This window comes from Micromys minutus (assembly GCF_963924665.1).
Source record: "Micromys minutus genome assembly, chromosome: 5".
Classification (NCBI taxonomy): domain Eukaryota; kingdom Metazoa; phylum Chordata; class Mammalia; order Rodentia; family Muridae; genus Micromys; species Micromys minutus.
The window spans coordinates 2,187,408-2,331,586 of record NC_137974.1 but is presented as its reverse complement, the minus strand read 5'-3'; the positions used below and the strand labels follow the sequence as shown (position 1 = coordinate 2,331,586).

Here is a 144,179-nt window from a genome sequence, read left to right as displayed (position 1 = left end):
GGTAGAAGGGGACACAGGTACAGACATGTGACGCAGACAGGAGGCTGGGTTTATAAGAAGGAAAATGAAGGGCATACTGCAGCGGCACCAGAAAGAACGCCACGCAGGAACATCGAGGGATTCTTGTATTCACGTTTCAAATGCAGCTTCTGGGCTGGCAAGGTGACTCAGAGGGTGAATGGTACTTTTGGTGTGCCTACCCCTTACTGCAGAGCCTCAAGCTCAGCACAAAGTGAGAGGCAGGACACCACTCAAAAGGCCTGCTTCACTGGGCAGACTCCCCTCTAGCAGTAGCTCTCTAACCCAAAGCGGACAGAGCATCTCAGCATGACTTCCTATGGCTTATATAACTACCTCCCAACCCAGATGCATTGCTTATGACTAGAGGGGCCAGAAGTCAAAAGTCAAAGTGCTGCTCAGCCACATTCCTCAGAATCCCCAGAAGGAAGATCGGTTTCCTTACCTCCCTGCTAGCGTCAGACTGTGCAAATAAACCTAGGCTTACCACGGAAAGCCTTGCAGGAATTGTATGATATATGGCATTTGCTTTAAAATATTCTAATTCAGACTTTTGGGTGAGGAGGCAGCTTAGACGCTGCCTCCATGGGACATGGTGGGTCGGAAGAGTCAGGATAGAAAACAATTGACTCTGAAGAAAGAGAGCGTCTGAAATCTAAGCGAGGAGAGCCGAGGACTGGGCAGCCTGTGGCTCCAGCCTGACAGCCTCCTTGTGGGGGGGGGGGGCACACGTGCCAACCACAGCGCAATACCAGATAAAGAATGCAAAGGTTTGCCTGTAACATTGATGAGTTACTTATATTAATCATTTGTATCAACTGGTAATACAACAAATGAAGTGGATACAGAAGAGCTGATTACTAGGAATATGGAAGTCAATCAGGACCTAGAGAAGACGGTCAGCAACATTGATGATACAGTCAGCACCGAGAATGAGACCCTCAGGACCGTGGGTGAGAGAGGCAACAGCGTTGGTACTGGATGAGCTGACGGAGACATGGGTTATCTGTTGGGGATAACACGGTCAGTAATGTAACGGTCAGTAACCTGGACGAGAGTCGGCAGCGTGGACGAGAGAATCAGTCACACGGCTGAAAATTCAGAAGCTGTTTGTGGTGGTTTGAAAAACATGGCCCTGGCCACCATAGGCTCCAGGGAGTCGCACAATAGGAGATGTGGCCATGTTAGGGGAAGTGTGTCACTGGGGGTAGGCCTTGAGGTTTTGAGTGCTCAAGCCAGGCCTACTGTCCCTCTGATACTGCTCTCTGCCAATCCAGATGTAGATCCCTGGCTACCTCTTTAGCACCACATCTGTCTGACTGCCTCCAAGCTCCCGGCCATGAGAACATGACTGAACCTCTGGAGAAAGCCTGTCCCACTTAAATGCTCTCCTTTATAAAAGTTGCTGTGGTCATGCTGACTCTTCACAGCACTAAAAACCTTAACTAAGACAAAAGCAAATGTATTTTTGAACAAATACAAAAGAATAGGACTATAGGAAATGAAAGAACTCAGTAAATCAAACAAATATAGTATAAACAGTTACTGACAGGCTAGACTAAGCAGAAGAAAGAATATTGGGTATGAAAGACAAAGGTCAAGAAAATACTATATTTGAGACACCAATAGATGGATAGATTAATAGATGGACAGATAGATACATAGATAGATGCATGGCAGATAGATAGATAAAGAGAGAGAGAGAGAGAGAGAGAGAGAGAGAGAGAGAGAGAGAGAGAGAGGTATATCCAAGCTTCTCTATCATATGATCAAAATACCATACTTTCATAAAGTGAGGAGCTGACATTAAAAATTAAAGGCATAGAAAGTTTTTTCCATGAAATTAAAGCTGAAAATCCCCTCAATTTAGGAAAAGAAATGGATACCAGTTAGACCTTCAAAATCTAAGACTAGAGGAAAACTTCTCTGTGACTTGTTCTAGTTGAGATATCAAAGCACAGAACAAACTATTAAAGATGGAAGCCGGGCACAGTGATTCACATCTATGGTCCCAGCAGTTGGGAGGAGGCAACAGGAGGATCAGGAGTTCAGGGTTAGCCTGGGCTACGTGAGGCACTGACTCAATCAAGCAAAATCTATGAGGAAAACACCACGTTGTTTACAAAACCAGACTTATTAACATAACATTCAATCTACCAACAGAAACCCCAAAGCCAAGAAAGCATAGAAAGATATATATTCCAAATCCTGAAAGCAAGTATCTGCTAATTTTGGCATATCCAACAGTCTTATGGACCCAGCGCTAATGCAGCAGGGAACATTGAGGAAGAGAGGGCAGAAAGGATTTTGCTGTGAGATTGTGTCTTCTAAGGTCAGAAGCTGTCCCCACAAAATCTCATCAATACGACTTCGCAAACAAACAGGAACCGAACAAGGACAACAGACGCACCAAAGCAGATGGGAGAAAGATCCCAAGGCCTCCACCCTACAGAGAACTGTAGGTGACTAAGGAATGCTGGGATTGGAAAAGACAGACTTCCCCAGGAAAAGCACACCAACTGACTCTTCAATACCAAACGCTCACCCCTGAAACATACATTCTACTAACACTGTATAGAATGAGCAGATAGGATTTAGGGAGTTGAAAGAGAGAAAGGAGGGGTATGGCAGGGCTTGAGAGAGGAAAGAAAAGGACGAAATGTGGTATAATTTTACTATAAGCTCAAATATAAATAAAAAATAAAATAAAATAAAAACCGGTGCAGGAATAAAGACGTTTGAAGTAAAAAAGAACCTCAGCAGCCCAAAGAAGAAAAAAAAAAAAAAAAAGCAGACTTACTGATCCCTGGAACTCACTTTGTCATACACACATATTAAAAATAAGTATCGAGTGTATATAAAACATACAGTGTATAAAGTATATAAACGGAATATAGAGGAATATAAACGGAAATAGATGTATAGCTCTGCTAGTGGATTATCTTGTCTGTCGGGATAAACACTAAAACCAAACTGCCGGGGAAGCCCAGGCAGAAACTCAAGACAGAAACCAGGAGCAGAAACTGAAGAATGTGTTTACTGGCCCTGCAGCTTAGATTGTCCCCCTGTCCCGCTCCACCTAGCCCTGGAGCTAAGGACTGAACCTAAAGCCTTGGGCTTCCTAGGCAAAAACTCTACCACTGAGCCAAATCCCTATAATCAAGGCTTGCCTTCTCACACAACTCAGGACCACCTGCTGAGAGGTAATGCCATCCTCACTGAGCTAGACCCTCCCATCAATTATCAATCAATCAAAATAAATAACTACATATCCCACAGGCATGCCCATGGGCCAATCTGATGGAGGAAATTCCTCAATTGAGATTCCCTCTTCCCAGATGCTTCCAGGGTATGTCCAATTGATGGAAACTAACCAGAAGATAAGTTTTTATTCTCTGGGAATTTCATACATGTACACAGGAAATATGATCAAACCCACCCTTCATTTCCCCTCCAGTCTAACCATATCTATACACACACATCTCTCTCCCAATTTCACATTGTATTTCTTAAATAACCCATTAAGTCCAACTCCAGTATCTCCTCAGCTCCTCTCAGGCTGGACTTTTGGCGGCCCAATCTCCTGCTGGCCACTGTGGCTACTAGAATTCATGAATGCAATTTCTGACCTTGAAGGAAAATCCTGTGTTGCTTTAAGCACTGTCTTTGTGATCATTTGTTATAGCAACCACAGGAAACTAGTTCAGACATTGGATAGAAGAAGCCTGCAGACAGGCACAAACCGTAAAAACCTTGTCATGGGCACTGACCTAGCCATTCTTAGCCACTATGTGACAAGACCAGAGAGGAAGAGGACGGCACCACCCTCTTACCCAGCGGAGCCATCGCAGCCTGTTGGTTAGTATTTTGTCAGCTTGTCACAAGCTAGAGTCTTCTGGGAGAAGGGGACATTAAGAGACTGTCTCCATCAGATGGCTTGTAGGCAAATCTCTGGGGTACTTCCTTGATTACTGATTGGTGTGGGAGGGCCCAGCCCACTGTGGGCGGTGCTACCTGTGATCGCCATGTGGTCCGGGAGGCAGAAGAAAGGTGGCCGAGAGAGGAAATCTGTAATCAGCCTTCCTTCACGGTCCTCCCCTCAACTTCCGAGTTCCACCCTGACTTCCCTCAGTGATGGACTGAGATCAGGACCTGTAAGCCAAAGAGAGGATAGCAAGAGAATGCAAATGAGGGGAGAGCCATCCAGCTTTTGAGGCTGGGCCTTGAACAGGAGCTGGGGGTCGGCGGCGGCGGGGGGGGGGGCACAAATGCTACAACAAAACCTGCCTTGCATTAGCAGACTGAGCATCTTTTAGGAAACAGTTTCAGTTATTGCTCTGAATTAAACGCCTGGGTTTAGATCCAACAAGTAGTTCTCAACCTATGGCAAACCTCGATCTCCAAAAACGTTTGCGTTAAAATGTGTAACGGTAACAAGATGACAGCTATGAAGTAGCAATGGAATAATGTTATAGGGTCACAGCATTAGGGAGGCTGAGAAGCACTGCAATGAATTGTGAGGACCCCTGATGTTTTATGAAGAAACTGCATTCCCACTGCAAACCTGAGTGTGACGTGAATAAATTATGAGAGGACACTGTGGTCCCCACCAGAGGTGACATTACATATTGAGAGATCCAAGGACCTCAGTCTCTCCTCAGCCAACTCACCAGGGCATGTAGTCTACTCTCTCTCACAGGCACTTCCCTCAGAGCCAAGGCTACCCCACCTAACCCAACCTCCCTCAGAGCTAAGGCTACCCCACCTAACCCATCACAAACTATGTTAATCCCACACATGAGGTGAGAAAGACATTGGAGTCAAATCATAGCCAAACTGATTAGAGCAAGCTGTGCTCATGTACTTGGGCTGACTCTTCCTAAGGCGGGGCTCAAGAGATCAGCATTGGACATAGGGAGGATTAGGGGTTTCATTACTCAGGAGAAGGGAGCTTCCAAATTGGGGGGAGGGGGTTGCAGGCAAGTAGGCAGGGTTACAGAAGCAGAACATGGGCAAAATAAATTGGTCATAACAACCTCCTGAAGCAAAGGCATAGTGACAAGGTGGTCATAACAACTTCTTACCACAAAGGCATGGTTGTCAGTTCCGGGAACAGACAGTACAAAACCATCTGTAATTAAGGTTACAGGTGGGACATAGCCCAATCCTTGAGAAACAGGTTTAATCATAAACAGGAATGAACCTAATTTATTTTTACTAAAATATTGGCTTGCAAGCCTGAGACAGAGGCAGGTTGGTTAATCAGCAACTAGGAACCATCTTCACAGTATTCTGAAAAGAGTGATGCTTGAATTCTCCAAGCATCTGTTCTTTTCTCTTTTTTCTTTCATCTTTTCTTCCTTCCTTTCTTCTTTTCTTTCCTTTTTTAAAATCAAGGTATATTTGTATGCCCAGACTGGTTACAATCTTACTTCTTCTTCCTCTCCAGTTAGGATTTCAAGTGTATGCCACTACGTCTAGTCCTCAGCATACTTCTCAATTTAGAAATGTCTTTCCCTCTCTCCATCCATCCCTTCTTTCTTCATAACCCCAAACCTATAGTGTGGCTAAAGGATAAATCAATTTCTACTGTAAAAGTGGGGGTTATCTGAAGAGGTGGTAGAAGGGTAAAGTACAGTCTAGTCCAAAAATGTGATGTCTTAGTTTAGGGTTTTACTGCTGTAAACAGGCACCATGACCAAGGCAACTCTCATAAGGGCAACATTTAATTAGAGCTGGCTTATAGGTTCAGAGATTCAGTCCATTATCATCAAGGCAGGAGCATGGCAGCGTCCAGGCAGGCATGGTGCAGGCAAAGCTGTGAGTTCTACATCTTCATCTGAGGGCTGCTAGAGGAAGACTGGCTTCCAGGCAGCTAGGATGAGGGTCTTAAAGCCCATGCTCACAGTGACACACCTCCTCCAACAGGGCCACACCTCCTAATAGTGCCACTCCCTGGGCCAAGCATATACAAACTATCACGTGTAGTTAAAGCTGTTTTTAGCAAGTTCTTAAAAGAATAGAAAGAGTTATCAACGTGTGAGTCATTGCATGACTTTTGCAATAGGCTATATCCATGTTGAATGGAACTGAGGATCCTTAGTTATAGGCTGAGAACTCAGAAAAGAGTATTAGAAGCCAGTAGGCATTTGTCTCTATTCATGATGACACTTATAAGTTGTCTGAAGCCCCTGTGATAGTTTGAATTACAAAGCAATCAACCAAGAACTACCTAAGAAGTATCTCCGTGGGGAATTGTCTACACTGGGTTGGCCTGTGAGCCAGCCTGTGAGAGACTATCTTAGGTTAATTAAAGTAGGAAAATGTATCCACTGTGGACATGCATATATTCATCTATTGCTGTTTGTTGGCTATAGATATATTGTGACAAGCTCCCACAAGTTCTGCTGTTGTGAATCCTCACAGTGATAAACCATAACCTGGAGCTGTAGGTGATGAACTATAAACCCTTTCTCCCCTAATTTGCTTCTATCTGGGTATTTTAACCTCCAACATGACTTATTGCAAATCATTTAAGTTCTGAATGCTTTTAGTTAAATGTACTATATACTTCCATTTGAAGGTAAAGGAGCTATTCTCTGAGACACTGTGAGGTCACAGGGGTTGAAGTATTATTAAAAATCCACTTCAAAATCCCATCATTCAGGGACCAAATGATCTTCTTCCATTGAAGGGCTTTCCACATTTTAGTTATGGGAGGACAAAGCGAGGGCTTGTACTCAGGCTTCTACATAATTTACCGTGAAAGAGGAACCTCGGAGTATGGAAGCCAGAGCTTCAGGAGGAAGAATAATGGGGTGAACACACAGCTTCCTCAAGAGGCCCTCTTATGGTAGATCATATCCGAAGCCACAGGGCATGCAAGAACTTGAGGCTTCACACTCAGTTTTATATTTAAGTAATAACAACAAAAAATAATTTATAAGATTCAACAGCCCCGTGGGATCAGTTTCTTCAGGCTGGGCAGCCTGGGGTCTGTGGTAGGGGAGGTCTCCAGAAAATGCTCACGTTAATTCCTCACAGTATGTTCTACCGATTGCTTCTGTAATACAACCTGGAACGTATCCTATAGCATATTGCTTGAAGATCCATGAAGCTTAATGCTGGAAGGATAAGCCCATGGTGTAAGTATAAGTAGGGAAAAGCATATTAAATATATATGTATTTTCTAATTTTAATTAGAACTAACATGCACATGTGCTTTATATATCAGTATGATATTAGAAGAAAATACACAAAAATCTTAGAGCATGAAGCTTGTGCATAACTTTTAAAACATATTTCCACATACTTTTCTGTGAAGGCCATCTACTTTGGGCCACCATTTTGTCCCTTGACCACCCAAAGTGGTGGCAGACAGTAACTGAGAGATCATATCTGATCCACACATTGGAGGCAAAGACAGAGAGAGCATGAGAGACTGGGCCTGGCATGGGCTTTTGAAACCTCAAACCCACCCCTAGGGACATACCGCCTCCAACAAGACCACACCTCCTAGTCCTTCCCAAACAGTTCCACCAACAAAGAACTAAGCATTTAAACATAAGAGCTTGTGGGAACCATTCTCATTCAGACCACCAATAACACTGAGTTCAACTTGGAGACCTGGGTGAGAGTAAGCCACCTAGGGTTCTTGGAAGACTTACTGCCTCTGCATACAGGGAGTTAGGAAAGCTCTGGGAAGAGGTGGCTTGGGATGCCACTGGTTTTCTGATTCTCAGTCCCCTTTAAAGAATAAGATCCAAGGATGTGTCTCCCTTTACCTCCAGAGAGCAGAGAGAGCTTTAAGATCCCTTGAAGGTGAATGTGAGCTCAGTACAGTTGGGAAAGCGAGCTGAGACAGGCTTGTGCCTGTCTTCAGATGGAAAACCTGAAGAGTGGAGAACGTCTGGCCGGGAGCTGGCAAGCCTGGAAGAGGAGCCTGCACTGGGAAAAGCCTGCCCTTCCAGAGTTGGTAAAAGTGCCTTGACAGGAAGAAGTGGGGGAGGGGCAGATACTCTCTACCAAGCCAGACAAGTGGGCTGCTGGACCACCAGGATCCTTCAAGGGAAAGCACAGATACCTTTTCCAGCTCCAGGGGAACACAAGAAGGAAGGCCTACAGATACAGAGGTGACTGGGAGGGAGATTTCTGAAGAGCCTACAAGGGCACACGTACCAGCACAGAGCCGGCTGTGACAATGACAGATGAGTCCTAAGAACTTTCCACTGTCCCATCCCTCCCTCCCCATACTCCAGCCCTAGGGAGAAACAACAGCTCTGGAGTGCTGAGGCAGGGGAGCAGTGAAGAGAATCCAGGTGGTAGCCTTCCTCTCCTTCCCCAACACCCCCCAGCAGGCCCCTGCCCTCAGCAGCTTCCCTTCCCTTCCCCCTTACTAGCCCCACAGGTTGTGTATGGGGGACTGAGGTGCTGAGCGGTACATAGGCATGAATGAACTTGGCTTTACAATTCTGTGTTTCCTCTCTTACAGCACTGAACGTTTACAACCCTAGGCTGCCCGGCCAGCATCTGAAAGTGAGCAGAACTTGGTCACAGTAAAAGCAGACAGCAGTCTGTCTTTCAGGTCTCAACCTCCTCCCAGCTTCTCAGTGTGGTCCATCTGGATATCTGCCTCATGCAACCATCTCCCCATGAGACGGCAGATGCAACCTACTTGACTCACCACCGCCCACTGACCCTACATCCAATATGGCCACCTGTGCAATGATGCACGATGGTGTGTCTCCACAAAACGTACGCCTGCCTGTTCCACACGCAGCCATTTGGATGCCCACAGAAGTCTGCGGGGTAACTCCTGGTCCCCAGCAAAGGCTTCAGTGAACAGGCACCTCTCTCTGTCTTCCTGGCTCTTACTCCCCACTTGCTACTTGAGCATGTTTATCCCATGGCCCTGGAGGCTGCTCTGTCCCCCCCCCCCCAGCACATCGACATAAAACACGATGTCCCTGTTATTTCATGTAGTTTGTTGTGCCACCTCCTCTGTATCTGCATGACCCACCACCAACCCTAAATTCTTTCCTAGTCAGGGAAGGCCACCTTGGTAGCAATAAACTGGACGCCAGGCAACCAGGAGCTACCATGGCATCTACTGCTATCATCTGGCTTTCAGTGTCAGAGGCTTCAGCCTACTGCAGTGCACAGGATAAAAGAATGGTCTCATGCGGAGCATACTTTCAACTCCCATAGGAACCTCCCCAGGGGCTCCAAAAGGGCAGGCTCAGAGCTTAGAGACAGACCTCAAAGCCAGATTTGAAGAAGATATAGCATCTTGAGTGAGCTTGGAAATTCTGCGACTCCATCCAGACACATCAGAAGAGAGAGGAAAGCCAAAGTGCTTTCTGACTCCACCTCCGGAATGAGCTCATCAAATCGAGCATTGCGGTGAGCCCAGCTCTAAGAACCTGACTACAGTAACCATCAAGTCGTTACCATGACAGCATCGTGTGGCATTCTCCTGTTACAACTGACAAACTGGACAGAGAAATTTAATCACTTGCCTCAAAATTCTTTTTAAAGATGTATGTATTATATGTATATGAGTACACTGTAGCTGTCCTCAGACACACCAGAAGAGGGCATCAGATCCAATCACAGATGGTTGTGAGCCACCATGGAATTGAACTCATGGGAATTGAACTCAGGACCTCTGGAAGAGCAGCCAATGCTCTTAACTGCTGAGCCATCTCTCCAGCCCTTGCCTCAAATTTCTTATTCAAAGGGGCTTTAAGAGATCGTCCCTCAGTCCTCTGGCCTGTGCAGGCTCTCATCTATGCAGGGCTTTGTGGCAGCTCTCCTCCTGCTGTAGCTTTCAGTTCAAATGACAACAGTGCTGAACCGTCTGGTCAGACAGGGATCTTTGAAAGGCTGAGGGCACCCTCAGAGGCTCTGAGGCAGCTCCCTGTAGTTCCAGTACTTGAGAGAATGAGACACAATACCACGTGTGTGCTTCTAGCTAGCCTGGGCATGTTTCCGGATAGCCTGGGCTACAGAGTAAGAGTGTATCTGAAGGAGAAAGATGCCCTTGCTCTGCATGATCTGGCTTGACCCTGCCCCATCTCTCTCTCATGAGAGGGGGGTGGTACAGTCCTGAGATGCAGAGGTGACATGCAGAGGTGACGTGCAGAGAGGTGAGATGCTTCGAGAGACAGGGCAGGATTTTCACCTGTGTTTATAGTGACGATGACCGTTGTAATCTTTTTCTTTCTATCTGGGCTTTGAGGCTGACCTGTCTTGGCTTCTCAAGATGGCTCCATCTATAGCCCTAGGACATAGTGCCTGGCTTAGCCTTCGGTGTTTGGTTGGTAAACATTTGTTGAAATGAACATTATATTAAAAGTGTTATTACATGTGAACACACACTTACAATGGAGCATGTGTTAAGGTCAGAGGTCATGTCTCTCCTTCCACAATATGGGGGTCCAAGCGATTGAACTCAGGGTGTCAGCCTTTCCCTGCTGAGTTATCTCTCAGGCCCTGTCGAGATGAATTTAAAGTAAGTTGCAAAGCAGTACGCTCCTTGCTTCACGCTAGAGGGGAGTCAAAACAATTCCAGGAGCCGGCACTGAGGGCGGCCTTTGGGTGCCCTCATCTCGTAAGAACCCAAGAAGGAATGGGTGTGTGGTTCACTCTTAGGATGAGGTACATCAACTGAGACCTAAGCTAGTGCTCGAAGTCTCAGAGCCTGAACACACTGGGCACCAGTAGACCCCAGGCTAGGGTTCAGATTGCTCCTTTGAGTGGCATGGATCAGAGCCAGGGTGGGAGGTTTGACCTCCAAACAATCCTGGCTTTGTCTTTCACATCCGTATGGAAGGAATGTGTCCTAACTTATATTTGTCTTTCTCTACTTTTAGCTGACCTTTGATAGTTCCCATTCCTTGAAATGGTCTTCTCACATGTTCTCTTGAGTGTTTTACAAAAGAACCTTTATTTCCACATGTGCTACCCAGATGGACACAGGAATTTTGCTAGAGGAGCCGACCTCAAAATATCAAGACGACATATAATCAAGACAAGACCGCTGTTCAATCTTCTCCCACTCGATGGGAGAGATTTTCAAACCCTGGAGCACAGAAGAGGACCTGGCATAAAAGATGGTGTCCTTTACCAGGAGTCCAGTCCAAGGTCTTAATCTGTACTTGAACACAGAGTCGGGTAGAGTAGCCTCTTAGCTGGCCTGGGACAACTGTACCACTAAGGACAAACATGTACTGGTCAGAAATCTCTGCTAAGGACCACAGATGTCATCCTAAGACCATGGGAGGGAGTGTTCATCACAGCTTTGAAGAAAACTCCTGAGAGACTCAAGGCACCCCGATACCATGAGCTCCAGAATAAACTCCAGAGAGGAAGAAATGAGACCTCAGTCTCTCCTTGCCTCCTGGGGACATTTTCTTTTCTTCTGCATATTCTCAAGGATCCTGGGACTGTGGTCTTATAAGCCAACAAGGGGTTCACTGCTATCCCATGTAAGAAAATCTTGGAGAGGTATTTTGCTGACCTTTGTCAAATGGTTTGCCATATTGATAAAGAGGTAGTAAGTCTGCTCTCTGCGTGGCAGAAGTTCAACAGGAAGTTTGTATTTATTTTCCATTTAATCTGGTTCTTAGCACAACACAGTGTATTTTGAGGAGAGACTAATGTCCCTTGTGAAAAGAATACTTCTAAATTAGTTGGCTAGCCATGCCTGGGAGGTCTCAGACACACCTCAAGGGGTGATCCCTTAAGAATCATGTCTAGTGTCTCTTAGCAATTATAGAGTCCACATAATTGTATAGAGCAAGTTCTGTCCAGAAGGAAAGAGACAATGGAACATTATATGGCCACTCGCACACAAACTGAGCACTAAACTTGAATTCTACGCTACTCAGCTTTCTAGCGCTGTGATAAAATGCCCACGATAATCAGCTTATTAAAAAGAAATACTTATGTTGGCTAGTAGTTCTGGAAATTTCCGTGCATAGTCACTTGGGCCTGTGGAGAGCCAGAAGTCAAAGCAGGGTGTGTAATGGAGCACAGGGGTTCATCACATGACACCCAGGGAGAAAGGAAACCGGAAGGACCAGGGCCCCAAGACCCCCTTCACCGATGTTTCCCCAGTGATGTAACGTCCTCCCACTAGACCCTCACTTCTTAAAGGTTTCACCACCTCCAAGAAGTACCACAGAGTAGTCCCCATGCATTTAGCAGATGATCCTCCAGGGGACATTTCCACATCACAGCATCTCTTCTCAAGAGTTCTCTAGAAACAAATGAACCAGCTCATGTGATGGTACATATATACCAATAATGGTGTAACTCAAATGGGGCTCAGCAGAAAATCCAGGGAAGGCTGTGTGTAGACCTGTGTTCTGTGGGAGGACAAAGGGGTGTGCGGATCATGTAGCATCATGGGGTGTCTGTGGACATGATCAGGTACGGATAAGGCTAGGCAATCGATGTGGAGCACCTTGGTGGAGCTTGACACTGAACAAGGACTGAGCCTGTCATCTGTTACATGCCCACTGATGCCCGGGCAGCATCTTGACAGACTGCGAAGTCATTATGGAGGACCGAGTCAGGTACAACATGTATCCCATGCCTCGGGAACACCAGTGGCAGCCCGGAAGCAAAGCCAAATCCCCTGGCTAGGTAAAACATCTGTGCAGCTGCCCAGTTACACACTTCTCACAGTGGCCTTGTGACTATGTGTGAAGGCTCTTGACTGGGTTGATTGGCAGGTTACTTAGTGTCTCTAAATTTCTACCCTCCCAGTAAGAGCTTGTTGATGGCCTTGTGTGTAGAGGGCAGGAAGTCTCCCTGGGGCAGTTAGAACAACAGTACTGTATACACTGCTGGAGAAACACACCTACCCTCACCATGCTGACAAAGGGCCCAGTGTCACCAGGGACCAACTGACCGCTGGATAACTTCTGCCCATGGTGGTTAAAAGCTGTGACCCCCAACTGCACACTCAGCCCAGCCCCCACCCCTCTTTCTCTTCCCTTATTCTCAGATGACTTAACAACATTCTCATGCATTTCTCTTGGGATGGGAGTTCTATTTCCTGTGCAAAAAGTCCAGGAGAGCACAGCCTGGTTCCAGTGGGTGACAGTTGGGTAAGCACAGTGACAAGTGTCACATCTGTGAAGTAGGAAAAAGAAACCAGGAAGGCTGGGGGAAGAAAAGGAAGCCCATTTAGAGACGTGTTGTGAGGAGAGACACGGCCCTGTGAAAATGAAATGGGAAAGGATTTGAATACAGGTCTCCCAGTCCAGGCTTTCAGCCCTGTAGAGAGGCTTGTGTATTGTATGGATGCCTCACCTGTCAATTAAAAACCATGTGGCCTATAGGAAGAGGTAGAATAGAAGGTGGGACATGTGTGAGGAGAAAGAATCCTGGGATAGAGCCAGATGCAGGGGTCACAGGGGAAGTGTGAGGAGGGCAGAGGTCATGTGGCAGAATGCAGATTAGTATAAATGGTCATTTTAAATTATTAGCTAGTCAGCGAATGAACCTAGCTATATGGCCTAGGTATTTGTAAACAGATGTTGAGTCTGAGTCCTTCTGGGAGCTTGGGGCTGGGAGGAGAAACAGGCATACAACAGTCATAAAACAGAAAACAGTCATGCAACTCCACTCCGTCTCGGTGCCTTTAACCCAAATGTGCAAAGTATTTGTCGGTGTAGGGGCTGGGTGGTCTGTCTCGGAATATTAGGAGTGACTGTCACGCGGTGCCATCTCCCCGTGTGCCTTCACTTGGACTTCCCGGAAGCAGACGCAGAGCAGAAGCCGGTATGCTTTGACTAAGTAGCCACGAAAGCCAATCATGTAGGAAGTGGAAGCTGAAGGAAACAGAAGAGGAAGGGAAGCTGGCCTTAGGAGCTTCTGCTGCTAAGTGCCAATGATGTGCTTTAGACACTCGTATAACATGCATGTCCCGAGTGTTTGGTCTATGCTACAATCACCAGGCTTTCCAGAGAGATCACGGGAATGTCATCTGAAGTCGGCTGTTGAGAATGTCTCAACAGCTCTTGCATCTACTGGTCACAGGTGCCCCCAAAACACATTAAACTCACACACACCCATGGGCGTTAGGTGGGTCTCAAGGAGGCAATGACCGCTGTCTTAGTGGGGGAGGGGTTAAAGGTAATACCTAGGCAAAGTGTGTCCTGCTGCGCACAGGCACCTGGAGCACACAAGACGTGAGTCTGCGACTGGGGCTGGAGAGGTCAGAGGATCATCGTAAGAAGGGTCAGAAGACCAGGAGCACAGGTCTGAGCCCGCATACCTAAGCCAGCTGTGCACAGTGCCCTAGAGAAACTCGAGTGTCAGCCAACATCTGCTCAGGTGAGCAGCAGATGGGACTTCAGAGTCCTCTGTGGACTGCCCGATTCATACTCAATCTTCTCATTCAGCCCTACAAATCCTAATCCTACTTCCAGCCTGGCAGTGGTCAGCCTGTGTCCAAGTCTCAAGGCTGCCACCTACTGGCTTTGTCACCCACAGCAAGATTCCTAAACTTACTGAGCCTTGGTGTGCTGTTCTGTAAAATGGGAGTGTGATATCACACATGGTAATGTTTAACCTGTTGTCTGGAGCCCAATGATTCTGACGGGTAGAAGCTATTGTGAGGATTGTGCCAGTAGACAATGTGTGTCTGCAGGACCCTCAGGACTCCTCTCTGGGGAGTGCTAGACTATGATACCCCTAAATACAGCGTTATGCATCTATTTTAACACCCCCTATGAGCAAACAGGAAGTTTGGTGGTAGCAAAATGGACTGAGACAGAAATAAAAGCAGATGGTAAAATTAGCTTCACATTCTCCCATCTTTTCTCTAAGTACAAGTGTCAGGTTAGGGGTGGGTCAGGCTAGGGGTGAGTCAGGTTAGGGGTGGGTCAGGTTAGGGGTGGGTCAGGTTAGGGGTGGGTCAGGTTAGGGGTGGGTCAGGTTAGGGGTGGGTCAGGTTAGGGGTGGGTCAGCTCAGGCAGAAGGGAAGTGGGCTCTGGTGTGTTTTGCTCTGCTGCCCCATTCTCTGAGACCCAGGGAGGATGCCTGGGAGGAAATACCCTAGCATGTGCAAGAGCCCCCTCAGACTGGTCTTTGGGCAGCCAGTCCTCACTTGACAAGAAAGAAGCCCTGCTGTTACTGTTGCTGCTGTTTCTTCTCCTTCCGTTCTTCCTTCCTTCCTTTCTCCTCCTACTCCTCCTCCTCTTTCTCCTCCCCTTCTTCTTCCTCCTCCATGTGTATTGCTGTCAGGTAGAGAGAGAAATGCTGGGCTCGGAGTAGGCTTTTAAACCTCCAAGTCCACCCCCAGTGGTATAGTTCCTCCAAAAAGACCACACCTCTTAATCACTCCTGAACAGTTCCACTAATTAGGTATTAGGATTCTGTAAACCCCACCCCTCAATTACCCAGCAGTAGCCAGGTATGCTCCAGTGACCTGACACTATAAAAGGAGCTGCTTGACCCCTCCTCTCTCTCTTGCTCTTGCCTCACAAAGTCTCTTGGCCTCTTGCAGCCTTGCTCTCCCACCCAACCCCTCCTCTTCCCCTTCCCTTCCCCCACTCCCTCCACGTGCTCATGGCCAGCCTCTACTTGTCTATTTCCCTCTCTCTCTCTCTCTCTCTCTCTCTCTCTCTCCCCCCTCTCTCTGCCTCTACCACCCTCTTAACTCTCCCCTGACCTGAATAAACTCTATTCTGTACTATACCGTGTGGCTGGTCCCTCAGGGGGAAGGGATTCCCAACATGGGTCCCCCAGAGGCATCTCCCTTGCCTCCAGGCCTTGCTACACCTCCATGGGCAATATGCCCCCCACTCTCTTCATCCTTCCCCTAACATTGGTGCCAAAACCCAGGACGTCATCTTCTAACAACATTGGTGCCCCGTGACTTTTCCTTTCAGTGACTTTTCCTTTCATTGGTGCCCCGTCATCTTCTCCTTTCACTAGGGTCCAAGAGTTTAAATTTGTGAGCCTGTAAAGGCCATTTTCATTCAAACACCCACAATATGTATGCTATTAATTTACCTTTCTAGGCCCAGGGTGTATTCTGCTATCTTGCAAATCTCTTGTTTTTGTGCAGTTTAAGTGGACCAACCATCTGAAGTTCTGAATGGGCTTGGATAACCAGAACTAGTTCAAGCTACACTTTCTGAAAGACTGAAAGGAGGCGGTCTCTTTCTTGGGTGAATTACTGAAGGGGGTAATGTGACTACAGCTGCCATCTTGTCTTCCTCAGAGAAGACTAGGACTAAAAGAAGAATGAAGGAGGGAAGGGTCCTCATTGTTAGGCTGTGACCCAGTCCCTCCTGGTCAGGGCCATCCCTGGGGAAGTAGGAAGCAAGGATCTGGTCTGATCTCTGTAAATTTGATAATGACTGACATTCTAACATCTGGCTGACAAACTTATAGAAAGAAAAATCTTAGTTCACGGGATGAAGCAGACAAAATATCCCTGATTGGAACCAACACATCCAGAATTTATAGGTGTTGAGAAGCATAGCTCCCTTGAATATGTGACTTGGGCTTGGCATGTCAATTACTTCGATGTCATGTGTGGTAGCCATCAAGAAAGCAGAGAAGACAGGCGTGAACGGTAGGTAGATATGATGTTTAAAAGCCCACCCCTAAGGATAATCTCCTTCTACCAGTATGGACACACCATCTTAAGTCTCTATAGCCTTACAAATAGCACCACATGCTGGGGCTAAGCCTTCCAAACAAGAGCTTACTCAGGGAGGATTTCAGGTTCAGATGATAAGGCTAGGTACAAATCCTGCTAGAAAATGGAAGGACTTCAGAACATAAGAACTCCCTGAGTCAGATGACTGCAAACACTTTTTATGGGTCTCCCCTTACTACTTTGGGCCAGAAAATGTCTTATGTACAAGGAAGGACCTGAGGGGCTACAGCAGATGCCTCATTGCCCTCTCTATATCCTGTTATCTATTGCTGCATAACAAATTTCTTCATTGGCTTAGGCAACTCCATTTTCCAGACAGCCAGAGCTACATGAAGAAACCCTGTCTCAAAAACCAAAAACAAAAGCAAAGAAACAAAAAACCCACAGTGGGTGTTTGCTGGAGTGGACAAGTGTGAACTGTGTGCACAAGTGTGAACTGTGTGCACAGTGCTTTGTAAAGTATTGCACACATTTTTCTGTCTCTTATAAGCCTCCACTCTCTCTCTCTTTCCTGTTCTAAAATAATTCCGAGATTTACTGCCTCATCAAAGCTGAGGGTGGGGACATTTTCCACCTGGGTACGTTTGAATGGCCTGGCTTGTACCATGCCAAGCCCCTGGGGACCAAGGTGTGTACAGCAGCTTGGAAGTTTTTGTCCTCAAATTCCTTCCCATAGCAAGTCACTTGGTCAAATGCTCCTTCAACCAAGCATCAGGTATGTCTTGGGGCATGAACACACTGCTCGTAGGGAAATGGTATTTGCTTCTTTCCAAACCCTGTTGTTCTTTTGCGCCATGTTCTCAGAGAACAGTTCTGATCTGAAAATTAGAATCAAAGTTTCCAAGGTTATTAACAGAACCTGTAACCCAGCCAAGCCTAGAACCCAGCTCTGGTAAACTCACAGGCAATAGAACTGTGGTAGAAAACACCCACCAAATGATGGTGAGGGTGTCTGTCCAGGCAGAACAAAGATCCAGAGACTCTCCAAAAACATATCCAAGTACACAGCTGGCTGATGGTAGTGCTACGATTGGATCCAAAAGTCCACATCCCCAGACCTTAAATCCTAACACACACCCAAGCTGTCCGCTCAAACTGAGTTCATCTACGTAAGGCAGGAGTAACTGGGGCTCACAATTTAAACAATGCTGCACAGGAACCAAGAACAGCCCAGCTTCAGAGACAAGCACAGATGGGTAAATACCATTTCTGTGGCACCCTAACCAACATTTCCTTATGGGCTAAGTTTTGAATCACCACACCATACGGCATATCTGTGAGTCACTTCACACTCATAGCCAACACTCTTTGCAAGACCTACAGGCCTCTGTCTTCCTTGACATCTGCCATTTTACCAGGAACAGAAACAATATCTGTAACAAATGCAAAAACAAACAGAAACAAAAACTAATAACCTTAAAGTGATCCCTTCTGTCTGTTTGCCTCCTACCTGAAGACTTAATCTGTTTGTGACACTACAACCTGACACTACAACCGATCCTTCCAGTGTGGCCAGTAAATCTGACTGGATAAACAAAGAATTACCACAGTGGAATAAACAGCGGGGAGTGAGGAAAGGCCCTGTTTCTCTGTGAAAGTTTCTAGAAACTTCTTAGGGAAAGCAAAAGATAGAAAACTAGAAATAATAATAGGAAGAACATTCAATGTCTCTAAGAGACGGTCAAATACTTTGTCACATGTGTGAGCCCAGTTGATGAGTGTAAGGACCCCTTAAAAGAGGACTTTTTCACAAGTTACTGAAATGGAAAAGCCAATTTAGAAAGGTTAAGTAATTTGCCCTCAGTCTACATAGGCATTGAGTGGCAGAACCAAATATTTTTACAAGGAAAGTGAGGGATGATATGAATTAATCAAACTGTGTGATAAACTGTGATATAAGAACAGGGGACATCACAGACCCTGGAGTTAAAAAAAAAAAAAAACAAAAAACCTGCAAATGGCAGAGAAAAGCATTGTCAGTGAGGGACCTGGGGACAGGGGAGGGGGAGGGAGCTGGTGACACAGCTGCATTACCTCTGTGGGGTCTGGTAACAGCTGTGTTTTGGTCACTGGGGTCTGGTGACACAGCCGAGTTGCAGCTACCTCGGATGCTAAGAAAAGAGAATCAGAAGTTTGCGACCTGCCTGGGCTATGGAGTGAGCACCGGCATCCTGAGCACCTTCCTGAGATTCTTACTTGATACAAAAAGTGAAAGTGAAAGTGAAAGTTTGGGGTGCAGCTCACTAGTGACATTTGGGGTGTAGCTCACTGGTAGGATGTCCGCCTGGCCAGCAGAGGACCAAGCGTCAAACCTAGTGCTACAAAAAGAAATAGATGAAGAAAGGAGGGGATTGTAGGGAGAAAGGGGGAAAAAGAGAGCACTGTGGGTCCTTCTGCTGTAAGCCTCCCCCCCCCCCCCCCCGCTTTGGGCACCTGCTCTTTCCTGCTACTGCATACAGGCTTCCTGCACACAACCCGCAGTCCGTGCCTAACAGCTGTGGGAGCCAGAGTTAACTTTTAAGTGTCTTCTCCCATTACCCTGCGCTTTGTTTTATGAGCCAGGGTTCCTCACTAAGCTTGGAGCCCACTGATTGGCTAGGCCAACTGGCCAGGGAGCCCCAGGAACCCTCCTGCCCCCACTTCCCAAAGCTAGGGTTACAGACTCTTACGTGCACCATGCACCTTGTTTTTTACCGAGGTGCCGAGGATTCAAACTCAAGTCTTCACATCTATACACATCTTTGCTGATCTCCCCAACCCTAGAACTAGGAGACTCTCTAAATAGATTTGTTTTTATTTTATGTGGGTGGAGGTTTTGCCTGTACATCTGTGCACCACATGTGTGCCTGGTACTCAGGGAGAACAGAAGAGGGAGTCAGATCCTCTGGAACTGGATTTACAGACTGTTTCGAGCCACTATGTGGATGCTAGAAATTGAAACTGGGTCCTCAGAAAGAATAGCAAGGCCTCTTAACCGCTAAGCCATTTCTGCAGCCCTGAATTATGAGATTTAAACAGAGCATTTCAGAGACCTCTGGCTACAATGCAGGAGCACATGCCTAAGCCAGAGAAGAACCATGTTCTCCTTCAGTCCTTGAGGAAATGATTTTATATCTGAGTCTTAGTTTTCAATTATAAAATCGGGGTCTGCACTTAACGCTGCATAGAAACTCTTAATCATGTAACGAAGGCACTCAGCCTAAAATTAATTCCAGACTATTTTTAAATGCCTTGAAATATTTAGAGTTGGTTTCAAATAAGCGGCAAGTGCTGTCTTTCAGGGAGGGAGCTGGAATGACAGCTCACAGCTGAGTTTGGATGGATCCCAGGCGGCCGGAGCAGGGGCAGGACTATGTCACCTGACTCGATAGTAAATTAAAAATGCATGCCAGGCTGAAGGAGGACACCTGGTGAATTAGTGATGGCCCCGGTGAGGGGCAGTGTAACCAGAGCCCAGGTAGATGTCCGAGCACACCTGACTGTGGGTGTCACCACGGCAGTGTGCTGCCACTGATCATTGGGTGGGTGAGTATGTCTCATTTAAAAGTCATGGGGGCAGAGGCCGTGGCTCTCACACCACCAACAGAGCCCGGGAAGGCCACGCACCAGTCTCCTAACTCACAGATTGCCAGATCTCACCGAAAACAGAGACTCAGTGGCCAGCAAGGTCAGGCCCAACCAGAGAAACTCTACAGGCAGAAAGGAGAAAGCGGGGAGGGGCATCTCAATCCCCTCTCCTCCTTCCCTCTATCTACTTCTCCCTGCCCCAAAACCATGACTTGGCAACTAGAAGTGCAGTCTAGCAGGAGACACCTCAGCCTGATGGTGAAGTGGCTGAAGAAAGCCCGCAGGGAGACAAGCCCCTTCCCTGCCCCTTCCCTGCCCTTTGCCACATCGCTTCTTTTCCTGCTCCTTGTCCACAGACTCCATGGAGACTGCAGTGGGTTCCTGCTCTGCTCCTCAGAGTCCTGAAGCAATACCAAGGCTCAGCTGGGTGAGGACAGGCTTTGGCGCTTGTCCTATGGATGGAGAAGCAGCCCTGAGTGGTGGAGACAGAGATGACTTGAGGAGGTATGTCCCAATGGATATGTTGAAGAGAGAGCTGTAGCTCAGCGGCCATGGAGAAGGAAGCTGGTGCCAGTTAGTTTTTAGCAACTTAACACCAACTAACATCATTTTCGAAGAGGGGAAATAGAAGAATTTCCTCCATCAGATTGGCCTATAGGCGGGTCTGTAGGAACATTTTCTTAAATAATGAGTGCTTAGGAGGGCCCGGGCCACCACAGGCAGCACCACCCCCTAGGCAGGTGGCTCTAGGTTGTACAAGCAACGAAGCTGAGCAAGCCATAAAAAGTGAGCATTAAAGCAGCATCCCTCCATTGCCTCAGCTTCAGTTTCTGCCTCCTGGGCTCTATAACATGAAATAAACCTTTCTCTCCAAGCTGTTATTTGGTTATAGTGTTCCTTGCCACACCAGAACACTAACGAGAGGGGTCACTGCAGAAAGAACTAGAAACTCTGAGAGCACATGACTAAGAAGAGGTCTAACAAACCTATCATTTTATAATTTAAAAGGTCTCTGCCAGCCCAGCTGACTTTCAGAACACAGCAACAATGACCGTCACATCGGAAGTTCCCCAGCGTGTAAAGATCCTTCAAGCTTTTACCTGCTAAGAAAGCTCCATCACCGAGGTACTCATTCCTCCTCTGCTATATTGTGGAGGATGGAATCTTCACTCACTTGCCTTTTCTTTTGCCTGTGAGCACATGTATTTGGTGTTTATATATGTGCAGTTGCCTGGGGTAACTTGTCCGTGTGTGTGTGTGTGTGTGTGTGTGTGTGTGTGTGTGTGTGTGTGTGTGGAGGTGAGGTAAAGATACCTCAGAAGTCATTCATCTTGTGTTTTGAAATGGCATCTCTAATTGGTCTCAGTCTCACCAAGCAGGCTGAGATGTCTGGCCCTTGATCCCAGGGAAACAACTGTCTTTGCTTCCACAGAGCTGAGGTTTCAAGCTTGCACCGCCATGCCGGCTTTTTGACATGGGCTCTCAGGTCACACTTAGATCCGATTCCTTATGTGGCGGGCACTGACTGATCAAGCCATCCCCATAGCCTCATGGTCTCTGGCACATGGAAAAGACTCAGTGACTATTTGATGAGTGAGTGAGCAAAGGAATTGACTAAATGGCCAGTCTTCCTATTGAACAGTAGATCTCTTCTAAAACAGGATTTCCGGAACAGGATTTCCGGAACAGGATTTCCGGAACAGGATTTCCGGAACAGGATTTCTGGAACAGGTGAGAAGACTCCGCCCTTAAAAGCTGACTACCTGAGTTGAACCTCAGGGTTCTCTTGGTGGAAGAGAGAGAACTAACTCCTAAAAGTTATCCTCTAACCTCCAAACACACACCATTGTAGGCACACACACACACACACACAAGCACACACACGAGCATGCACACACATACACACATACCAAAAACATAAAACAAAATTAAGAGCTGGGTTGCCCTAGCTACAGCTAGCCACTTACCTAATCTTAAAAAACGTGTTTCCATCTCCCAGCCTGCCACATGGTAGACCCTGAATAAAGGCTTGTCAAGCAAAGCAAACGAAACCCGAGGAGCAGCAGGCTGTGTTTGCTCTCTGGCTGCCCCAGAGGTCCTTTGCTCCAGCCCCCACCCTCTCTCACCTCCCAATCCTTGCCTGAAGCCTAAATGAATTTCTCAGTTGTTCTCTTGACAAGCAATACATTTTCTTCTTTCCCTTCCCAAGTCATGGGTACAAATCCTTTGTTTTGGCCAAAGATCAAGCCAGGCAAGTGTCCAGCAGCAAAAAATAAACACAGGAAGGAGGAAAGATAGGGCTTGAGGAAAGAGAAAATGTCAACCTCTTCCAGCCAAGCCCAGGAACTTATTTTGTAAGAGGCAAAGGATTTATAGGCTCATAGGTAAGACTCCCCAGACGCACCCCCCCCAGCTCATTGCATGACAGATGACCATATCTGCATAATAAACTTAATTAGTACCATTAGGGACACGATCATTAAAAATGTTGCCTAGGCTTACACTCCTGTTTTTGCCTGTGGTAAACTAAGGTCGTTTCTACGTCTTTGTGAAGTTTTGACCTCCTTATCAATGGTAGAATAAATTTCTATTCTTTTCTTTTTTAAAATTGAACAACTTTATTTTAAAAAACAAAGGTAAATGTACAGATTTTAAGCATTTTTGCTTGCAAGTATATGAATACATTTTTGTCAGTGCTTGATTTTTTTTTTTAAGGTTTGATAGTGTGCATTAAAATCTTACTAGTTACAATGAGCATAAAGTACATGTAAAACAAGATGTAACATGGAGATAGTCAAAGTTTTCTTGCTGTGTAAAGATTAAGCATAATGGTTTTTCATTTTCTTCTTTTTTTTTTGTCCTTTTTTTTTTTTTTTTTTTGAACTTCATATAGTCTTCGAGTTGTTTCTGGAGTGTTCAGAGCTTTCTGGGGTTAGTATCCAATTATCAGTGACTGCATATTATGTCTGTTCTTTTGTGACTGGGTTATCTCACTCAGGATGATATTCTCTAGATGCATCCATTTTCTTAAGAATTTCATAAAGTCATTTTTTTCTGATAGCTGAGTAGTACTCCATTGTGTAAATGTACCACAATTTTTGCATCCATTCATCTACTGAAGGACATCTAGGTTCTTTCCAGCTTCTGGCTATTATAAATAAGGCTGCTATGAACTTGGTGGAGCATGTGTCTTTGTTGTATGTTGGCATTTCTCTGGAGTATATGCCCAGAAGTGGAATAGCTGGGTCTTCGGGTAGTACTATGTCCAGTTTTCTGAGGAATCGCCAGACTGATTTCCAGAGTGGTTGTACCAGTTTACAACCCCACCAACCGTGGAGAAGTGTTTCTCTTTTGCTGCATCCTTGCCAGCATCTGCTGTCATCTGAATTTTTGATCTTAGCCATTCTGGTTGGTGTGAGGTGGAATCTCAGGGTTGTTTTGATTTGCATTTACCTGATGGCTAACGATGTCGAGCACTTCCTTAGATGCTTCTCAGCCATTCGATATTCCTTAATTGAGAACCTTTTGTTTAGCTCTGTACCCCATTTTTAATAGGGTTGTTTGATTCTCTGGTGTCTAACTTCTTGAGTTCTTTGTATACCTTGGATATTAGGCCTCTATCAGATGTGGGGTTGGTAAAGATCTTTTCCCAATCTGTTGGCTGCTGTTTTGTTTTCTTGACAGTGTTCTTAGCCTTACAGAAACTTTGAAATCTCAAGTCCCATTTCTCAATCCTTGATCTTAGAGTACAAGTCATTGGTGTTCTGTTCAGGAAATTTTCTCCTGTGCCTATGTGCTCTAAGGTTTTCCCTACTTTCTCTTCTAATCGTTCCAGTGTACCTGGTTTAATGTAAAGATCTTTGATCCACTTGCACTTGAGCTTTGTACAAGGAGATAAGAAAGGGTCTATTTTCATTCTTCTGCATGCTGAGTGCCAGTTGGACCAACACCATTTGTTGAAGAGGCTGTCCTTTTTCCATTGAATGTTTACAGCTCCTTTGTCAAAAATCAAATGACCATATATGTGAGGGCTCATTTCTGGATCTTCTATTTTATTCCATTGATTCACGTGCCTATCTTTGTACCAGTACCATGCAGTTTTTAGCACAATTGCCTTGTAATATAGTTTGAGGTCAGGGATGGTGATTCCAGCAGATGTTTTCTTGTTGTTGAGAATGAATTTTACTATTCTAGGTCTTTTGTTATTCCAGATGAAATTGCACATTGCTCTTTCCAACTCTATGAAGAATTGGATTGGAATTTTGATGGGGATTGCATTGAATCTGTAGATTGCTTTTGGTAAGATGGCCATTTTTACAATGTTGATCCTTCCAACCCATGAGCATGGGAGATATTTTCATTTTCTGAGATCCTCCTCGATTTCCTTCTTTAAAGATTTGAAGTTCTTGTCATACAAGTCCTTCACTTGCTTAGTTAGGGTCACACCAAGATATTTCATATTGTTTGTGACTATTGTGAAGGGTGTCTTTTCCCCAATTTCTTTCTCCACATGTTTGTCCTTTGAGTAGAAGAAGACTACTGATTTGTTTGAGTTAATTTTATATCCAGCCACTTTGCTGAACTAGTTTATCACCTGTAGAAGTTCTCTGATGGAATTTTTGGGGTCACTTACGTACACTATCATGTCATCTGCAAACAGTGATGTTTTTACTTCTTCCTTTCCAAATTGTATCCCTTTGATTTTCTTTTGCTGTCTAATTGCTCCGGCCAGGACTTCCAGTACTATGTTGAATAGGTAGGGGGAGAGTGGGCAGCCTTGTCTAATCCTTGATTTTAGTGGGATTGCTTCAAGTTTTCCACCGTTAAGTTTGATGTTGGCTATTGGTTTGCTGTATATTGCTTTTATTATGTTTAGGTATGGGCCTTGGATTCCTGTTCTGTCCAAGACTTTTAACATGACTGGGTGTTGAATTTTGTCAAATGCTTTCTCAGAATCTAGTGAAATGACCATGTGTTTTTTTTTTTCTTTGAGTTTGTTTATATGGTGGATTACATTGATGGATTTCAGTATATTAAACCATTCCTGAATCCCAGGGATCTTGATCATGGTGAATGATCCTTTTGATGTGTTCTTGGATTCAGTTTGCAAGGATTTTGTTGAGTATTTTTGCGTCAATATTCATAAGTGAGATTGATCTGAAGTTCTCTTTCCTTGTAGGGTCTTTGTGTGGTTTAGGAATGAGGGTTATTGTGGCCTCGAAAAATGAGTTAGGTAGTGTTCCATCTGACTCTATTTTGTGAAATATTTTGGAGAGTATTGGCATTAAGTCATCAATAAATGCCTGATAGAATTCTGCACTGAACCCATCTGGACCTGGGCTTTTTGTGGTTGGGAGGCTTTTGATGACTGCTTCTATTTCTTTAGATGTTATGGGATTATTTAGGTGGTTTACCTGGTCCTGATTTAACTTTAGTATCTGGTATCTGTCTAGGAATTCATCCATTTCTTCAAGATTTTCTAGATTTGTTGAGTAAAGGCTTTTGTAGTAGGATCTGATGATTTCTTGAATTTCCTCAGTTTCATTTATTATGTCTCCACTTTCCTTTCTGATTTTATTAATTTGAATACTCTCTCTTTGCCCTGTAGTTAGTCTGGCTAAGGGCTTATTAATCTTGTTAATTTTCTCAAAGAACCAGCTCTTGGTTTTGTTGATTCTTTGAATGGTTCTTTTTGTTCTATTTGGTCAATTTCTGCTCTGAGTTTGATTATTTTTTGCCCTCTACTCCTCTTGGGTGTATCTGTTTCCTTTTGTTCTAGAGCTTTCAACTGTGCTGTCAAGTTGCTAGTGTATGCTCTCTCCAGTTTCTTTTTGGAGGCACTCAGAGCTATGAGTTTTCCTCTCAGTGCTGCTTTCATTGCATCCCATAGGTTTGGTTATGTTATGTTTTCATTTTCATTAAATTCTTGAAAATCCTTAATTTCTTTCTTTATTTCTTTTTTGACCATGCTATTGTTTAATAGAGCATTGTTTCGTTTCCATGTGTATATGGGCTTTTTGTTATCTTTGTTGTTATTAAAGACCAGCCTTAGACCATTGTGATATGATAGGATGCATGGGAGTATTTCAATCTTCTTACATCTATTGAGGCTTGTTTTGTGACCTCAATAGATTTTATGGTCAATTTTGGAGAAGGTGCCATGAGGTGCTGAGAAGAAGGTGTATTCTTTTGTTTTAGGATGAAATGTTCTGTAGATGTCTATTAATTCCAATTGGTTCATAACCTCTGCTAGTTTCACTGTGTCCTTGTTCAGTTTCTGTTTCCATGATCTGTCCATTGATGAGAGTGGGGTGTTGAGGTCTCCCACTATTATTGGGTGGGGTGCAATGTATTTTTTGAGCTTTAGTAGGGTTTCTTTTATGAATATGAGTGCTCTTGTATTTGGAGCATATATGTTAAGGATTGAGAGTTCCTTCTGACAAATTTTCCCTGTAACTAGTAAAAAGTGTCCTTCCTTGTCTTTTTTGATAACTTTTGGTTGAAAATCTACTTTATTCGATATTAGAATGGCCACTCCAGCTTGCTTCTTGGGGCTGTTTGCTTGGAAGGTTTTTTCCCATCCTTTTACTCTGAGATAGTGTCTGTCTTTGTCTCTGAGATGAGTTTCCTGTATGCAGCAAAATGCTGGATTTTTTTTTTTTTTTATGTATCCAGTATGATAGCCTATATCTTTTTATTGGGGAATTGAGTCCATTTATGTTAACAGATATTAAGGAATAGTGGTTGCTGTTTCCTGCTATTTTTACTTTTAGAGCTAGAATTGTGCCTGTGTGTCTTTCTTCTTTTGGTTTTCTTGCTTAGGTATTTTCTTGTTTTTACTAGGATGTAGTTTCCCTCCTTGTATTGTATTTTCTACCTATAATTCATTGTAGTGCTGGGTCTGTGGTCAGATATTGTGTAAATTTAGTTTTGTCCTGAATATCTTGGTCTCTCCATCTATGGTGATTGAGAGTTTTGCTGGGTATAGCAGCTTGGACTGGCACTTGTGCTCTCTTAGGGTCTGCATGATGTCTGTCCAGGATCTTCTAGTTTTCATAATCTCTGTTGAGAAGTCGGGTGTGATTCTGATTGGTCTGCCTTAATATGTTACATGATCTTTTCCCCTTGCTGTTTTTAGTATTCTTTCTTTGCTTTGGGCACTTGGCGTTTTGACTATTATATGTTGGGAGGAATTTCTTTTCTGGTCCACTCTTTTTGGAGTTCTGTAGGCTTCTTTTATGCTCGTGGTCATCTCATTCTTAAGGGTAGGGGAAGTTTTCTTCTATGATTTTGTTGAAGATATTTACTGTGCCTCTTAGTTGATATTCTTCGCTGTCTTCTATTCCTATTATCCTTAGGTTTGGTCTTCTCATTGTGTCCTGGATCTCCTGGACATTTTGGGTTAGGAGCTTTTTGGCTTTTGCATCTTCTCTGACTGTTTTGTCTATGTTTTCCATGTTGTCTTCGGCCCCTGTGTTTCTCTCTTCCATCTCTTGTAGTCTGTTGGAGATGCTTGCATCTGTGACTACTGATTTCTTTTTTAGGTTTTCTACCTCCAGGGTTGTTTCTTTTAGTGTTTTCTTTATTGATTCCATTTCCATTTTAAATTCCTTCTTCAATTCCTTCATCTCTTTGGTTCTGTTTTCCTCTAGTTCTTTGATTTCTTTGAGTGTTTTTCTTGTTTCTTCTTTAAAAGCTTCTATTTCTTTATGCTTTTCCTCCCTTGCTTGTTTAAGTATCTCTATCATCATCTTGAGGTATGATTTTTGGGTCTGAGTCTTCTTTTTCTGGAGTGTTTGGCATTCTGCTGTTTGCTGTGATGGGAGAGCTGGGTTCTAGTGTTGCCAGGTTGTCTTGGTTTCCATTGGGTAAGTTCTTTCCCTTTCCTCTTGCCATCTTGTTGTCAGTGATTGGTTCCCGTCTCTCCCGTGTACCTGGCCTGTGGCCCTGGATCTCCGCTGTTCCTGGTGGCAGATGGCCTGAGCATTTGTTCTGCACGCAAGGGCCCTCCAGGTGGAAACCGAGTTACTATGGCAGAGTTCCTCCTCCCCTGAACCACTGGGGGGGGGCATGCTTTACGCTTGCTCGGCCCAGATCTCTCTGTGCCCCGGCTACTTGCAGCACAGTCTCACCAGGCCTGTGTCCCTGGATCTCCACTGTTCCTGGTGGCCATGAATTTCTATTCTTTTAAGTCACCTACATTGTGATATCATTGCTTTAATTTTAAAACACTGGTTGAATTGTTTATAAAACATATATCCAGCGGCCCCCCCATCTCTCTCTCTCTCTCTCTCTACCCCCCAAGTCTCCTCCCTCCACTCCCCCTGCCCTCTCTTTTGCCTCCATTTGTTTTTTTTAAAACTGCATAATGAAGACAAATTTATTTAAATTAAGAGATAGGTATTTTAAATGTCTATGTAGTACTTGGTACACTCTACGATAGGTTTTGAAAAAGATTTAAAGATTTAAGTTTTTTATTTGTAATGGTGTGTGTGTGTGTGTGTGTGTGTGTGTGTGTGTGTGTGTGAATTCTTAAAAACTGTCCTATATCTGCAGCACTAGACTGCTGAAGTAACAGCCAGCAAATGTTTTTAACTGAGGGGATAATTCAAGTTCCCATTATTTCTCTTACTTTCTCATGCTTTTATTTTATGAACCCAGGGGTCTTAGGCTCAAATACCACTCAGTTGTAAACATGAAACTTAAAAAGCCTTTGTCATAAACTTAAAGGAAAAAAATCTATTTACCCAGAGAAATAGGTTTCCCTCTCTTTAGTTGTGTGTTTATTTTGAAGTGCACAGGAGCAAGAGACTGGGAAAGCGCTGCTGCGGGGTGAGGGAGAAAGAGCAGAAAGGAGAGAGTAAATGTGAGCAGAGATGTGGATGCTAGGGGCAGAAAGGCTTCAGGGAGGTGATTTCGTAAGAAATCTCACTTTATGAATTTAATGTTAAAATCACAGTTGTCTCCCTGAGAAGCTGAGAACTGTTTCTATGCAGGTAGAGCAAAAGAGCCCTCAGCCAGCTAAGGTAACAGAATCCCTCACTGATGACAAGTCTCTGGAAGAGGAGGTAGAACAGAAGAGAGGGGTCCCGAGGTTGGTCTTGCTTTTAACTTTGTAATTGCCATTATTTTAATTTGGTTTTCATTAGTATTTTGCTTATTGTGAAAATCTTTATGAGTTAGTGTTTGCTTGATAAAATAGCAAGCAAGCAAACTGACAAAACAGAGCAGCAAAGACCGTTTCTTGTCTATTAGGACATGAATATATTTTAAGTCACATCAACACAAAAAAACAATGTATATGTTTATGCAAACATTAGAAAGAACTGTATCTGGCTAGGAGAACTAAGGCAGCTTTTGCCTCCATTTGTAATTCCAGCATTCAAGAGACTGAGGCAGAAGCATTGCCAAGAGTTCAAGGCCAGTTCTGGCTCCAGGCCAGCCTGGACAAAAGTATGAGATCTTGTCTCAAATTAAGCAAGCAAAATACATTCATATTAAATATATATGTATAATTTATTATTACTGACCCTCAATACTTCTAGCAAAGTTTCCATGGAGCTGCTGCTTTTCTTCTTCTTTCTTCTTCCTCCTCCTCCTCCTTCTCCTCCTCCTCCTCCTCCTCCTCCTCCTTCTGACTTCATCCAATTAGTTCCTCTGCAGAGACCTGTCAGCATCTCTGTCTCTGGATTTGGCTCCCCCAGGGTTCACAGATGAGCTCTCACTATTTCTTTTCAGCCTTAGCCTTGAGTCCTCCAGTCTGTTGAAGACTGTTCTACTTTGTTCTCTGTTGCTGTGATAAATGCCACAGACAAAAGCAACTTGGGGCTGAAAGTTTGTTTGGCTTACAGGTTACATTGTATCAGCAAGGGAAGCTAAGGCAGGAACTCCAGGCAGAATCTGGAGCAGCCACTGTGAAAGATGCTGCCCACTGGCTCTGTCTCTGGCTTGCTCAGCTTTTTTTAGACAGCCCAAGTCCACATGCCCAGGAATGGCACTGCCCACAGTGGGTGAGGCACTTCTGCACAAATTAATAATTATGAACATGGCTTTTTTTAGACAGCCCAAGTCCACATGCCCAGGAATGGCACTGCCCACAGTGGGTGAGGCACTTCTGCACAAATTAATAATTATGAACATGGTCAGGTAGCGGTGACACATGCCTTTAATCCATGCACTTCAGAGGCAGAGGCAGGCCAGTCTCTGAGTCGGAGGCCAGACTGGTCTACAGAACAAGGTCCAGGACAGCCAGGGCTACAGAGAGAAACTGTGTCTCAAAAACCAAAATGATAAAAAATAATTAAGAAAATTCCTTGTAGAGGTGGCCTCAGGCCAATCTGATCTTTAGTTTCTTCTTCCCAGGTGACAGTAGATTGGTAGTAAGTTGATGGCTGAATCGAACTGTGACAGGAGCTGTCCCCCTCCATCCTTTCCTTAGTTTCATGGTTGTAGATTTGAGCCAATTAAAGGCAATGATGTAGTCTTTACAATCAAGGTGTGACCATCAGACAGAGGTCTGGATAAGGGGAGTGAACCCAAGTTATATTTTCCACTTCTCAAGAGTGAGCTTGACCAATGGCAACTCTGTCCTTTCTAACTCTCCAGAGCCAAAGGCCAGCCCTGTGATGCCCACGGTGCAGACAAAAATGTCCAACAATGGCAGAAGCAGAGGCATCTATCTGGGCAACGGGGGCGTAGCTGCCAGGCTCTTAGAGAAGGGTGTGGGAAAGCTCCACGTCTTCCCATCTTTTCCTTCTCCATGTTGACAAACTGAGATTTTGAAGAGTATATCCACAGTACTCTGTAAAAACCCCCAGGAATATGAAGGCTGTGCCAGTATCTCCTCGGACCATTTCCCTCTGCTTTTTCTTCCATCCAAGCTCCTTTGTATCCACCCGCCTTCTCTCCAATCCAACCCTGATCCGCTCACAGGCACCAATCAGGCAACAACATCTCCTGAGTAATAGCTATTTTGTAGCAATAGCTCGCTTATCTAGTCCAGTCAGACCTTTTCACGTTCCCAGAGACAACTTACCCCGCTTCTTTTTCTCAACTTTCTCTGAGGTGTCATTTACTGCACCAAGATGGAAGCCTCGCTTTAGAGATGTCTCCAGAACATGTGATCTGGGCTGCTCACCGACTTGTTTTGAGGTCGCTAGCGTCCTCCTGAAACATTAATACTCTTTGCTGATATCAAAGCCCTTTGAAGTCATATTAGTTTGCCGGTAACTAGTCCCCATTTGGTGTAAATAGATGATTTTCGTGTCCCTGAGTAGCCCGAGCTGAAGCAGCCAAAGAGAGAGAGAGAGAGAGAGAGAGAGAGAGAGAGAGAGAGAGTTAGCAGTCACTGTGCTCAAGCAACAAATGCTCAGAGCCCGTGCAGTCTCTCCAAGGCAGGGGGATTACCCAGGAGACAGCCAGAGATGGACACCGAGATCCTGCTTTATTTGGAGGGAGACATACAGGAAGTAGAAGGAGGAGAAGGGAAGGGAGAACAGAGAAAACCGTCCATCTCAGACTGTGATGGGTACGGCATGAAAAAACACAATCCTCGGGTCTGCAGAGATGGCTCCAGGGGTAAAGTCACTGCCACACAAGTCTGAGGGCCCGAGTTTGATTCCCAGAACCTGTGTGCGCGATGGTACTCATCCACAATCCCCAGCACGGAGAAGCAGAATAAGAGGCTGACCCTGGAGCTTGCTGGCTGACAAGGTTAGACAGATCAGTAAGTTCCAGGCTTAGTGGGAGACCTTAGGTAAGAAAATAAGCTGGTTACCACACTTTCTGCCCAATAGAAAAGACCAGGGCTCAGATTCCTAGAATCTGTGTAAATTCTGGGCAGGTTTGGCAGCCCTCCGCTGCCTGGAATCCCAGCACCCCGCAGCAGAGACCCGAGAAACCTTGCCTTGATGTATAGTGTGAAGGACAATCCAGAAAAACAGCTGATGTCAACCTCTGGCCCCCATATGCATGCACATGCATATATATACAAATGCACCCTCACATGTGTAAACACACACACATTCACACACAATAAATAAATGGATAAATAAATAAATAAGGTAGAGAGTGACTGAAGAAGATACCAATTCCAATGTCTGACCTCCACAAGCACATACATAAATATGTATTTATACACACACACACATACACACACACACACACACATTTACACACAAAGACACACACAAATGGAACCACAGTCCTCCACAACCAGGGAGACTCTCTCCAGAAAAAATCATTGTTCAATATGGAGCTCCAGTAGCAAAAGGCCAGGTCTGGAGGTGATGGTCTGGGGCAGGGAGCAGATGTCACTGTCCTAGGTAATAGTGAGGGACAAGTGGGACACACAGACTACAGTGAAGTGACTAAGGAAAGAGATGAGACAGTGTCCACTTCTGCTCTTTCCAGAGCCTAAGAATACACAGAGACGTGAGAAGGCTGCCTTCAACTTCCCAGCAAAAAGAGAGGAACTGGAGAACCTTCTGGAAACCGAGGTTCATGCCCACGGCACCATGCTACTTCCTTCCCCACTTCCTCCCATTGCTCTTTGCTTGGGATTCAAGGAAGCCATGGTACATGTTAGGGCATCACCTGAAGCCTCACTACTCGCAAGTCAACTTAAAACCCAAACCTCAGACTCTTTCCCATTTTACAAAAAGTCTATTTAACCGAGAGGAAGGTTGTCTCGGTGCAGCTGAGGCCAGAAAGGACTAGTTTCATCCTTAGCTTTTCCACGGGGTCAGTCTCCTTTAGTGGTGGCCCTGGAAGAACCATCTGGAAGCTATGAGGGTCAGAATTCCCTTGAAGGCCAAAGACGAACGAACTCATAACCTCAACAGCGACTTCTCACCTTCTCCCTCCAAAGCCACCTCCGTGCTCTCCAGCCCACTTTCAAACAGGCCTGGCCAAGGTAAGAAGTCCCCTTCAATGTGGCTTCCCTGGCAGCCACCTGTCTATCCATGAGGCACCAGGAGCAGGGCCTCCAGGGCATTTGCACCTAAATGTGGCAACTCTGGTTAGCTTGCACCTGGTCTGGGTGGTGGCCCATTTCTCCCAGACTACCAGATGCAGCTCAGTTAAAACCGTCTGGTGACATGGTGGGCGTGGGAGGCACCGTCAGCACCCACTCTGTCCTGAACGGTACAGAGGGCTCCGAATGGGAGCATTTGGAGCAGGACAGGTGTCTTCCCGTTCATTTGAACGCTCCAATGATTGCCAAGGTGACATGACAGTGGAGACTGGGGAGTCTTGAGGCTGCCGAACAAGCAGAGGCTGAGAACTAATTCAGAGTCTATGAACAAACGCGTGAGAACTCAAGCATGCAAAAGGAAACTAGCATCGCCTTCTCCTCACTCCGGTTCAAAAGATCCCTGGGTGATTGCAGCTCCTGACAGGGACCTGGGAGGCAAGGAGAATGGAAGGCAAAGGCTGGGTGTTGAAGGAAAAGGGGGGGCAGCCTCCTGGTGTTGGCCACAGAACACCATGCAAGTGTCTTCCAAGACGAGGGAGATGCCAGGAATCCAGCATGCCTGGTGTCTTCATCCCAGAAGCCTCCATGTTCCTCCTGACCTAGGCAGCGTAGTCTTCCAAAACATGCTACAAAGAGTCCACTAAGTAATGCATTTCCTGAGCGAAAATCCCAGACATGTAGGAGTTATGCCTGCATTGGGGCTCCCAGACTGTGACCTCTGCTTCACCAAGCCACAGTCACCTCCTCTGACTCAAGGAGCACACATGTTAAAGACACATGAATTGTTTGGTTACGATGCAGGACCATGTAATTTCCCTTTCTTTTCTTTTCAGGCCTTCTTAGCTCAATCTGTTCACCTTCCATCACCATTATCAAATGCCACCAAATCCTCAGAGGCAGGCAGACACACCCTTGCTGGCTTGGAACACAGGTTCATGCATCAGCTGGAACAGGACATGTACCAGTGACTGGTTAAGAACATTCTGGAAAATGAGCACCGGTAAGAGAAAAACAATGCAACTTTTTATTGTCCAAAACATTCAGTCATTTCCACCTCCCCCATTAGAAGCACCAATAGAATTCACCTTTCCAATTCTGAACCCTTGTTTAAAACATGAGTCCCTTTAGGTTCTAACCATGAAAGTCTGAGAATTCTGCTGGTGTTCTGACCGTAATTGACAACTGTTTTAGGATTTTGTTGAAATTATTTAAGAAAATGTGTCTTTTCTTTCTTTCTTTTCTTCTTTCCGGTATTACAGACATGTTGATCCATCAGGATTTACTTAAATCCCCCTTGCTTGGCCTCCAAAGACAAAGCTGTATCCATGGCAACCACAAGCAACCCAGCAGAAGAGAGCTGCACCCAGACAGTAAGCATCACAGCTGTTTACTGGTGACTAAGGACTTAAAGCTTTGGGAGTGGGCCAGACCCCGGGGGTTAAGAGATGGGCCACTTGCCCCCACAGCTTGGGACAGTCCCGCAGTGGCCACACTGAAAGGAGAACTGGATTACGTCAGGGGGACTTTGGAGGCCTAGAGCACAGGAGCTTTTCCTGCTCAGCTCCAGCTAGGGGACAATGGCCTCAGGAGAAGGATCTTCTCCAGACATGATCCCCTCCGACCTAAGGTACAGACAGCCGGAGAAGCTCTGCTGGAGTTTATATCCAAGTGCTTTGTGATTTCCCCAGACTCCATGCACCAGCCCTATTCAGTCAGTTTTTCCCTGTTCCAGTGGAAACCTGGTACTGCTCCTTGCCTATCTGGGTCTAGATAATTCACCTAAACATCCCATCTGAAGTTCCTTAAGTTCTAAACCTTCATAACCAGCCTTACAGAAACTCACACTAACAAGCCACATAGGTCATTCAAAGTCAAGCTCAACACTTGGGTGAGATTTTGGTCCCAGTGTCTGCTACCCAGATGCGGTTGGAGATAGAGAATCCTGTCTTTTTACTCATCTGCAAGTCCTGGGAAGGCCCTTACTGCCATTGCATGGGACATTAGATGGGAAAGAACCAACGTGTGGCTTCTATAAACTACAAGGGGAATTTTTAGTTTTGATTTTTGTTCTATTTTGGTTATTAATATCATCTTCTATTTTTTAGGCTAGCCTAGAATTCACAGTATAGCCAAACATCTTTGGCTTGAACTCCCGGGTGCTGGGATTAGAGTTTCGAGCCACCATGTTTGGCTTGGTTTTTTTTCTCTTAGTAGAGAAGGTAGAATACAAGAAGGGGCCCAGGACAAATAGAAGTTCCTCTGGGTACATCTCAGCTTCCAATGACGGCTTGTAAGAAAGACTGAAGTCACTGGACATAGTGGCGCACACCTCTTATTCCAGACCCAGGAAGCAGAGACAGGAAGATCTATATGAGTTTGAGGCCAGTTGGGTCTACATAGTGAGTTCCTGCACAGCCAAAGATATACAGTGAGACCCTGCCCCCCCCCCCAGAGAAAACAGAACAGATGACTGTGGGTGTGGGCTGAGGCCTCCAGAGCTGTCATTGCCAAAATGTGTACCTGAGAGTGACTGGTTCTGGAGGGACAGTCTCAACAGGCCCCGGGTGGTAACTTAAGACCATCATAACTCAGACAATTGACCCACCAAAAGAGAAGATATGAAGGAGTCAGATGACCAAGACATTGATGGGGGAAGATCGGGGTCAAGGAGTGATAGAAGGCAGTCTTCCAGGTCCACTTCGAAACCTCCAGAAGACACCACAGATGACTTATTCACTGAAAGGGAAGAGCCCTATTTTGATGATGACTTGGATTTGGAAGATATGGACGAAAGCTCACATTCATCTCAGGAGTACTTTCACACTCCTGCAGCTTCCCAGGAACCTCCTGTTGAAGTTAAGGAAGAGCTGGAAGTAGAAGTGAAGAAGTTCTCAGAGACCTTCTACGATTACCAGGAGCCCATTTCCACACCACAAGTGTCTTCAGAAGCGAAGATCCTGCTCTAATTTCTCACCCTCAAGTATCCGCTCCAGCTACACGTTCATAATGGGGGAGGGTTTCATTTCCTAGGTCAGGGCTCAGCAGACTCCAGCCCCTGGAGCAAACATGACCTCCAGCCTGTTTGTGTAAATAAAGTTTTATTGCAGCGCAGACACATCCCACGACATTCTGTCTATGGCTGCTTAAGTAACTGTCTAGAAAGCCTAAGGCAGTGTGGTTCTGAACCTTCCTAATGCTGCAACCGGTTAATACAGGTCCTCATGTTGTGGTGACCCCCAACCACAAAGTTATTTTGTTGTGACTTCATAACTGTAATTTTGCTGCTGCTGTGAATCATGTGAAAATCTGTTACGTGACTCCCCTCTCCCCCTGCACATACACAGGGTCTCCACTTGTGGTTGAGAACCGCTGACCTAAGGTATTTACTTCTTGCCTTACGAAGAAAGAGTTTACCAGCCTTTGTCTTAGGAAATTGTAAGAAATGTGGTGGGGGCATTGATCCTAATTTAAACGTATTCAATACCACCATAAGAAAAAATGATTATTTGGGGAGCCTCTTTGCACAGAGGGAACAGGCCATTCGCTGAGAGAGATGTGGTTTTCACAGGAGTCTGCTAAGCTTCCCACTGACATTTTCTTCATGTCCCAGGCTGGCCTCCCTTTGTCAATGCCCATCTAGTGACATCATTGCTTTCCTCTCTCCAGGCACTGGTGGTGCCATTGTCAAGGCTGATGCTCTCCCATCATGCACCGCAAGAGTTATTCGAGGCGACTCTAAGAAGAGAGGTCCCACGGCAGCAAGTTTTGATTAGTTTGTGAAGACAGGCAAACGTAGGGCTGACCTAGGAGAGTGCTTCTGTTGACTGGCTCGCTGTTAGGTCCTGAGAAGGTGACTAGAGGACAGTCTCCACGACAGCCTCAGCTTGCTGTCTGTGGGCAGTGGCTCTTGTCAGCCCACACCACAAGGGGCCTCTTTGGAAAGGTATAGTTTGGAGATAAGGGGGCGGGCTTTCTGAACACAGCTTTGAACTGTTTCAAGCCCAGGTGTGACTAAGCTAGTTTGCCACTAATTACTTTCTAATCTGGAATTTCCCCTTCTTAATTTTTCTTTCCTGTCTTTCGGACACAAGAAATTTTCTTACAAATAAATGGATCCTCCCAAATCGTAGTTCTCCCTGCGCCCCCAAGCAAAGTCTCAAGAAATAGATTCATCCTTAAACTTTGTTCAACAAGTTCTTGTAAAGCATCTGTCCTGTGAAGCAGCTCTGAGATGCTAAAAGTTCGCATAGGCTGCTCCCATTTAGAATGGTATTTTATGTCTTGTATTCATTTAATTTGAGCTGAACTGTACCAATAAGATCTTATGTTACCTAGATCTTTAAACTTCTATTTGAATTAATGCAATTTTACTCTATGACATAAACACATACATAGATATATACATAAATATATACATACATAATACATATGTAAATATATATTTGCTTATGCAGAAATGTAATAAAAAAAGCCTTAAAAATTAAAAAAAAAAAAGATCATCATAACCTTCTTGGTGAGTAAGCTCTTGGTGATGGTTCTCTTTGGCTGTGGGGGTGGGAGGTAGGAACCATGACAAACACACAGACCCAAGCCACTGATGCTCATGCCAAGCACAGAGTCAGTCAAGAAGCAGAGACGCACGAACAGTTCTCAAAAATTAGCTGAGCTCATGCGGCTGTTTATCCTCGGGAGCATGCTATCCTCTTCGTCTGCAGATACAGGATGGTTCCCTAGTAACCGATGTGATGCTTTCACCTTTACGTTTAGCACTGGCAACCAGGGACAAATGCACCGAACGCGGGATGCGTATTAGAGACAAACTGTGCCTTTGAACCAGCTCTCTTCCGCTGAACTAAATCCCAACGACAAAAGTCTGAATGATGCCAAAGTCCCTGGGCAAGCACAAGGGTGTTCTGGGGTCATCAGCCCCTGCTGGCCTTCATTTGTTGCTCTTGCCTTTAGACTTGGGTGGCCAGGCCGATCCTCAAGAGGCTAGCACTGGCTGAGAAGGGGTAAGTCTGTTAGCCCACGCTACTTTTCCTGCACCCAAGGGCAGGCAAGTGGTCCATCTTTGTATAAGTCTGTCCTAGAATAACACCTGGCTGTTTGGCCTGGCACGGGACATGCCCACTTAGTGATACCTAACCTTTTGTTCTTACTTAATTGACTTTGTCAAACAATCAGTAAATGTTCTACATTCTGAAGACGTTTTAGTGCATTACCTTGTCGCCTGGGATCTTTTCATCTAAGTAACTAATTCTTTGTCAAAGTCTAGCCCTTTTTCCCCTGTTCTTTAAGAAATGAAATCAGACAGAGTGCTTTTGTTCTTTAAATCTTACAGAGGATAACCAGCGAGGTAACCAAGCCTGACCATCTAAGTTTGACTCATGGAATCCACATGATAGGAAGCTGATGCCCACAAATTGTCCTCTGACTTTCACATATGGGTCATGACAACATACACACATGTGCATATGCACATACACACTCACAAACACAGGCATATACATGAACATAAAATAACTTTGCCGGTGATTGTGCACACCTCTAATCCCAGCACTCAAAGGCAGAGGCAGGCAGATCTCTGAGTTTGAAGCCAGACTGGTCTACTGAGTTCAAGGACAGCCAGGGCTACACACACACACACACACACACACACACACACACACACACACACACAAGTTCCTGTCTCCAAAAAACAAATAGTAGTAATAGTAACTTAATAATAAACTAAGTATTAGAAAAAGGAGCTTTTGATGTAATTCTTAGGTTTGGAAAGCCTTGGGAGGGTTGATGAAAATGAGCTTTGATGTAGAAAATCAAGTTTTACCTCTTAAAGTTTGGCAGAAACAGTGGCATCTTTTATAGGCTGAAAGGAGACAGATGTCAGATAAGACCAGGAATCTGGTCTGGAGCTATCCTGAACTCCTCTGGTATCAATTATGAGTTTTATGGGGGTCCTGAACTTGGCTACTGTGTTATAAGTTCTTGTCTGGTGGCACTATCTGCTACCACCACAAGCGGTCAGCGTCAGGCCCAGTATTTCCATGTCCTTGGCATCTTGGTCAAGAAACTGAAATAAAGGCTCACACCGTTTGTAAAGTAGCATGGAAGTTGACTCAAGAGCAAAGCGACAGTACAGACCAAAAGGGACCCTGCGATCAAGAATGACAATGGGTCCTGTGAGTGAGGGCACTCAGGAGCCCTGGTTACTGGAGCTCCAACAGGCTTGGACTACATCAGCCTCTGTTCACGGCACACACAAGGCCCTCCCCACGAGACTTAGGATTTTAGCCGTAAGAATGCCCAGCAGTGCACGGGCACAGGCCAGTCCGTAGGGAATTCTTCCTAAGCCTTCACTCAAAGGACATAGTTTGTCTCACTGAGCATGCGACCTAAACTAGTTCAGGCCAGATCAGCCCATCTATGTTGGTTTCTGTGACATGCTTAATAGACGTGAGGCACTGTCAAAGGTACTAACGGCGGCGGTTTATCCCCACTGTTTAAAGCTGGTATGCAGAAGCCGGGGAGATGGCTCAGCAGTTAAGAGCACACCGGCTGCTCTTCCAGAGGACCTGAATTTAATTCTAGCACCCAAAGAGCAGCTCCCAACTATCTCAGTTCTATGGAATTCGATGCCTTCTTCCTTTCGCTGCTTCAGGTTTAACAGCAGCTGGGGAGATTCCAAGGATCGAGGGTTTACCCAACACAGGATGCTCCTGTCTCCGTCTGTTCTTTGGCTTTTGCTTGGGCCCAGTAAATTAAGTTCAACGACCAGAGGCTGAGCAGAAGGCAGGGCACTGGGGAACTCTGATGCACCCCCCATTCTCTCACCCTGGACATGCCAACTGAATTCAACATCCCTGGCAAGAGTCCCAAACTGCTGGGGGTTTTGGTTTTTGTTTGGTTTTGTTTTTAAAGCAATCGGATCTAGTCCAAGACGCTTGGCTACTTCCACTAGGCTTTTAAGAAGCACAAAAGCTGGTTCTCAAGCAGTTGCCCAGCACTGGGCTCCAGGCTCAGAATCCAGCCTTCTGCACTTGGCCTTGTAACCTGAGCTCACACTCCCTTTCTGGCAAGGAAACTGTGGAAAATTCCCCATCTTCAGAGAGTCAGCTGGCCTTCCCAGCAGTTCTACGAAATCCTCTCCCTGTAACCATTTAAAAACACTAACCTTAGCTCTGATATCTGACCCTGAGACCCCTGAGGCCGGAGGATGAGGAAGGAGGCCTATAACTCAGCAGGGAGCTTGACTAGGAATGTACAATAAACTTGGCTGAGTTAAAGTGAGTGTTTCAGCTTGAAGCCTGTGCAGACATTAGCAGGCTGGATTAGCATTGTGGATTTCTTGGGTGAACTGTGAAGTCCACATCACCTTACTTTGCGTCACCATTATAATTTTCTGCAACTGTAGGTGGTTACTAGTTGTATGGAGAAATCGGTTGGAGAAAGGAGGTGGCTTGTAACCTTGGAGCAGCTCCATCTTTTACACAGAATTTTGAGTGACTGTGTAAGTGTGTGACTAGGACTTTGGGACAATTCTGCACTTTCTTCCAATATGTGTTTTGCTCTTCTGGTCTCCTTCCTCCCCTCTCCTCCCTTCCTTTTTCCTCCCTTCCCTCTCCTCCCCTCCCCTCCCCTCTCCTCTCTTCTTGTCTCTGCCTCCCCCTCTCTGAGACAGGGTCTCTCTACTTAGCCCCAGCTCTCTTGGACCTCACGTTGCAAACCAGCAAGCTGGCCTTGAAACCAAAGACACCTTCTGCCTCTGCCACCATACCCATTTCAACCCCTGTTCAGACAGAGAGAGAGGAAGGAAGAGGGGGGGAGGAGGGAGGAAGAGGGGAAAAAAGAGAAGGAAGAGGAGGCACAGGAGAAAGAGAAACCCAATAGCAGCCATAGCATCTCCGTGATAGTCACCGTGAAGATGGTGTCGCAGGGCTGGAGAGATGACTCCGTGGTTAAGAGCACTGACTGCTCTTCCTCACAGACTTGGGCTCAAATCCTAGCACCCAACATGGTGCCTCACACCATCTGGAGCTCCAGTTTCAGGGGATTCACTGCCCTCTTGTGGCTTCTGCAGGCACCAGACATGCACCTGGTCCACAAATACGCATGTAGGCAGAACACGCATATACATAACATAATAAAATAATGAACTGAAGAAAGCTAGGCCAGTACGGATACCAGGCTTATCTGCAATGGGCACACTGGGGTTCCTACCTTCCCTTTCACCCACCCAGCCCCTTAGTGTCATCTCCTTTTCAAACTAACCTCTGGAACCTTTTAAAAAATCAAATAAATATGTATATAAAAGCCAGATCCAGAAATGGGCAAAAACCTAACCAGCTACAAAAGAAGTAGTGGGTTTGACCCCCGTTCTCTTGGAAGCTTCCCTAACTTACCTGCTATAGAGAGAGCCTTTCTCGGTCACTGGAAAACCCTTGTGGATCCAGGCTCCCCCCCCTTCCCCCCCCCCCACGTCTTCCTTCTATTCCAAACAAAGGCTCCTGGAAGCAGAGCTCTTTCTGTTCTTCCCTGTTCTTAGATAAGCTCACTTCCGAAGGAATGGCCAGGCTGCCGCTAGGAGCTCTTCCCAAGCCCAAGACTTAGTTGCCCTCACCGGCGTTGAATGATTTATGTGTCTTATTGTCACGCGCCCACGCTTCCCGCCGGTAGGAACAGGCGTGCAACAAACAAACAGATTCTTCTGCGGATAACCTTTATTGTACAGCACTTTGAGCAGGGGACTTCTTGAGCAGGAAACTTCTCTCTGAGCCGGGGACTCCCTACCGGGGTCTACTGCATAGGCGACCTTTCACGTGCAGTCTCCCACGTGCGATCTCTCTGCCCAGTCTCTCTCCACGTGGGATCTCCCACAATCTCTCCTATCCGGTCTCTCTCCACGTGGTATCTCTCTGCCATCTCTCCACATGGGGTCTCCCACAATCTCTCCACTATCTCCCTCTCCACGTGGGGGAGAAATGCACTGCTATATATGCCTAGGAGACTCGTGTTGCTACCTGATTGGTGCATCCTCCTGTAGCTCATTCACGTGCCCCGAGATTGGGCTGTGACGTATGTGGCACATGTGCATTAAGTCTCTTGGCTGGGCAACAGCTCTGTTTGCTGAGTTCTCGGCGGGAAGCCGGCGCCATGTTTGGGTGTGGCACAAACGGCTCCCTACATCTTATATTCCTTTGAAAATTGAGCTCAGATCCTTGAACTGAAGCACAATGATGATATAATTATGATATAAGCATAATTATCTATTCACGTCCCAAAGCTGGGAAATCAACCTGAGCGTAAGGGGAAATGATAACTCACATATTTCTGCCATTTTCAAATAGCCATGCCTGGCATTGGGGTGGCTTTCCCTTCTTGCATTCATTATGTGATGCTTACTTATAAACACATATCAATAAGTAACATGAATCTCCATCCTAATTATGCAAACAGTTTAGCATCTGGCTTTCCCCGTGTAATTAAGTGACTGACTGTAAGTAGCCAGTAGAACATCCTGTCATCTGGAAGTACTAGTTGTTCATTTTATGGTTGGGGTCACCACAACATGAGGACTGTATTAATGGATCACAGTGTTGGGAAGGCTGGGACCCACTGAGCTACGCCCTGGAGCCATGAGGCCAAGGAACCTTCTCCTTCCTTAAATCCCACTTGTCCATATTTTCTTATAGAAAGGTGATAGTGTTTTTTTGTAAATCTGTATCTTGGCCCCCGGATGCATGTGTATCAAAGATGTCAATTCTAGAAATAGAAGTAGAATCTAGAAGTGGGTGCAAGAAATAAATATAGGACGGCTCTTGGCAGGTCTAACACGTTCAACGAAGGCGAAAGGATGTGTCCCAGCATCAAAGCGCCTGGCTTGCAAAGCTATCACGGTGTCTTAGTGAGTCAGAGGTTCTCACATAGTATAACTAGATCAGGACTGGAGAAATTGGTGTCTTTATTACCCAAGCCTCGTTAAAACAAAACAAAAACCAAAGCAAAACAAACCCAAGCAGAACAGAGGTCCTGGTGACTCATGACACTTCCACACAAATTATAAAAATTCACACCTTCCTCGGGATACTATGCTGCCTCAACATGTAGTCACGACAAAGGTGTGATGGGACTGGAGGCCACCCTTGCTCTGTGTGTCCATTTGACCCTCCGAGGTGTCTGCCAGGACAAGTCACCACGCACAAGAGCCCATGGACAAGGTTGCTTCTGCTCCTGCAGGCCAGATCCGACCCAGCTCCTCACACCTGCCACAGCAGATTCCAAGGACTCTGCCCACCACCGCCCATTGCTCAAACAACCAGCGCTGCTCACTTAGAAAACCCCTAAGCTTCCCAAGCGCCTGGCATCTGCTTCCACGGGTGTCCCAGCCTGTATTTCCTGTTCTCTAGCTTGCCCCATTTACACAGCCCAGCAGTGCCTCGGATGTGTCCGGGAGAACAGCACCCATGCCCTCTGCCCCATTTCTCCGTCTCTCTGGGGATGCTTATCGTTTTGGGGCTGTCAACAATCAGGCCTTCCCTTCACACCCCACCGCCCAGCTGTTGCCAAATTCTGATTATTTCTCCTGCACCTCCTACCCCACACTGCTCTCTCTGCCTCTCCTGATTCTATTAACCTCAATCAGGACGTTAATGGAAAATTACCCCTGCCTCTGATCACTGTCAGGTTTGCTGTTGCTACACGGGACTGAGCGGACTCATCTGATGTATACACCGTCTCCTGCCCTGTTCTACGCTCCCGCCTCCCCGTCTTAGACCTCAGACTGACCAACAGCACTGAGAGAGGCACACAGAAGCCAGACATGAGTGTGGGCTCCTTGTCTTTACCAGGTAGACGTGCTAAGCTTACGCACAAGAGGAGCCAGGGCAAAAGGGATGATGCCTCGGGTCGGTTGTGGGAGACAAGCAGACGCAGCTAAGCCCACTGCTAACGAGGCAGGTTCCCTGGTGTGCTGTCCAACGCTGCAAAATTCTGACCAAAGCTGGGCATTTGCCACTCACAACAGCAGCCCAACTCTGGGACTTTGCTTTTGTGCCTCTAGTGAAAGTGACCCTTCAACCTAACTTGTGCTCCAAGGGTATGGAAGTTGCCACAAGCCACCACTGTGAGCCTGTGATGTCACTGTGAAGCAGACAGACATGGCAACTGCCCGAGGGGTGGTCTGCTACTCTCTCCCCCTCCTTCAGAGACTCCCCTAAGGAAGTGAGTGTGGCCAAGGCCTCCACTGAGCTACTGAGCGCTTGCCTCTCTGTTAGCAGTGTTCTCTCCTCCAGGCCCCTTAAGAAAAAATCTAGGGGCCAGTGAGATGGCTCAGTGGGTAAAGGGGCTTGCACCAAACCTGATGATCTGAGTTCAATCCCTGGGACTCACCTGAGAACCAACTCCTGCGAGTTGTCCTCAGATCCCCGCACAGGTGCTCCGGTGTGCATACACACAAACATATCCCTCCAATAAACCACAACCACAGTGCCCTTCCAGTAAATTCTGAAACGTCATCAAACTGGGAGGTAGTTTTAGGATCCTCTTAAAGCAGAATTGGTGTCAGGGGGTGGCAGCACCCCACCCCAACTCCCCTGTGATCCCAGACTTCAGGAGTTAGAGGCAGGCAGTCCTTTATGAGACCGAGGCTAACCTGGTCTATATGGTGAGTCCCAGGCCAGACTGATCCACAGAGGAACCCTGTCTCACAAAACAAAGAAACAACAACCATAACAACAACACAATCTCTCCTCTTCCCACCAAAGGGTGACGTGGGTTGAGCACAGCCGGCCAGCAGATGCAAGAATGCAGGTGTCCAGAGGACGTCGTCCACCTCCGGCCCACAGTTCCCACTCATGTCACTTCAGACCGGCAGCAGGTGATACGTTCGCTGCACTGTTGCCTGAGCAAACGGATCACCCAAACATAAAGAATATACAAATGTGCACCTTTCCCACGCCAATTCTTTTTATTGTGCTATAAGTCACACACCATAAAAGCCTGTTCTTAACTCAGGATTTCTTAAGTGTCTTTAGATCACCACTATATAATTTCTCTGGCCATGGGATTTGATGGGAACTGCCAATCACAATATCCAGCGTGAAACGACCAGGGAAAGGTACAGGGCCCAGTGAGATCACCTTCTCCCCCAAACCTTAATTCTCACCAAAAACTGAGAAAAATAAACCCTATGAGTCCTGAGACAACGGTGCTCTGAGCTCTTGCTATTAGAAACTGGTCTGTAATGAGTGGAGGACTCTCAGAGAGGGAGGACTCTGGTTGTTCCAAGACTAGCCACACCCCTCCCCTGCCTTCGGTTTATTTATGTAAACTATTGATTCTCTCTCGATCCATCTAGTCCCATGGCTTCTCTAACTGGGAATCGTGAATAAAAATCCGGTCTTCCTCATCCACTGCTTAGTGCATGGTTATTAGGACAGGACCTTTGATTTAAAACCTAGGCTCGGAAGCAATGTGAACCAGAAGAGAGGTATCAGAGGAACTGGCCTTTGACTGGAGGGGTAAGGAAGCATCAGGAGAGACACCATGCTGGTCTTAGGATGGATTTGCAGCAGAGGGAGAAAGGGCACAAGCGTGTTCTAGACACTGAAAAAGTGAGCAAAGGCCAAGCACAGGAAACAGTGTGAAATCAAGCAGAGTCTGGGTGTGAGTAGGGAAGAGGCAGGAATCAGGCTCTGAGGTAGATTCGTCCCACAGAACAGGGAAGGAGGAGCTGCAGGTGGATGCAATGGGACTAGAGAAGTCATGTTGCAGCCCTCGGGAAATGGAGATGTGAATGCTATCAAAGAGGTGGCAATGGAAGCTTCCCTGTGTGGGAGACCAGTATGGTGGTGGTGATGGTGGTGATGGTGGTGGTGATGGTGGTGATGGTGGTGGTGATGGTGGTGGTGGTGATGGTGGTGATGGTGGTGATGGTGGTGGTAGTGATAGTGGGGGTGATGGTGGTGATGGTGGTATTGGTGGTAATGGTGATGGTGTTGGTGATGGTGGTGATGGTGATGGTGGTGATGGTAGTGATGGTGGTGATGGTGTTGGTGATGGTGGTGATGGTGGTGATGGTGGTGGTGATATTGGTGATGGTGATGATGGTGGTGGTGGTGATGGTGGTGATGGTAGTGATGGTGGTGGTGATGGTGGTGCTGGTGGTGATAGTGATTGTGGGGGTGATGGTGGTGATAGTGGTGATGGTGGTGATGATAGTGGTGGTGGTGGTGATGGTGATGGTGTTGGTGATGGTGGTGATGGTGGTGATGGTGATGGTGGTGGTAGTGGTGATGGTGGTGATGGTGGTGGTAGTAGTGATGGGGGTGATGATGGTGGTGATGGTGGTGATGGTGATAGTGATGGTGATTGTGGTGATGGTGGTGGTGGTGGTGATGGTGGTGATGGTGGTGGTGAATGTGGTGGTGATGGTGATGGTGGTGATGGTGGTGGTGATTGTGGTGATGGTAGTGATGGTGGTGATGGTGTTGGTGATGGTGGTGATGGTGGGGGGAGGGTTTGGGAGGTGATGGCTGCTAGCACTCTTTGGCCTTCAGCCAAGCCAAACACATGAGTTATCTCTTTTAATCCTTAACACCCATGACATGGATCCTACTAGGTCCCCACTTCAGAGATGAGGAAAATGGAGGATAGAAAGATGGAGAACCCAGACAACCTCTTGAACAATTAGAGAGGGACAGAGGACACTGAGGAGAAGGCGAGTTTTCAGCACATTGACTTTTAGTTGCCCAATTGTTTGGAGCTTAGTTTACGCCTGCCACGCAGGAAGGATCTTTCCTATACTTGCTTGGGGACGACAGGACACCACACCCCAGGCTTTCTTAAGTCAGGGTAGGAACCTTGCCTGCTCACCATGCCTGACCCTCTGTGACAAAAGGAAATTAGATTCATTCAATAACTGATTCTCATGAAGAAATGGGGTGATCACCCTGTGGCCTTGTGGGTGTTTGCAAATTGATTTTTTGATTATTTGTTCCAGTGATTTTCCAAGTATTCAGTGTTTTTCCTAGCCAGCGTTCCGACGTGAGGGGGCTCATTTTCATATCCACCTTCCCTTTCCTGTGCCACTGTGAGGTGTTAATGCTGCGGGCATTTGGGACGCTTGTGTGAGGCACCAGGCATACTCTAAGGGAACATGCATAGGACAACTTGAAGTCTACTCACTGAGGGGTATAAAACAAAGTCCTTCAGAGTTTGTGACTATGTGCAAAAAAGCAAATGTATTGACAAATACAATTAACTCAAATCAATTTGGTTCATTAATTAAAAAAAAAAGAAAAACCAGAAATCTTGATTGGGGCTCTCGGAGCCCACTGATGAATCAACTACTATTATTTTGCTAAATGGGCAGAGCATCGATCTGCTGTCTTACTTCTTATCTGTATACTTATAGATCAGCTCAGACCTCATCAGAGACGCGCCTTTGTGTGGTGGACAGTGTTAATGCAGAAATTCACAACTGGCCGAAGCACTGAAGGTGTTTGTGGAGTGTCCCACCACAGATGGGGCACAGACAGGCAGCACACCCTCTCCCTGTAAGGCTCCGGGGAACATTTTAGAGGAGGGGACAAAAAGATTGTAAGAGCCAGAGATCTAAAGAAGCAGAGCTAGTGTCTTCTTGACCACACGTCTCTGAATTCTCAGCCCCTGCGGTAGCCTGCACAAGACCTGTACAAGGTCAAGCCAATCAGCGCTCCTGCATGGGTGGGGGAGGGTATGCTGAGTCAAGCCAATCAGCGCTCCTGCATGGGTGGGGGAGGGGATGCTGAGTTCTCCCTGCATGGCTTCTGGGGAAGGAGAGTCTGTTTTCATTAAGCATGTGGCATCAAGCTCCAGTAGATGTTCCCATGCCTATGAGTACATGGAGACCACACAAATTGGACATTGTAGGTCATTTTAAGAAAAGGACCCAAAGTTGGGAAGAAGGTAATGGGGTGGGAGTGGAGTGGTGAGGAATTTAGGTTGTGGGTGGTGGGTGAATATGACCAGATTATAATAAATACATGTATAAAATTCTCAAGGAATTAATTTTAAAATTCTTGTTTTTAAAAATAAAGAAATTTGGGGCTGGAGAGATGGCTCCGTAGTTAAGAGCACCGACTGCTCTTCCAGAGGTTCTGAGTTCAATTCCAAGCAACCACATGGTGGCTCACAACCATCTGTAATGGGATCTGATGCCCTCTTCTGGTGTGTCTGAAGACAGATACAGTGTACTGATATATAATAAATAAATAAATCTTTAAAAAAATAAAAAAAATTTAAAAGCCAAACAAAAATAAAATTATCATGTTCGTGTTGTTATGGTGTGAACATGGACTGAATGAAAAACTCAGTGACTTCTAAATTCATCTTCTGTGGAACTCAATCATGTAGAAATTCTCATTTGGTGGCTAGAGTCCACAAAGTTTTGAGAATGTTCTCTTGAGCTCATGTATAAACCAATACCTACAGTTATGTGTCAACTGAAACCACCTTGATTAAAGGTAGGACCTTCAGAAGACAATTACAGTTACAGAACATCATCAAAGTAGTGTCCCCTGGATGACAACAGATCTGGTTAGGCCTGGCTAACACCTGGATGGGACAAGCAGAACCCCTGATTGGAGACAGGTGCCTGGAGTGAGGGGGGTAAAGGGGGAGGGGCAAGGAGAAGCAAACACGTCTCTTGGTGCTCAATGGTCTGCATCCCTTGGACTCAGCTTAAGGAAGTTACTCTACCTTGCACTTCCAGGCCCCCAAACTGTGAACTGCAAAAATCGAATTCTTACTTATGTTCCACTAACAAAGAACAGAGAAATACACCACCTACAGTCTAGGACTGGCTGGATGCTGTGCCACACACCTTTCACCCCCAGCACTCGGGAGGCAGAGGCAGGAAGATCCAAGTTCAAGGACAACCTGGTCTAGAGTTCCAGGACACATAGGGCTACCCAGAAAAACCCTGTCTCAGAGAGAGAGAGAGAGAGAGACAGAGAGAGAGAGAGAGAGACACAGAGAGACACAGAGAGAGAGACAGAGAGAGACAGAGACAGAGAGACACAGAGAGACACAGAGAGAGAGAATCCCAGAATACACCAATTATGCGTCAAATGTAGAGTTTGATTAAAGAATATGAAAGGCATTTCCATCAAAAAATTAATGAATTCAAAAATTGGTTTGAGGATGACTAATGGAAATTATGGCAAAGTTTCTGCAAAACACAAACCCATAAAGATGCGGAACAGAACTTAAGTAGCCATCTCCCTGAGGGTGAAGCCCCTTTGTTCTGGTAAATGCTGTGGAAGTATCCCCTGTGCTTTGGTTCCTTAAACATTACAAGCATCCAGAGAAGTTTTTCCCCCTAAAGCCACGAGGTCAAAATAGTGTTTCATGGAAAGGATCGGTGAGTATGAGGAGCAGATATAACGGCTTTGTTGGAACAGAGCTCACCCTCCTTCTGAAAGCACGGTTTAGAATTGAACAAAGACACACAGTTCCTGACCACAAGTTCTTACCATCAATTGTTGCTGTCCCTCCCTCTGACCAGCAGCACTACTAATTGCCATGTTAGTCAGGGTTCTCTGGAGGAGCAAACACACACACACACACATACACACACACACACACACACACACAGAGAGAGAGAGAGAGAGAGAGAGATGTTTGTCTTTCTGTCTATCTTTATATGTCTGTGTGTCTCTATGTGTTTGTATGCATGTATATGTCTTTTGTGGCTGTCTCTGTATGATTTTGTGTCTGTATGTGTATGTGTGTATAAGTGTGTGTCTGGTATCTTTCTGTCTTTCTATGTCTCTGTGTAGGTGTGTCTGTTTGTATGTATGTGTCTGTGTGTGTCTCTATATGAGCTTATGTCTGAATGAGCATATGTCTGTCTGTCTGTCTATGTCTATGTGTATGTATGTATCTGTCTGCATGTGTAGGTGTGCTTCTCTGTACATGAGTTTATATCTATATGTGTGCATCTTTCTGAGTGTATGTATCTGCATGTCTGTGTATCTCTGTGTCAATGTCTAGTAAGAGGAGACATAAACCACCTCACACACTGGAGGCTGGGCTGTATGGAGGCAGAGAGCATGCTGGCTGCCCAGTCCATAAAGTTGGATGCCTCACAGTCCCCGTCTGACAGCAGAGGCCTGAAGCTCCCTGGAGAGTTGAGTCTATGTTGGAAGGCTAAAGGACTTAGTGTCAGATGTCACTGGGCTAGGTTTAGGAGAGATGTACGGTGCCTTTTCCTCAGACTTCTGATCTGGGCCACCCACTGAAAGGTGCCACACACTTTAAGGGTGAGTGTTAACTACTTCAGGTAATCTTTTGTGGAAATGCCCTCACAAACATTCCCAGAGGTGTCTCTCCCAGGTGATTTTAATCTTGTCAGGTTGACAATCAAGGCCCACTATGACAAGTTCACTTGACACCAACCACAGCTTCTGTGTTGTTTAACTTACACATAGAGACTCTGATTCCACCTAACATGATAGTCAATCCATCTCGTACAACTCTAAACTTATGCCTGCAGAGTGGGTAACTGAGCACCTTGGGGTCTACCTGCTTCTTCAATACCCTGTATCAATCACTGTTCTGGTGCTGTGATAAAACACTATGACCAATAGTGACTTTAGGAAGATATTTTGGTCTGTGTCCAGTGGGCTGGAGTTCATAAGGCAGGAGCATGGGAGGAGCATAGAGCGGCCTGATCACATTTCTGTGCACACACAGGTGCAGGAAGCAAGTAGGAAGTGAAGTGAGGTTATAAATCCTCAGAGCTCACACTCAGTAAGAAAGCAACTAGCTTTCCCAATTCCATTGTCATCACTACTAACACCATAACTCCTTTCTTAGCTTGTTGACTCACAGGTATATCATAGCCTAAAGTGGCCAGAGGGAAGGCTTAGCGTTAGTGAAATGTTTGTTGTATTTCCTGGCAGGACACTCCCTTCTCTACAATCAAGATTTCTAGGCCAGCAGAACTCTAAGTTACAGTAGTAGGAAACAAAAGTGGATCACTGGGGTCATGGAGAGCAAAAGCATTCCTGTTGCAATATCCTTTTCAACCCAATGGTCAATTTGTTGCATTTTCCTCTTCAACCCAAATAAAACCATTCAATGAAAACACGACTCAGTAATTAGGAAAACAAACTGTGGTCTATTTGGGGCAGATTTACCACTACCTCTCTATTCCCCTCCTGAGAAATCCCTCTCACTTGCCATGAACCATCCTCTTGTTTCCGTTTAGTCCTCTCCTCCCTCCCCTCTGACTCCTCCTCTTCTGTTTTCTTCCCTGACTCCTCCCCTTCTGTTTCCTCTCCTTTGACTCACCTCCTCTCCCTGTCTAATTATGTATTGCCTTAACATAAATCTACATATCACTCTTTTTGTTTACTATAAAAATAAAACAAAAGAAAAACCTTTGCCTTTAAGCTGTATATGACTATTATGTAAGCTGTATATGACTATTAACACTTGAAAATATTCTAAATGACTATGTTTTCTCAAAGTTAATTATCTTGGATAGGCCATCAAACTAAATTAGTCTTTAACTCCATCAGAAATCTGAGAATGGCCAGATATCTAAAAACATAGGAAGCCTAACACAGTTTCCAGAACTTAGAGAAGTTGTAGAGACAAATCTCTACCAGTAGTCCCCTGTTAGCAATATGTGAGAGCAAGTCTTTGGCCTTGTGGCCCAGGATCACTGACAGACCTAAAAATGCAGGAATCTTGAAGGGCTGATAATTTTGGCTCGGCAAAGATTATCAGTCAACTATTCTGCACAAAGTGTCTCTTTTTGGACAGTAATAATCTATTGATGAATTTGGTAGTTTTTTGCCCAATGGCTGCCTAGCCACCAACTATACCTCACCTCAAGGTAGAGATACTCAGTTTCTTCGTTTATCCCACCAAAGGGGAACTGTAAGGAGCAGTTATGTCTCAACAAAGATAAACAACATTAAATGTCATAATTTGTGGATTTCTGGCATTTTTTAAATCCACCTAACTACAAAAAGCATCTGTGACTCAAATTATAAGTTTGTTATCCAGCCCTTAGCTAGTATTAATTAATCAACTAAAAACAGTGTTTAATAACAGTTATAGGACTGGATCTAAGCCTTATATTCCAAAATGTGTTGTATAGGCACAATGCCTATATGAAAGTAACAATATTAATCTCAATTTTAAATCAGTAAGAAACCATACTAGTGAAAACATTAGATTTGTATCAAATGAAATCATACCAATGTAAAGACTACAACCTCAATCGTGTATCAGTTACAAAGATTTCTACTAATGTAAGATGTAGCTGTGTAATATCTTGTTTGAGAGTAAATTTACTAACCTATCCTTATGTCTATTTCTCTAACTTCCATAATATTAGTACATCCCCAATTTCTCCTCCACCTCCTTTTCCCCACTTAAGAAGGTTGGATAAAGAAAAGGAGAGAAAAGGTAGGAATCCCTGAGTTTAAACTCTCTAGTTCCCTCCTGTCCAAAGCTGCATTTGTAAAGTATCTATAATTCAAAAAATAACCAGAACCATGCACCCCACATAAGGAACTGGGATGAAGATTTCTTATCTGCTTCCAGCTAAACTGGGGCTAAGAATCACCTTTGGGGGACCAAGGGAAAATAGGAAAACTAGCTTTGTCACAGGAGAGCTGGCTGGCATCATTTGCTTCCCAGTCACTATCTGCTGAGAAAGTTCACTACTTAGATGACATCTTGACTATGACAGTCTGAAAGGCTGGACAGGCAAACCAAGCAGTTCTGGAAAAGTCCTAGAAGCAAGTCTTTAAAAGAAGCTGCTTCGATGTAGTTGAGGTAGAATCAAACTTGGAGCTGGAATGGAAGGTCCCAGAATCCCAGCATCCCAAAGTGTGGATCTTTTCAGGGCTGTCTTTCTCTTCTTTCATCCTGCAGCACACAAAACTTACAAGCATCATATAGTTCTGTAAAGACATTCACATGGAGTGTGCGCGGTGCACAGATTGGTTAATGAAGATTAATAAAGATAACTGTCTTTCTTCAGGTTAGTCTGATCATATAATTCTGCATACATGCCATCTTAAAGAATGGCATGTAATAAAAAGTCATGAGAAATTTGTGCCCAATAAATATTACTGGCTGTGTATAGACATTTTAGTCTCGGCCAGTTCCAGAGCTGTCTCTATATATGGAGACATAATAAACATTACCACCTATACATCACCAATTTGTTGATTGTGTCAGTCTCCCTTTTCTTACTGGTCACCAAGAGGTCTCCCTTGGTCATGTCTGATCTTTACCAACGTGGAAGGAACCCACAGCTTTTCTTTTCCTGTGGAAACATAGGTATAACCCTTCCCCCAGCATAATACATTCCCCATTTTCCATTCTGACGTCAGAATATCCTTAATATAAACAGGCTGATTTAATTCAGTGGGTTTTTTCCACAATCCAATGTCTTTCAGCAGCTGTGCTGTTTTGTCCATTAGCATTTAAAGAATTGAAGGTTAATAAGGCACTATGTAATCTATCTCTGGGGGTTTTTGTTGCTCCCTTTTGCCTATTAAGCATCTCTGTTAAAGTTCGATTAGATCTCTCCACAATAGCTTGTCCTGTAGGATTATGTGATATGCCTGTGACATGTTTTATATTATAATATTCAAAAAACTGCTTCATCTTATCAGAGATATATGCTGGACCATTGTCCATTTTGGAAATCTCTCTACCCCTGGCTCTATTTTGTTGTGCTATCTCCCTTGCCTCTTCTTTCCACCATGAGAACCACTGTAAATTTGCGGCAGGCTCTAGTATTGCTCTTGCAATATCTCTCCAGTCTTGGGGGATTATTCTATTTTTAATAGCCCAAGAAATCAGGATTTGTTTTACAAATGGCGAGTGCATTCTAAAATTAATAACACTTTCCTTAAATTTCCTCAGTTCTAGTACATCCACGGGTTGTCATTCAAATTCTTCGTAACCCTGTGGATGGTCATCGCCTGGAGGTCTTTGCTGTACATTAACCGGATAGACTAAAGTTTGCTTTCTAACAACTTTCAGTTGGCTTTCTAATTTTATCTTCTGTCTCTAACTATTTTCATTGATTGAAATTTAAAATTCCTCCCTTAAGATCTGTATCCACATTTCATATCTCTCCTTTTGTCGCTCCTCCTGTTCCTTGAGTTCCTGTATTCTCTGCTCAAGGTTCTGCCTCCACATTTTGAGTTTTTCTTTATATTGCAACTCTGATAGTCTACTGTCTATTAATTTTTGATTAATTAATTTTAAAAACTTATTCTCCAAGTCTTGCTTCCAAACCTCATTTTCTCTTTGCTGCTCAGTCTGATCTGTAAGCTGCTGTGTATTTTGTTCTAACCTTTTTTCCAGTTCCTGTCTCCCACCTTCATTTTCATCTTTCTGTCTCTTATTCTGATCTATAATTTCCTGTCTCTTTATTTCTAATGTTTCTTCTAGGCTGTGTTGCCAAGTCTCAAATTTCTCTTTCTGTTGTTCATGCAGCTTTATAATCTCCTATATCTTGTGTTCTAAGCCCTGCTTCCATAATCTTAGCTTCTCTTTATGTTGTAATTCTGATATTGCAACATCTGCCTTATTTTGATTTGCTAGCTTCAGTAAATTATCCTCTAGACTTTGCTTCCAAATTTTATCTCTAGCTCCTTGCCATTCAGTCTGATCTGTGATTTGTTGAATTCTTTTTTCTAGAGTCTTCTCTAGCTTTCATCTCCAGCCTTCATCCTTCTCTCTCTCTCTCTCTCTCTCTCTCTCTCTCTCTCTCTCTCTCTCTCTCTCTCTCTTGCTTATTTTGACCTAGGAAATCTTGAACCTTTAGTTCTAGTAATTTTTTTTTAAGGCAAGGAATTTTTTATCTAAGGCCTTGTCTTTTGAGAGGACATAGTAAATCAAGAGAATAATTATCACAATAATGGTAAATGATAAGGTGTCTATTTCCTTAAAACCCATCCCTGTCAGACTATCCAAAATATTATGCCATAGATCCCAAAATATATTTATTGTATTTCTCATCTTTAAGTATCAAAATACCTGATCTAGAGCTCTTTGTACCTTTTTTCTGCTGTTCAATTCAGAACACTGCGGTCCTTTTCCATTCTTTATTCCCCAACAGTGGCCTTTTTGGGTTGCAGCTGGCAGCGCTTGTTTGTATGCTAGTCTCAGGCTACCTCACAGGCAGTTGTGCCCCAGAGACTTCTGTTCCTCCCTGTGTTTCTTGATACTGCCCCTGGCTGTAGCTCTCTGTCTAGGGTTTGGGGGAGGGAGCATCTCTGCAGTTCTCTGTAGGCCCCTCAAACCCAGTCAGCTTTTAATCCAACACTCAGCTCAGATCCCTATTTTAGGGGCTGGGGTGGGGGAGCAGTGAACTTTAGACTCAGGTTAGTTGGGTTCTAAACCAAACATTGGGCGCCAATTGTTGATATCCTTTTCAACACAATCGCCAGTTTGTTGCATTTTCCTCTTCAACCCAAATAAACCCATTCAATGAAAATACGACTCAGTAATTAAGAAAACAATCTGAGGTCTATTTTGGGCAGATTTACCACTACCTCTCTATTCCCCTCCTAAGAAATCCCTCTCACTTGCCATGATCAGTCCTCTTGTTCCCATTCTGTCCTCTCCTCCCTCTCCTCTGACTCCTCCCCTTCCGTTTCCTCTCCTTTGACCCACCTCCTCTTTCTGTCTAATGATGTATTGCCTTAACATAAATCTCCACATTCCCATTTCCACTTCATGATTCCTGGATCGTGCCTGTTGGGAGACAGTACTGTATGCTGTGCACTGACTCAGAGCATGCACACCCTTCTGAAGGCCCTGTTTAGAAGGTTGGTTGGTGCTGTACCTGTCTTCAAAGGCATTCCACAATTTTAGAGAGTCAGTTGCTTTAGGACTGTGGGGAACACAGTAAGACTGGCAAATTCTGTGACCATAAGTCCACCACCACACCTCTTTGGCTGTGAAGTGAGTTCTTGGATCAGTAACAGGGCTTTGTAGAATTCTTTAATGGTGTCAGTCCATGGCTGTGGTTTTGTTAGAAACATTGCATGCAGGTAATACGTCCACAGCCAGAATAAGTATCTATTTATCCCACAAGGGACAAAGTGCTGCCCTTTCCACATGGAAAGGGACTTAATGGAATCAACTTGACACTGCTTCTCTCTGCTACTGAGAGGGTAGGCAATCGGCAGCAGCAACAGACAGGTCAACCTTGGCAAATGGAAGGTCATGTTGCTGACCCCACGCATAACCTTCAGCCCCAACACTTTGTCATGAGCCCATTGCCTTAGAGTTAGAATGGGACTCCTCAGCAACTGAGGGCCTCTCTCTTGCTCTCAGTGTCCTTGCTGGGGGTGGGGGTGGAAGTGGTCCAGGGTTTCTTACTCCTTGGAGGCCATGTAGGCCATGATGTCCACCACCCTGTTGCTGTAGCCATTGTCATACCAGGAAATGAGCTTCACAAAGTTGTCATTGAGAGCAATGCCAGCTCCAGCATCAGAGGTGGAAGATTGGGAGTTGCTGTTGAAGTAGAAGAAGACAACCTGGTCCTCAGTGTAGCCCAGGATGCCCTTCAGTGGGCCCTTGGCTGCCTGCTTCAAGGATGCCATCATACTTGGCAGGCTTCTCCAGGCGGCATGTCAGATCCACAACAGATACATTGTGGGTAGGAACACAGAAGGCCATGCCAGTGAGCTTCCCATTCAGCTCTGGGATAACCTTGCCCACAGCCCTGGCAGCACCAGTGGATGCAGGGATGATGTTCTGGGATGCCCCACGGCCATCACGCCACAGCTTTCCAGAGGGGCCATCCACAGTCTTCTGAGTGGCAGTGATGGCATAAACTGTGGTCATGAGCCCTTCCACGATGCCAAAGTTGTCATGGATGACCTTAGCCAGGGGGGCTAAGCAGTTGGTGGTGCAGGATGCATTGCTAACAATCTTGAGTGAGTTGTCATATTTCTTGTGGTTCACACCCATCACAAACATGGGGGCATCGGCAGAAGGGGCAGAGATGATGACCCTTTTGGCCCCACCCTTCAAGTGGGCCCGGCCTTCTCCATGGTGGTGAAGACGCCAGTAGACTCCAGGACATACTCATCACCAGCATCACCCCATTTGATGTTAGCGGGATCTTGCTCCTGGAAGATGGTGATGGGCTTCCCATTGATGACAAGCTTCCCGTGATCAGCCTTGACTGTGCCATTGAATTTGCCATGGGTAGAGTCACACTGGAACACGTAGACCATGTAGTTGAGGTCAATGAAGGGGTCGTTGATGGCGACAATCTCCACTTTGCCAGATGCAGAGCAGAAGGCAGCCCTGGAAACCAGGCGCCCAATAAGGGCGAATCCGTTCACACCAACCTTTACTTTGTTGTGTAAGGGACAAGGCTGGCACTGGAACAGCGAGCTATAGATGGCTCCTTTAAACCAGCTTAGCGAGAAGTCTGAACTGCAGGTCCCCTGAAGTTGCATATTTTCTTTCAGAGAAGGATCTACTTAGTCAGGTTCAAACGCCAGCGGAGGGGAAGTGCGGTCTCTTTCTTTATCCGCCATCATTCTTTGAATTTCCCTTAAGTCTTTCTGCTGTGTTGTGACTCAGAGAACGGATACAAACTCTAAAAACTCTTCTGAGTCAGGCCAGTGTGAACTCACATCTTAATTTTAAAAGATATCTGCGTTCCCACACCGGGAGTCGAACCCGGGCCGCCTGGGTGAAAACCAGGAATCCTAACCGCTAGACCATGTGGGAGACGACAAGCAGCACGTCGAGCTCAGACAAATTGAGTCTCTTTACTCCTCCCATAATTGGAGACTCCACCCATGAGCGGAGGTTTGGTCCTGCGCATGCGTGAGCCACTTTAACACAAGGCTCCATCGGATCCACAGTGTTCGGTTCTTCCCTGATGCTGCTGGTCTCGGTGGGACCAGAGCTCTGCGTAGGAACGGCCCTGGCGCGCAGGCGACGCCTACTGCTGTAGCCACGCCGAGCCGGAAGGCTGGTCACCGTGAGACGCCGTGACCCCGGTGGCCGGGAGGCCGTCTTCCTTCTCAGTCACACAGTTCTCTCTTAAATGTCCTGACCCGGGGGGACTTGGTCTGGGGCGGGTCCTGTACGGCTTCCGAGTGACACCCAGAGGCAGGCGTGGAACAGATCCGATTAGATCCGAAATAGAAACTGTTGGCTGTGCTTGCCGTGGGAAGATAAAGATCCTTGGCTAAGAGAGCGCGGGATCCCAGCAGCCAACAAAGAGGCTAGCAGCTACTGCAAACCTACTGAGCCCAGAAGCCTTCAGGCTCGCCCATCCACGCACCCACTAGCTGCTTTGAAGTTCCCTTTCTTTTTCCCAATCCGTGAGGTAGCTGTTTTCATTTTTAGTGACATCCTTTTGGGAACACCCAAAATACTCTCCAAAGCTAACCTTACCACCTAGAGAGACCTTCAGAATTTAGGAAGTGGAGCAGCAGAGATTTCATGTTTAATTTCCAGTTTTAGTCTCGGGATAATAATTATTGCTTTTAGGTATCTTACACTTTTAAGGATATAAATCACCAGTGCTACCCATTCATTGGGTGACTGTTGTCCATAGGATATAACGAAATGCAAGTTTACTTTTTCTTTAAAAAGACAAAAACCAAGAGTTTCACTATATAGACCAAGCTTGCCTGTAGCTCACACAAATCTGCCTTCTGAGACGGCTTGCCCTGCTGAAAGTTTACTTTTTAAAAGGTTTTATTATTATTTGACAGTACAATAACGGGTTTCATTTAACGTTTTCACCCAATACTGTTCTGACAGTCCACAGATCCTGCTGGGCCTCTCCCTCTTTCCCACTAGGTTTTTTTGTCTTTGGAGGGGGAGAGTGGGGTGGGGAAAGATCCCGAGCCAATAAAGTTAGGGAGAGTTGTTGTTAAAAGTCACGGGGCACCAATGCTGTTAAAAGATGATGTCCCTGGCACCAATGTTAGGAAAAGGATGAAGTGGGGTGGGTATGGCCCATGGAGGTGCAACAAGTCCTGGGGAGATGCCTCTGGGGGACCCATGTTGGGAATCCCTTCCCCCTGAGGGACCAGCCACATGACAGTATAATACGGAATAGAGTTTATTCAAGTCATGGGAGTTAAGAGGGTAGTAGAGGCAGAGAGAAGAGAGGAATAGAGGAGTAGAGGCCGGCCATGACCATGAAAGCGGGGAAGGGAAGAGGAAGAGGAGGGGTTGGGGGGGAGAGGGCAAGAGAGAGAGAGAGCAAGGGTGCAAGAGCACAAGAGAGGCAAGAGAGAAGGGGGTGAGCAGCCCCTTTTACAGTATCAGGTCACTGGAGTGGCGCTTACCTGCTTGTTTTTAGGTAACTGAGGGGTGGGGTATACCTGGCTGTTGCTAGGTAACTGAGGGGTGGGATGTATTTCCTCAGGTGGAGACTCCTGAGTTCAACACCCCCCAATCTTAACTGTAAATAACGAGGTAGAGGTAGCCCCCCCATCCAGCCCCTCCCCAACAAGTTTGCTTTTGTCTCCTACTCTCTAGACGGAAACTCTGGGTTTTTGTTTGTTTTAAACACTGAACAGTAACTACCAGAAACCTTCAGGGCTCTTTAAGTCAAAAGAATGGGCAGCAGTCAATCGATTATAGATTATTCTCTGACCTCTATCCCATTCTCAATCGGGAGTCATTGCTGGTTTCTCCTGGGTCTCCGTGTTTACCGTGGGCTTCTCTTCCTGATTGCCGGGACCTCACTTTGGTAGTTGGAGACAGCCACACTGAGACCATGGAAATGAATCAATAGCACAAACTCCTTTCCTCAGAGAGCAAACAAAGAACTGGTGATGTGATAGTTAAATACCGCGTGGGGCAGACAGCCTGCTTCTCACGTCTTCCCGCGGCCTTCCTCGTTCGGACAGTCGGGGCATGAGAGAGAGAGATGCAGCCCGGACACACTGCTCTCAGGCCTGAACTTGCTTCAGGGTTGGCTCTCACGGGACGTGGGTTACTAGAAGGCAGCCCTGCTTGGGCCCAAGAGGGAGTGCCACACAGGGAGTCCAGAAGACGTTTCCAGGGACTTTGTTAATCCAGAGTCCCTGCCTCATCTACCTGGGACTTCCAAGAGGGCCTCGGGGAGCAAGGGTGGAAGTGTGGACACTTGTCCTTGTGATACACTTCAATTTTTGAGTCTCACCAATCTATAGGACTAAGCTGTCTTTTGTTTCTAAAAGCAGAGGGCCACTGAAGCCCAGAAACTTGGGGCCACGTCTGTTTCTGGTTGTCTGTAAACTCCACATTCCCCAGCAAGGCCCCTCGGCTTCCCATACTGTGCCTTTGCCCAGTCTGCTCCCATTCACAGAGCAGCCCACCAGCTCCTCCCTTCCTACCCCTCTGCCAGGCAGCCCACCCTATCCCTCTGCCAGGCAGCCCACCCTATCCCTCTGCCAGGCAGCCCACCCTATCCCTCTGCCAGGCAGCCCACCCTATCCCTCTGCCAGGCAGCCCACCCTATCCCTCTGCCAGGCAGCCCACCCTATCCCTCTGCCAGGCAGCCTCTCCACTCTGAGCCAACCTTAAGGCCTTGGAAACAACCTTGAGCTCCAGGAAACCTCCCCAGGGCTCCGGATCACAAGACACTCCCATTTTCTTGGAATTCCCAAAACACAATTTTAAAAGAATCACATCAAGGCAAATCCCTCACCACCCTTAAATTATTCAACAATGAGTTAAAGTCAGATTCCATAATACCCCTGGGAACCTAATCCTGTAGTCAGTCATTTGGCCAAGCAGTCTCTCCTTTTTATCTAACTTAAATGCTTCCTGCTGTACTTCTAAGAGTTGCCACCTTTTAACCAGCAGCAAGAACAAAATGTTCTCTGGGAGAAGGAAACAAACACACAAAGCTTTCTTGTTGACACACGACACTTATTTCTGGCCCGGTGAATACATGGTTGACTCTCTCCCATTTTATCTACCATTTGACACTGGGAGAGAGTCCCAAACGGCTTGCATTTGGCAGAAACTACAGGAGTCAGGGACACGGCTGTGATTCAGGCCTGGTTGCCTGTCACTCAGGACTAGAGATGCTTTTCATTTCAGAACATTAGAAATGCACCGCTGTCAATTCTGATCCGCAAGCTTATGCCGGTGGACTCGGGCTGGACCCAGAACTAACCTTGGAGCTCTTTGGAACACATGGCAAATTAATCTCTACAGCTGACATCACCAGGTCCAGCTTCGAAGACAGGGTCTGATCTCAAAAGGCTGCTGGGATGGCAAAGCTTCCCCAGCAACTTGTTCAGATCATGTAGCTCTGCTCAGCCCTGCCCCAGATCTAGCAACTTCTCATGTCCCATGACGCAGGGAGAGCATCCTTGAGCCTTGTACGGTGCTCACTGTGGGCCTAATTCGTCATCACCACCTTGAACTTATGTTCCTACTTCCTTCTTAGACTGTCTTCTCCCTGTGGGCAGACTCTGGCTGACTCTCCTGTTGTATCCTAGCTGCTGCACAGTGCTTCATCCACACAGTCCCTAACGGGTCCATCTCCTCATCTACATGACTTTTGGGAGTTTTCCAATAAAAGCTGCCTATCCCATAGATCAACCATATATATATATGGCATATATATGCATATATATGTACACACACATATACATACAACTATCTCCATCCTCAGTTGCAACTACATCCACAGTGTGGTACCTTGCTTCTATATTGGGTGGGTTTTCCCACCTCAAATGACCCAATCAAGAAAAATCCCTCCCAGATGTGCCCAGCTGCTTAGATTTTAAGTTATTCCACTTGAACCCAGGTTGACAACCAAGATTAGCAATAACAAGTCCACCCCTTGGTTGTCTGAGTGACAGCCTCTTCACTAATCAATCTCAGACAAACAGTCTTGGCTTCCACACATACATGATAAACACCTAAAGTAGGGGTGTTTTCTGAAAGTACAAGACGCCATAGCTTTGAATGAGACCCAGAGGAAATCAATAAACATATGTAAAGCATGAGAAAATAGTTTAGGTTTGGGGGGCAGTTCAATTGTGGAGTTCTCTAGCATCAGTTATAGGTGAGGTCACGTGTGATGGTTTGCATATGCTTGGCCCAGGGGGTGGCACTATTAGAAGGTGTGGCCTTGTTGGAGGAAGTGAGTCACTGTGGGAGTGGGCTTGGAGACACTTCTCCTAGCTGCCTGAGGATGCCCAGTCTGTTCCTGGTTTCCTTTGGATGAAGACGTAGAACTCTCAGCTCCTCCTGCACCATGCCTGCCTGGATGCTGCCATGCTCTTGTCTTGATGATACTGGACTGAACCTCTGAACCTGTAAGCCAGCCCAATTAAATGTTGTTCTTATAAGACTTGCCTGGGTCATGGTGTGTGTTCACTGCAATAAAACCCTAAGACAGAAGTTAGTACCAGGAGTAGGGTGTTGTTGTGTTAGGCCTGACCATGCTTTTGTTTGGAAGAATGTGGATTTTGGGACTTTAGATTTGGAAAACCATGGAATGCTTTAAGTGGGGCTTCATGGGCCAACCTAGTAGGAATTCGGAAGACAGTGAGGTTGAGGGTCAATTGAACTGTGTAGGCCTACTGGCCCAAGAGGAGAAGAACTTTACTATGTGGCCGAGAGACTATTTTTGTAATGTTTTGGTGAAGAATGTGGTTGCTTTTTGCCATTGTCCGAAGATACTGCCTAAGGCTGAGGCAAAGAGATTTATATTAATTTCATCAACAAAGGAAGTCTCAAAAAAGCCCAAGAGACTTTGTTCTCTGGTTAAGTCTGATGAAGAGTATTTTGAACAAACATAGCAAGCTGGGAAAGGAAAAATACCAAAAAAAAAAAAAAAAAAAAAAAAAAAAAAAAAAAAAATTTTTTTTTTTTTTTGAGTATTAAAGGGACACCAGGAAGTGAAATGGAGCTGAATCCTGTGTCCAAGGATATTAAATTGAATTAAGGGAGTAAATGACCTTCAGGTAAGATTCTACCCAGCTAAATTTAGAACCAGGTATAGCAGTACAAACCTTTAATCCCAGGGGGCAAAAACAAGCAGATCTCTGAGTTCAAGGCTAGCCTACAACCCAGCAAGCTCTAGATAAAGAAAAACTTCAGGTTTGGTGGACCACACCTTTAATCCCAGTGCTTAGGGGACACCCTGCAGATCTCATGTTCAAAGTCAGTCTACAGAGCAAGTTCTAGGACAGCCAAGCTTAGGCAGTGAAGGAGCTGGAAAACAGAAAGCTGGTGATAACGTCATAGAACAGGCCACGTTCCAGCTCCAGAAAGCAGCAGAATTTGGCAGCTTCAGCCACTCGGCTCTGGCTTTAGAGTACAGAAGGGACCACTGGGACTATTGATGCTGGTCAGCTGGAGCTAAGAAATTAGTGGTGATTAAGGAGAGACCAGCATCACTGAGGTGAAATCTTCTGGGAAGTGTCTTCTGAGAGGACAAAGAAGCTGTTTTCCAGAGATAGTCAAGGTTGTGCCCAGTGCTGTGGCTGGACTTGGTAATGTGTAAGAGTCACCCAGGCGGTACTAGTTTTGAAGAAATGAAGGGGTCATGGAGAGCGGCTGAGGCTCGGCACTGTGAGAGACCAGGGAAGGCCACTGATGAAGATGCAGCCTCGGTTGTAGCTGAAGGCCCGGGCCTGAGCAGGTCATGGAAAGATTTAAGGTTTGGCACCATGAAGGGAGCCTAAGAGAGGCTACCGGTGAAGCCTAGCTGCAGTGGAAGATCCCCGCGTATTGGAGATGCCAGTGCCATGGGCTGATCACCAAGAACAGCAGCAGTGGAGTGGATCGACCTGAGCTACAGAAGGCAGAGCTGCAGAAGTAATGCCAGATCTTTCGGAGGAGCCCAGAAGATCGTGTGTGGATCCCATTGAAACAAGATGCCAGAGCCCTGGGATATCTGCTGAGAAAAGCTGCTAACAGGGAGTGTAACAAGCCCAGGAGAAAGAAGTTTGTTACAGTCCACAAAGATGAAAAAGGAGTTGGAGATCTGAAGACCAGTTAGACATCAAACATGGAGATGTTTGGAATGTACCCAGCTGGTTTCCTGTCTTGCTTTGGGGATTACAATTAACTGATTGGATGAATCTCAGAAGAGACTTTGGACTTTTAACACTGTTGAGGCTGCTATAGACTATGTGGACTCTGGAAGTTGGACTACATGTAATTTGCATTATGCTATGTTTAGATGTGGCCCCCATAGACTCATGTGCTTGAACAAGCCTATGGGGGCCAGGGAGTGGAATGTGATGGTTTGCATATGCTTGGCCCAGGGGGTGGCACTATTAGAAGGTGTGGCCTTGTTGGAGGAAGTGTGTCACCCTGGGGGTGGGCTTGGAGACACTTCTCCTAGCTGCCTGAGGATACTCAGTCTGTTCCTGGTTTCCTTCGGATAAAGATGTAGAACTCTCAGCTCCTCCTGCTCCATGCCTGCCTGGATGCTGCCATGCTCTTGTCTTGATGATAATGGACTGAGCCTCTGAACCTGTAAGCCAGTCTCAATTAAATGTTGTTCTTATAAGACTTGCCTTGGTCATGGTGTCTGTTCACAGCAATAAAACCCGAACTAAGACATCTCGCAAACTAAGTATAAGGTATTCCTGCTGTTTACACAGAATGGTTTCAGTCTCATGGTGTGAGGAGCTCCCACTGTTCCTCTCCAGGGCAGTTGAACTGGCACCATCAGATACTCTCGGTGACTTTAGTCATGTTTTCATGTCCCAGTGAGAATGACAATTCATGTTTAGTAGACAGGGCAGTAGGCTTACTTGATTGGTCAGGGCATTTCCACATCTCAGTTAAGCCTCATACATTCTCCTCTGCGAGTTACAATCTCTGGGTTGCATTCTACCAGCAACTGAGATGTGAAAGAGTCTAAACTTCATTTTCTGTTTCCCTAAACACTAATGTTTATGGTAAAATACATACAGTCCCTTTTCTATTGCTACAAAAAAAAAAATTTTTTTTTAATACCAGTATGGCTTCTTCAAGGAAAGGAGAATAGAACCCTAAAAGAAGAGTCAGGAAAGAAGACATACTGTTTTCTTCCCAAGGCAAATGGGAAGACTCCATTTAATCTGCAGGAAGTGTGCAGCTGTAGCAGATTGGAAAGGCATCTATGCAAGGACAACGTAGCAGAGCTGAGAAACAATGTCTCTGCTACAAAACAATGTGTTTGTTTCCTAAAGATCTGTATGTATTTGTAGCTCTGTGTGACTTCCATGTGCAGGGAGGACAGTTCTCTGGAGCTGAAGCTGCCGATTGTGGGAACTGCCTGGCCTGGCCGAGAGGCTGGGAACTGAACTTGAATCTTCTGGAAGAGCAGCAAATGTTCTGAGCCTCTGAGCCATTGCTGAAGCCCAACCTTTTCCCCCAATTTTTAAAAAATTAAAACTGAGATAGATTCCACTGTAAAATTTATTTATGTAGGGGCATATCTGATGGCAAAAAAGCTGTTTACTAGTAGTGAATTTACTAAACAATAGATAGAGAGAAGGGTAGACAGATATACCTTGGGGAGAAAAGGAGTATGTTTCTAAAATGAATTTGTCACCAAACAACAACCAAATTAAGGGGTCTGGGAGAATGTATTGAAAGGCGTTTAAACTGATTTTAAATGGAGTCTTCAGAGATAGACGGCAGTATAAATCCTACAAACAATGGCTTCATTTGCCACCTCTGTTAATGGTACCGCTGATGAACACGCCAAGAGATTTAAGGGACAACAAGGACACATGCTCATGTGCTTGTCTTCGTCTGCTGTCGACATATTTGGTCCAGTTACTGATGCTGCTCTGGTGATGGCAGGTAAAAGAGAGGGACCTGGGAATTAATAGAAGACAAACTCACATTTAATGACGTATCATTGTACAGAACACCAATAACATCATGCACCAGAGTTAAATGGCTAACACCATGCAAGCCACCATCAAGACCACGACTGCAGGGACCCAGAGCCTAAACAGTGCCGAGCCAGGGATGGACTTCTTAAAAGGGCTGGTGCTGAGTTGAGGTCATATGTCGAAATTTGATACCACCAAGTATAAAATTTATAGTAGCAACAAAAATCTATGCCAGAATTTGATGCTGAACAATGACTCAGAGGCTTAGCATTTCAGTGTGGCTTTAACCACTTACTTAAGTGAGTGGAACGTGAGTCTTCAAAGTGAAATTCATCTTAGCAATACAATGTTTCAAATCATAACAATGTTCCTAACGAAAGCGAGATCATGGCAAGCTTTGACTAAAGCAAATAGTAGTCTGTGTCTAAACAAAGCCCTGTGAAGAGAGAAAACACACAGGATTGCTTTTCGGCTTGACACAAGAATTTTAAAACATTTCAGCATCTCTGGGAAAATCATAGCATATTTGCCACTCCATTTTCAGTTGATATAAATGACCTCCCAATTTTAAAATTTGATTGTAAAGTGTTGACATCATACTTACATAGAGAAGACTTTGTTGTATTCTCACAGCACTGCCCTCTCACCCCTTCCCAACCCAACCTCCTCTTACTCCCATCTTCCTTCCTTTAAAAATGTTTTTCTCGGATTTATGCGTGTTTTGCCTGCACGTATGTATATTTACCACATGTGTGCCGGTGCCCATGGGTTAGAAGAGGGAATTGGCTCTCCTGAGACCGAAGCTGCAGCCGCCATCACACAGGCGCTGGGAACTGAACCCTTTGGAAGAGCAACAATCTATCCAGCCTCATTCTCTCCCTTCCTCCCTCCCTCCCTCCCTCTCTTCCCTGCAGGCAGTCTGCTGTGCGCTCATGTGTGTAGCACCCCACTGCACCCCACCAACCTTCCCTTCTCACAGTCCTACTTCCTTCCCCAGAGTTCCCTGGGCCTCACAGTTGGTGATGCTGACGCCCTGTTGGGACAAAACATTCAGCAGTTTCTGGTCTTCAGCACTTCCGCCAGTCAAGAGATCTGTAGATCTGTCCGCTGTAAAAGACGCTTCTCTGACTAAGGCTGGAGCTGCATTAGTCTCTGGGCACAAACATAAATATTTAAAAGGAACTTTAACAAAGTGTCCATCTGGTTTGCTAATGTTACAAGGACTGCACGAGCTACCTGACGTTCATCTTGAAGATGACTTTGTCTAGCTTTCAAGTCCTGTCTTGGCAAAGACAGAGGTCCCTCCACGTACCTCACCACCTTTTGGCAGCACTCAGTCTTAGGGGCAAATTTTTTCCCCCAAGACTGAAAGATGCTAAGACTAAAATCTGAGCCAAAATCTCTGCGGGCGAGTTTGAGAAATCACGGGAATGAAAAGAGTCAAAGCAGCTGTCGCTGTGGATGCGAATCTGGTGGAGTGTGAAACACGCAGCTCGTTTTATACCCATCTCTCATCCCATGAGTACTCTGCCTCAGATTCCAATGGCTCTTCAGAACTTCGCACCCCTGCTTTGATGAGAAAGCAATTATAAATTGACTAGGAAGTTAGGGGTGAGGGGGAACAGGGACCTGGAAATCAGAAGGTCCAGGAATGTCCTGGGCTTCCCCAAAAAACTCCAGAGAGAGTTCTGGTTTCTTATCTCCTTAATGAACACCTTGCCCAGAGAGTCACTCACGGGTTTGACCAATACTTCAGTCTTACCTCATTGCTTCTAACCCTTCTAGAGATCAAAACTGAGTCTCTAGATCCCCTTGGTAAAAGTGGACTGAATCAGCTTCCCAGTGTCAGTCAGTTCCCGATTTCTCCTGTGGTTGTTTCGTTACCTCTTCAGAGACAGGACTGTTACAGAAATCCTGATAAGGGGTCTGCGGAGGCCAACCAAGGGAAGCTAGCTTTCTAGCCTGGGTATAAGCTAATATTAAAAGTCACCCTGCTTCTAAGAATTAATCCAGTCGATTTGGTCAATCAGCAGGCTAAGACACCATACCTCAGGAAAACCGTCTCACCTTTAAGCCACGGTAAAGGCATGGGAGCAATGATTATCCCTTTAATGAGATAATCTACTTTTCCTTCTCAAAAAACTCACTCGTGGTGAGTTGAGACTGTCTCCAAACAAAACAAAGCAAAACAAAAAGCTAACCTGGAAAAACGAACAAAAAAGCCAGGAGAACATCTTTATTGCCAGCCAGTATTATATAGAAAACATGCCTGAGTCATGTAGCTCTGGGCCTCATGCATGAAAACCATATGCTGGCTCTTAGTCCATAGTAGGGGAGCTACAGAAAGCAAGTTTAGGAACGCTCTGGATTAGGTCTTTGCTCCCATTTTAGCAGGTGTCAGAGCCTCCGTCCGGGGTTTTAGGTCAGGAGGGTGCCTCTTGGTCTCAGCTGTGGGAAGGTCTGGCGTTAGCACATTCCCCACTGGTCCTACGAACGAGTCAAATCGTGGTCTCATCTTGAAGCAGGGGTTATATCATCCCCTTAGCACCAACAACCTAACAAACTTTACCCTCTGCCTTACGTAATTACAGACAGGTAGGTAAGCAGGGTCCTGTAGTGAGAGCTCGGCGCTAAAGGATCAATGGCCCAGCAATGGCTATAAGTAGTTAACTGGGAGGGTGGGGGTAGAGTGGGGGACAGGGGTTGTTACCAGTTGTCAGATTCTTGGTGTCTCTTTTCTTATCCCTTAAGGTTATTTCTGACCATGGCTAAGGTTTCTCTAATGAACCCTTACTCGTTGGCTTATGGGGTTAGTAGCCTTTCCCTTGAGGAGACAGAAAACAAAATAGGACAGTCATAGTCATAGGGGCTTGTGTTGGTTTTGTCTTTAGGTCAGAGGACCTGGTGACAACCCATCTATCCTGGTCTCTGTTTTCTCTTTAGCTAGGTGTGGGGAGAACGCTAGAGACCGTCACTGCAGCGAGGGCAGCAACAACAGGGCGAGCCTTTCCGTGCTGGCTCCAGGTCAGGATCTTTCGCACACACAAGAACTGGAACTTGTGGGCAGCTCAGATGCAAGTAAGAGTACCATTTGGTGAACAGGCCTCTGGGTCTGCTGTAGGGCCTGTAAGGACTTGAGGAGAGATCTTCTCTAGTAGAGAGAGGAAGGTCTGTCTCTCAAACATAGTTTCTGATGGGCAGAGCCTTCCTGATACGGGTGCAGCTGGGATAGTCTTCCACTTATCCGGAGAAGGTATCCGTGAAAAGTAACAAACACTTAAACCCAAGAGCCATGCGTTTTATCTTTATAAATAAAGAAGTTAGAAGGGTTTGAGGATATGAGTTGGTCCCAATTGATGTGTATGTAAAAAAGAAAAGATGATGTTCCGAGTCTCAACACCAATGTTAGTTAGAAGATGAAGAGAGTAGGGGATACGCCCCATGGAGGTGCAGCGAGGCCTGGGGGTAAGGGGGAGGCCTGGGGGTAAGGGGGAGGCCTGGGGGTAAGGGGGAGGCCTGGGGGTAAGGGGGTGCCTCTGGGGAACCCGTGTTGGGACTCCCTTCCCCGAGGGACCAGCCACAGAATAAAAAGACAGAATTCAGGTCATGGGGGAGTTAAGAGGGTGGTAGAGGCAGAGAGAGGGAAGTAGAGAAGTAGAGGCCGGCCATGAGCATGTGGCGGGGAGGAGGAAATGGGGAGAGGAGGGGCAAGGGGGGAGAGCAAAGAGCAGGAAAGGGGGGGGCAAGTAGCCCCCTTTTATAGTGCCAGGTAAGTGGGGTGGAGCATGTCTGCTGTTGCCAGGTAACTATGGGGCGTGGTTGACAGACTCCCAACACCAATTACTGCACATTGCTCAAAAGGTTTACAATAACCATGACTCTGTAAAAGAAAAAAACCAAAAGGATTGCTGTGAGCAATAGTGGGGCTCAAGGAGATGGGTAAAAGACAGTGTGGAGACATTGTCAGAGACTCCTGGAGAGAATGAGGTAGCTATTGTCTACTACAAAAGGGGTTCCCCAGAGGCTCAAGGAAAACAGGGCAGCAGACTTGGTCCCCAGAAGGCAGCCCTATCATCAGTGGGGGTTTTTCCAGATCTTTACTGCCCTGCCCGAAGCAGTCGTGCCGAAACCAAGAACACTTCCCAGTGTTAACCAGAGCTGCTTCCTTGGGCATGGATTCCTTCCTGGGCTTTTCTCCCTCTTGGCCTTCAGGTGTACATAAGTGTTATATCCGGACACAATGTCTTTAATTGTCTAGGTGAGAGATGTAATATCTGGGTCTGAGTAACAGCCACCTGTCCTCCGTCCACAGCATCAGACGTCCCTGTTCAGTAGGAACCACCTATTTTTTTTTTTTTTTTTTTTTTTTTTTTTGGTTGTCTGGCATCCTTGCTTTTTGCCCACTGGTTTCTTCCTGTGTAGTTTGGGCACAATTCCAGCAGACAGAACACTCTCTGCACAAGTGTAATGACCGTTGTTCGGTCCCCAGCGCCTGATAAAAACATCTGGGCTTGGCTCCTATAATCCCAGCTCTTGGGGGGACCCTGGGGCGAGCTGGCTAGACCAGCTGAGTTTGCCAGCCCCAGGTTCAGCCAGAGACTCTACCTCAGTAAATAAGAGTGACTGGGGCCTCATCTGGCCCCAATCTCAGGCCTCCGTAAACATGCACACACACACACACACACACACACACACCAGCCATACACATATGCAGAAAAATATTCAGATAGGCAAGTACTGTGCCACAGAGCTGTGACCCCCAGGCTTTTCTCTCTTTTTTTTTATGTGTACAGTGTCCTGGCTGCATGTGTCTGTGCTCCATTTACATGCCTGTGATCTTAAGAACCTCTCCCTCCTCAGGACACCCCTCTACCCCATAACATACACACACAACATCAACATCACAGACCACCCCCTAATTCTCTGAAACAGACTTTAAAATTTTTATTCACATATTCATGTATATGAGCGCTGTCTTCATACTCACTAGAAGGGGGAGTCTGATCTCATTACAGATGGCTTTCAGCCATCATGTGGTTGCTGGGAATTGAATTCACAACCTCTGAAAGTAGCTTGAGCTCTTAACCTCTGAGCCATCTCACCAGCCCTCTCTGGGGTGGGGTGGGATTTATGGCCCTGGGAGTGTGGCCTTGCAATCTAACACAGAGCTCGCTCTCCAGGGGTTGCCCTGTAAGATAGTTACAAACCACTGTAAAACTGAGCTGACTCACAAGAAATGAGAAAAGGTACTGAGGAACCCTAGTTCCGGCTACGCTGGGACCAGTCAGAAAGGTCACCAGTCAGCCAGAGGACAGAAAGCAGAGAAAGCCTTAACTTCAAAGCCAAAGCAGTGGGTGGGAGCAGGAGATGGTTCAAGACCAGCAAGTGCCTGGTCCTTAGGATGAAAAGGCCCTCCCTCATTTTATGAAAGGTACAATTTCCCAGAAGATCTGAGGTAGAAGTATAAACCACAAATACCCCATATAAATGCACACATGTTGGTAGGACTCTAATCATATGGGTACACACACACCCTAAAAGTCTTCATGGCAGAAAAACAGGTTATTAAACAATAAATAACTAGACTAATGTCTGACAAACAATACAGGACAACTAGAAGCAGCTAGAAGATAGCAAACTGCCTTCAAAATCCTGAAGGAAAAGTAATTTTACCCTGAAACAAAAATTCAACAAAGTAGGACTCAAATTTGATTACGTGACTATAGGTTCCAACAAGCTAGAAAGCTGGTGCAGAGTTGAAAGGAAAAGCAACAAAGGTAGAGGAGGAGCAGGAGGAGGGGGCACAGGAAGAGGGGAAGGGAGGAGGGGAAGAGGAGAAAACAAAAAACCAAAAGAATAAAGGCCAATAGGAAACATTAAAACTCAGCTAATAAATATTTATACAAATTATATCACACAAAAGGTAAGAAATTACAGGGCCTGGTGAAGTATATACTCTTAGTCCCATAACTTGGGAGGCAGAGGCAGGCAGACAGATCTCTGTTCAGTTTCAAGGCCAGCCTGGTCTACATAGGGAGTTCTAGGATAGCCTGGGATACATAGAGAAACCTTGTAACAAAGTAACAGATTAACAAGGAAATGAAAAGTGTAGGTGGGTAACACTAAGAAACGATAGATCCAGCAGAGTGCCTGTAAACTGTGATCCCAACACCGGGAAGGCAGATGCAGAAGTTATCAGGAATTGAGAACCAGCCTCAGCCACATACTGAGTCTGATGCCAGTCAGGACTGCAAGACACTCTTGTCAAAAATTAAAAGATGGTGGCGGTGGTGGGAGGCACAATAAAACTTGTCCAAATCACCAACGAAAATAAGAAGCACCACCCACCTAGTAGCACACGCCTTTAGTCCCAGCACTCAGGAAGCAGAGGCAGGTAGATTGCTTGTGAGATCAAGGCTAAGCTGGCCTATAAATTGAATCTAAGAAAGCCAAGGATACTCACAAAGAAACCCTGTTTCAAGAAGGCCAACCAATCAACCAACCAAATAGATGGATGGATAGGTAGGTAGTAGGTAGGTAGGTAGGTAGAAAAAGTAGCACTCAACCAATCCAAGAAGATACTGGAATCCAAACAGGCTCTTTCCAGCTACTGTGTCGGGAGTAAACGCCTCCTCTCAGCTTTGCACAAAGCCTGCAGGATACAGAGCAGGAACCAGGGCTTTGGGAGATGGAGCTACAGTACAGATCTACATAAGCTAACTCTGAAAAGGACAAAGGCTTCCAGAGCACTAGAGGTCTTAAGTCCACAGCCAGCAGCAAGTTCTCCTGTGTGTCCTGGGGACCATGAAGTGCCAAGGTCAAGGCTGTGGCTATCCCAGATGGACAGAAATGTGCTGAATAAACTGGCCAGGAAGCAAGTCACCCTTTGAGTGTCTTAAATGAAGCAGCATCCACAATCCTAGGTACAGACTCACGCAAGAGCACACGGGGACACATGTATCAAAGTGACTTAAGTCCACTGACCTCCAGATGTTCTCTGTGGCTGATGGCCATGTGAAAAAGTCTACATGTGTGTCGCCTGGCTGTTAAGTCTGTCCAAGCACTGTGACTATCTGAGTACTGGGAGCAAGCCCTAGGGACTGAAGTGGATTCATCTTTAGCACCAGCAAAAGAACAAAGGAGAAAACAAACAGGAAGGCACGACACACAGAAAACACAAAACAACGTGACAGGATAATCTGAACATTTTAAGAATTTCAATTAATGCTAGCAGATAGAATTCCTCAGGCTGGAGTAATGACTCAGCAGTTCAGAGCATTTCCCAAGGACCCTTGTTGCATTTCCAGCACCAAGTCAGGCAGCTCACAACCACCCGAAACTCTACCCTCCACACAACGACATACACTTAAAAAAAAAAAAAAACAACACAACTTAAATAAAAAAATAACTTTATTACATTAATTGGAAAAAGGGGTTAAAAAGTACTAAAGATACTGATGACAAGAGTATTTATAAAAGGTACAATCTGCCGAGTCACACAATGCTCTCAGAAATCAATAGATTAAATGAATAAAACCATAGAAGTTGAAGTAATTAGCAAGCAAATAACCAAAATCCTTGTATCCCCAAACTGGCAAAGCTCAAATATTTACAAACATTTACTATTTACTCCACAAAAGAAAAAGATATATGAAATATTCTACTCTTTTGTAAATTTCAAACATACTTTAAAATAGTTATTGTTAAAAATAAAGGTAGCTGAGCAGGGAAATGAATCTGTAGTTCAAAGTGCTTTCTATACAAGCATGAAGACCCAAGTTCAAATCCCCACGATGCACATAACAAGCTGGGTGTGGACACACTCATGCCTGGAAAACCAGTGCACCAGTGGAGCAGACAGAGGATCTGGAATTACTGGCCACCAGGATGGCTCCAGGCTCAGTATGAGTAAGTTGGGAGAGCAGGACAGCTGACCCCTCTTCCAGCATCCAAGTGCTTACGATCACACTCTCTCTCTCTCTCTCTCTCACACACACACACACACACACACACACACACACACACACCCTCTATTTTATTTTTATGTAGGGTTTCTGAGACAGAACTCAGGCTGTCAGGCTTGTGTGTCAAGTGCTCTACCCACTGAGCCTCTTTAAAATACTATCCTTGGTCACTGTTAAACCACAAATCTCTTTGTATTAAAACAAAATATGTCTCCCTATTTACATGTATCTGGCTAAATTAAGCACTTTAAAGTTTTTCCTGTTACTCTCCAGTGTCTTCAATTCTTTCTTCTTCTTAACTTCATTTATTTATTTATTATCTATAAGTACACTGTAGCTGTCTTCAGACACACCAGAAGAGGGCATTAGATCTCATTACAGATGGTTGTGAGCCACCATGTGGTTGCTGGGAATTGAACTCGGGACCTCTGGAGGAACAGTCAGCGTTCTAACCACTGAGCCATCTCTCCAGCCCCCAGGATCTTCAATTTTTAATGAACTCAACCAGTCTCCTTACATGACAGTAATATGGAAAAGAAAGAAGGGCAGAAGGGAAGACAGACAGACAGGTTCTCCCAGCAAATGCTACACACCCAGCTCCTTCAAGTGTGTGCAACCATGTGGCAACAGGAAAAGGCACGGTGCAGAATGACCACCAATCAATCCAAAACCCAACAAGCAATGAGTCTAAAGTGCTGTGCTGCAGATGCTGGGCTGTCCTGTCACTTCGCTGTGGCTTTACTTCTGAGCACACACTCTGCCCACCATCATACCACAAATGGCACCTCCAAGCTCAGCTCAGACTGCAGACGGCTGTAGGTTTGTGAACTGCAGCCTTCCTTACAATACACAGTGCTCGGCTTTCACGGCTTAGCTGTAGAAAACAGACTTGCAGTATTTTCCTTTTGTTACACCTCACACGTGCCTATAAAATCAGTGTATGATTAGGTCTCGCTGCATTTGCACTGCCGGCTTGATATTAGGACACAATTCCCACTCATTTCTAAGATGGCATCTGCATCATTCTCTCATTCTGCAATACACACTTAGACAAAGGCGGTGTTTCAATTACAATTCTCAGCAACCACATGGTGGCCCACAATCATCTACAAAATCTGATGTCTATGGTACACAAGTGTACACGCAGAGAGATCATTCTATACATAAGATAAATTAAATCTAAAAAAAAAAAAAAAAAAAAAAAAAAACCAAAGAAGCCTATTCAGTTACTTCCCACCCCTAATAACACAGACACACTCTTTAGAAAAGACCAGCTATGCATTTATTTGCATAAAGCCAAAGGATGAACTTAATCCAACATAACATCCCATGAGGTGTACAGTTAAATTACTGTCTTCACGCGCTGCTGGTTTCTCTCCTCACTCTCTCATATGCTTTACATATATGCTTGGAGACATGAGACATCTACACATCTTCAGTTTTCAAAGAACCAGTATTAAGTCCAAAAAAGTCTTTTTTGATGATATATCGAACACACTGCAAAATCACATTTCTTTCATGTCGAATATCTGGAGCTAGAAGCTAAAATGTAAATCAAAAAGATTAGCTAGTTAAAAGCACAGCCCAAAAACACAACTTAAATGGTTAAGCATCCCCTCCTTCAAGAAAGAGCACAGGACAGTAAGACAGACAAATTTATCAACAGACAATACAAAACACATTTCCTTTTCCACTTGACTCACAGCGAGATACCCTGCTCTCTAAGCAGCACAAATGCTCTCGTTTGGCGCCTCCTTAGGGATGTAGAGCAAAGAGCAGGAAAGCGCAGACGTTAAAGCCGTGCTCCGCCTCTCAGTCACACCATTCCTCAATGGTGCAGGACCCTGCTCCCCGGGGCAAGCACACCACTTCAGCACAGGATTTCCCCGGGAGCTTGACAAGAGTCTTTAAAGTCAGTAAGAAATGGTGAAGACGATTCCCCAAATCCAAGTCTGTAAGTGATAGTGTGGTAGATGCAGTAAGAGCTGAAACCATACCTCCCCATTTTGAAATCACACCTGAAAGAAGCTAAGACTTCCCCGGTGGCCACAGTACACAGCCAGGAAATGGAAGTTACACACAGTTGAGAACAAGCATGTGGTGCTGGGAACTGAACTTGGGTCCTTTGGAAGAGCAGCCAGTGCTCTAAACAGCTGGGCCATCTCTGCAGCCCTCAACAGACATTTGTATTCTAAAACAGAAAATGATTTTCTTTCGCTTCAGCTTGCCACTGTATTTAGCTGTGCTTCCAGTTAAATCTGTAGTAAATACACTGGTGCTGGGCAGTGATGAGAACAGGTTGTTCTGCATGTACTCAACACCAGACACACCCAAACTCGGCTTTAGCGCTAAGACATGCACAGATGAGACTCCAGAGAACACACACACTGCAGTGACCCCACCTTTACAACAGAGCATGAAGAAAAACCACTCACCATTTCCAGGAGATAGGGGTGACGTGTTCTTGGTTCAAACAATGGATGGCAGTGGCTCTTTTTCCGCTTCAGGTGTATCCTTCTGAGTCCGTTCCTCTGCCTCTCCCGCTTGGGTCCTGAGACGGTCCTATTGGTTGTCTGGACACTGGGCCTCGGACTCTTGGGAGGACTGCCGTGAAGGACGTGGTTTTCTGCCAGGACCTCCGCTTCAGTCTTGATGGGAGTTTCTAACGTTAAAAAAAAAAAAACAAAACCAAAAATAAATAAGCAGGAAAACAATTTTAAAACTACCAAAGGTATACTAACTCTCGCAGCCATAATACTGCTTTCTCTTCTCCGTTTTTTGACAGTTTCTCTGCATGGCTCCGTTGTGCGGAACTTACTTTGTAGTCAGAGATCTGCCGGCCTCTGCCCCCCAGCGCTGGAACACAGCCGTGTGCCGACTGCTCAAACTAATCTTTTTTTTTTTTTTTTAAGGTGTCCATCATCCTCAGGCAACAGTCCTTGGCAGTAACTTATCTTACAATGAAGCCCCCAAAACAAAAACAAAAAACAACAAAAAAGCCTAGTTGCTTAAACTGCCAAGACTAAGGAGACTGGCTCAGAAGAGTTCAGAAAGCACTCATAACACAGGTTGGAGATGCTCAAAAGAGTAAAGAATACTAAGGAACAAAAAAATTGTGTAAATAAACACAAATGTGTTCCTAAAAAAAACAAAATAAAGATAACAAGCATTTCACAAACAGCAGTGAGGCGCAGATGAACTCTACCGAGCCAGGAGGGAGGCGTGCACACCGCACATCTCCAACAAACTGACTCTAGGAAACCAGGCACTCCTTGCCTCACAGCCCGACCTGACGCTGGACGGACAGAGAAGGTGGAAGGCAGAACATCACGGGTGGGAACGGAGGGAGCCGCACACGCGCCCGTCAGAAGGCTGAGCGGCTCTAAGCTGGCGATGAACACGAGGTGAGCAGACAGCGCCCCTCATCTGCCCCCCAGCACTGGAGAGGACAGGGGGGAGCTGCTAGTTCCAGCCTGACCTGCGAGGGGCGGTGTTGCCTCACAACAGTCTTCAAAACTCGCGAGACAGAAAGAAGCAATAAGGGCCAGCAGCTCGGTGTCCAAGCCTGATGACCTGAGGTCAGTCCCCACTGACACGGCACAAAGAGCTGATGTTTACACACTGTCTTCTGTACGTGTGCACATGTAAGCACACCTGACACACGGTCGAGTAAAGAGGAATAAATACACAAACCCACCACGCAGAGGCTCCAGCCCTCAGTAAAGCAGTCAGAAGAAACGGAGCTGTGGAGCCAGAATGTTGAATCCAGTGTGCGTTCTTGGCAAGTTTACATGGGCCACGACACTGTCTTACCACATCAAAAATAATAATCTAAAGTATCTAAGTTACATTTGTGACTAAAATAGTAATTTTAGGATACTGGGAAGAAACTGTAATATTTGAGAACTAATCAGTATCTTTTAAGGTTTATTTATTTATGTATGTATTTGTTTGTTTATTTTATGAACATGTACACTGTAGCTATCCACACCAGAAGAGGGCATCAGATCCCATTACAGATGCTTGTGAGCCACCATGTGGTTGCTGGGAATTGAACTCAGGACCTGTGGAAGAGCAGTCGGTGCTCTTAGCCGCTGAGCCATCTCTCCAGCCCCTGAACAGTATTTCTAAATGAGAGCTATTATAAGACGTACATTCCTCCTATGTCCTGTCACACAACAGCCACAACCCTGACTATCTAGTCTTCCTGTACACTACTGAGCTGACCGCGTCACTGGAGAGACCGGGCAGGGTCTTTCAGTCCACCCTCCAACTCCCAAGAGGGGGAGCTGAAGGCTAAGTTCATGCCTGTCATGCCTACGTAATGGACAGAGTTGGGTGGGTCAGGAAGCTATAGCTCTGAAGGACTGGAGGGTGAGTCCCCGCCCCCCATGTCCTGCTCTGCTGCAATATCCTCAGTGAGGAAGGCCATGGACCAGTGAGTGTGAGCACAGTGCAAGCTTCTGACAAAATCAGTGAGTCAAACCTATCAGCAACTACAACGTGCTACACCAAAACCAAGTAGACTTTATCCCACAAACACAGGTTCACCCGATACCTGAAAGAGGACTTCACGGTATCATTGCAACAGCGAAGGGAAAATACAAATGCTGGACAATTCACAAGTTCTCAGAAACATTTCTGCGCTCCCCTCAAACCATGAGTCATATTTACTGTGAGTCACTATGGTGTGATACTCCCCACACTCAAGCTTTATACAGGACAAATGTGGAGATTCTATCCACGGGAATTACAGGGCACACATTTCAAGCTCAGCCTTGAGGGTCAGACTGCTGTGCTCAGATCAACATCACAAGAGGCTTTGGCAAGCAGTTCTCTGGCTGACACGTCCTTTACACAATGCACACACTCACAGTGTCATGACTGAGCACAGCACTAGAACAGAGCCTGAACATGAGCACTAGTCATGTTCATGACGGACGGACAGAGGACAGCAGTGTCGCTGTCACTTACTTAACCTTCAGGTACTGATCACTCAAGGAGCACAAAGGCCAGATGACTCAGAGCTCACACAGTCAACATGGAGTCATTTCTAGTTTTCTGACACCTCTCAGCTAATTGTTATATATTAACGTACTGTTCGCCAAATCAAATCAGTTTTAACTACAGCTGTGCCATCCTCTTAAGATCACATGTTGTTGTGGCATTTCACACCCATTCTCAGCTTGGGGCTCTAGTCACAGCTGAGCGGTTTGAAGGAAAACAACACAAACAACAACAACAACAAAGCAGCTGAGGGGATGTGCAGACCACGGGAAAGCACCTACAGCACCGTTGCTCACCTCCCTGCTTTCGCCTTGCCTGAGCGCCTCTAACCCGTCCTCGGAGACAGCCCACACTGGACACCTTGAAGCTGAATTCAAACTACGGAAAATCCTTGATATGTACGAGTACTAAACAAAGGCAGCGACCTCTAGTAAAAACAAAGCCACAGAAAGATCAGCTACGCGTACTTCTGCTACTCTAACAGATGCCATGCTTCTCTCCTGTCAGACGGGGAGGGGACCATGAGGTCCCCAAACCTAGGGTCTTGCATAGGTTCTACTACACATGAGCATTAACACACTCATCCCTTCTTGCCCTGGTGACACATAAAGCAGGTGCGACATTTCCAAAACAGCGGCAGCCTCAAATGGAAGACCTGAGTATGCTGAGTATTAAATGTTTCATCTTCAGAGGGCAAGAAGAAAACATTAGTTCAGCTTGCTTTTATGGGACTCGGTAATCTGTTAATAGTTTCCCTCCTTATCACGTTATAAATACAGCTGATAGGGAGGAAATATAATATGTGTTTAAAAAATAACTTCATTTTCCTACCAGTATATTAGAAACAAGAGTAAGAAATAAATACTGTTTTTCTTAAAATTTAAAAAGGCAACCACCTGTTAAGGAATCCTCTGATAAAACCAAAGTAGCTTATATTTCAAAATCCAAGTAGCTTTAACAACCACCAGAATAGCCCATAGCCTATTTGTATCAAAAAGCTCCCACATTACAGACAGATATACAAATGCCATAGTTTATTTACATTCTTCAAGTACACAAACATTAGTTACCTCAAAGAACTCCTAATTTTGTCCAGCCCCTCCATTCTACATGAACACTTGGTCTCTTATCCCGGCTCCTCCTCTGATCACAAAATACACGCATCCTCTCACAGTAGGAAAAACCTAAAGACAATTACCTGGCAGGTCCAGGTTTTACAGAACACTGGCTTATTCCCCAAGCACACACTACATTACTGATGCAAATCCTGGGTTAAAACGACACTGCATCAGACCAATAGGCTATCACAGCTCAAGTAAGTGGCCCTAAAAAGAAAAGAGATACTAGGACACCACTAACTTCTCAGGCCCATGAAAAGATTCTATTTCTTCAATCCTTTAAAAACAGGTGAGGGGCCAGAAGGCTCAGGAGCTAAACTGCCTGCCATACAAGCTTGAGGATTTGCACACACATGAAAAAAATATAATAAAAAACTAAAGTGCGTAGGCTAATGCAGGATCAGGGCTGCTGTGCATTCCAAGAGAGATAACTGAATAAACATTTGCTAACTAAACAACACTGACCCTCACAGACCTAAATTTCATTATTTTTAGAGACTGGGTTATGTAACCCAGGCTGGCCACAAGCTCATTATATATAGCTGAGAAAGACCAAAACCTTCTAATCTTCTTGAGAGTTGGGAATGCTAAAACAAGGGACCTGACAGCAGGATGGTGCATGCTGACGCTAGGCCCATCGTGAACCAAAGGCAAACACCAAGGAGTCCCCTCCGCCTTACCTTCTGGTTCACTCTCTGACCCCGAGGCATCGCCATAGCTGCTCATCAGTGAACACAAGGCTGGTGTCACTTCCTTGGGCACTACAGCCCTTTGTGCTTTGTCTTCCTTATCAGACTCTGTAACAGAAGAGGAGAGAACAGTGACTCAGAGGGCAGCCCAGAGCACCTGCCACTGTCAAAATGAAAGCCGGCACCTTCTCATCTGTAAGTGAAGTTAGAAAAGTCATCTCTGATAATCGGTTTGCATATACTTGGCTCATGGAATAGCAATCTTAGAAGGTGTGGCCTTGTTGGAGAAAGTGTGTCACTGTAGGGGTGGGCTTGGAGACCCTCCTCCTAGCTGTCTGAGGATGCCCAGTAATGTAGAACTCTCAGCTCCTCCTGCACCATGCCTGCCTGGATGCTGCCCTGCTCCTGCCTTGATGATAATGGACTGAACTCTGAACCTGTAAGCCAGCCCCAATTAAAAGTTATTTGTAAGACTTGCCTTGGTCATGGTGTTCACATGGTAATTCTGTTCACATAAGTAAAACCTTGACTAACACAGACATGATGGTCATAATTTACTATTATTTATTTTGTGACTCCAGGCACTGAAAAATCTTTTCTTAGCAAGCACCCTTCTGAGTATGTCTTATCCCATTCTGTCCTATACTGTCTTATTTACCAAAGGCAAACTCTCACTGGACAGCTCAGACCCTCAGCCTCCTGAGTGCTGGGATCACAGGAATGTCTACCAGACCTGGTGACCTTATGACACGGTGAGCTACTCTAGGCAGACTCGTGCTTTTCTGCCCTGGTTGCTATTTCTCTTGAAGACTGTAGTTTCAAGAGAAAAGTATTTGAAATTTACAGCTTGGGTGTTGAGTACAGTAGGAGGGTTGTAAAGCTGACCACCCCAAAAGGAAAGGGGAGGAAAGCTAATGTATACAAACAACTCCTCATGTCTCTCTCACACACGCAGGGGCGTGTCACAGGCGAGAGCTCTTGGAAGTAAACCAGGAATGGTGGTGCGCGAGTGTGTGTGGTTCAGATACTCAGAGGTGGAGGCAGGAGAACTTACTTCTAGGCCCTGGATTATACAGCAAGAAACCTTATCTGAAAAAAAACAAACCACCTCCTGAAAAAGACAGTGAGAGGTTGAGCTGCAGGGTCGGCCCACCAGGTCTCATCCAAATACTTCAGCACCCCATCTGAAGACTGTCAAGGGCACTGCACCAACAAGTAAAATAACTCAAGGAAAATAAAACTTAAACCCCAGTCTCTCTAATAAAAATACCAGTATAAACAGATTACCAAACAAGATCACGAAATCAAATTTCAGATCACAAAGTACTGACTCAATCTTACTGTAAACGTCTGTAAAAACACCTTTTAGAGTAAAAACGTACCACGTTCTCACGGAACAAAAGAAAAGACTGAATTAGCATGAGAGCAGCAGTCAGTCTCTCTCACATGTCAGACTATTAGACACAGTTGAAGGGACATGAGACCTCCGCGCTTGAGGAAGGTGCCAGGCCTGGTTCTGCATTCTGTCCTGTTAGAGGCTCTGTTCTGCAGGCACGGTTCACTGACTCTCTGAGCATACGAGCAACCCAACCTGCAGCACCGTGCCCTCCCTGACGTCAGTGTGACCACTCGGTCTGAAACTACTCAGGGCTGCTGGCATCTCAGACTCAGGAAGAATTTTCCTCTACGTATGAACGGAGTTCTTTAAAATCCCCACTTTTTCCCCCTTCAACTGTAGTGCTAGGCCCCTAATCACAGGCCAGGCTCCTCTTCCTTTAAAGATAATCCATTTTATGTGTATGAATGAGGTGTGTGTGTGTGTGTGTGTGTGTGGGAACGGATGGAAACTGGTCCGTGAGTATGTTGTCATTATTCAGCACAGCTTCCTTCTATGCAGTGTCTCCTCCCACTAGACGCTGCCTCTAGGACAGGATTTATAAGCTGACTAAAGAAAATGCAGTCTAGAGATACAGCTCAACAGTAGATTACCCAACTTAAGGCCCTAAGTTGTCATTATTGGTGGGAAAAAAGCATTATACTTAAAAAAAAAAAAAAAATCACACATGGGAACTTTGCTTTACACCCAGATTCTAAGAAAGAAATATAAGGATGAGCACTTCATTAGTTCCTTTTTTGCTGCTGTAATAAATCATGACCATACCAACTTAGGAAAGAAAGCATTGAACTGGGCTCACAGACGGTTAGAGTCCATGATGGTGGAATAAAGGCATGACTGCAGAAATGCTGAAAGTTCACATCTCAAACCACAAGTGAGAGGCAGAAAGAACTGGGAATGGGGGAAGGGAGGAGAGAGTTTGGATCCTCAAAGCCTACGCAATGGCATGCCTTCTCTAACAAGGCCACGCCTCCTAATCCTTCCATGCCTCCCTCACACCACATCCCTTTACTCTAGGAACTGTACGGAAACTCTGAGACTTCCACCCTCACTGGACAGTATCTGTACCAGGCACTGTCACCACCCTAGGAAAGAACTTAGAGAAGCAGACTGTTAGGAAGGTTACGATGTCTTGTTAGTGGCTCTGATGTAGGGACATGTCAGCTGGAGCAGCACCAGCCGACACACCCTTCTCACTAAAGCTGGGCTGCTGATCACGAGGATGGCAAGGTCTGGTGCCCACCTTTGCCTCAGCTTCCTGATATGACCTAATAAAAACTGCTGTAGATATACATTCTGAGGATTCAAAGTAGAAACGACTGTTTTATATAAAAGTTTAGAATTGTGATTCTCTTAAGATTTTTATACGATTATTTTTTAAGATAAATAATAAAATAATTGATCCTTTCTTTGTAACCACAACTTACAGCCTGTCAGTAAGCTTTTAAAAAATGGCTGAGAAAATTACTTTGTTTAAATTTTGTTAATCTATAACAAGCTGCTTAATTACAAATGTATGTGGGCTCTTGGGATTTTTTTTTTCCACTTGTAATGCATAAAATGTTTATTCATGTGGGGGTGTTGAAAAATGTGTTTTTTCTTACATTTACTCATTGTGACTGTTCACTAGAAGAAAAACAGAATGCAGTAATTCTATGCTGTTGAGAGACTCGCTGAGGATCTAAGCCGTGGGAGGAAAAATAGAGTTTCTGGAGCTTACTTATCTACCAAATATGTATGTGCATATATGCACACATGTGAAGTTTGTTGGTGCCTGCTCTTTGAAGCTTGCTCATCCACCAAGTGTTTGTATGTGTACATATGTATGTAAAATGGTGGGAGCCAGCTCATTGGAGCTTTACTCCATTCACTCAGTGTGTGAAAAGTGTGTGTATATGTGTGTGTATGCATGTACGGTATGTATGTGTGTATGTATGTGTATATGTGTGTGTATGCATGTATGGTATGTATGTGTGTGTATGTATGTGTATATGTGTGTGTGGATGTATGGTATGTATGTGTGTATGTATGTGTATATGTGTGTATGTGGGTGTGTTTGTATGGTATGTATGTGTGTGTGTGATTATTTCTCCCTTTCTTTTTCTTTTTTTCACCAGTCTTTTGCAGCCCCCAAGGAATTTTCCCACTGGGCCCCCAGGGGGGCATTTCAAACAGCCCCAGCCAATTGCCAACACTATGCTCTGCCTCAGTTTACCCTGGATGTCAAAGCTGGTCTTTGACAATCTCCACTCTGCTGTCATGGGCCTCTCCCTCTGGAACAATAAACACACAAAAAAGCTCTCTTCCCTCTTTAAGTTGCCTTGGCCATGATGTTTACCACAGCAACAGAAATGTAATCAATACACTAATGAATACCACAAAGAGACTAAAGCAAGAACAAAGCCCAAGTAGCCTAGTAAGTGGACTAGACAAGGAAATCAGAAAGCATAGATGACGTACTCAAAGGTGATACACCTGGAGACTCCAGTGAATAAAAAGATGCCTTCACCTAGTTCAGAGTAGCTACTGAGAGCACACACAGCACTGAGCACTGATTCCCCAGGCATGACTTGAGATTAGAACTACTTACTACCTCATCTAAACCCGAGTGCTGGGCTGGTGGGATGGCCCAGTGGTTAGAGCACTGACTGCTCTTCCTGAGGTCCTGAGTTCATTCCCAGCAACCACATGGTGGCTCACAACCATCTGTAATGGGATCTGATGCCCTCTTCTGGTGTGTCTGGGGAGAGCGACAGTGTGCTCACATACATTAAGCCTGAGTGCTGCGAGGACTAAGTTCCCACGCAGAAAGAGTGAAAACGAGGGAAAGTGAGAGATGGCTAATTTCACTTTTCTGTTGTTGCCCAAAACATGTTTCCCCTTTTCTGTTTTCTTTTCTTTTTTTTAGAGACAGGGCCTCACTGGGTAGTTCTGACTGGACTCTCTGTGGAGACTAGGCTAGCCAGTTGTCCTTCATCGTTCTCAGAAGCACTGAACTGTGCTAGCTCATGTCAGCACCACTGACAACTAGAAAAACTAGATCAAAGCTGAGCTGCTGTCCAAGGATACAGGGAACTGCTTCCAAACAGGTGGGCAGGCAGCCTCGGCAGCACACGCACTTAAATGCTAACGCAAGAGGATAACTCCAAAATTCGAAGCCATTCTGGGCTACACAGCAACAGTTTGCCTTAAAAAAATCTTGCCTTTGCTTGGTCTCAAAGATAAGAGCTTTTGTTCTACTTTTATTTGGAGTAGGTCTTTGTACACGCCAAACAAGCTCTCCTTCACTGAACTACAGGAATAGCCAGAGAGGATCTTTCTAAACTCTTCCCCACACACTCAGCTTCTATACTTCACGTTTTTCAGACAAACTCAGATGTTCCATGTAGAGTACGCATATAGTATCAATGCTGAATTAGAAGTCAGACCACTTGGCTCAGTTCTGGCTGTGCAGCACCAACAGTGTGACTGAAGAGAACTGCTTGATCTCTGTGGTCTTCTTTGTAAACAGAAATCAGACCACCACCACATAAAAGGCCTCTGTACTGGCTGGGTTTGTATCAACTTGACACAAGCTGGAGTTGTCACAGAGAAAGGAGCCTCAGTTGAGGAAATGCCTCCATGAAATCCAGCTGTAAGGCATTTTCTCAACTAGAGATCAAGGGGGAGGGTCCATCCCATTGTGGGTGGGGCCATCCCTGGCCCAGCCCATTGTGGGTGGAGCCATCCCTGGGCTGGTGGACCTGGGTTCTATAAGAAAGCAAACTGAGCAAGTCAGGGGAGCAAGCCAGTAAGTAACATCCCTCCATGGCCTCTGCATCAGCTCCTGCTTCCTGACCTGCTTGGGTTCCAGTCCTGACTTCCTTTGGTGATGAACAGCATTGTGGAAGTGTAAGCTGAATAAACCCTTTCCTCCCCAACTTGCTTCTTGGTCCTGATGTTTGTGCAGGAATAGAAACCTGGCTGAGACGGCCTTCTTGAGGACGAGGTAATACATAGCAAGCACATGGAGCACGGCAAGTACCTCAGTAACTGTTAGTGGTGCTTACCTTTCTTCCTACCCTTCCTCCTAAATCGTATGGCACTGTAGCTAACCCAAGACTCCACTGCTCCACATCCCTCCCTGTCCAATCTACCTCAGTGCACACACGTGTACTCATGTTATCTCCCACTCAGCTTACCAGAGTCGGTGTGGGTCAAAGCACCAAGAGGGTCTACATTAACCTTGGCCGGAACTTCAGGCTTCGAATCTCTGGCATGACTGCCCAGTCCTATGACTGCTCTCTGTCTAGCCCCAGCACTTTTCCATTTCTGATGTTTGCCAGGACTCCTGATCTTTGCCATCTGTGAATGTCTGAACATGCCCTTCATTTTGCTGGAGAAAAGAAAAAAAGAAAAATGGAGCAAAAGAAACATGGATGTTAAATTGACCACTTAGACTCTAAGATATTAAAGAGACCAAAATAAAAGAAATACACAGACTGAAGGGCCACATCCTACAACTTAAGTCTCATTCGTTTCTAACTACAAGTTTCCACAAGTATTTTGAGCCCTGAAATTGGGCTCTGCCGTGTCAGCGCTGGTAGATCTTCCTAGCTTGCGGCATTCTCGTACTGTGCAGCAGAAATATCCTAAGAGTTTAGAAAACACACCCATTCTTATTTAGTTAAAAATCACTCATTTTTAAGGAGCTTCAAGGTTTGCAAAGCATTTACAAGTATGTCACCTGTACATAAGATGCTGGCTATTGTTAGTAACATTACTAAGACAGAGATCACATGCAATGAGCAGACGTCTAAATCACTCCAGCCGTTTAACAAAGTATTAAAGCTAATCATATTGATAACTTATGATATACAATCTGCCACATGAAAAATAAAAATGAACATTAATGTCCATAAAAGACATGTACAAGAAATGCCTGTTGGAATCTGAATCCTAACAATCCTAACTGAAACAAGCTATCATCGGCCAAGAGAATACCTGTGAATTCTCACAACTGGGTGATATGTAATATATAATGAATTATTTACAACTATATGTAGCATGCATACATCTAAAAAAAAATCACATTTACTCAAGAATGTATATAGTGTATGATTTAATTTACATAATTGTAAGAACAAGAATAATTTATGATAATTAAAAAACAAAACAAGATTACTGTTTATGGAGAAACTCGGAACAGGACAGGCTTGAGAGAGCTTGGTGAATAAAGACACTGTGTATGTCAATCTGTGTGGTGGGCACATTGATGTGTAGAATGTTTGTGCTAGAGAGTGTACGTGTTATGTGTGTGTGTTAGAGAGAGCGTGTGCAAGTGTTTATCATGTAGTGCATTTAGGATTTGTATATTTAAATTGTTAAGGCCAGTAAAATAAAATGGAAAAATTCTGACCAAGAAAGTGAGCGTGGAGGGAAAGGAGACCTCACTCACTGAGCGCATGGTCTGCTGGATGGCAGATCTACCGCTAACTGCTTGAGTGACAATAGGGAATTGACTGAAACAACCCCGAGGGACACCTCTGATTACACTTTCTACACATCCAAGTAAGAGTTTGCTAATCGGAAGCACAGGGCAGTGTGGTCCATGGTAGACACCTCCATCATCCCTGTGCTGACCCTGGGCATCGAGGAGGGAAAGGACTGTTCAAACCCTCTCACATGTGTAGAGGGTCGTGATATTTAAGACACAAGTTAGACAACTTGAGAATGAGAGCGCGGGGCGTGAAGAGGCTGCTGTGTCATGCTTTTGTGGGGGTGTGAAGAGGCTGCTGTGTCATGCTTTTGTGAGGATGTGAAGAGGCTGCTGTGTCATGCTTTTGTGGGGGTGTGAAGAGGCTGTGTCATGCGTTTGTGGGGGTGTGAAGAGGCTGTGTCATGCTTTTGTGGGGGTGTGAAGAGGCTGTGTCATGCTTTTGTGGGGGTGTGAAGAGGCTGTGTCATGCGTTTGTGGGGGTGTGAAGAGGCTGTGTCACGCTTTTGTGGGGGTGTGAAGAGGCTGTGTCATGCTTTTGAGGGGGTGTGAAGAGGCTGCTGTGTCATGCTTTTGTGGGGGTGTGAAAAGGCTGTGTCATGCTTTTGTGGGGGTGTGAAGAGGCTCTGTCATACTTTTGTGGGGGTGTGAAGAGGCTGTGTCATGCTTTTGTGTGGGTGTGAAGAGGCTGTGTCATCCTCTTGAGGGGGTGTGAAGAGGCTGTGTCATGCTTTTGTGGGGGTGTGAAGAGGCTGTGTCATCCTTTTGAGGGGGTGTGAAGAGGCTGTGTCATGCTTTTGAGGGGGTGTGAAGAGGCTGTGTCATGCTTTTGTGGGGGTGTGAAGAGGCTGTGTCATACTTTTGAAGGCACAAGGAGGATGACACGAACAGTCAAGGAACTCACCCGTACTTCGTGGTTGTCAGCACTTCGCCTCTCTTTTCCTTTTCCAGCTGCAACTTCCTCTTCCTTTCAATGTTGGCCAGAGTTGGGTAGTTTCTAGAAAAAAAAAAATGTAGAACTTACCACAAGCTTCCAACTACTTTTAGATGTGAGAAGAGCCGTCCAGGCACCAGTGTCTCAGCTGTCCACACAGCCAGGCACCAGTTATTCCAACTGCCTACCTCATGCAGCAAGTCAACTGCTCTAATGTCTGCTTAGCACACACTCACACAGAAACAGCCCGCCTAGCCATGCACACAGTCACCAACGTAAGAGACAGCTCTCAAACAGTCTACTAAGGAGAAAAAAAAAGCCAACTCTAAGAACAGATGTACCTAAGATAAAATATAGTTAAGCACCCAGGAGAGGACACTCCACTTCTTTTGGGTGGAGTGAGATATTTCACAATGAAATGCACAAAGAAAGGGACATGAAAGCAAGTGGTCTAGAAACTGTCAGCAGAGAGCACTCAGGTGGAGAGCTCTGGAGTTTGTTCTAAGAAAGCTAAGTAATACAAACTCAAGATCACAGAAAGAATGGCCACTGCCACAGGGAATTAGTTTATATGAAACATAATTTAACTATAGGGAACTGAATTACTGAAGTTGGCTCAACCTGAAATGTTGTACTCAATCCAACAGATGATAACAAACCACAGAAAAATTCTAGATAGCTGGGGAGATGGCTTAGCGGTTAAAAACACCGACTGTTCTTCAAAGACCCAGGTTCAATTCCTAGCACCCACCTGGTGGCTCACAACATCTTTAACTCCATCTTCAGGGAACCCAACGCCCTCTTCTGACATCCCTGACCAATAGGTACACACATGGTGCAGAGACACTCACGCAGGCAAACCACTTATACACATGAAATAAACCATTTTGCTGGCACAGACCTTAAACCCCACCACTCATGAGGGCACAGCAGATAAGAGTCTGATTCTAAGGCCAGCTTGGTCTACATAGTGGGTTCCAAGACAGGAAGGGGGGAGGGGAGAGAGGAAACTCTAAGCGCGCACACCACTATGAGTGAGGTTAAATCCATGCCTTGGCACAGGATGTGTGGAAATGCCCTAAAATCAAACCATGAGAGCCACAAATCTTCACAGTGAACATGAAGGAGGGAGGGACACAGCTTTCAGCACCAGCGCTGTGGAGTGTGGGAAACACCAAACAAAGTTCTGCCACGTCTTCTAAGACACTCCTTACCCTCTTTTAGATGTCTACCACTGGGCAGGCACAGCTCGGAGGGAGAACACTTCACACGCACATGCCCTGCTGACTGACACTGCCACTAAGCACCCACATCTGTGGGACTAGGCTGTGGAGCACACGCAGTGACAACTACGGGACAGTTCCTCAGGAGAGAAGACTGGAATGGCTTCGGAGTGGTGAGAGAATAGGAAAGCAGTGCAGAACGGACAGTGCAGAGCATGCACCTAGCCATGTCTTAGAACATGCAGCTCTGTGCACATCTGACTTAACGCAGTGTCTCCTGCTGAAGAACACCACTGGGAAGCCACAAACATCTCCAATGGCTCTGTTTTCTTAACATACAATCACACCTTCTCCCTGTCCTTGTTCTTTGCTCACGATCCCAAGTGGTGTCCTGACACCACCACTCATTTCTGTCCCCTGTCCCTGCTTATTCTGGGTCCCCACCAGTGATGTCCTTATGGAATGGAGGCCACTGCTGGGTGAAACTGTGCCAACCATTCCCTCTGCACACGTGAGCCAACGTTTTCCTCGTACTAAAACGCTCCCCTTTCCTGACCTTTTCCTCTAGGCCTGTTCCATATAGAGTACATTACTCTTTCCTGTCAGTACAAAACCACTCTAACACAGCCTATGCCACTGCATTTTAATTCCAAAGTCTTTCTCAGTGTCAGAAAGATATGGCATTATTAAGAGGCAGACAAGGCACGGTGCCTGAGCTGGATGGAACAGCAGAAGGAGCAAGGACGGAAAGAGAACAGCGCCACCTAGTGGACGTCTTCCCTGGGAGACAGTCTCCTTTATCCACTGCTCAGGAATTTATAATCATTTTCCCCCTAACTTGGGGGAAGCTTCAGTTTTTAAACACAGTGCCCCCCCCCCAACTTTGGTTAGTCTGAAAAATAAATAAAGATGAAGGGATAAAGGCAAAGATGTAACTTTTTTTCTGGCTTTAAATCCTGAGTCCAGGGACTCTTTCACAAACTTTCTAGCAGAATGTCTAACAAGCTTTCTAACAGATATTAGCACTCTACGGTGTCAAAACACACACTGGCTTCCTCCAGAAGAGCAGCTTTCACAAGAACAGAAACCTTCAAAACAAAAGGCATTTTGTTGTACCAATGTGGAATTCACTCCTCTTTAGGGGACACTCTTCAAAAGCTGAGACTGAAGCAATATAAAATGCATACTTGTATCAAAATAGCTGTATGTTACACAGTGTGATATCACACACACACACACACACAATGGAAAGTTAAAGTAAACTGGGGCTGGAGAGGTGGCACAGCAGTTGCTGACTGCTCTCCCAGAAGACCCAGGTTAATTCCCAGCATCCATCAGTGGCTCACAACCTCCTGTAACTCCAGCTCCAGGGGATCCAACATCCTCGTCTGGCCTCCTTGGGCACTAGGGATGCAACTGTCAGCAACATGCATGCAGGTAAAACACCCGGGCACACATAAATCTAAAAATCTTTCAGTTCCTTAAAAATACATAGTAAAAAATAAAGATGAAGTAAGCAGAGGATAGATACCTAGAAACATAATTTAATATTAGAGTACATGTCTTATAAATCTATCAAGTGGACCAAAATAAAGAAAATATTTCCCACATCCTTACTTCCTGCCAACCCACTCTACTCCCCCTGTGTAAAAGGCCCTGCTTGGTATATTACAGGCAGAGCAGCACAAGGTCAGACACTGCACCTCAGCCTCCTGGGTACCAGGACTACAGACACAGACCCACACCTAGGTCCCTACCCTGCTAACGAGTGCCACCAACACTCCTGAGTATGTGAAGGGACAAGACCCGAGAAGTAAGATGTGAAAGAAACCTCAGACAGATGAAAAGGTGCCAAAGATACTTCCAGAACACTTAACACTGCAGGTACAATAAGTCACCTACAGCGGCCACTCCCCTGTCCTCCCTGGCACCCGTCAGGCTCTCAAGTCCTAGTTCCACCTCCTCCCTCAGCACTCCTGATGACGGTCACTGGATACTTGCAATCTACACCCCGAGAACCAGAACAGATACACTGTCCTGCTGAGGAAAGTCACCAGAAAGCATGGAAAACCTTGTCCAGCCCTCCTTTATTCAAGAGGGCAGGGGCTGCCTGTGAATTTCACTCAGTTTTGACACAACCAACTTAGAGCTGTGTCACCACACCCGTAAGAAACAGCTGCATACTCTCCCTCTGGGCAGCTCTGTTTGGGGGACATTCTAACTTCACTCTCATTAAAGCAACCTACTTCTAGATAATGAGGTCTGTATGGAATCTAGTGAAAGCCAAAGCACACCTATTGCTTTCCCTGTGAGAACAGACTCGAACCTTCTGTCTGGCAGAACCAGAACAAAACACTGAAGAGCAATGTTTCCCCTTCCCAATGGTGCCAACAGTAGCTCCAGTGCCTTGAACTTCTGTACAAGGAAGGATGGGCCACTTTCAAGTAGGACATGAGGCAAGGTTACTGCTCCATGTTCTGGAGGGCATGGTTAACTGATGGAGACCCCTTCAGGTAGACTCTTCCCTCTGAATGCTTCCACTGGTCAACCAGCACAGCCTGAGTTCAAACCTCTCCCCAACAAGGTTTGGTAGTTCCCTTTGAAGTATATACTCACTTATGACCATCCAACACCACTTCCGGGTATCATCCAATGCAAATACAAGCCGATATTCAAAGCACAAACACACACACAAATGTTTATGGAGGCTTTATCAATGCCAAATACTCCAATCCACGCTCAAGCGGGAGATGGAGAGACCACTGTGACTGACATAGCCACACAATGGAACAGAGAAGTGCTCAGGAACGGGAAGGAACTAGTACTACACGTGCTGCATGATGCCACTTACGTGATTTGGCAGAACAGGTGAGCGAATGCTGAGTGGTAGGGAAAGACATGATTCAACTGTGTGAGGCCGGATGGGACACTGTCTGTGGTCTATGACTACTCGTGACAGCGACCATACTACTGTGTTTAAGGAATGACTTGCCCTGTGTATTATACCCTCGGTATAGAGTGGAAGGTGAGCAGCTCACGCCACACAGGGAGCCCTCCCCAACAAACTTTTGATTCTGCTGTCCATAGCCTCCTCCTGACGAAGGAAAGAACCCTTTGGCTAAGCATTATTAGCCCCATGTGCTAGTGTTAGTGTTTCAACTGCACGGGGCTTTTTATTTGTTCCCTATTTCCCAATAAAGTTGAGTATCTGGCTTTAGGGATCTTAGCCACAAACAGAAAAATGTTTAACTTTTCAATTATAAAATGCCTTCTTATGAGAAGGCTCGGCTGAGAACAGTACCTGTGGCAGGGTCTCATGACCTAACCTCAATTCCTAGACCATACACAGTGGAAAAATAGAACCAACTTCTAAGTTGTTCTCTGACCAGGACCCACACACTTAACTTGGCACACACATACCCACATACATATATAAAAATAAGAATGTACAATAGCTTAAAGATGTTTACCTCTAACCTTCAAGATAAATATGTCAAGAAACTAGTAAAAGTCAAGGTTTCCATTAACACATGGTCTAAGAGTTCCTGTTAGCACTTGAAAATGACTGCTTCTACCAGAGTGTTTACTTTGAAACACTGCTGTGTGGTCCACAGGGGGGCAGAGTTCACCTCCATAGAGAGAAAAGCACCCAATCTGATGCTAAAAGACCACAGCAGTGAGCCAACTGCATGGCTCTGAGGATCAAAGCACTTGCCACCAAGACGGACACCCTGAACTCCATCCAGGAACCCACACAGGAGGAAAGAACACACACAGAATTTTAAAAATAGAACAAGGGCAGGGGGGTGAGATAGGGGGTTATGGAGGGAACCAGGAAAGGCTTTCTAAACCGAGTGTCAGACAGAAGGGGGAGTTTCTACTTGTTTATCTTTCTATACAAAATAATAAGGAAAAAATCCAATCAACACATAACAAAAACAAGAAAGAAAAAATAGTCCCCAATACCTGTGGAGAGGTGTCATAAGAAAGTAAAAATAAATGTAGCTATGAAGCCACGTATTGGGTACACTAACAAGCTATGCTCTCCGGTTAAGAGCTTCAAGTAGCTTTCTCAGAGTAAGACCAACTTCACGTCAGGCCAGAGGCCTGTAATCCTGGCTACTCAGAGGATCAGGACTTCAAACAACTTGGGCTACTGCCTGAGTCACCACAGCCTGAGCACTGCCAGTCCCTGTTTTAAAAACAAGATGGAGATTAAGAGCACTGGCGGCTCTTCCAGAGGACCCAGGTTCAATTCCCAACAAATGCACAGTGGCTCACAACCATTGGTAACTCCAGTTCCAGGGAATCCAACGCCACCTTCTGGCTTCCTCAGACACCAAGCATACATGTGGTGCAGACATACATACCAGCAAAACAGCCAGACACATAAAATGATAATTTAAAACAGCTAGGGACTGTGGCACGGTGGCAGAACATTTGTATAGTAAGAACAAGGCTTTAAGTGCAGCCCCAATGTCACAAAATAAAAACATTTAAAGTGAAAGTTATTGGTTCACAATTCCATACTCACTTCCGTCTTTCTTCCCTCCATCTTGCAATCTCCTCTGGAGTGTCCAGCTTGATCTTCTTCATACCAGGAGCGTGCATCTAGGGGCAGAGAGCCTGCTGAACGTCAGGAAGCATGCTGTGGGTCTTAACTGACTGACACTGTCAGCAGTAAACGTACAAGCAGAACCCACTGTACACTGGCCATCACCCTCATTCCAACGTCCCTTTAAAGCAAAGCCCCATTTCTCATGTAGCTCAAGAGTACAATCGATAGGGGAGAGCAGCTGAATTTTATTACACAGATGCACAACCCATTTAATTGACATTAAATACTCGAGTGACCAACTTACCAAGAAAAATTGAAGGTGACAGCCGAAGCAACTAGTAGGTATGATCTTTTTTCTCAAGCCTTTTCTTTTATTTTAATGTATGTGCATATGCGAGTGTGTGTGTGTGTATGTGTGTGTGTGTGTGTGCATACCCTCCAGACACCAGGACACTGGATCCCCAGAGCAGGGTCTGGTATGAGCATGAACCTGAGACTTCTGGAAAGGCAGTACAAGCTCTTGACCGCCATGTCATCTTGCCAACATCCATAAACAAAAACATTTTAAGAAGCATGGTATGGGAAAACCAGCACACAACTAGGAAGTGCAAGGATCAGTTCCGAGCAAGCAAGTTATTCTTTCTAATCTTGTTAGAAGGGGCTAATGTTTATCTACTTTGCATGGTTTGAGACTAAAATAGTGTAAGAGACATGAAACTTCCTTACAAAGTACAAAACCCCACATGACTATTACTTATTGTTAGCATACACAGAGAACACATTTTTAAAGGGTGAAAAAGACCGTAAGAACTTACATTTCTCCAATGAAACTGGACAATCTTCTCATGTGCACTAAAAGAGCAATCTACTTCAGGGCACTGGAAAGTTTAACAAAAGGACAATTTAGTGACCCACACCCCCAGGGGTCTGCAGACTCTGCTCTGACAATGACCCCACCCGAGCTACATCCTCCACCCTTAGGTCATAAGCGAAGCAAAGGCTGCTCCCACACACTCAGGAAGGAATGGCAAACCCTCCATCCGAGCAGCACAGCCGCTGCTCCTTCTTCCTCCTCCATTTGAGTGAAACTAGAATGTTCCTAATTCCGAACAGTGAGAGGCAGCCCTGAAAATGAATATATCCAAAACAAGAAGTTCCTTTGAAAATCAAAAATAAAATGTTTCCAAGCATTCTAAATGGCTTAACATTAAAAAAAATCACTTAGCATCTGGAGTATGTTTTGAGGACAGCAAGCTATGACACAGAGCACAGCTGCAGGCTAAGACAGCTACAGAGGCGGGCACTGAGGCTCAAGGTGTGCACATGGGAGGTACAGCTCTCTCCCCCCATGGAGCCATGAAGAGGCCCGTATGTAAATGCTGACACAGCTCCTCCTCCTCTCCATAAAGCAGTGGGCTCCCCACCCCAAACTCCAAATCCCAGGCACTGACCCCATGTGTTAAGTCATCAAACATTTCTTTCTATAAAGCTAACTTATGAAGAAAGCAAGTCTGGTGCTTTTACCGAAAATACAAATTAAAGGACATTCTTGTATCAGTTCAGAACCACCAGGAAAACCTACCTTTGTATGCTCAGACATGTGGATGTCATACTTTTCTTGATTTTTAAAGCCACGATCACAGGTATCACAAAAAAAGTGGAAAACCGGCTCCTTTCTTTTCTTCAAAGCAAAAGAAGCAGTAAGACTTTGGTGAGAAATCTCTGTTTAACCAAACACAACTATTCCAAGAAGACATATTTGATTTGTTTTAAAACAAACCCCTTGAGTGGGAAGGCTTCCTTTTTTAATCTTACCAATATAGCAAAAGTCAGGCACAATAAGCAAAATTTAAATCTAAAAAGAGCTAATGCAAACTATAAATAGATTTCAAGTTGGAAACCTAATGGAGACTTGTTACTACACCTGCTAAGTTCTAGCAGTGCCAAGCCCCTCACAGAGGATACGACTATACTGCACACGAATATAGGAAATAGTCTCCATTTTCTAAGGGTCAGCTACTGCGTTACATGGACTGTCAGCTGACACACAGTAGGAGTTACACAGTGTTCAGTAAGAACACTGATTTCATGTAGACATTAGTCAACTTACTCTACACTCATTGTGAGACTTAAAGAACAGGAAACCTGGCCTGTAAGTTAGGTTCAAGCCAGAATAAAGAAAACCCATTTTAATGTAGCATTTGCTTGTGAAGTATATCAGGTATTATTCCTCATTTGAAAAAAAATAATGGTTTCCAGGCCAGAGAGATACCTCAGAGGGTAAAAGCACCTGCAGCCAAGCCTTAGGACCTCAGTTCAATCCCCAGGACCCACATGGTAGGATAATTAATGCCTGCAAGTTATTTTCTTAGCCCCACACACACATACCCACCCCCAACACCAATACATGTGAACAAGAAAAAGGCTTCCATAGCAATGACAAATCCCCAGCATTGAAAAGGTGGCTCCTCACAACAGTAACAGCACAATCAACCCCGCTGAAGCTAAGACATGCACACAACTTGGGTATATATAAACTCTCCTAAATCAGAAACGTTAGATTATTGCTTGAGTTTAACAAGGAAAGAAAAGGGGGGGGCTCTGTTTTGATATCACAGATTCTTCTATAAAAACCAGCACAATCTTCATAGTTTGAACAGTGGGTCTCAATCTTCCTGATGCTTCCTCATACATATTCCTCATGTTGTGCTGGCACCCAACCATGAATTTACCTTCATTGCTACTTTGTAATTGTAAATTTGCTGTTATTAATTGTAATGTAAATATTTGATATACAGCAGCTCTGATCCACAAACCCCAGGTTTTAAACTTTACCGGTTTTAATACTCACATTTATTTGTAAGAATAATCCTTTACTTATATCTGTGTACCAAGACAGTTTTAATGTTCTCTTTCTTTTCCTATAATTTAATACTATTTTGCTTCAACATTTTATTTACAACTAAGTTCCCTAAAAATACAACTCTAGTAAAAAGCCCTACATGTCCAAAACAGATGTGAAACATTGACAGTTACAATACAATATATGAAGCAGAAACATAAATGCGCAAAATTCAACATCTCGGCATTACCTTCTTTTTCTGTGTTCTGTTTTGAGGCAAACTGAAGTCATTGTATTTTGCACCATGTGATCGTGGATAATAAGAATGTGTAACTAAAAAAGAAAAAAAAAAAGAATTTCATTTAAGATTACAAATGTACAATTATGTATTAATCACTTTTTTCCTTAGATTAAAAACAAAAAAAGAAATGTGTAGGTAGCATGGAGCGCAGGTATCCTTGGAGGCCAGAAGACAGTTATCGCTCCTCTGAAGCTGGAGTTACAGGTATCTGAGAGTCGCCCAGTGTGGGTACTGAGATGCGAGCTCTGGTCTTCTGCAAGAGCAATTGATTCTCTTCATCGTCAACCCATTTGTCCATCCCCTATCAGTCCATTTCTAATGCATACAACCATTACTTTCTAATATCTAGTTTATCTCCTGTACCGTGTCTTCCTACACTGAGGAGACGGGAAGCTCCCAAAAGGTAAGGTTTTTGTCTGTTTTGTTGATTGCGATAATCCTCCGTTTTATAGTTGGGTTGAATTAATTTTGAATGAGAAGGTGGAGGAAAGCCTAGTGAGACATTTTAAATACTCATTACCAGCCTCCAAAAATACAGCGCAAAGCTGCGAGATAAAACGGGAAAGCTGGGAAAGGAAAGGAAGAGAAAGTAAAGGAGGACCACTGGGGAACAGCAGCTTACCCGGAGAGTGGAAGGACGTGTGATACGTGGGAAAACCATTGGGAGACAACCCCCAGTACCAAGGCGTCGAGGCTTGGAAGTTCCAGGCCTGCTGGCCGCTGAACTGAGGTTGACCATCCGGCGGGGCCTGGGCATCGAAAGGAGGCTGTGCCGCGGGAAGAATCTGAGCATCGAACGGGGGAAGCGCTCCGGAGGGAGGCTGGGGCTGCACGTGGGGCTGTCCCTTCTGGCACGGCTCTGACCCCGCCACCGGGGACGACACAGGAGGTGGCGGCGGCGGCGGCGGCAGCATGGCCCAGTACATCCAGTTGTCCCGAGGCGGCGCAGCTTCGCTCGGAGTCCCGGAGGCGGGAGTCAGCTCCGGGGCCGAAGGCCACCCGGCAGGAGCCGGCTCTGCCATGCCGCCAAGCAAGCTGCGAGCCCAAAGTGCAACTGTGGAGCTAACATTGAGTGTCACTTCCGTTACGGCAGTCTAGCCAATGAGCCGATCGCGCTTACGTCATCAGACGAAGCCGGAAAACCTTCCGGCCCTGGCTGCAAACCCGGGTCGGCCGTCTAGGCTGGGTTTAACTAACGTGGTGGGCTTGGGCTTTGAGCGACTGTGCGTCGCAGCGAATGGCTAGGGACCTGATCGGGCCGGCACTGCCGCCAGGCTTCAAAGAGCACGCGGCCGTTGAGGACGAGGAGCGGGACCGGAGCCCGGGTAAGAGCAGCGGGCGTCTGCACTCGGGGCTGGCGACCACCGCGGAGTGGGCGCGGTCCACCTTGAGGAGCGCGCTGGGCACGCCGGAGTGTTTGGGACCTGATCGTCATTAAAATGACTGTACACTCCCAATTTGCTATTAATAGGAACAGGACTGAGCTAACTGATCAATCTTCGTCTGGTCGTCTGTTTAACCCTTCCATCAACTGTATAAGAAAAGGTGGTGCATGTGTAACTAATGATGACAGCGGCTGGAGGACCGGTGCTAAAGACACACAGCTAGTCAGCGATGAAGCCCAAATTAGAACCTAGTATCTCTGTACCTTCAGATTTGGAGGACTCTTGCGGAAGATCCTGTACTTCTCTCGTCCCCAGCTCTGGAAGAGCAGCCAGTGCCCTTAACCCCGCTGAGCCATATCTCCAGCCCTGCAATTATTTCTTAATCTGATTTTCTTTTACTGGCTACCCAGAGACTGTGTCTCCAGCAGATTTTCCTTCCAGATCTTATTTCTAGCATCGCTATTTTTAAAAGTTCCCTTTATTCTTTGTTTTAGGAAGGAAATTTCTACTAAGTTAGGTTGAAGAAGTGTGAGTGAATCCCATTGGGTAAATCCTCCACAGTTTCTTTACCTATTGTATTGGTAACACATTTGGGTAGATGCTGGGTTTTTTCTAACTCTTATAAAGAGTGGCACTATGCAGTGTGTGTGTGTGTGTGTGTGTGTGTCCTATGTTATATCCCCTTAGTTTTAGAATCCTACCAGTTTGCCAAAGTCCTCAGTAAGTATGGGAATCCTGATTGTTCTGTGTTCTCCCTAATCATTTTTCTGTTTTTCCAATCTGATATTTTGAAGCCATATTTTATGGTAATTTTAATTTGTATTTCCTGTGAGAAATGAAACTGAACACTTTTATAATTTTTTGATTATTTTTTACCACTATGCTCTGATAATGGTTTTTTGCTCATTTTCTATTGAATTTTTTTTTGTCTAAAGTTCTTCATATCTGGAACTGAAATCTGAGTAACAAACCCCCACCCCTCTCTGCCCACAGCTCCTAGTAGTTGTGTCCTGTGTTGTGAATGTGTTGAACTAAGTGGCTTGGGAGTGAGGGTCTTACAGTCCGTCTGTTTAGCCCTCCATCAATTGTATAAGAAAAGATGGTGGGTGGTGCATGTGTAACTAGTGGTAAAGGCTGTTGTAACTAGCATTTTTTCATAAACGCCCTCAGGATTTGTCTTTGTAGCATCCTTCAGTGTTTCCTTCCAGTGAGGACTCCTGGTCTGAAGGTTTAAACTTTATCAGCCACATTTTATAGAGCAACAAAGTAACACAGGCAGGTTAGCTAATTTACTCAGTTCATATAGTTAGTAAGTGGCCAAGTACATATTCAAAGCCAAAGACTCCAACTGGAAAGCTTGCAGCCTTTCCCTCCTTTGTGTTAGATGTAGAGCTTATTAAGCCTCCAGCATCGGTGACTCTCCCTGTCTAGAATGTTCTTTTGGATTGCTGGGTGGCCACTGTTCTCTCATCACTTAAGTCTACCCAAATGCCTTGTCAGAGTGACCTTCCCTGCCCTCTGTCTTCCAGATTTCCCCCCTCTACACAGACAGGTTTTTACTGTTTCATTGTAAGCACTTAGTCTGAGCTGACTGTTTTAACATTTGTTTCTATGTGAATATTTACTCTGTCACACATGCACAGTGGGTGGATGGGTTGTTAGGTGGATAGATATTTAGAAGATAGAAGTCCATAGTAAATGCTAGCCAGCTGTAGCTATGAAAAGATTTTGGTGAGGAGGACTTGGTGAAAGGGCTATAACACATCCTTTTGAACTTGTACAGTTGCAGGGCCAGCTCTGCCCCCTAATTACAGAAGCTCCAGTTCAGACTCCTCTGACAGCGAGGACAACAGTAGTTCTTTATCTGAAGAAGATGGCACTGGTCCATCTGCAAAGTAAGTCACCAAATTATACAGTGAACCAAACTTTACACTGTTGTTGTAAAAACAAAAATCCCCACTGCTTGAATTGCCAAGTGAAGACTCAGAAGCCACACACTGAAACCCCACTAGCTCAGAGAGGCAGAGAAAGCACCCAGCTGACCGTTCTCCTCCGCCAGAAGGAAAGGCTCCTTTCCTGTCTTAAATACCCTTCAACTCAAAGGCCCTCCGTTCTCTTCATGCACTTATCAGCTGGTTGCTTGCTCGGCCTTTTGGCCTAGGGTTGATTGTATTTTTAGCTCTTGGATTAAAGGTTTGTGTTAGAACTGGACCACACCACAAGTACTTGTTTGCAGTAAACAAAAATCTAGGATCAGAGGCTGAGAAACAGATTCTTCCAGTTCACAGTGTGAGCAAATATCCTGCAACATCACACCTCTCACAGTGGCCAGAACCACTGGCTACTAGAGCATTGTGCTTGGATTTGTGCAGCACAGGGGAGATATCATCTCTGATGGCATTTCACACAATGTACATCTTCTATAAAGAAACGGGTTTGGTGCTGCCCACCTTTAACCCCAGCACTCCAGAGGCAGAGCCAGGTGATCTGTGAGTTGGAGACCAGAGACCCGTCTCCAAAAGAATAAAACAGTTTATTCTAGTAATGTGTAACGATGGATGTGCTGTTCAAATGAATGATTTCTTTCTAATCTAGCCTTCCTGACCCTGGGGCAGGTAGTTGAATTGAAGTTTGTTTCTCAGATGACTAAGGTTTTTGATGCCCTTTCAAGCTTGTGAAGAGTAGAGAAAACTTACAGTGCTTCTGAGAGGGAGAAGAGCTGAAAGCAAGCATTTCACTAAGAAAGGGCCACAAAGGCTTCTCACTTAGTTGGATCTTGAATCCTCCACAAGATAAAGAACGACGATCCCGTCCTAATAAACAATTGAGTGAAGGTAAATCCCAGGAAGAGATTAGGGACTGTTAAAGTGTGCTGCTGTTTTGTTTTGTGTGAGAAGCAGGGTCAGTTTGTTTCAATGTTTAGACATATCTACTGAATATTTTTTTATCAAAATTAAAGCTTCTGTTTTTGTAAAAATTTAACGTATGTTTACCTTAAGTTATGCTATTTTTTGTTTTCAGAAAGCAGAGGCGAAATGAAGTTAGAGACGACGACGATGAGGATGATGGGTTTTTTGGACCAGCCCTTCCTCCTGGGTTTAAGAAGCAGGACGACTCTCCTCCGAGGTGATAAATTAGAATGTGTCAGCCATTCTAAAGTTCATAATACTATATTTTTTATATAGAGACTGGCCCACGAAAGCCATCCTTTTAGTTCTGAATGAGTTACGTGTATACCAGAGTTTGACATAGCAGCTGGAAGGTGGGCATCTAGTCACTCCGTTCTGCGAGTAACTAAAGAATCAGTGGGGAAACCGTCAGCGAGAGCCCTGATGGACAGGAGAAAGCAGGCGGAATGTCCCTCATGGGTAAGACTCCAGTTAGTCATTCCCACAAGTAAGCGGGGTGACTCCCCTGGCAGCTGTGCTCAGAACCAGTGTTTCTCCCCAACAACTCACTCTCCTCCTGGACTCAAGGTCGTGACACTGGGGGGAGGGGTGTTTTCTGTTTTCCTTTTCCTGTCTCACAGGGCCAGGGACCACCTGGCCCTGAACAAGGGGTCTTGGAGGACACTGTAAGACAAATGTGCTTGGTTCTGAAGTGGGACCCATCTCCAAACTCCCATCTCCCATCTCAGGGAGTCCATGACAATTTTCTAGTGTAATGCATGGCACATGCCTGCCTGTATGGAAGGGCGCATAGAAGAGGTGGCTGTTTCTTTTTGAATTCAGAGTTTAAGACCTCACGTGCCGATTCCCAACGTCCATGTAACTCTGTAGAATAAACGATCCAGGTACACAGATGTGACTCTCCAAGCCTAAAAGTTGGGATCTTTTCTACCTTACCTAGGTAAGTTACTGGCCTCTGCAATATAACATTCCTTCCAGAAGAGTCATTATAGACGGGCAGTCTCTCAGCAGAAAATCTGCAATCCAAAATGCTTCCAGATCCCAGACTTTGAGTGCAGCCAGTATGACACCGGAAGTCAGATATTCACTATGCACAGCCTTGTTTCAGGAATATAATTATCACCTGCCTTAAGGCTATGTGGAGGTGTATATGAAACACAAATGAATTTTTGCGTTTAAACTTGAGACCCTTTCCCCAAAGTTTCTCATTCTGCATATGTAACTAGTTCAGAATCTGAAATCGGAAATGCTAGTTGTCTAAGCATTTTGGATGAGCTTAATCTATGACAGCTCCTTTCTTAAAAATTACATTTGGTGCTTGGTCTTGCTTTTTTTTTTTTTTTTTACCTTACAGGTCTTTTGCTTGTATAGGATGGTTTCTGATCTTGTGTTTTTATGAAAATTCTACATGTGCCAATGTGTGGGTCTGCATCTGAATGTGTTTCTTGTGTTCTCTCTGTGGCTCTTTCTTCTGTTTTGTTGTTGTTGTTTTATCTTATTTAATTTTAGGTGCCTGTTTTCTAATGAGAGGGAGAATGAAAGGGTGTAGATTTGTGTGGCTGGGGAGGTGGGGAGGATCTGAGAAGAGTTGGAGGAAGGGAACCAGAGTCAGATATATGGGAAAAAAGCTATTTTCAATTAAAAATCTGTGTGTGAAATAAATAGTAGCATATATTATAGTAAAAAAATCTCTAATACAACTGTTGAGTGCCATGTCTGTTTTACATTTACTATATTTAATATTGAAAAATCTTTATTACATTTTGTTTATCTGTGGGAGGCACACAGGACTCCTGAACCTGTGGAGGTCACAGAACAACTTGTGGGTGTCAGTTCTCTCCTCCTTCTCTGTGAGTCCCAGGGTTGAACCCAGGTCCTCAGAGCCCTTACCCACTGAGCCTTCTCACTGACCCAGACACATACACATATATACTGTCTTCTAAGATCTTACTATGGGTTTTATCACCACAAATTGTAAAGTCATAAAATCAAGCAATATCTGTGTGGCTCTGGTAAGGATTATACTTAGGGAAAAAAACCTCAAACATTTCCTTGTAGCTTGTAAACGGCAGATAATTAGGTCTTTCTGATAATCTGAAACTGCCCACTCATACACAAAACTATTCTATACTTGGTTCATGAACCAAGACAAGATTATTAGGAGGTCATAACCACTGACTCTCAATACTGTTTCATCTCTGCTGTCAGGGAGGCTCCAAGTCAACACGTACCCCCTGGAAGTCCAGCAGAGGACTTCAGTGGCGTCTGCATAGCTAACACTGACCAGCAAGAACCATAAGGAAAAACTGGATAAAGGAACTGAAAGTATGGAATGAGAAGAAAGTAGATTTTCCTTTCTAGCAGAGACTCAGGATGGAGGCTGTTCTCTCTTGTATTGATGATAGCTCCCTGAGAACAGGGCAGTAATGCAACTCAAAAAATCATGACACTTGACATTTAAAAGTCCGGGGCTTAGACTCCAGCTCATCCCCTCGTTGCTTGTGTTGATCTTGGCCTTTAGTTCTTCCCAGTGTGCTGTGGCTTACATGGACAAGGTTGTTTAAGGAAGTAACTGCATAGAACCAAGTGAAATGTGATTGGCACAGAACCTCCTTCCTCTGTGGGGCACGTGGACCAGCTGCATGCTTCTGTGCTTCTGGGTCATTACTGGATTATTAGCAAGGACTGTGTGTGGGTCTGTATTGCTGTGGTGCGTTGCCACTGACTGCTGGTATCTATTGTATGTGCCTGCTGTAGGTGTCCTTAGGAGAAAACACTTTGTACTTGAGTAGTTCTCACTGTAATTATAAGACCCAGTGGAATTTTTCAGTAGGTAGCAAAATCAAAACAGAGTGGAAGTCAAAGCACAGGATGGAAAATACCCTCATGAGGACAGTTGGGTCAAGAAGATTGAAAATGTATGCGTTAGTGTCCAGTTGATGACTCAGCAGATAAAGGCATTTGTCCTGCAGCCTGAGAACTTGCGTTTGGTCCCCAGTTCTACAGTACAAAGAGAACCCATTCCCTAAAATTGTCCTCTGGCCTCCACATGCATCCTGTGACACACACATGACCATAGATAAATGAAAATATTTTTTCTAAAAAGTAGAAAGCAGGTGCAAAAATTAGGTTTTTAAACATCTATAATGCTAATGAAAATTATGTTACAAAAAATTCTTATTTTCAACATTTGTTATTATCTGGCTTTCTTTTAACCGTGAAGTTTTATTCTGAAAGTAGCTTTTTAAAGTCAAGAGAAGATGATAATGATATATTTTATTTTCAGGCCTATAATAGGTCCTGCATTGCCACCTGGTTTCATTAAGTCACAGAAAAATGACAAAGGCAGAGAGGATCCAGGGCAAGTGTCGCCATTCTTCAACTCAGAGGTTTGGAAATTTTTTGTTTAAAGAATAAAATGTATAATAGACTCAGAACTTGAGTGGTATCTGTAATCATGTGGCTCATGTGAGACAGAAGACCCCAAATATAAATCTCTTTTTTTTTTTTTTAAAGATTCATTTTATGTATATGAGTACACTGTAGCTGTCTTCAGACACACCAGAAGAGGGCATCAGACCCCATTACAGATGGTTGTGAGCCACCATGTGGTTGCTGGGAATTGAACTCAGGACCTCTGGAAGAGCAGACAGTGCTCTAACCACTGAGCCGTCTCTCCAGCCCCCAGATATGAATCTCTTAACACATTGTCAGCTTGCTGTGAGAGTAGAACACCCAGAGATAAAAGTAAAAGCTGTTCTTGTCCTGGTTAAGTCTAAACAAAACAAAATAGTCGGGTGTTATGGTTTGTGCTCCTTATCTTTGAAGGTTGTATTTTCATTACTTTTCACTTCCCATCTTAAGAAGTTTCCCTCCAAGGCGGAAGGTTTTAGGCATTAAAGATCCTCTGCCTAGGGAGTGGTACCACCCATAGTGGGTGGCTCTTCTCATCTCAACAAAGTATAAATGCCCCACTCACTCATTCACACACACACACACACACACACACACACACACACACACACACACAAGTAAAGTGCATCTAAAAAGTTCATTATGTGCTTTATATTTGCATACCATGTCACAAAGGTTTCTACCTATAGAAAATGACAAATACACTTAAGATAAAGTTTGTGGGCCTGGAAACTAGCACAGTGTGTAAAAGTGCCTGTTACACAAGCTTGGCAACCTGAGTTCCATCCCTGAAATGCATGTGAAGATGGAAGGAGAGAAATGACTCCATAGTGTTGTCCTGTGGCTTACACACTCACATACACACGCGCGCACACAAACGTTTGTGACGGGACAGTTTACTGTTGTAGAGGTAAGCTGTAAACACTTAAGGTTATACCATGAGCAGGTGGAGTCGAGAAGAGAGTGGACACATTCCTGTGAGCGTGCAGAGACATTCCTGTGAGCGTGCAGAGACATTCCTGTGAGCGTGCAGAAAACCCTGGTCCTGACAGGGTGATTCTTAGGCACTAGTTTTAAAACTTACCCTAAGTTCTCTAGTGTTAGTAGACTGATTTAATGTGTGCGTGTGCATTTGAAAGTAAGCACAAAAGCAGGATAAAGTTATTTAATTGTACTTGTATGAGTTTAAAGACAATAGGTCCAGATGGAAAGCTGTTGTTAGGTTAAAGGGAGAACGAAAGGTACATATACATGAACTCCTTATCCTATGAACTCAAAAAATTAAAATAAGGTGCAGAAGCTGTCAGAACCAAAGGACAAGCATGGTATTCCTTGTAATAAATCTGCTGAGGGCACGGACAAGCTATAAGCTTCAGGCTATCACGGCATCTGTCACCGAGTTGCTCCCGGGAACCATTCATCACTGTGACTTCAGATCAGATACAGGTCTAGGCCATCCACTCCTTTGTGTCAGCCGAACACCTACTGGGGGCCCCCTGGGCTGGGATTCAGTTGGGCAATTTTCACTGTCTTTTCTGTCCTTCATAAGGACCTGTCCAAACCTGTTCTTAGTCCTGTAGCAGCCTGCTTGCAGGAGTACCACTGACCACCTATCTACATTCTCAGAGGACTTGCCTCTTCTCGTGGACCCCGGCACCGGTAGCTCTTTACCACGGCCCCTCTTACCCTTTCCTCCTAGCCTGTCTTTCACCCATCACCCTACAGAAGCACTGTCTGCCAGAGACCCACAGCCACCACACCTGCTCAATATCCAGAGAGAGTAACAGCAACCAGAGAACAGAAACCCACCCAGCAAAGCAAGACCTGCTATGGACACCAAGAAATGCCTCAAACATCGTAACTTCAGATGCTTAGGTTCTGTTATCAAACAGAAACAGATAGCAAAGATAATGTGCCTCCACCAGAAGAGAAGCCAGTGGCCCTATTACAGTAGGCGCCAAGAAATGCAATATAGCTGAAGCTTAAGACAAGGCTCTTAAAATAGCAATTATGGATATATTCGAGGACCTTAAAGAAGGGATGAATAAATCCTTCAATGAAGTCTATGAAAATACAGTTGACTGAAATAATGGAAACAATTCAAGGCTTAAACAGAGAATTTAACAAAGAAATAGAATCACTGAAGGAAACCCAAACTGAAGGAAAACGTGAAACAGCCTCAGAGTTAAACCTCACCATCAGAGTTCAGGCCGTGGAAAAGAGACAAGGTAGATAAAAAGGATAGCGCAGTAAAGAAGTGTTGAGTCTAAAACTCAGAGAGCAAGAGGTGTGCAGTTAACACAGCTCTTGTCCTTGTAAGTGAGCTATGCAGGAAGCTGAACTGATGCGTCTGGTTCAGTGTTGGGAGCCGCCAGGCAGTTTGTCTCACAAAAGCTGGTAATGATACCGTGACTCACTTGCCATACTCCAAAGAGCATTTTATGTACGAGGAATAAAATAGGTTTCGATTGTGTCTTTTCTGACCAATTAGCAATAAATGCCAGGAATGCTGTGTGGAGAGGATTTTAAGGCCAGATCTTTGCTTATCAATCAGGATTGAAAGCCTGGAGGAGGGACTCAGGGGCAGCACCCTTGCCTAACATACAAAGCCTGGGCTCCTACCAGCAACAACCAGCACATGTGCACACACGGAACAGGAATGGATAAGAATAGTATAATAAGGTGTCTGATGACATAGGAAGAGACATGGGACAGACAGTCCACGAACTATGGCACTGTCATCGTCAAGGAAGCCAAGGGAACACTCATTCAGTGATGGGCTAGCACTGTGGGGTTTATGGGGGTTGGGGGTTTGTTTGTTTGTTTGTTTTTGCCTGTTTGCTTATGTGTAATCCATTCAGCTAAGTTCTAGGTAGTTTAAGATCATTGTAACCTATTGGTCTCTTCCTAGATTAAAGATACTATCTTGTTTTAAAGGAAGCAGAGAGCGATGAAGATGAGGATATTGTTGGACCAATGCCTGCAAAAGGACCAGTTAACTATAGTGTAACAACAGAGTTTGAAAAAAGGTCTCAGAGAATGAAGGAAAGATTGACCAAAAGAGATGATGTAAGTTTTCAAAATTTTTTATTGATTTATTTTTGCATATGAGTGTTTTGCCTACAGGCACACCAACTGCATGCTGGTGTCTACAGAGGTTAAAAGATGGAATCAGATCCCCTGGAATTGGATCAAATGGTTGTAGGCCACCATGTGGCTGCTAAGAGCTGAATCTGCCTTTTTTTTGGAATAGAAGCAAGCACTCTTAACCTTTGAGCCAACTTTCTACCCCCTAAGTAGTAGCAGAGAATGTGCATGCATACATGTATGGAGTGTATGCATGTGTACATTGTTTTGTTTGTGTGGAGTTTTTGAGTTTTGTTTTGAGACAGGGTCTCACTTTGTAGTCCTGGGTAGCCTAGAACTCACCATGTAGCCAGCATTGGTCTTGAACACAGAAATCTGCCAGCTTGTCCCCCAGAGCTGGAACTCAAGGTGCATACTACCTTGTTTTTACTTTCTCATGAAGGATTCATCTAAGCCAATTACGAGAGAGTCGTGGATGACTGAGCTTCCACCCGAAATGAAAGACTTTGGTCTTGGGCCAAGAACCTTTAAGAGAAGAGCAGATGACAAGTCTGGAGACCGATCCGTCTGGACAGACACCCCAGCCGACCGGGAGAGGAAAGCTAAGGTAACATGATGTTTTTGTTTTTCTTGATTTTTTTTATGTGTTTTGTCTAATTTGGCTTGAAGTTGCAAAGACACAATAGGAGATTATTTGAGGGTGCTACAGGCGCAGGGTTTTGAGGATTTTGAGGGCAACAGAACAGTCGTACATGACCCAGGGACTTGGGATGGTGGCTGAGTTTATTGTCTCACGCAGGTGCGGATTGAACACACAGGTACCAGTGGCATTATGCAAAGGGTAAGCAAGCTTTATTCAGGAGAGTTACAGAGGCGTGAGAAATTGAGTAAATGTGTGAAACTAAGAGAAGTTACAGTTCTTGAGAGTGGTAGGGTTTGCAAGAACTCCCTTGTCTCAGGTTTTTACAGTTCTGTAGCTAAGACTGGACAGAGCCGAGTAATTACTATGAGGTTGGTTAGTTTTCTGGGCTGTCAGGAAGTGAATGGATAACCCACGTGCTCTGTGAATGCTCCATGGTCCAGCAAGAGAGATGCGCTGCTTATGTGCTGCCCACCGGGCTAGGGATGGCCAGAGCCTCCTGTCAGTCCCTTGAGCGTCTGCTGTCTGTCAGCACTGCCTGCTGTTCCTCCCCCAGCTTTGCAAGTGTTTCCGTGCTGTCTGTCCTCACGCCACCTCGAAGTGCTGCACAAAGGGCTGGTTATGTCACATCCAAGCCCTTGCCTGTGGGGTGGTGTTCTAGGTGGTTTCTTTTTAAACGCCATTCTTGCTTATGGTCTGTACAGTTACCCAGAGTATAAAAGAGCCAGAGTCCCTCGGCAGTTTTGATGCGGACAGCCAGTCTGCTGACAGAGCCCTGCTTTCTCTCATACCCTCACCCCGCTGTAGCTTCTCTGTGCCCTTCCTCATTATTGTCATGCTGGTACTTCGTTGTCACACCACCCAGCCACTTGACGCCCTCACACTGGGCCCATTCCCTCCGGCCCTGCGTTACTTCTCATGAGATTATGATTCTGAAGGAGAAATGGGAACCGTCCTCTGCGGAATAGAAAGAAAGTCACACTCTTTGTTTCCACGTTCCAGTCTGCTGCCATTGTTAGAACCTAAGGGACAGGAAGCCACCCTTAATAGGTTGTCATGGAGCTAATAAGAGACCACTGGAAAAAAATTTCATTTTTAAGTTTCTAACTTCAAACTTCCTGGTCTTTATACCCCATTATACTATACACAAAATGATATCTTAAGTTTCTGTAAAAGCAAACCAGTCTTGCAGACTAACGTTGCAAATGAAATACCTGGAGCTCTCTCAGAGTCACTGCATCCACTGCCCGTGTAGGCAAATGTGCCTCCACTGCAGCCCCAAATGAATGACAAATATGAAAGCCCGTACATGTGAAATATCTGTTATTACACTTGTTATTAAGACGTACTCTGTCGGGCATTAGGATCTGAACCAAGGTCTCCAGTGGTGCTCATTAAACTTACACCACCTAAACTATTTAATTACTATCAAGTGTTCCATGTAAGTCCTAAAGGTCTTTTACCTGGATGATAGCTTTAGCGGTTCTGACCTAAACAGGTCTACACTTGACTTATTCTAGCTTGTTCATCATCTTCTGCATGGAAGGATTTCTGTTTGCCACATGTCGCTGTGAGTTGAATTCTTGTGTTTGGTTGTGTGTGACAGAAAGAAAAGATAAGATGAAAGCTATCTGTGGAGCTTTATTTTGTGAAGAGTTGCTCATGCAACTTAGCTTAGAAGTGCTAAGGTCACAGGCAGTAGCATGGACAGTGGGTAAAGGTGCTTACTCCCAAGCCGGATGGCCTTACCTCGATCCCCAGGACCCACAGAGTAGAGAGACAGAAATGACTCTCCGAGGTTGTCCCCCAACTTCCACATAGCATGTGCCCCCTGCCCCGAATTAAAAGATATTTATTTGCAAGGGTGTTAAGGTGTGGGTGTTGTGTTGCGTTCTCCACACTCTAACATACTGCTGCACACTTTGCAACATCATAACTAGTCCTTGGTTGTGGGTTGATATTAAGGTGATACATGATCAGACATTGGGGAGGTAGGCAGGGAAAAGGCTAGGAAAATGGAAGAGGAGGAGAGAAAAGCAGATTCTGAGAAGGAGGATCTAGATCCAGATGGTTTTAATTGGCGATAGGTAGATATGAATATTTTTAAGGGATTCTATAGGTCTTTTTATATCATATAAAAGGGCAGTTTGTATCTTTGTTCATTGGATGTAAGCTAATTGTGTATAGGGTTTGTGGATTGAGAATTTAAACCTGCTTGATAAGCTATGAGGCTTTGGAGTCATGTTTGTGCTGGGTGGTGGAGGAACAGAATACGTCCGGGCGGCCGTATCTACCGAGGACAGAAGCAACAGGGTGGACGGAGTGAACCGCCTCGGAAGGGAACCTCATGAGAGGGCGGCTTGGGGAACAGGTGACAGAGTTCCTGCGCTTGGCTCCACACTAGAGCGGCATCCACAGAGTGAAACCACAGGGACTATTAAAAGGTTAAGCCATCTATTTAATATTTAATATTTAATACCACAACACTTGATCCCAAAGATTAAGAAATTTGAGTGTGGTGACAGGTGAGGGAATGCAGTATTCATAGGAGAAGAAACACACCAGCATGTGATGTCAGGTCTTAGTAATCCTGAGGCCAGTGGCTCTAAAGGGCCTGTTTTGGTTTTGTTGAGGCAAGGTTTTAACCCTGGTTCAGGTTAGTCTCTCTCAGCAATCTTCCTGCCTTAGTTTCCCAGTGCTGGGATCTCAGGCATGGGCTGCCCACGGCTCTTAGCTGGTTACTTTAAAGTTTTTATTTCACTGTTTTTAATGTGTACAAGTATGCTGCCTGCTTGTGTGTCTGTGCACTGTATGTATGCATGATGCTCACAAAAGGCCAGAAGACGTCTTAGGTCCCTGAGGCTGGAGCTGCAGACAGTTCTGAGCCTCCAGGAGGCTACCAGGAGTAATTATATGAGGTTTCATAAGTAAAAACAATTTTGAAATATAACTTCAGAATGGTGTCCAGTTATGCTGTGTAGCGGCTTGTTCTGGTATCTCTAGGGTAAACTAGAGATCACTTTACAGGGTAATCTGAGTGTGTGCGAGCACATGTTTGCAAATGGGCTGTTTATTTTCTTTCTGCTGTGGTTTATTCTCTCTCTGACTTGGTGTCATGTGTCTCTGCTCTTCTTGCTTCTGTTCCAGTTTGTTCACAGGTTTCTTGAGTTTTCTACAAGTACTCGAAACATCCCTGAATGGCGATAGTGTCCTCTTTTTTGTTTCTTTCTTCCCTCCATTTTTGTGAGGATGTGTATACCTTTCCTCTTTCCCTTTTACTGTCTTTTGAAAACAGCAGTGGACGATTTCTTGTGTGCTGTTTTCCTAGGTTTCTGTCACTGTTAGTCCAGACTCATCCTGAGTCTGTCCCAGCTGGATGATGGTTTGCTTTGGATCTTACTGTCCGTTTCTCAGGACAGCGCAGGATCCGACGCTGGCTGTTCCTTCTCGAGGATGTATGTAGCTGTGTCTGACTTCCAGGAATTCAACTGGCCTGGCTTTAGTTCAGTTTCTTGTCATTTAATCTAAGTAAAATTAATAGTATTTCTTTTTAATTCTATTTCAAGTGATGTTATTATGTTTGTTCTTCAGGAAATACAAGAAGCAAGGAAGTCACTGAGCAAGAAAGATGAAGAGACCATATTGTCAGGAAGGGACAGAAGACTGGCCGAGCAAGTCTCCTCATACAACGTGAGTATGAAAACAGCGCAATAAGGACTAAATAGTCTCTTCCGCCCTCTCTCTTCCTCTCCATTTGTCTTGTGCTGGGATTTACTGCATAGCACAGGCTTGTCCTCCAGGTCTCAAGTTTCTGTTTTCATTCTATTGTTAGTTTTGGTTTTTCTTCTCTGTCTGTCTCTGTGTCTCTCTGTCTGTCTCTGTGTCTCTCTGTCTCTCTCTGTCTGTCTCTCTGTCTGTCTGTCTCTCTCTCTCTCTTTCTGCTTGTCTCTCTCATTATTTAGAATTAACTTTCCTAGATTATAAATGAAAAGAATGAAAATGGCGATAACAGCATCTCACCTCTGAACACTGTGATGTGGGGTGATGGTCTTATCTTTAAACTTCAGGAAGGAAACAACTATGTTCCAAACAGCTAAGTGTGCAAGTCCAAGAAAAAAAAGGCATGTTTTAACTGCCACATTCATCTCCTTCACCATCCTGATTTCATACCCAATCTTCTTACGTAAATAAGGTGGTGCGCACATATACACTCTCTCTCTCTCTCCTTCTCTCTCTCTCTCTCTCTCTCTCTCTCTCACACACACATACACACATGGAAGACAGTTGTTTATGCAGCCTCTAAATCATGCTAATCTTACTGTTCTGCCGAAGTTAGGCCCATGCCCACCTCAGGTGGGCACCAGCAAGCGTGGCAGCAAACTCCAGGAGCTCCAGTGAGCTGTCTGGCGAGCCAGACAAAAAGCTTCAATTTGTGGTTGCTTTTGGCAGAAATATCTTAGTGATCAAGATTATTCTTTCAGTGGAAGACAATAGAATTCACCTTCGATGTCTTGACTTTAACATTCACTTTATTTCCATGCAATACAATGGAGGTGTTTTCACACTCGAACACACATACACGCACTCTCACACACACACGCACACGCACACACACACACGAACACATACTCACACATGCATACACTCACACTCACACACACCCCTTCCAGATCTCTATGCCATTTAGGCACATTCCTGTAAGTAACTCTTGATGTTATATCAACCATCTCAATGGCACACCAGTCTTAGTTGTAGTAGCCATTATGTAAGTCCCCAAACTTCTGTCAGGCTGTGTCCCACACCTTGAACTTGATGAGTTGGTGTGGAACACAAGTGGGTACACCTCTATCCCCAGGGTGTCTGCATCTCAAACTCACCCCTCAAGTGGTACTTCTTCCCCGTGTCCCTCTCCCCCACCAGGATGAGCTTTAACTAGACCTGTGGCTCTGCCTGCACGGTCATCATGGTGGTGCAGTTCTCTCTTCATAACTGCTGTTTACTTCAGACAAATCTGTCTCCATCCTGAAAAATACTCAACTCTGTTATCTTTGAACATTTGTATAAGGACTTTCATATATTTGATGAGATGTTTTAATTTTTAATTCTTACCTACCAAATCGTGTATCAAACATTTAATTCCTGCTGGGTATGGTGGCACATGCATTTAATTTCAGCACTCAGGAGCCAGAGGCAGGAGCATCTTCGTGAGTTCAAGACCAGCCTGGTCTACACACTGAGTTCCAGGTCAGCCAAGACTTTGCTCAGAAACCAAACCAAAACAACAACAAAAAAAAATTACTAAGGGCACTTGATCAGAAAGCAAGAACTCTGCTCACTCATAGAGATCATTAGTGCATACTTTTAAAATTGTATGCAAATGTGGTGGGAAGATTTATTATTGGAGAAAAACTTCATAATTGAATCTAAACTTATAAACTAAGTCTCTATTAATTTTTCATTTTTTTTTTGGTTATAATCTTGCTTTCAAAAACTGGGGAGTGGTCTAGCTCAAAGAATAAGTGTTAATTACTGAACCCACTTGCCCTCAAAAGGCTTTAGGCATTTAAAAAAATTACTTATGTTATAAGTGCTTGAGTTGATGAAAACTGTAAAAACTGATCTCTTGACCATGTGGTGTTGACTGGAGCCAGGTTACTGATTACAGTAAACACATGGAATTTTCCTGAAAAGCGGAAACATTTGCATATGCTAACAGGCTCAGGAGGCAAGTTTCAGTAAGCTGAAAAGCTAGGGTCATTTGTACCTCATTGTGTGGATTCAGAATAACCTAAAAGACATACATAACTGGGAAACATCAAAATCCAAAGGAGAGAGGAAAATGAAAGTCAGGATATGAAGACCTGAAAAAGAACATAACTTTTTGAAACTTGTGGAACACATGTTTATAATGGGAGTGGAGTGTCTGAGAAAGAATGGCTGAAAATTCGCTAGCTGGATCTTTCCAAACCAACATTCTTATAGAAGCAGATACCAGCAGTGCCACACTGGGAACATGGCTCCTGAAAAGCAGAACGCTATCTGTAGTAGCCTCAAGAAGATGTATCAATAGAACAGCAATATCAACAGAAGGTAATTCATACGAGCTATCACTGTGACAGCCTAAGTGTCCATCAGAGAGAGGAAGAAAAGCCAGTGGCATAAAGTGAGATTCTTAACAATAAAATGTAGCAGATTACAAGTAGCTGCAGCAGGGCAGGTTAGCCGAAGTCATTACCCCAGGTGGTAGAATCTGACCCAACCGGGAGTGGAAACGCCATGTGGAGTGAGTGCTGGAACAGGAGCACTCAGAGCTTACTGGAGTGACATAGAAATGGCCAAGGTCCTCATGGGGGCTGAATTAGAAAACATTAGTGAATGTGCGCCTGACATCTGTGCATTCAGTTTCACTGTTTAGGAATATACTTACCGAGTCTGGCAGTGAGTGTGCTGAAGTGTTTAGAGCGTAGAGTGATTTCGGCAGTTTCCGTTTAAATGTATCTAAGAAGCGAACATTCTAATCCTGTATACAACTCTGATTACTGTGGCATTTACTCCTCACAGCAGCGATATCATCTTACCTTGAAGCTGCAGTGTAGCCCTCTCCTTTTGATGAAGCAGACGCTCTTTAAAGTAGTGCCTTGAAGAACCAGCCAGTCAGAAGCTAAGCATGAGTGTTCAGAAGCTGTGGGAAAGTCATCCTAGGCCCAGTGAGACAGCTCAGTGGGTCACGACGCCTGCCACCAAGCCTGCTGACCTGAGTTCAGTCCCTAGGATCCGAGTGGTGGTCAGAGAGAGTTGGTTCCCACTAGTTCTTCTCTGACTTCCATACACACAAAATAAATTAGGTAAAGTCTGTGAAAGCCCTTTGCATTCAAGGTGACTTACTCTCAGTTTCATAAGTTTTTGGAAAATACAAACATTGTTTTGGTGCTGGGAATTGAACAGTCTTTGTATATGCTACATACATACACTCTACCACTAAGTCACACCCTCTATTCCACAGACATTCCAAACTCCAATCCTCCCACCTCTGCTGGGATCACAGGTTCACCTCCGACGCCCAGCCCCCACTCCACACCATTCACCGTCACTTGCTCTGTGTTCACTGAGCTGTCTCCACTACTTGGTTTTTGTGGGTAGTCTTTGACATAGTCAGAGCCTTAACAGTTACAGTTTTCAAACAAAATATATCCTTTCTGCCACTCCTCCTCTTTTCAGTTATCTGAATTTAAAGCATTCCAACAAAGGCACTACACTCTTATAGGAAATATGTATAGTAGAACCCAATATTTTATATTTGCCTTTAAAAAATTAAAAGAACTGTGTTTGAGAATTAGAGAAAGAGCCAGGTGTGATGGCGTGTTCCTGCAATGCTAGCGTCTGGGCAGTGGAAGCAGGGCGTCAGGAACTGAAGGCCAGCCTCGGCTACCTGAGACCCTGTATCTTCATACCTTAAGGGAAAGTCACTTTACAGATGCTTTATGCTTTAAGAAAGGTCAAATGAGGGGCTGAAGAGCTGGCTCAGCAGTTAAGAGTGCGTCCTGACCTTGCAGAGAACCTGAGTTCAGTCTTCAGCACCCCATGATGTCTCACAACCGCCTGCAACTCCAGGGCCAGGAGCTTCGTCCCTTTTTGGCCTCTGTGTGGTGCACAGGAACTCATGCAGGATCACACACACACACACACACACACACACACACACACACACACACACATTTATTTTAATCTTTGAAAAGAGAATAACTAAATGGCAATCATTGTGAATGACCTTAAAGTGCCTCCCACATCCCCTGGTCCTGCATGCTGCTCTGATATGTGACATATTCAGCCAGCCTGGAGGGAGGCCTGGCCCCTCTGTCCAGGCCAGTCTTCTCAGAGGGCTATAGCAAGCCCTGAACTTAATAAACCAATTGCTTAGCACAGCTCTTGTCTTCAAATGCTGTCTAGATAGACCTGAAAGTGTGAGCGGCAGCAGGTGCTCAGATGCTAAAGAGAAAGGAGAAGGGGTGGGGGAGGGGTCAGGGAAAAGTACAAGCAGAGTAGTGGGCGAGACCCCTTCAGCTCTGGCCACGTGCCCTCTGCGCAGGCCTAGAATTAGGCCTGTGCTGTGTATTTTTATACTTCAGTTCTCTTTCTCCATGAATGGCTTCAGGGATCAGTTGGTCTCGGATGTGGGAATAAGTGACCACAGTGGCCGTGCTGGCCTCCTTTCTCATTCTCTGCATCCTGTTAATCTAGCATCTTCTTCCTGTCTAAATCATGCTTGTCACAGGTGTGCATTTTCTCCATAGGTGCTGGACCCAGGGAACCCATCAGGGTTTGCAGACATCTCTCACTCACGCCTGTCATGGTTGTAGCCTGTCTGTAACCTACACGCTCTAAGGTTTTTATCTCTTCTGCTTTCCCTAGGAATTAAAAAGGTCAGAATCCCTCATGGACATTCACCACAAAAAGTTAAAGAATAAGGCTGCTGAAGATAAAAACAAGCACCAAGAGAGAATACCATTCGACCGTGATAAAGATCTCAAGGTTAATCGGTTTGATGAGGCTCAGAAGAAAGCCTTAATCAAGAAATCCAGAGAACTAAACACCCGGTTTTCACACGGCAAAGGCAACATGTTTTTATAAGTGAGTGTACTTCAGTGAGGTACATTCATACTGACTGCCCCGTACCCCTCAGAACATGCCTGTGTCGATAGTAATTATGTGCACAAATACATTTCTTTTTGTATAAAGTAGATTCAGGATCTACATTTTTTTAAATTGTGACTTTTGAAAAGTTGGGGAGGAGGGATATTGAGACAAAAAATTAGTTTTGTCTTCACAGTAGCCCAACAGGACATTGCTACTAGAAAAGGGTTCCACTGAAGAGAGAAAGGGCTCTTCACAGAGTGTGGTGTGTAGCTTGAGGGTCATGTGCTTCCTTAGAAAGGAAAGGGTGTGTGTGTGTGTGTGTGTGTGTGCAATTGTTCACTTGCTTGCGCTTGCTAGGGTTTCAGACAGGGTCTCACTGTGTGACCTTGGCTGGACCAGAGCTTAGGCTGGCCTCAAACTCGCAGATACTCACCTGTCTCTGCGTTCAAGTGCTGGGATTAAGGGTGAGTGCCACCATACTGCTCTTTGAACACTACAGTTAGAAAATGTGCATCGCTTCAGAGGCCTCAGTAAGTTGAGTGACAGCTGATACGCCATATATCCGTCTGTGAGAGTCTGATGTCAGTTAAGGAATTGTGTAAGAGCTGAGGGTGTTTCTTAAGTTCCTCATTACTTGTAGTATTATTAAATGGATATCTATATTCAGATGTGATTTTAAAGGATAATATAAACTTTAAAGTGTGTTCCAGGCTTCCTCAACTGTAAATTTCTTGGTTTGTCTTCCAAACTGAACCTAGCGAAAGCACACGTGCTTGAACACAGAGCATAAGTTCTGTCCTTCCGCTGTTCTATTTACTGTCTGTCAAGTCACTGGTTTTATTGGTTTTCAGATAAAGAAGCTGTTTGGATTATCTCAGGTTAAGGTAATATTCTTGTGATTTAATAGTAAATATCCGTAGGGGCGGCAATCTGAAGGACATTATACTCAACCCATTGTCACCTGTGTGAAGTCTAGGACTCTCTTCATGGTCTCACCAAAGCTGTCGGCATCTTGGAGCTTCGCATGGAGTCATCTGATTCAGATTTGTATATGGCACTTTGTATCTGGTTTACTGGACTACTAATTCTAAATGGCTTTTCTAAATAACCAAATAATCACCGGAAATGGGGAATCTGTCCTCACCATCACCCAGAGGGAGTACACGTGCTTTAGTGCTGTCAGCAATGCCTCCTGAGCTGTTGAACAGATTCCTAAACAGGGAGATAAAAGCTAAACGCAAACTCTGTGTTTCTTGCAGATTTTCTTGTTCTGCTGACTCTGTTCTAGTTCTCATGAACCATAGGGTCTTAAATGGGAAAATGTTTTGATTCCCAATTCATGTGAGCTTTATAAAAACTGAGCAAACTTTTCAAATCACAATATAAGTTATTTCTTAATAACTTTGCGCTTTTTGTACAGACACAAGCAGCCTCTTCAAGGATTACTGCTTCTTAAACCTGAAGTATTAGTAAATTGAAGAGGCTTCTTGTCTACATAAATCTGGACAGACCTATTCTTTGACTAAAGGTTTCTGCATGTAAAACGTTATACAAGAGTATTAATTCTCACTGGGTATGGTGATGAACAACTTTAACCCCGGCACTCGGGAGGCAGAGGCAGGCAGATCACTGTGAGCTCAAGGCCAGCCCTGCTCTACAGAGTGAGTTCCAGGACAGCCGGGGTTGTGTAGAGAGACCATGTCATAGAAATCCAAGAAAAGGGAGTATTTGTTCTGTCCTTTTGTGATTGTTTTTTTCCCAATGAGAGGAAAATGGATTTTTAGCTGTGAGAAAGCCTAGCATATTTTATGAAACTTAGTACTTTTTAAAGTTAGATGTTAAGAAACAAATCTTTTTAAAGGAGATGGCAGTCTGCAGAGATGGCTCCTATATGAAGAGTGTGTAAGATTTTCAGAAAACCTGATTCCGTCCCCAGCACCCACTCTTGGTGTCCACAGTCCCTGTACTCCAGCTCCAGGGCATCTGACCCCCTCTTGTGGCCTCCATGGTCATCTGTGCCCAGGTACAAAATGCACACTCAGATGAGTAACTTTAAAAATAAAAATAAATCTTAAACGAAAAAATATCATTTCTGGGCACTCACTGGCCTTGCTTTCTCAGGAGGAGACAGGGGTATCTGTAATACTCTTACTGTTTTCTGTGACCTCAAAGACAGACAGACAGATGCGTGACCTCACTGGCACTCTGGAGCCCGTGCTCGTTTCTGTCACCCAGACGGCAGCCGCAGTAAAGTGTAAGCCATTAACAGGGGGCTTAGCCACATGGAGACACATCCCAATTAATGTCAACTATAAGAAAATGAAGTAGCTCTGTACGCATTACAGAAAGGTGTTCCTCACGCCATCCTGGCTTCCAAGCAGCAGGTCAGCATTTTCTAGTAAAAGCAGCCCTACATTTCTTGGTTACAGGGTTCTGATGCCTTCCCATCAGTGAAGAAGGTCCAGGTAGCACAGGTGGAGCCCCGGGGTCTCACTGCTGACGGAGGCCTCCAGTTCCCTGAATGGTCTTGTCACGTCTGATTGCTCAGCCTCAAACAGGAACCACAGCACTGGTGAGCAGATGGTTGGTTTCTAGTAGCAGGGAAGGTGAGGGACTAAAACAAGAGGGGGCTTGGCCAGCAGGATAAGACTTTCAGATTGGCCTCCACAAGGAAATCAGCCCTGCTTGCGGGTGGGGACATAGTCTACATAGAGTTTTCATTTCTTTAGCCTTAAGAACACATTTACTTTAATACTAATCCTTTGTTAGGTGTGAGACTGCAGTGGTGCAGAGCTGAGCCACGCTTCACAGTCACCTAAGACATTTGCTGTTCCTTTTGCCTTCTGGTCCTTTTGAAGGCTAGTAATGTGATCCCGTTCTGTGGGTGGTGGTGCGGCCGAGCTCTTAAGCTTGAGGTCCTCGTCCGCCTCTTCTCGTCCATGGTTATAGGAACTCTAGAAAAGCCTCTCCAGACCATGGTGCCAGAGAGGACTTAACTCTGAGGGAGAAGGTCCCCTACCTTCTGATGCTGTCCTGGGGCCCCAGGCCGCAGTTACAAAGCCTTGCGCTGCTGTTGAAGAGCTTTCTGTTGGGTTGTTTTGTTACAGCTTTAAACAATGCACCCTAACGGGGCCCAGGCCTTGAGTGAGCGTGAAGTCCTGGCCCAGTCCCCGGGACTCACTGTCACCCAGAAATTGTTGAACTGTGACCATGGTGTGTACAAGGTCGGAACGTTGTTTCCTTCTTGCAGCCATTTCATTTGGAGGGTTACAATTAAAAGGCTGTCTTTAGAAAAGGAGAAATCTGAAGTATAGTTTTATATATACGCAGATGAATAAAATGCCCTCTATAGCTGAGAAGTTGAAATCTTCCTTTTTTTCCTCGTTTTTATTTTCTTAGCTTTCCTGAAGCAATCAGTACTGGCAGCAAGAATGTCCTGTGAAGGTTCCTTCTGGTCAGCCAGTCACTGTGGGCTGCTATGAAGGGAAGGAGAGAAAAAAAAATCAGGGCGTGGGGAGGGGCAAAGATGCTGGTGGCACAGACCTGCAGTCCCACTGTCAGGAGTCTGAGGCAGGAGAATCCCAGACTAAAGGTTTCCAGTCTAGCGATGAGAGAGGAGGCACCCTCACTGGACTAACAGAAGTGTGTGCTGGGGCCATAGATTCCCACCAGGGTTCTGATGTCCGTGTGTGGCCATTGTGGACCTCCTTTCCAGGAGGTAACTGCGAACCCATGTCTCAGAATCTAGTGTAGATCAGCGGTGGGACAGGGGCAGGCACACGACACACAGTAGCTTCGTGGCTGTGGTTGGTGCTGTCCAGGGAAACGGACTGTGTCTGAAATGCCTGCTCATCCCCTTCTCCTTCACTGCCCTCAGACCCCTAATCAAGAAGGACATCACCGTCTGTCCACCACAGTCTGCTGTCATTTATAAATCACACCACAGTTCAAAAGGATATATTTCGACTTTCCCTCCACAAGTAAGAAAAAAATGAAAAACAAGGATTTCCAACTCCAACTCGGTCCACAGCCAGAAAATGTGGGTCCATAATCAATCACATCTCTTAGAAAGCTCTGAGTCCCAATTAATCACATTGCTCAGAAGGGCAGTGGCTATGGTGGCCCCTGATACAGGTTAGTCGGAGTAGCAAACAGACTAGACCTCAGTCCTTCAGTCCTGAGACAGGGTGTGCATAGTGCTAGCTGCCATCATGGGTCAGGGTGACTTGGACAGGGTGTCCTTGGGTTCTCTCGGGGCTGTGTGTGTGTCTTGACTGAACCACAGGATCACTCAGGAAGGGAAGCATTGTTCTCAGAACAACAGCAACGTATTCATGGTGAGAAAAATTGGGAGGAGGAGGGAAAAGAAAAAAACTACCATTGGCAAAAGCCTGGCACTAGTTAGACGTGGCTTTTTAGTGTATTTGAGTAGAGGTCATTTTTAATTCACGGTTGTCTATCATTAGCAGTTAAATAGGTTACCATGGTGCTTCCAACCTCAAAAACAGCAGTTAGATCATTGGTGGATGTATGCTTTCAGAGATGAGAAGGCGGGGGATTTGTCTTGCGCAGGAAGCTGTTCCAAAGTGGACTTTCCTTATGTTCCTAGCAAACTTCCAAAGTCTAATGTGGGCAGGAACTGCAGCAATTTAAGTGTTAGTGACACAAACTGATGTTGTTCTAGAATGAGCTCTGAGTTTTCTGTTAGAATACAGGAGAAGGTTCTGGGGCCATTTAAACCAACTCAGTAATTAAATACAGCCAAAAGTCTAGCAGTATACTGAGAGGAAGAGGGAAAACTGGGGAAGAATGTCCTGTACTCGGACAGTTGAAGCCTCCACCTGGAAACTGTATCTGCTCTAGACAAACGTCTAGGAGAGAACACTAAATCAGTTCCTGTTGCCATGCATTTATCAAGCCTATGCAATATGTAAGGTGCTGATCTGAGAATACAAAAACCAATAAGACGCATTTCAACGCCAATGGGGCAGACAGCATGCAGAAACTAAAGCTGTGCGTGGGGCATGTACATGATTGAGATCATAGGGGTGAGAAGAAAGGGCAACGGTGGCTCTCAGTGGGTGCTGTTGCTGCTGTGTGCACACTGAAGAGTGAAAGAGACCAGCTAGAAAGGAAGGTACAGCCTGCGGAGCTGAGGGACAGCAGTTGGCCCAGAGTCAGCGATGTTAGAGAGAAGGCAGTCTGGACTGGGTGGGGTGGGGGGGGGGAGGCTGGCTCTGTGAGTCAAGTGCTTAATAGTTAAGTATTTGAACCTGAATTTGAAGTACAGAGATAGGAATCTGTCACCCTGCTCTGACAGCGAGATAGAGACTGGCAGATTCTAGAACAGTAATTCTCAACCTGAGGGTCACAACCCCTTTGGGTCCAATATTAGATAATACATTGCAATTCGTAACAGTAGCAAAAGCACAGCTATGAAGTAGCAACAAAACAATTTTATGGTTGGGCACCACACATGAGGAACTGTATTAAAGGGTCACAGCTTTACGAAGGCTGAGGACCACTGTCCCAGAAGCCATCTGTCTGCAACAGAGGGTGAGCTCTCGGCTCAGTGAGAGACCCTGTCATAAAAACATGAGATGGGGTTGGGTAGGTGGCTCAGCAGTTAGAGCACTTGCTGCTTTGGCAGAGGACTTGGGTTTGGTTCCCAGCACCAAAATCCGACAGCTCATAACCACCGTAACTCAGGCACTGACACATACACATCAAATAAAGCGTAGTGATAGAGCACCCAGCGTCAACTCTAACACACACACATCTGAAACTAGAAACCAGGAGTCAAAAAAAAACGGTCACTAGCCCTGGTAAGTCTGTGGGTATAGAGTCACAGAGTTAAGGGGGAAATACGCCTGACGTGTAAGTAGAAAGTCTGTAACCTGGACTGTTGAGGAACTCTCATCAAATGTATAGATAAAGTCTTCTCAAAAAAAAAAAAAAAAAAAAAAAAAAAAAAAATTGCCAGGGCCAGTGAGAAAGCGCAGTGGGTAAGGGTGCTTGTCATTAAGCCTGAACACCCGAGTTCAGTCCCTGGAACCCACATAGTAGAAGGAGAGAACAGATTCTTATAGGTTGTCTCCAGGAGCACGTGTGTGCACACTAGTGCACATGCACACACAAACACAGAGCTCAAATTTTAGATGTATACTATTCATTTTTATAATCTACAGAATCTTGACCACGAACACCAGATAGAGAGCCTGCGTTTACCCAGATAACATCTGAGCTTGCTCACTTACTGAGAAAGTGGTACAAAGACAGGCAGAAAGCTAAGTGGGTGGACCTAGAATGGCTTAGACGCCGCAACAGCGGATGCCTGTTGATGTAACCGTGCCAAGGCAAGGCTACAGATCCTGTGGGGGGGCTGTTAAAGCAAATTCCAGACTAGTCAGGGAAGAGCCAGCAGGAGACTTAACTGGGACAGACACTACATATGAGACTCATCTGTTTTAACTGTTTAATTATCATACATTAATTATATACCATGACAGATTTCATTTTGACATTGTCATACATGTATATGATATAGTTTGATTATATTCACCCATCATCCCTCCCACTGCTGCTGATCCATTTCCTCTCCCCAACAAACCTCTACTTTTTCATCCTTTTTGGTGACCCAATGAATTTAATTAAGGTTGATTAAGTGAGCATGGGTAAGGGGTTATTTACAGGAACATAAGCAACTTCCCATTGGCCACACCATTAAAAGAAATGTCTCCCGAGGATCCACCCCATATGCAGCCACCAAACTCAATCACTATTGCTGATGCCAAGAAGTGCTTGCTGACAGGAGCCTGATATGGATGCCTCCTGAGAGGCTCCGTCAGAGCCTTACTGATACAGATGAGGATGCTTACAGCTAACCAACAGACTGAGATCGGGGACCCCAATGGAGGAGTTAGAGAAAGGACTGAAGGAGCTGAAGGGGTTTGCAACCCCATAGGAAGAACAACAGTATCAACCAACCAGACCCCCAGAGCTCCCAGGGACTAAACCGCCAACCAAAGTGTACACATGGAGGGGCCCATGGCTCCAGCTGCATATGTAGCAGAGGATGGCATTGTCTGGCATCAATAGGAGAAGAAGCCCTTGGTCTTGTTAAGGCTTGTTTCCCCAAGTGTAAGGGAATGCCAAGGTGGTGAGTGGGAGTGGGTGGGTGGAAGGGGGAGTATCCTCACAGAAGCAGAGGCAGGGGCTTGTGAGAGGGAAACCAGAAAAGGGGATAACATTTGAAATGTAAATACATAAAATATCCAATAAAAATGCAGAAAAAAAGAGAAAAAAATGTCTCTTCTTTTCCCACCAAACATTAACTACCAATAACTCTCAGGAAGAGACAGGAACCAGGTGGGTTCCTTCAACCCCAGATGGTAATCTGGACTGGACTGGACTGAGGAACACCTAGGCAATTAGTAAAGCACCTGGGTGCTTTCAGGACACAGGCAGATCCTGTGGGTTCTGATCTAATGAATAGATTAACATATTGAGTCATAATATGATCATTAGTGGGAGGTGGTATAGATGAGAACTCTCCAGGGAAGCAGGTCACAGAAGTGGCATCTCGAGGAGAAGGCAGCTAAATGGTGCCATGATCTCTTCCTGTCCTTCACCAGGTGAGAAGTGCCTCTGTCACATGACAGCACCATGATGCTTGGGCTAAAAGCACAGAGGACTGAGGCCTTGAAACCACAAATAAACTGTCCTCCTTTAGATTGTTGCTGTGGGATTTTAGTGCAATGACAAAAGAGTAATCGTGCCTCACATTATCAGAGGGAAAGAATCCTGGAAGAACTCAGCGCATCGCTAAGCTGGACAGGCCAATTTGTTCCTTAGATGTCCTTGTTTGCAGTCCTGTCTCATCAGCACGCATCTGCCCCACACCCGCTGCTGTTCTCTCTCCACATCTACGCATGCTCAAGTCTCTCCCATGTAAAAACAAGATGACAGCAATGGTGAGCCTCCTTCAAGGACAAGGTCAGGACAAAATTAAAGCTCGGCAGTCAAGGGATGTTCCCAAACAGATGCAAATACTAGGGTGGCATTTCGAACCTGTGAGAGCAGACAGCCACTCAATAATGGGTGACATTGGTTGGTTTCTGTTTTGCAAAGTATCTAGAAATAAATTCCAGGTAGATTAAATATTCTTAAGGTTAAAAAAGAAAGTCCTAGAAGAACTATGTAGATGTGCTTTATATAAAATGAGGTAGTTTTGTTGTTGTCATGAAGTTACAAGAATTTTCTGACACTATCATAGTATCCAGAACTCCTAAAATAAAAACTGATAAATGGTCTACATTAAAGATAAAAATCAACATAAAAACACAGTCGAGAGATAAGTGAATACTTAAGACTTGAAACACAGACAAAAACCTCAATTCCCTTTGAATTTGAATAAAATGATACAATCCCATTTAGAAAAAAAAAATCAACCAAAACAAAATTAGCTATCCAACGGATAGCTGGGCAAAGACTATAAACACGATATTCATAGAAACAGAAGAACTCTTAGAAATATGAGGAAAAAAACAAACTTACCTATAAAGAGAAATGCAGAGTAAATACAATTTGGAACCCAGAGTGACGGCACACACCTGTGACTCTAGCATTCAGAAATCTGAGGCAGGAGGACCACCCCATGTTTGAAAGTAGCCTGATGTGCACCATTCATTCCAAGTCAAGCCAGGGCTTCATAGCAAGCAAGACCTTGCCTCAATCGTATAAGAAAGCAACAACAACAGCAACCACAACAGGACTTGGGCTCCTGCTCCGAGAAAGGCACAGAGAGGTGCTTCTGTGGGGGCGTCTTCTGCCTTACTCTCCTCCCTGGGCAGACATTGCCCTGACTCCCCCAACCCCTTTCCCATCAGCTTCCCACCAACACCAGGCCTTCAGGTAAGTTGCAGGACTCTGGTGGAGAAATGCTTGCAGTTGGTATAGAAATTGCAAAACAATCTGTGACCATTGAGCCCTTGTTGGAAGATCTTGGGATAATGACAAAGGAAAGAGCCTTCCCTCCAGGATGTGCCAATCACTAGGTCAGCCCTTCTCTTCCTGCCAAGGGCAAAACAAAGAAAAGCAAACAGAAATACATCCATCGTCTACGCTGGGCAAAGGACTCAGAGTTGACCAAGGACACTTTTCAACTAGCTCTGGCTGCAAACAACTTAGACACCAAAGGCTTGTTGTTCTAAGACTTTCCTCTACAGTTAAGGGGAAACTTGGGGAGAGATTCACAGAACATTCAATGTCAAAAAAAAAAAAAAAAAAAAAAAAAAAAAGTCTGCTCTAGGGCCATCAAAATGACTCCGCAGGTAAAAAGCACCTGCTGCCCAAGTCCGATGGCCTCAGTTTTATACCCCAAATCCATAAGGTGGAAGGAGAAGACTAACTCCAAAATCTGTCATCTGACCTCCATATACACAGTGGCACAAGCAGCCACACAAGCTACTTAATTTCTAGTATGTGTGAAAAAAAATCCAAACTTCATATTGAAAAATATAGCCAGACAGTGGTAGCACACACCATTAATCCCAGCGCTCAGGAGGCAAAGGCAGGCAGGTAGATCTGAGTTCAAAGCCAGCCTGGTCTGCAGAGTGAGTTCCAGAACAGCCAGAATGACACAGAGAAACCCTGTCTCAACCCCTCCTCCATGTGTGTGTGTGTGTATATCTCCCCGTGTGTGCATATATACATATATGTGTATCCCCTCATATGTGTGTATGCACATATATACATATATACATATATACATATATGTGTATCCCCTCATGTATGTGCGCATATATGTGTATCTCCCCATATGTGTGTGCATATATACATATATGTGTATCCCCCATGTTTATGTGCACATATATACATGTATGTGTATTCCCCATTTGTGTGTGCACATATATACATATATGTGCATATATACATATATGTGTATCCCCTCATATATATGTGCATATATACATATATGTGTATTCCCCCATATGTGTGTGCATATATACATATGTGTGCCCCTCGTATGTGTGTGCATATACATATATGTGTGTATTTATACATGTGCACTCTCTCGGGAGGATGAATACCTGGTACTCAAAGGGAGCAGTAGGATGCTCAGCAGCGTTCCTCTAGCGAGCACGGTAGAAACGTGAAAACGGTTCCCACGGTTAGCTGCACTGCCCTGCAGGTCGCTGTGGAGGTCAGACAAACTGCACAGACACAGCGAGCCACTGCATTAGCACAGCAGTGTGCACTCTGCACGAGCAGTGTGAGTGGATTCCAAGACACACCAGCTTGCTGCTGGGACCCCATCTCTGCCTCTAAAGTGCCGAGGTTACAGGCGGGCCATCATGTGTACCCAGTTCAGGTCCTAGCACCTACATAAACCCTGGGCGGACACACCCTAGCACTCTAGAGGCAGCACCCTGAAGAAGACAGCTCCCTAGACTAGTCAAATCAGTGAACTCTTGCTTCAAGTGAAAGGTCTTGCCTCAATATATAAGGTAGATTGTAATTGAGGAACACATGTGCACGCGTGCGCACACACACACACACACATACACCTACAAAATCCCTCACAAGAGAAATCCCTAAAGTGTTAGTTGATAAGGACTTATGAAAACGTGGTTTCATAAGACTTTAATAATGTTAAAATAAAACCAAACCTGCTTCCATGCCGAGTGCCTGATCAGCCCACTAAAATAGCTGCCATTCAGCATTTCAGTGAGGCTAAATCAGCCTTGCTCAGCTCCTTCCCAGCTTTGTTTCCATAGGATGATTCTTTGGTAGCAAGGGCAGGATGCCAACGTTAACTGAGAGAAGGCTGTTGGAGGTTTGGGTCAGAGGCTGCAGAGAGCGCGTGAGCCCAGAGCTGCGTGGCCGGAGAAGCCTGGAGCCTCCTTTATCCCGTCTGCATCCCTGACTGATCTCCCTGTAGGCTGACCTTCTCTACTTGGTAGGAAGCTGGACCATTAACTCCGAGCTCTGCATCTGTCTGTCCCACCAAGAGGACTGGCCTCTTGTTCGTGAAGTCTGGAAATTCCTAAGGATACACCTGGGCCTCAGTTTCTCCTCTACTCCAGCTTTTTTGTTAGAAGACCACACCAGAACCTCAAAACCTGCCCTGAAGTTCTGATTCATAGCGCCCTCTTCTAAAAGCAGAGGGCTCGGACGAAGTCCCGGTACCTGAAGGAGTCCTTGGAAAACATGGCCGACTTGTGTCTGGCGGTAGCTCCACCTCCACACACCTCTCATTCTAGCCTCCCGTGATCTTTGAGCTGAACCTCGGGTGCCTGCTTGGCAGTAACAATACCTAGAGAAACAGACCCCATGGGGCTTTTCAAATCTGGGTTTAAGAGGGTTAGACAGCAGCCATAGGAGACCCAAATACATCTCCTGTGGTTGATCGACATAGCTACCTGACACACCTTTTTAACGGAAGGATGAACTGAATACAAGAAACAAAGGTGTGCCTTTCAGGGAGAAAGTAGTGTGACATTCTACAGGTAAGTCAGGACAGATGTATAGACCCTGACATGGATCTATTCAGCTCTAGCTGGACCCCTTCAGAAGGTCTACGGAACATCCCGGAAGACAGCAAACAAAATATTCCCTCCCCCACCCCAGGCCCGACTACATACTTTTCACAGCTGAAATGAAAAGGTCTAATTGCCTCATAACATTAATACTAATTTCCAAGGAGGTCTCGAGCTCTGCTTGGGTCAGCTGCCCACTTATCCCTGCACCATCTAACTGCCCGGGGCAGAGGGGGCATCTTAGTCCTGGCTGTGTCTGGGTCCCACCAGGCTGGCTTGAGGAAAGCTGTCACTCTTCCCAGGTGATGCATAAAAAAAAAAAAAAAAATCGGTGAAGCTCTAGGAAGGAAGAAGGCAGGGAGGACACTGGAGAAGACTTTCCCCTGGTGAGCCCTGAAGGTTTTCAAGTCTTTTCCAGATGAGGAAAAGCTGGAAGTGTCAGAGTTACCACAAGGGGGCTCTTGGATTCCACATAGGCTATCTGTCTGTTCCAAGAAAAGCCAAACCCAACTTTGAATCTTCACCTGGGCTGGTACCTCCAAACAGATGCTTGCTCGAGCAAGCCCAGATGATTTGAAAGGGAGATGACGGGGGAGAGATGAGTGCAGACAGCCACACTGCTCAGCACAGAGACGGAGGATGACGTTGGAAAAGATCTGATGTGAGCCCAGTGCTGGCCGACATCCCAGCCCGGTCTCAGAACCACACATCCAAACAATAAAACGTTGGTCCCTCACCCCAGACAGCTTTCGCCGCTAGTTCAGCAAAATACCTTGGTTTGTAATATTGAGTTATCAATCTACTTGCAATATTGTTCCCCACTGGGCCTGCTCCCCATTCTAGGTAGATTCGGCTGTCACAAGCATTATTACCATCTCCCCCTTCCCTCCCAAGAGGTCACTAAAACTTTCATCCTAGACCTTTGGACCCTCCATATCTGTGTAGGCAGGCAAGAAAGAAAGAAAAAAGCTCCTTTCAAATTTCACATATATATCTAACTCCGGTGAGAAACCAGGAAATGTAACCATGGAAACAGGAGCATGAGTGTAACCATGGAGACCCATTTAAACCAGCTGGTCCATTAGCATCTAGAATCTGGTGGGCTCTGAATGCTTTAAGGACAGATAGCCCTGCTTAAGATGGTCAAGTGATACCACTTGCTCATGTCCGTGCTGTGTAGTCGTCTGAATGTTGCCAATATTTAAAAATGTTGGGAGGAAAAGCCTTTCACAGAACTTCCTCTGACACTAATTTCTTTCTTTTATTCTTTCAGTTTTTTTTTGAGATTCTCTTGTACCCAGCCTGGCTTTGAACTTGCTCAGTAGCCAAGGATCTCCCTGAGCTTACTTTCCTACCGCTGATGCCTCCTAAGGCTGAATAGCCAATGCATGCCACCACGCCCACTTTTGCCTATAGCAATTATTTTATTGTTTTGAAACAAGGGTCTCACTGTGCATCTTTGGCTGGCCTGGAACTCACAGATATCTCCCTGCCTCTGCCTCCCAAATAGAATTGTTTGTGTACCTCACCATGCCTGACTGTTTTTGTTTGTTTGTTTGTTTTAAACAGGGCGTCCTGCATACCACCCAGGCTGGCCTGCAAATCACTCTCTCACTGCATAGCCAAGTATGGCCTTTAACTCCTGCTCCCCCTGTTTCTAGCTCCTAAGTACTGGGCTCACAGTCAGAGGCAGCCGCACCCAGTTTATACAGTTCTGGGGATCAAACTTGGGGCTTCGTACATGCTAAGCAAGCACTTTACCAACTGATACCACCCCCCCCCCCCAGCCCAGCCATGTAACACCAATTTCTATGCGACCCTTCAGACTTTCTGCCCTCTTCTCACCATTATGCTAACCAGAACTTTGCCATTCGGTGCTCATTCAGCAGACACAAGCTAATCACTTTGTTTTGCTAAACACTCATGCCCTGTAGCAGATGATAAAGCCTGTCTCACCAGAGTCAGGGCTGAGGTGGGTCTTTCAGAAAGCTATTCGCTTAGCAAAAGGGTTTGTTCCCAGAACGAAGGAATTTAGGTTCTTCCAGCAAATGAGATACACTTTGGACAAGGCTTTCCTTGGTTTTGGTGATCTGTTTCTGTTGATGCTTTAGCATGTGCTGAACCCTGGGCTTTGCACATGGTAGAGTCATCTTAAACCATCGAGCCATACCCACAGCTGCTTTTCCCACTTTGTGGAGGAAGCCTCACTCTTCCTCTGTCAGAACAGCACGTTGTAAAGTGAGGGCATCACAGTGCCTGCATCCCTGATGTGGTTTCAAAGGTGAGGGGACAATCTGGGCGAGTCCTGTGTCTTAGTGGGGTAAAAAGATGGAGTACAGAGTCAAACCACTGGTAACAGCACTCTGGTGTCCCATGGAGGCAGGGTCCTGGCTCTCTAAAGCTTGCCCTTATCTGTACCCCGGCTCTCCCTCCCATCTTCAGCTCCTTCTCCCCTTTCGTTCAACACCTGATCAAACCTACAGGCACGTCACTGGAAAGGTAGACCAGTAGGTAAAGACTGTCAAAGTCAATTGTGACTCAGATTGGTAGGATTTAGAGTCTCTGGGCACATCTTCGAGGAGGTTCAAGATTAGGTTAACTAGGTGAGAAGACCTACCCTGTGGATAGCATCATTCTATTGGGAAGAAGTCCTGACTGACCAGAAAGGCAAAAAGCAAGCTGGGCATCAGCATTAACCTGTCTCTGCTTCCTGCCCGGATGTAATGTGAGCAGCTGCCTCATGCTCCTGCCGCAGCACCTTCCTCCCTATGATGGACTCTACCCTTGAAGTTCTGACCAAAATGAAACATTCCTTCCTTAAGTTGCTTTCATCCGGCATTTGTTTCAGCGTGGAAGGCAGAAATGGAGAATGAGGACGGACGGGGAGAGAGCACCAGTCACACCTGTTCTACACCACACCCTAAGAATTCTCACAACAACCCAGTGGGGATTATTTTTTGTCTCCAGTACATCCACGAGGAAATGAAAGGTCTTCACCTTTGGGTAAACCTTTCAAGGCCACATAATGGAAGGAAGAGAACCTTGGGCCCCAGCCATGTCTTCTGTCTACTGTGTACCATTGTGAACTTCTCCCGAGTCACAATGTTTCTGGCTCACCACAAATACTACCCAATGAGATGAACTACTCCAGTGTCTCCTGCTCAGCCACCACATCCAGGTGACACAGCCCAGAGTCACCTTAGAAGAGTTTCAGATGAGCATTTGGAGAGATAAGAAGATTGGCCTGTATGGATGGCTGTGACAGAATGTCTTGATTGCTAAATCATGTAAGAGACACCAGCCCACTGTGGGCAGTATCATCCCCTAAGCAGTTGGTCCTGAGCTGTGTAAGGAAGCTAGCTGAGCATGAGCTAGTTGCTGCTTGACCTGGAAGTATAAGGCAAATAAACCGTTTCATCCTCTGAGTTGATTTTGTTTGAGATTCGATTTTGTGGTTTATCACAGCAACAAGAGGAAACTAGAACACTCTCTTTGTTCAGAGGCACTGAGAGGTCCAACACCAATACATAAAGAACCTGGATAGCCCTGTCTGTGAAGCACAGGGACCTGAGTTCAATCCTCAAAACCCAAATCTGAGCACAGTGTCTCTGGCTCTGGCAGATAGCCCTGGTGTAGAAATAGGCACATCCCTGGGGCTCTCCTCCAGCTGGCCAAACCTACTTGACGAACTCCAGGCCAACAAAAGACTTTGTCTGAAAAGTTAAGTGGATGCCATTACTGAGGAACAACACCCAAGGTTATCTATCCTCTGGCCTCCACACACATGCACACACCCCCTAGCACAGAAGCACATCTCAAAAAAGTCAAGGGAAGAAGGTGAGTGCCTTCTGCCTGGAGCCAGGGAATAGAAGGGAGTGTGCTTCTCGGTAGATTCCTCAGTGGCAGTGTTTGGTCTAGCTTTTGAGAGGACTAGTGTGGGCTTTTCAAGAGCAGAGTTCCACATAAACAGAGTGCAGCATAAACAAAAGTACACAGGCCTTGATGCAGAGGGACCCAGAAAACCGATTTCCCACCCCTCCGGAGCCACCCCAGGTCATAAATCATATTGTCAGCTCAGCGCTCCACGTGACTAAGGAATCCTGCTTCTGGCTAGGGATGAGTGGCCCGGAGCGTGTGGGTGAGGTGAGGGTTGGAGAGTGAAGAAGGCGGGTGGTAAACACCGACTCATACCACTACTCAAGTGAGAGAAAGAAAGCAAACCTAGTCTAGCACACTTCGCCCTCTCTGCCCTGCTGTCAGTCGTCACAGGCATTTCCGACTGTCCGTACAGGTGATGGGCATCCGCAGGCCTCAGTTGGCCCACCATGTGCTCTGCTTCTCTCCTAGGTTAGAGGCGAAGTTTCCAAGTTTCAGCAGTTTTCCTCTGTGCGGGGGATCAGATCAAAGGCCCACCCTTGTTAGAAAGTGCCCCGTTGCGGAGCTACAGCCAAGTGAAGAGAGTGAGTTCTAGAATGATGACCAAACAGAGCCTGGTTAGTTCCTTTCCCTCCTTACCTACTTGTTCCCTGATGTCATTAAACACTGATGATGCACAGCTCCCTGTCACTTTCTGGATTATAAGCCGTCATTGTGTCCTGTGGTGGTTTGAATGCTTGGCCCGTGGAGTGGCATTATTAGGAAGAAGTGTGTCACTGTGGGGCTGGGGTAATGAGACCCTCCTCCTAACCACGTGAGAGCTAGTCTTCCCTTTGGAACAGGACGTAGAACTCTCAGCTCCTCCAGCGCCATGCCTGCCTAGATGCTGCCCTTCTTCCCACCATGATGATAATAGACTGAACCTCTGAACCTGTAAGCCAGCCCCAATTAAATGTCCTTTAGAAGAGTTGTTGTGGTCATGGTGTCTGCTCACAGCAATGAAATCTAAACTAAACTGGATCGTCTGGGCTGAGGGCACAGGTTATCCACCACTATGGCCTATCTGTTCATCTAAGTACTGGGTTTCTGGGCACCTCACTGGAGCCAGGGAAGTCTTTGGACAGCTAAGGCTCAGAGATTCCCTCTGCCCAATCAAGATGAGACTACAAACCTGAAGTCTAGGAAAACACAGGCACCAATTAACACAGAGAGAAGCCAGTCCGTGTGAAGCCTGGCTGGTAGCCAGGCGTGGCTGTGATGGCCCCAAATGGCAGGAAGCTCAGCCTGATCCAGTCCCTCTCACGTGTTGTGTGCTGCCAGACACAGCTCCACAGCTGGTTTCATTTGTCCCCCACAGCTCCGCACTGGAGAGCATTTCCATTTTCACTCATGAGCTCCAAGAACCTAACAGTGGCTCGCTCTGTCAGAATTAAAGAGCAAAGGAAGTCATCAGATGACTCTGGTGATAACTTGGGTTGGTCATGGGACATAGTGGGGCCTGGGGACCCAATCAAGCCCTGAGGCCCTGGAGCCAGCAGTAGCCCATGACAGGATCTAAGGAACACTGCTGTTGCCATGGGCTAAGGACTTTATCAACACTACACCCTGGATGTGGTCACAGTCGATGCCATTCCAAACTCTAGAATGGGCGAAGGCGTCAGGGAAAGCGAGGATCTGCTACTCCCTGCCTCTGCGGTGGGAACAGTCTGTGCTCACACAGAGAAAGTTTGAAGACTGGGTGGTTGCTGGGATGAGCATGCTCTTCCTTGCCCTAAGCCCAGGTTGTCATTTTACCACAATTGTCCCCCTGTTTCAAATAGGTATTGGTTATAGAATCCTGTGGAGTTTCCCAAATCTGGGAGTGTTTATGTTACTTATATAAAATGGTGTGCTATTTACATATAATTGACATGAGCATGCAGTCAATCATTCCTATATTACTCATAATATATAGTACAATGTTAATGCTATGTAAACACATGCCATACTATGTAAATGCATGTTCAGAGAGTACTGACATCATAATTAACGTGTTTGGTACAGGTGTGGGTTTTTGTTTTGTTTTGTTTTGTTTTGTTTGAGCAATTTCTATCTGAGGTGGAGGAAATCTGTAGATATGAAACTCCTATGTATACAGTAGGTGGTGGCTCACACTGTATACAGTAGGTGGTGGCTTGCACTGTATAAAGCAGGTGGTGGCTCACACTGTATACAGTAGGTGGTGGCTCGCACTGTATACAGTAGGTGGTGGCTCACACTGTATAAAGCAGGTGGTGGCTCACACTGTATACAGTAGGTGGTGGCTCACACTGTATACAGTAGGTGGTGGCTCACACTGTATACAGCAGGTGGTGGCTCGCACCTTTGATCCCTGCACTCAGGAGGCAGAGGCAGGTGGATCTCTGTCGCGCGCCCACGTCCGCCGGCCGAAACAGGCGTGCAACAACAACCAGATTCTTCTGCGGACAACCTTTATTGTACAGCACTCTGAGCAGGGGACTTCCTGAACAGGAAACTTCTCTCTGAGCAGGGGACTCCCTACCGGGGTCTACTGTATAGGCGACCTCTCACGTGCAGTCTCCCACGTTTAATCTCTCTGCCCAGTCTCTCTCTCTCGTCTCTCTCTCACCGGATCTCTCTCCACGTGGGATCTCTCTGCCATCTCTCCACGTGGGGTCTCCCGCAATCTCTCCACTATCTCCATGTGGGAGAGAAATGCACTGCTATATATGCCTAAGAGACTTGTGTTGCTACCTGATTGGTGCATCCTCCTGTAGCTCAATCACGTGCCCCGAGATTGGGCTGTGACTTATGTGGTTGCCAAGCAACACGAGGGGAAAGGTTTTTGTAGGCTGAATAATGGGCGGGAAGCTGGCGCCATCTATTGGCGCCAACAGCTTCCTACATTTCTCCCTTTTCTCTTAAATAAAAAACATAAAACATGGCCAATCAACCATCAGGCTCTTGTTGGACCTTTAGGGTTCAAGACCATGATCAGCAATAATTTTTGGGTAAGGCACCTTCCTGTGTGCAATGGGAACGAGCCCTGCAGGGTGCAAAGGCTGCCTATGTGTAGGACAACACCCGATCCTGGTGCAATGCCTCGAAGGCTCAGGGTGCAGGGGCTATCCAGACACAGACCCATCACTTTTCCTTAAGCATACTAAGCCAAACAGAGGGAGAGGTGCCCATTTCGAGTGCAGCAAGAGCTTGTGCTATGACCACTATGTCACGTTATTGTTGAGTACGGAGTTTGCACACCATCTAGAGCAGAAACACAGTCTCTCTGCACAAAAGCATGCCAAAATTACTTGATAAGGCAAGAGTTCTATAATCCCCATAACCCTGCTATCTCTGTGTCTAAGGGCAAGTACAGTACATCAAAGGTTACAATGGTGACAAACAAACAAGAAAATAGTTTTGCATTAAGGCACATGGGCGTCGGTTTTGGAAACACCGACAGAATCTCCCAACTCGGTTCCGCTTGAATCGTCATGCAGGACAGGCTCATCAGAAACAGGTGGAACAGCTTCTTGTTCTGGTAGCACTCGACGTGTTAGACGTTCTGGGATCCAAATTGGACTTTTTTCTCCCTGTGGAAAAACACAAATAGCTCCCCTGGATCGTATTAAAATAGGATCCGGGCCTTTCCAATTACCAGTGAGGACATCTTTCCATTTCACTAGCTCTTTAAGTGGCACAGGCCATTGTCCATGGTACTCAGCAGCTGAATGGCCATGAGCATCCAAATTTAAAAAATTTAAGGTAAGAAGCATAGTAGAAATGGCCATTTTAGGCGTAGGGGGTATCTCTCTAATTCCCCCTGCTTGTTTGTTTAAATAAACCTTTAGGGTTCGATGAGCACGTTCAATGATGCCTTGACCCTGAGGATTATAAGGCAATCCTGTCAGGAGTGAAACTCCCATGTGATGGCAAAATTGCTTGAATTTTGCTGAGGTATATGCAGGAGCATTGTCCGTTTATAACACTTTAGGAATGCCCCATGCACTCCACGCTTCAAGACAATGAGTAATAACATGAGAAGCCTTTTCTCCTGATAAAGGAGAAGCAAAAATAACTCTTGAACAAGTATCAATCTCCACGTGGGAGAGAAATGCACTGCTTATATATGCCTAAGAGACTTGTGTTGCTACCTGATTGGTGCATCCTCCTGTAGCTCAATCACGTGCCCCGAGATTGGGCTGTGACTTATGTGGTTGCCAAGCAACACGAGGGGAAAGGTTTTTGTAGGCTGAATAATGGGCGGGAAGCTGGCACCATCTATTGGCGCCAACTGCTTCCTACAGATCTCTGAGTTCCAGGTGGGGTTGGTCTACAGAGTTGTTGCAACACAGAGAAACAGTGTCTCAAAAAAAATGAACAACCCTATCACCACCAGAAAGGAGAGAAGGGAGAAAGGAAACATGAAAGAAAAGACACTCTTGTGTTGGGTCTCACAACTCCAGGACAAATAAAGGTACCTATTGCCATATCAGAGCTGAGGCTGACCGCTGGGTTCTCAAGGCCCTACACGGTAGAGTCCTGAGTCCTCTCAGAACCTCTCACCCCAAACCCCTCCAGCCCCGGCTTCTCTTTTTTCTATGTAACTTTTTGGCCGTTTGGCAAATCACTCCCTTGGTCCTCTTTTGCTTCTTCTCGGTTTCAGCGCTGGTGGCTCCTCCCTCCCCTCTCCTCTTCCTCTTGCTTCGGCTGCCGCTCTCTCCTTGGATGGCTGCTGGCCATGTTTAGTATGGCCTCTTCCAGATGCCTCTGCCTGTTCTCTACCTTGTATCTGCGGTAACAGCCTTCTCCTCAACCATCCCTAGGAGTGGTCATGGCCGCGTTTCCATTCATTATGTAAAAAGGGACAACTGCCTACGGTGAGGCTTGTAAGGCTGCGCTGCCTTCATGCACGATTACCAGGGAAAAATTAAATCTGCAGAAAACCAAGTTACATTTAATTTCAGGGAAATAATGATCTTTTAATTATAAATTACAATATTATAATTATATAATGCAATATTACAACATGCAAAAGATTATATCATTGATCTAAAGTTCAACTGTATTTGGTTACCCTGTATCTTGTCCAAAAAGACTCCATAAAGGTCTTTTCCTAAGATCTTGTGTGTATATGTGTGTGTTTATTAATTTTCATTTGCTTTATTTATTTTGCTTCCTTTAGCTCGGGCTGGTCCTGAACTCACTATGTAGCAGAGGACAATCTTAAAGTGGTCTTTCTGCCTCCACTGGGTCTCAGGACTGCAGGGGCTACAGGGAGCACAGCCACACCCAGTCCTTTGCTGGGGATGGGACTGGGGCGTGGTGCCTGCTAGGCAAGCAGTCTACCACTGAGCTGCATCCCAAGCCCTTTACGGCAGTGCTTGTCAGCCTGCGGGTCATGACCCCTCAGGGGTTAAAGGACCTTTTCACAGGGGTTGCCTCTGAGATACCCCGCATGTCAGATGTTTACATTATGATTCATAACAGTAACAAAATGACAGCTATGAAGTAGCAACAAAAGTAATTTTGTGGCTGAACTGTATTAAAGGCCGCAGCATTAGGAAGATGGAGAGCCACTGGCTTAGGACATTTGTCATTCTTCCTGTCACTGGTATGCGCTGTCCCAGAGAAGCTCACCTGCCGGCTCTGCATCCCTGACAGCAGCGTGGCCGCCTGACCCTGGGTTTGAAAGTCCCGACCTGGAGCTCACCCAGCCTTCCCTCTGCTCTCTCCCACACCAAATGTCTCCACAGTTAGGCTGCCTGGAGCCATCCCAGGGAAAGATGGTGTCCTTGAAAACGCAAAAGAAACACATTAAAATTTAAAGACGAATTACCCAGGTGAGATTGGAAAGGAGTAAGCCATGTCAAAAGATCTGATGAATTTTTATACTGGGCTCTAGGACCCCAAGTTTGCAGTGGCGATGACTCACACCAGGGCTCTCACAGGATGGATGGATACAGTCATGAGAATGACTTTATGATACGGAAACGAGGCTCCGTGACTCAACCGTCACCGCAGTTCTCAGCGTCGGGTCTGCTACCTGATTGATGGATTTTGGTGCTATAACAGTGAGCAATTTTCAAAGCGTCCATCTCAATATGAGCAAAATGGAAAGAGGTGTTTTCAAAGCCACCCATCTTGCGATGTTACAGGCAAAAGGTGGCAGGGTTATTTCCTTAGGTTTTCTGTGATCAGAAATGACACTGAGCTTGGCCAAATTCTCATTTCGTGACATGCACAAAGACTTATCCACCCAGCTCTGATGCGAAGAATAATTAGGCCTTCCCAGACCGGGCTCAGCTTTCTCTGGCCTGCCAGATAAACCACAGTGGGATTTTAAAAAATAATTGGTGTTTTTTAGAGTTGGTGCACATGTTGGAATGGATTTCATTAGTCATCCCCAAGTTCTTGCAGAGATTATTGATTTGCCTTTCTAACTTTGAAAAAGTTTCCTCAGTTCTGTCTTTGTTCCCCCATCTTGTAACTGTGTGATCCAGAGGAGATCCCCTCCCCCACTCACCACGCCATGCCGGCACAGAAGGGAAGGGAGGACCACCGTCCTCACAATGCTCTCTTACATTCTACGACATCTTCTGTAACCTGTAGCAGTAGACCAGAGGCTCACAGTGTCGAGAAGCCATGCTGTGGTGGTTCGGGGCTGGGTAGTGAAGAGATCTTGGGGTTCAGTCTGCATTCCTTTAATATTGGCTTCTTCGCTCGATACAGACTCAGGACAGTGTCTTAAAAGTAGTAAATTCATTTTGAAATTCACAAACTGAGAAATGAACGAGGGCTGGATGGCATTGGACACCTGAGCTCCTCTCCCAATTCCTCTGTCACGCCTCCCCACCTCCGCGCATGCGCTTTCTGGCCGCCCTCCCTTTGGGATTTCAGCACTGCATTCACTTCCCAGGTTGCTGCCAGAGGACATAAAAGGAGGTGTTATCTTCTTGTCTTACGGCTACTCTCAGGAGTTAAACGTATCCCATTGACCAGATTCCAGTCATATGACATCATTTAGCTTGTAGGAAGGCAGGAAAATGTAGTCTCTAATCACCATCAGTCACCGTCTAAAAACTGGCTGGGCGGTGGCAGTACAGTCTTTGATCCCAGCACTCAGGAGACAGAGGCAAGTGGACCTCTATGATTTAGAGCCCAGCCTGGTCTACAGAGCAAGCTCCAGGACAGCAAGAGCTACCCAGAGAAACCTGTCTCAAAAAAACAAAACAAAAAGAAACAAAAGAAAGGAAGGGAGGAGGAGAGGGGAAAGAAAAAAAAAATCAGAAAAGATAGTACAAGACAGAAAAATATTGATATGACCGAGAACCATCAAACTTTTTGTAAATCAGTGTTGCTTAAGGCTGTTCTGACCCTCTCCTCTCCTCCGCTGGGAATAACCTGTGTCCAAGACAGAGCTTCTGAAAAGACTTTATTTTTATGCTAAAGGGTGTGTGTGTGCGTGTGCGTGTGCGTGTGTGTGTGTGTGTGTGTGTGTGTGTGTGTTGTCACCTGACGTGGGTGCTCGGAACCAAACGTGGGTCCTCTGCAAGAGCAGTAAGCTCTTTAAACTGCAGAGCCATCTCTCCAGCCATTAGTTTGGGTTTTCATGTTACTTTTGAGTGTTGTTTTCAGGGCTGTGTTGTAGTCCACGAGTAGACTCGCGGCTTTACTCGGTGGTGGGGATGGAACTTGGGGCTTCAGGCATTCTAGGCAAGCATTCTGCCAGCCTCGCTAGACATGACGCCTGCCATAGGCAACGCCCCTCCCCCTTCTCTCCTGTTCTTCCTTCTGCCAAAAGAAACCATCTCCCTCTAAAACCCAACGAGTGGCACCAACCAAAGGCTCTCTCGGGTTTTTCTTCATGTTCATAAAGGTATGTATAGAGATTTAAAAGGTTGTTTAGTGATTCTGTTTTTTTTTTTTTTTTTTTTTGTGCCTTTTATATCTTTACAAAAGCCACACATGACACATGTTTATACACAGTTTCTCATGTCTTGCTTTCCTCGCTTAACAATACCTCATGGAATTCTGCCCAAGTCACTTGGTTTTGATTTAATCTGTTCTTTTTAATGGCTGGGTAATGATTCGTGGTGTTGATATAAAGTACTTGGCCAGGGGCTTTGTTTCACAATGAACACTGCCTTAATAATATCTATGTTCACGTGTCCTTGAGAATTAACGGCTTTATTTCCTTGGGACAGATTCCCAGGCGGGAGCTTGCTGGGGCAAAAGTCATAGGAATTTTTAATTTTAATAAGTATTACCCTTGGAGCCATCCTTTTTTATCTCTTTCTCACATCTTTCCCCAATTCCAGCTTCTATAATTAAAAGGCTAAAATGTTTTAGATCAAATTTTATGAGTTTGTGTCAATTTGTAAAAGAATAATAAATTATAACGAAGAGGACTCAACATGATTTTCAAAGACTCGACTGGAAGAAACCCCCTTCTGCAAGTAGACAAATGAAGGCTACGGCTGCAGATATGACTTTTCCTGTTTCTGTATTTAATCAAGATGTGTGCTCAGAAACACCCTAGCACTGTGGCAACTGAGAATTATCAGCAGCAAATTACACAGCCCTCTGCCGACATCTCCCAGGAAACTCATCACATGAGCTCCTGCATTCCCCAGGCATACTGTCCCAAAATGCCCCCCGAGGACCCTTCATTCATTGCCACCACTGGTAGATGCTGGACCAGACTGTGCAGAATGCAGTAAATAAAACCTACCAGGCCCCACTCACAGAGCTGACCTTCTGGATGAAGAGAAAATATTAAATAGCTAATTACATGCATGTTTGCACAGTGTTTGTTTATTGTGCTAGAAACTGAACTCAGGGCCTGGTGTACATGATCCATTAAGGTCTACATTTATCCCCTAATCAAATATTTTTGTTGGGTCAAACTATGCATTACAGTTGTTTTCCTGGATATTTAATGTAACAGCGATGAACCCTGGGGATATTGTGCTAAGCAAAACAAGCTAGTTACAACAGTAAATGCTGTAAGCTTCCACTTATGTCCCCAGGGGAGCTGAGGTCACTGAGACAGGAAGCGAAATGGTAGTGGCCAAGAGGCAATGGGAGGACCAGTATGGAGAGCTGTATTAATGTATAGAGTTCAGTCTTGCAGATCTGGAAAGTCTACAGAGAAGTAGCCGGTGGTGGTAAATTTACAATGTTCTGGATAGTTTTTATTAGTTTTATGCCAACTTCACACATGCTAAAGTCATCTGAAAGGAGGCAGTGTCAGCAGAGAAAATGCCTCCATACGATCAGGCTGCAGGCCTGTAGGGCGTTTTCTTAATCAGTACCACTGTGGGCGACGCCATCCCTGTATTGGTGGCCGTGAGCCCTTTAAGAAAGCAGCCGGCCAAGCCAGTAGGCAGCACTCCTCCATGGCCTTAGTGTCATCTCCTGTCTCCAGGTTGTTGCTCAGTTTGAGTTCCTGTCCTAACTTCCATCAGCAATGAACAGTGGTGTAGAAGTGTGAGCCAAATAAACCCTTCCCCCTCCCCAGTCACTTTTGATCATGTTGTTTCATCATAGCAATAGTAGCCCTAAGACACACAGTAAAGTGAATGTGCTGACTGCTATTGAACCATGCACATGAAGTGGCGCAGACATGCCTGGAAAGATGCCTTAGAGGTTAGGAGCACTGACTGAAAGGAAAAGTCACAGGGCACCAATGTTGTGAAAGGATGACGTCCCGGGTTTCGGCACCAATGTTAGGGGAAGGATGAAGAGAGTGGGGGGCATATGGCCCATGGAGGTGTGGTGAGGCCTGGGGGTAAGGGAGATGCCTCTGGGGGGCCCATGTTGGGAATCCCTTCCTCCTGAGGGACAAGCCACACAATGGTATAGTACAGAATAGAATTTATTCAGGTCATGGGAGAGTTAAGAGGGTAGTAGAGGCAGAGAGAGAGAGAGGGAGAGAGAGAGAGAGAGAGAGAGAGAGAGAGAGAGAGAGAGAGAGAAGTAGAGACCGGCCATGAGCACATGGAGGGAGATGGGGAAGGGAAGGGGAAGAGGAGGGGTAGGGCTGGGAGAGCAAGAGAGCCAGGAGGCAAGAGAGGCCAAGAGAGAGAGGAGGAGGCAAGCAGCCCCTTTTATAGAGTCAGGTCACTGGGGCGGAGCATATCTGGCTACTGCCAGGTAATTGAGAGGTGGGGTTTACAGAATCCCAACACTGACTGCTCCTTCCGAGGATCTGGGTTCAATTCCCAGCAACCACATGGCAACTCCCAACCATCTGTGACTCCAATTCCAGGATGTCTGACGATCTCTTCTGGTGTCCATGGACCCTATACAGACATAGATGCAGGCAAAACACTCATACACATAAAATAAAAATAAACAGATTTAAAACTCTTATAAAAACACAAAGGAGCAAAGCACTTTGTCTAGCCCCTGGGCAATTCCGTGTCTCCTGAAAATATACTCACCGTTGTCTAACCACCTGAAGAAATGGCCTAACCAGTCCTCTTGCAGGAACCGTAGCTTCCCAGTTACTAACACTGCTAAGATGCCAGAGGCCCTCAAGGGCAACATTTCTTTTCTTGGTATTTTGTATTGAGAATTTTCGGAGTGCTTCAAGCCAGCATCTGCGGTGTGTCCGCGGCATGTCCTTGGCGTGTCCCCGGTATGTCCCCAGTGTGTCCCCTGTGTGTCTACGGCGTGTCTGCTAACCCTCTGAATATTTTTCATAGATGTGTCAACTTGCAAACCTTTACCTTTTACAATGATCGTAATCAGCCTCCCACTCTATCTCTCCATAAAATCTATCCTGTTTGAAAGAAAGTACAGGGAAAATGTTTTCCTGCCTCACTGACTGCCCCCATTTTTAAACAGCGAGTACTTTTCCCAATTTTTCTCTGGATCAGCAACTCTGGCTTCCAGATGGGACTCCTGGGGGTTTTAAGAGCATCTGTCATCAGAATAGGCTTTGTTCTTTTACAAGAAAAATAAGTCTCAACTAAAGGCACACATTTCCCCTGGTTACAACCGGCAAGAAATTTAATGATTGATTTTTCAGTTCCCACTGATTTCTTTTCAGTTGTTGTAAACATAGTAAATT

At 45.4% G+C, this 144,179-nt stretch overlaps 2 protein-coding genes and 1 pseudogene across 3 annotated transcripts; 1 reads left to right on the top strand and 2 right to left on the bottom strand.

The window, feature by feature from the left end:
- Positions 1–56,650: 56,650 nt before the first annotated feature.
- LOC308420875 (glyceraldehyde-3-phosphate dehydrogenase-like) lies at positions 56,651–57,745 on the bottom strand (annotated as a pseudogene). Its single transcript has one exon. The product of its transcript is annotated as a glyceraldehyde-3-phosphate dehydrogenase-like (transcript).
- Positions 57,746–75,374: 17,629 nt separating this feature from the next.
- Positions 75,375–98,657, bottom strand: NUFIP1 (nuclear FMR1 interacting protein 1). Its single transcript, XM_080916775.1, has 10 exons — positions 98,237–98,657; positions 97,564–97,646; positions 96,054–96,152; positions 95,287–95,349; positions 94,448–94,524; positions 88,661–88,753; positions 86,462–86,655; positions 80,876–80,992; positions 76,506–76,732; positions 75,375–75,612 (listed from the first exon to the last, which is right to left on the bottom strand). The coding sequence occupies exons 1-10, from the start codon at positions 98,634–98,636 to the stop codon at positions 75,496–75,498; spliced, it is 1,470 nt and encodes a 489-aa protein (XP_080772901.1). The 5' UTR covers positions 98,637–98,657; the 3' UTR covers positions 75,375–75,495.
- Positions 98,658–98,772: 115 nt separating this feature from the next.
- Positions 98,773–120,953, top strand: GPALPP1 (GPALPP motifs containing 1). Its single transcript, XM_080917271.1, has 9 exons — positions 98,773–98,939; positions 100,783–100,894; positions 102,021–102,125; positions 105,195–105,297; positions 108,260–108,391; positions 108,852–109,016; positions 112,641–112,739; positions 117,459–117,677; positions 118,604–120,953. The coding sequence occupies exons 1-8, from the start codon at positions 98,852–98,854 to the stop codon at positions 117,675–117,677; spliced, it is 1,023 nt and encodes a 340-aa protein (XP_080773397.1). The 5' UTR covers positions 98,773–98,851; the 3' UTR covers positions 118,604–120,953.
- The last annotated feature ends 23,226 nt before the right edge of the window (positions 120,954–144,179 follow it).

What these genes read in the sequence shown, in the direction of transcription:
- NUFIP1 (XM_080916775.1), bottom strand. Translation starts at nt 98,636, where the DNA reads ATGGCAGAGCCGGCTCCTGCCGGGTGGCCTTCGGCCCCGGAGCTGACT. An exon ending in CTGACAACCACGAAGTACGG is followed by an intron (nt 86,656 to 88,660) that starts GTGAGTTCCTTG and finishes TCTTTTCTCCAG; the next exon opens with CAAAATGAAGGGCATGTTCA. An exon ending in TTTGACCCACACCGACTCTG is followed by an intron (nt 80,993 to 86,461) that starts GTAAGCTGAGTG and finishes CTTCTGTTACAG; the next exon opens with AGTCTGATAAGGAAGACAAA.
- GPALPP1 (XM_080917271.1), top strand. Translation starts at nt 98,852, where the DNA reads ATGGCTAGGGACCTGATCGGGCCGGCACTGCCGCCAGGCTTCAAAGAG. An exon ending in GATTGACCAAAAGAGATGAT is followed by an intron (nt 108,392 to 108,851) that starts GTAAGTTTTCAA and finishes TTTCTCATGAAG; the next exon opens with GATTCATCTAAGCCAATTAC. An exon ending in ACCGGGAGAGGAAAGCTAAG is followed by an intron (nt 109,017 to 112,640) that starts GTAACATGATGT and finishes TTTGTTCTTCAG; the next exon opens with GAAATACAAGAAGCAAGGAA.